This window comes from Lichenostomus cassidix, chromosome Z, assembly GCF_008360975.1.
Source record: "Lichenostomus cassidix isolate B80296 chromosome Z, HeHo_3.0, whole genome shotgun sequence".
Classification (NCBI taxonomy): Eukaryota; Metazoa; Chordata; class Aves; order Passeriformes; family Meliphagidae; genus Lichenostomus; species Lichenostomus cassidix.
In genome coordinates, this window is record NC_139511.1 from 67,122,704 (window position 1) to 67,224,869 (window position 102,166).

At 42.3% G+C, this 102,166-nt stretch overlaps 2 protein-coding genes across 6 annotated transcripts; one reads left to right on the plus strand and one right to left on the minus strand.

Moving 5' to 3' along the window:
- Positions 1–2,430: 2,430 nt before the first annotated feature.
- On the minus strand, positions 2,431–36,813 carry UBAP1 (ubiquitin associated protein 1). Of its 4 annotated transcripts, none has more exons than XM_085043063.1 (8): positions 36,661–36,813; positions 18,788–18,828; positions 14,360–14,484; positions 11,575–12,504; positions 8,090–8,125; positions 7,444–7,641; positions 6,003–6,104; positions 2,431–4,577 (listed from the first exon to the last, which is right to left on the minus strand). In XM_085043063.1, the coding sequence occupies exons 2-8, from the start codon at positions 18,819–18,821 to the stop codon at positions 4,437–4,439; spliced, it is 1,566 nt and encodes a 521-aa protein (XP_084899189.1). In that variant the 5' UTR covers positions 18,822–18,828; positions 36,661–36,813; the 3' UTR covers positions 2,431–4,436. The 4 variants fall into 4 exon arrangements, with proteins under 4 accessions (XP_084899189.1, XP_084899190.1, XP_084899187.1 ...); XM_085043064.1 differs by having other exon boundaries at positions 2,431–2,681; positions 8,090–8,128; XM_085043061.1 differs by having other exon boundaries at positions 8,090–8,128.
- Positions 36,814–39,430: 2,617 nt separating this feature from the next.
- On the plus strand, positions 39,431–62,894 carry DCAF12 (DDB1 and CUL4 associated factor 12). 2 transcript variants are annotated; one of them, XM_085043365.1, is made up of 9 exons: positions 39,431–39,724; positions 40,529–40,783; positions 50,931–51,137; positions 52,366–52,426; positions 54,969–55,162; positions 56,254–56,319; positions 56,949–57,111; positions 60,772–60,956; positions 61,692–62,894. In XM_085043365.1, the coding sequence occupies exons 1-9, from the start codon at positions 39,644–39,646 to the stop codon at positions 61,848–61,850; spliced, it is 1,371 nt and encodes a 456-aa protein (XP_084899491.1). In that variant the 5' UTR covers positions 39,431–39,643; the 3' UTR covers positions 61,851–62,894. The 2 variants fall into 2 exon arrangements, with proteins under 2 accessions (XP_084899491.1, XP_084899490.1); XM_085043364.1 differs by lacking the exon at positions 39,431–39,724 and adding an exon at positions 40,100–40,264.
- The last annotated feature ends 39,272 nt before the right edge of the window (positions 62,895–102,166 follow it).

The following is a 102,166-nucleotide window of genomic DNA, read 5'->3' on the forward strand; positions in this document are numbered from 1 at the left end:
AGCAAGGGTTTAAAACCAGCAACTCCCTCCACTTCCCGGGGCTTCGGGGAGCTTTCCCATGACTTAAGGTGAGGGGAATATGAAGCAACTGGGTAGTCCCTGTCCCTTCTTGGTAGCATAAATTGGATGCGGGAAACTTAGTTTCCCCAGCACGTTCCCAGCAAGCATGTTGCAAATACTGCTGTCAGGGAGCAGCTGAGGAGTTTTACAACTGTTTGGAACCAAGGAAGAGGTTGGACTGTAGGATGTGTGCACAGGTCACAGGAAGATGTGATGCCCAGTCAGAAACAGTGCGATGGAGGAAAATTTCTCCTCAATGTACTCTTGACATATGGGAGATGAGTACTGGTTGATTGCACTTTCAGATTTTTAAAAAGCAGCTCAGCCATGTACATTCACAGGCATTTTGAGTGTCTTAAGCAACACACAAGAATCATTTGCACAATCCACAGTGCCATGTCCTAACCTCGGTATCTGCAGGGGCAGTTGTGACAAGACAGATGAGCGACCAAAAATTTCCCTGAGCACAGGAGATGGGAGTTAAGTCAGCTGCCAGATTTAAGCCACATGTGAATCCCATCCGATCTCTTGTGAAAAAAGCAAGTCTGTCCAGCGGATCTGAGCCCCAGCACCAATTCCCAAAGCAGGAACTATTTGCTCCCTTGAGGAATGGCCAGGGACATTGAGAAACAACAAATAATCAAAACAACAACATGCAGTTTTCTGACATCTGACACAATCTTTTTTTAAATGGATTATTCAGCCAATCCATATAATTCTACCTTCTTAAATGTGACATTTTATTATCAGTCTGTTGTCCAAATTTTATTTTCTCTACTGAAGGTGTGACTTGACTAAAATAAAAAAGATAAAGCACCTGGCTGTGAAAAATCAGCCCATCCTTGGCAATAACATGACATGCTTGAAGCGCTGCACACTCCGAAGAAACCAACAATGGGCTCCTCATATGCAACAGAAACTACCAAAGCTGTTGTCAGAAATGGTAACGTTTTTTCTCTCCCCTTTGAGGGTTATTACCTAGTTGCTGCTTTAATTCTTGTGTGAAAATGTGCTAAATGAACATTTTAAGTGTCATCTCCTTCCTACTGTTTGATATTTTACTGACAACTGCTAGAGAAGGTTTTAATTTCAACTTGAGGAACATGTGTGAAAAAGCAGTCTAAAAGATTCAGAGAGCTTGGCCATGTACAATCAAATAAACATAGAACTAAAATGGATTGACTGTTACATTCAGATGCAACAATGACTATTAATGCTTATTACCAAAGGCTTGGTATTTTATTTCAATACTTGATATGATTTAAAATAAAATACAGTTTGCTACAGAACTCTGGTAAAAACCATTTTAGGTAAACATGATCAAAATGCCCACTTGATTGACTGCAAAAGATGAAGTGGGGCTGGAAATCTGTATGAGATCCCCTTCTCACTGGGCCTGTTGGTGTGGAGTGTTTCAGAAGCCCTGAGCCAGGGGCAGAACAACCCTTCCTGGCCTGGCAAGCAGCCACAGAAAGCTGTTGACAAGGGCGCTGTGCTCCAGCAGATCCAGGACAGGAGCCACAAGGTCAGGAGACAAAAGCCCCAGCGCACGGGGGCAGCTGCCACTCCCACTGCCCGACGGCAGGACCGGGAGCTCTCAGCTCCCGTGGCAGGGATGTGGCAGGGATGGATGGCTCTGCAGCACCAGAGCCATTTCCAGGCTGCTGCTGCCCAGAACCAGCAATAGGCAGCTCAGGGGAGCTCCAGCTCAAAGCACAAGTACCAGTTTTGGCTCTGCCTCTACCCTTGTCACCCACCTTCCCACCTAGGCGCACAGACCTCAGTACCCAGCAGAACCTCTGACAAAGGTACAGCAGGGACACATATAAATGTGATCTGAGAGCCCAAGAAAAGCTCCAAGATCTCAAGTGTGACCAAGGGTGCAGCCAATCCTCTCACCAGCCAGCAGCAGGGCAGAGCCCAGCCTTGCTCTACACCCACACTGAACTGTGCCAGGACACAGCAGTACGGGATTACTAAGACATGCACAACACCCGGGCATCTGAGCTCTTGTCACATTGTGTCTCTTATTACCCATTTATTCAGCAATGCCTCTCCTCTAAGACACCCCTTTAAGCCCCTCACTCTCTGGTCTTTTCCTCTCTGAGATGCCACCCCAGGAATGTACTTCATGCCTTCAGCCACCCAGGGACTTAAGTCCAGAAACGTCACTGCCAAAGCAGGAGCAGTGGCACCAGAGGTGACCCAGGTGGGCACATCCCTCCAGAATACCCACCACCTTTACAGGTGTCACTTCCCATCTTCACCTCCCTGCTCTCACCTCTACAACAGCCTCCAAAAGCAGAATGGTTATTCTGTGGTGTTAAGAGCCAGACTTCACAGGGGAACTGTGAAAAAACAACACACACATACAATCAGAGATTATTTTATTCAGAGGTTTGGTCTAAATGGTTGTTTCTTTGCTGGCAAAGACTTCTTGCCCCTTCAGGACTGTCTGGTACCAGACAGGGAGTTGTTGGGGTAGCAATTCTGAGGAAACCAGAAGCAAGACAATCGAATGCTTCTCAGTGGCAATGGTAAAGCAGTTTGAATTTTGTTTTCAACATTTTCCAATTAATCAGGATCCCCGTTTTCTCACTTCATACTGTCACATTCCTCACCTGGGAAGGATGAAAAGCTATGATTACATGCATCCACAGACAACAGCTGCTGAATGTTCTTAGACAACCTTTATTGAAGCTCCAACACTAGAAACTAGTAATGTTCAACACTAGGGGGTATGTGCAAGGCAACCTACCCTGATGCTCCTCCTCCTATCTCTCCACAGCTCCGAAACACTTGCCAGCAGATCACTCCCTTGCATCATTTGCAATAAAGGTATGTAATTAACACAGTAGGGCACCACACAGAGAATTCCAGGAGTGCACACTGGGTCCAAATTACATGTTTTGGTCATAGAAAGTTAACATAATGGAGATAAATGCCATCTTCTTCACAGTCCCAATGAGCTGAAACCTCCTACTGAAAAGCCTACACTGATGCAAGGAGCTGAGCCATTATCCCCTCCAGAAGTACAGCGGCTCAGCTCTGGGCTCTAACCTGAGTTTGGATCCCTAGGCTGGGGTTTTCCAACAAAACAAAAATAAGCCACAGAGAAGCACAGCAGCTTCCACCACTGCAGCTGCAGCCCAGAGACCTCTGGTTGTTCTGCCCAGCAGTGTTCACACATGCCCACGGGAGGTGGCAGCACCTGGGTGGGCAGGATCCAGCAACTTCCTTAGTGTGCTGAAGCCAAAGAGCATGAGAGATGGGAACCATGACACTGGGAGTTATATTTGAGGGTTTTATTAGTTTTTCTTCTGCAGAATCAAAATATTTAGCAAATTAGAGATTCCTCATGACTGCTGATATTTCACGTATTTAAAACTTGATCAATGTACAACATAATACTTTGAACTATCAAAAACAACCCCAAACCTGATTTGTAGTACTAGATGTTATTATTATGTAATTCTATAGCAGTGTGAAAAATGGAACTAATGCAGTGAGTATATTTGTTTTAAAGAAAGTGCTTGAAAGAAAACCTCCTGCATCACACTGTGTATTATTTAAAACAAAAAGATAACTGACTTTCTAGCAGGGCATTGTCTTAAATATTCTACAAGCCTGGGGGATTAAGAATACTGAGCCCCAGCTCTCTGCCTTCAGGTTCAAGAACCAACACAAGTTGCAGGTCCAGGTCTCCAGAGCTCACAGCTTACCTGCTTCAAGGGAACTTACACACCACTCAGCATTGGACACTCATGTCTGGCAGAAGTGTTGGATGCATGGGTGAAAAACAAAAACCAAGAGGACAAAACAAGGTTCTCTCTTTATGCATAGTGACAGTTTCTGAACCAGTGTTTTACTAAGTTACAGACTAACTTTCAACCAAAAATAAAACTCCATTGCACTAAAAGTCAAATTTAACCAGGTAATCTGGACTGTGACACAGTCAAGTAATTCAGTACAAGCAGACAAGACACCATGAAAGCAGCTTCAAAGAACCAAAGCATCCTAGTTTCAGAACCAACTTAATATTCTTCTGTCCAACTCCAGTGCAACAATGAAGGGGGAACCACTCCATCTCTACCTATGTACAATTCCAGTAGAGGCTGGGCAGTCTCAACTCTCCATGGCCAAGCTGGAAAAAGGAAACTTAGGAAAGGACACTTTGAAAATTTAATTTAAGAATGACAGTTGGCCCTCAGTGGAAAGAGAAATGCTGGAGTGATGCACACAGGCAGGCTTCTTCAATCACTCTCCCTTGTTTGCAAAAAGCTGGACTCCTTCCCGCTGAGAGCAAGTCACACTGGATGTGAAAGTGGCGGGGCTGGTCCTGCTCTGTTGCACGCCAAGAATCCAGGAATGTGTCTTCAGCTGGCTCCTGCACGGGCCATTAGATCTTCCAAAGCGTTGTGTTGGTCGTTGTTATGTAATAATAAGACCTCCTTAATGTCTTTTAGTTCAAAACCCATTTCTTTAAATTGACTCATTAGTTGGAGAAGTTCTGTGATCTGAAAAACAGACAGCCTGTTATTTGCAAGAGAAAAGTGGATGGATCAGTGCTTGGTGGAGGTTTAGCCCACAGCCTGTCTTCAGCAACTGGGCATGCCGTGGTTGTGGATTCCTCCTCCCCTAGCACAGGCTGTTCCAGCTCTGCTGGCAGGAAGTCTGCTCACACCAGAGCCACCAGAGCTCTGGGCACAGCAGCCCACAGGGTCTCACCTTCAGTCCCCTCTGCCATCCTTCATTTCCAAAACCTTTTTCAACCAGCAAAGCTCAGTCTGTGGCAGTGTCTCTCTCACAGAAGAGTACTTACCAGTCCTGCTCAATGTGGGCTTCCAAAAATGCTGATTAATGGTACCCAGGTGTCCCATCCAGCAGCCTCTAATGCACTTGATTTTTTTTAAAGTTACTTCAACTTTGGGAACAGCACAATAGCCCTTTGCTATCAACTGCCTTCTCAGATCTAGAGCAAACTTGCGGGATTAGCACAAACCCCACTGTGTACATGTAATACTTCCAACATCAACTATGAATCCTCCCCAAGCTTTGAAAAAAATCAAGTGGCAAGAAATGAGTCAGCTGATCACTTTTATGAGTCCTCTGCCATTTACAGTGCCTCTGCTCCACTCCAGGAAAAAAAAAAAAACAAACAAGCAATAAGGTTGAAATGTGCAGTCAGGAGACTAGCCATTTCCAATTTCGGGGCTGAGCCAGTAGCAAATGTGTTTCCCAAACTCAGTTACTTCCCATCTTCACACTGCTGTTGCTCTGTTTACAAGATTATCAGTAGTCCTAGACAGGCAGGAAGGTATATCTATGTTAGAGAGTGTTGAGTTACACCTCTAAAGACTTCATGTAATAACCTGGCACACAACAGGCTGGCAGACTTTAAAAGATCCTCCTGTCCTCTGCCCTGGCTACCTGCTCCTGCTGTACTTTTGGTGTTGGTAGAACAGCCAATGAAGCAGACCCCAAGCCATGCATTTTTTAGCTTCTTCCAGTGCAAGCCCTAACTCAATTTGCTGACCAGACAGGCAGATGCACTTGTACAACGGAGAAAATTCATGGCCAGGGCAGGCTGGCAAGGTTTGAAAGGCAATTTGCTGCTGCTGAAGTTAACTATATCTGTACGAAGCACCTCATCCACAAGAGAACTCTGGGCATTTAAAACATGAGAACCACAATAAGCAGAGTCTTAAAAACATCATGTCCCTTATAAAAATGGAGGCAAGTGATACTAACAGAACAACATAGACAAATTCTAATGCTTTAACAATTTTTAGCTTTATCAACACAAAGATGTCCTTTGGCAGTCAGTTTTGGAAACAAGGCAGCATTACCATGAAAGCCAGAATTACATCAGCCAGAGGAACTGCTGCTGGAATTCCCTGTCATGGCACATTCTTCTACTCCTGCACACACTGTGCCCTCACCTTCTCCTCTGAACACTGGTGCATTTCCAAAGCTGCTTCAACAAGAAGTGGATCAAAGCCCTTCTCACAAAGCTGTCCATGTGCAAACAGGTAATCCAAAACCTGTGGGGAATAAAGAAAACAAACTCTGTTTGCAGAGAGCCACTCACAGCACGCAGCTGAATGGCACCTTTATACATGCAGAGGGGCTGAGCACAACTCTACCCAGGGCTTCACCAGGGCTGGAGATACAGCAGAGTTAAGACACTCCTTATACATGAGCTTTTGCAGAGAAAGCACACAAGCCCTTCTGTCCTACTGTGCTCTCTGACCATCCCCTTCGTTCTAGTCGAAGCAGCCTCAGAAGTGTATCTTTAGCCCCGACGGCAGAGCAGAAGTTAACTGTGCTTTTTATACTACAAGTTTTAAAAACGAAACTGTAGGTCCAGCAGTCAAGACATGTCTGCTTTTAGCTTCCTCTCAGACAGCCACAAGAGCTGATGCAATCTGAGAGCAGTCAGCCTTTGCAGATCAACTCAGCATACTGGTGAGTATGCTGCAAATGTCAGCTCATGCACACACAAACTGCTGCCAAATTTCTTATCCATCCTCAGCTTTGAGGGGAATAGTCAGGTATATAGTACTAGGTATATGAAAGAACAGAGCCTGAAAGTAGAGCAGGATTTAAAACTGTCTTCCTAAGGGACCTTTTCTTCCATTTGATACCACAGTTCACTCCAGTGCACGGCTTAAGCCGCTCTCCATGTGTAGGGAGAGTGCCAGCAGATCAGTCCTGCAAGCAGGAGGCCCTGAGATATGCTCTGTAAAGCACCACAGCCTGCTGAGGGCCAGCACAGGAGGCTGGGCCATGCTCTCCCACTCTGAAGTGTTTGTTTGAAGTGGATCCAAGAGCCAGAGCCATGCTTTGCCCTGCAGCACTTGGTGCCCAGTGACCTGGTTTCAGCAGGCATTGGAGGCAGCACTCAAGCAGGAAGCAGCAGCACCTGGGTGAACACAAGTCGGTCACTGGGGCCTTGCAGGAGCCTTTCAGAGCTGTCTTAGGCCTGCAGGGGCCAAACTCTCTACAAGGAGATGTCAGCATTGCAAATCCTTGTGCTCAAAACAATGGAAGTTGGCTGAATTCTGTCACATGGCTCTAAGCATGGTGCAGAGCCATGCTAAACTTCCTCTGGATGGGTTTGTGGCTCCTGGGAACACCTAGTACCTTTCCCAGTTTCTCACAGAGCAAAGGGCCCATCCCAAACTCAACATGGCTCAAACCCAGCACCCACAGGTGTGGCTGACCCCAGCAGTCTCTCATCCGAATTAAGCAGAACCATTAGGCTGCAACCCCCTGTTATAGTAACAGTATTCCCCCCATATCCATTTCATAAACCCAAGACTGCTTCCCAGCAGAATCAGCATCCAATCGAGCATGTCTTTGCACTGGACAAGATCTTACCTGGTCTATGTTCTGTCCCTTCTTCTTCATGGCTTTCAGGACGTTCTCAGGTGAGTAGCCCATGTTGACCACAGTCTCCACACACTGCCTCTCGCTGGGGGAGAGGCCCTGCTGCAGCTCAGCCGTGAGGCTGCCTGGCCGCTTCGTGCAGCTGCTGTTATTGGGCACTTTAGACATTGCAAAGTTTTGGTGTGTTACCTAAGGGGAAAAACCCAAAGGCTGAGGTGATGGTCATCTCCTGTATGCCCACATCCTGTTTCTGCCTAGTGCAGAACCAGGATACCCCATATAATTAATGCAAAAGGCTTTCTAGAGTGCCCTTGGGAAGTTACACACTGTGAGGATGAAACCAAGTCTGATTCCCACCATACTCTTAACCTTCAAAACAATAATCAAAAACCCAGATTCTCCACAATGAACCCTCTCCTACTGATGTGACCAAAGCCTCTGAATACCCAACCCCTGCAACAGTGGAGGCTGTGATGCAGCCAAACCCTCCAACTCAGAGGAAGCACAGAGATTGCTTCCTTCACCTCAGGTTTACTCATCACCAACAATTTCCTGTACTCAAAGGAGAACCACTTCTCAAGATTACCATAAATATGGTCCCATGCAAGCAAGCACACAGGTGTATCTGGAAACTTACCATAGGGATTTCTGCGTCCTGGTAGTCTGGGTGTACCTGCTGGACAGCACACAAATAAAACAAGTATAAACATCATACAGCAGTGAGCAGAATTTGCCACTGCTGAAGGAGGAAGGTTTTATAGAAGATTCTACTGTAAGATGGGAGACTTTAGGTCTGATTAGGCTTTCACATGTGAGATACTGACATTACACATTGCATGCAACTGTAGAATCATCATTGTAAAGATCATTTCTCCTCTCAGCACTCTACAAATGGATATACTCCAAGAAGGATGTGTGTACCCCCATAATAACTGTAAGATTGTTTATTCTGTCACTGTAACACCTGCATGTTCACACAGCCCCAGTTCAGCTACTGACCAAGTCTACACTGCCTGAATAACAGTGAAATTCTCAAGTTGTTGCCTAAAGACTTCTCTTGACTTTTTCACTATGTGAAGGGGTAAGAGAAAAATACACCTCTTTTCTATTCCCAAAGCACTTAAATCCATATATCACATAGGAACAATGTGCCACACTGGCTCAAAAGAGCACGTGAGTTTTCTACCCAGCACTTTCCCCACTCCCAGTACAGCAGCAAGGCTGGATCATGTCCCCTGCTACACACCTGCTCTGCTTCTGCAGAACCATCTCACCACTTTGTACAACCTTGCCCAAGTTAACACCAGTGCAAAGTCAGGCCTTGGCCCCACTAAAGCTGCACATTTCAGTTCAATACATTTATAACTCCTGCACTTTAAATAGAATTAGAATATACTGCAAGAAATCACCGTGGAGCAAGGACTGCAGTTTTAAGCATTTCCTAACACTTATTGTGCCAGTATAGATTGCTTGGAAGCTGGTCCACATCCCTCAGAAAGGCCTTCTTTGTGCCTAAACTGAACAAGAAAAAACCCTCTACAGAAAACCAATTCTGAAAAGATCTATTAGGATTTTGACAAATTCCATTTATTTGCAAAAAGATCCCAAACCACCCCCAAGAAGGTTCTGTTCTGCATTCCTGACCATCTCCAGGGAAAGAATTTTTCTTCGAGAAAACAAAGCCTTAGACACATTCACTCTGATGCACTGATAGTACAGTATACTGAAGTACCCAACAACTTTTCCTCATGGTGGTAGAGCTCTTCACACACATCCTCCTTCCAGACACTTTCTCAGGGCAAAAAGCACTACAATATGGAATACACTGAAATGGGGACTAGAGTAGCCCTGAAATCAGCCAGTTAATAGACTGAAGGATGATGCTTTGTTATTGGATACTGCAGCCAGGAAAACCAAAACTGTTTCTGACACGAGATATTCAAGAGTCTGGGAAAACCAATTCATCGTAGTCAATCTACCCAAGTGTAATTTCAACTTGCTGTCTTCATTAGCCATCTCTCCCTCTGCCAAGGCTGTGAAAATCAAACTACTGAGCTTCAAGAAAAAATAGAAGTGAGGAGAGATGACCACCACAGAACCCATGCAACCTCAGAGAAACCACAGATTTATATCCATCCAAAGGTTCCTAGATCCAATTCACTGGTAAAGCAAAAACTCACATGGTAACTGCAAATTCCAAGTTACAATTTTTAATTTCATGAGAGAAAAAAAAAAATTTAAAAAAAAAAAAAAAAATCAAGTCACTGTGGAATACACTGGGATGTGAGCCTTCTGTTCCCAGCCACCTAGATGACTGTGAGTTCTTTCCACTGTTTTCATACTCTGAGGATTTTTGTTACATTTACTTAAATTCTTTTGTTGCATTTACTTAAATTTCTTCCATCTCAGCCATCATTTTCCAGAGGGACTATATTGTGGAAACATAAAACAAGCAGAATCTGAATCTTGGAATTTAAATAGAAAGAACTAAGTTCTGTCAGCATAATTATTTCTTAGTTCATTAGTTCCAAAGCAGAAATAGTTTAAAATTAATTAATTAATTAATTTTATTACTTCTCTTAGTAAGTCTACTTTTTTTGTCCCCCGCTTTGCATCTTCCCTTACAGCATTCTCAAGAACACACTTTTCCTCTTGGTCTTTAAAAAATTTTAACTCAGCAGAGCTATTTGAATAGTTCACGTGGAAATTTAGGCATCTTAATGCCTAATTTTGAGCTGTATTTGAGTTTTGTATTTGAGAAAGTGATCTATTGAGTTGTAAGTGATGTCTCATCTTATTCCCCAGAGATGCTATGTGTTCCACACCTGAGGTCATACAGCCCCCTCTCACACATGTGACCTGCAGCAGTGAGCAGGTGCTCCTGCCAGAGTTAACACTATTGAATTTGTTCCAGCCATCAATAAACAGGTGTTCTGCTGTGCTCTGACAGATATACTATTTCCCAGGATACCAAGAATACTTCACAAGTATTAGTGCATTCACCTAACCCTGAAAAGAGGTGGTAGAACAGGGGACAAGCAGTGTCATTTGTTTCAGAGAACATGGTGTCACACAAAAACCTACAGTATGCCACTAAAACCACAAAAATCACTGAAACACTGCTTATATTGGACAGAAAAAAAACCCCACCAGATTATTTTAGAAAAAGCTTGAGGATTTGACTGCACAGCTTTCACTAGGCTTCATGAGTGCTGGTGTCCAGATTTGAGGTTCTTCATAAAAAAAGCCCACAAGCTTACTCTAATCTCCGCTCTTATTCTCAAAAACAACAGCTGGTGTGAAGGTACAGTCCTCAAAGTAATTTCAGAACTTGGAACAAGATTGAAGAAATGAAGAGTCAATCTCCCATCTCAGAGCTCTATGGTGACCAACTGTAATGTTAAAAATACAAGATGATCTTCAAGGCTGGTTTTGGTCTTCACCAAGCAATTACTCCATCCTCCGTCACAAGAAAGAGGGTGAATTACCATATTTCAAATAACTATATATTTTTTTCCTTTTAAAGATTAGATTTTTAAAAGATCTCAGGAAGAAAAATTATACTAAAAAAAAAGAAAATAGGCTTATTTCACTGCAGGTCAACCACAAGTGCTTCTTCCTTCCCTGAATGACACAGCACATCTGTGTGTTTTAATCTATTATTACTTCTATTCCTTGAGAAGCCTACATTTCCCATTATTTCCAGCAAATAAACAAGCAAACCAAGGAAGAAAACCAGATGAGATTTGACTTAAAGCCTAAGAGCACTTCAGAATCTGATATATCTCATCTGGGTAGGACAAAATGCAGGACTGTACACAGAAGATGCCTTATATGCTCAGCTAAAAGGTGTGCAACTATCAACAACAAACAAGAGCTGAAAAGCTGAAAGAAAAGTCACAAATATCAAATTTGGGGGAAAATGCAGAGTAATAGGTTGAGAAATACCAGCAAAAAGACTTGCTGGATTGCTCCATTTACCACATAAATTAAGAGGATTTACATTTCACTCCTAGTAAATGGAACTATAACCAAGGCAATGGGGTAATTTAGAGGCAAGAGTTGCCTCTGCATCTCCACCTCTCCCTGGCAACCCCCAGTTCTACTCCCCTCTGTGTTTACCGTAGTCGATGTGCTTTGAGATGATTCTTCTTCTGTACAAACAGTTGAAACAGCCAGGGAAGACAGCCTGGGTGAAGAGGATAACGTCGATGTCTCCCTGCCACTGTCCTCATTTAGAGCGGAAAGACCAACCATATGGTGTCCATTCAGTTCACTGGCTTTGCTCTGAGCACAGGTCTGCAAAGAGCTGAGCAAAGTGCCGTTGCGGAGACAGGTAGTGCTGTGGAAAGTGCTCGTGAGCTTTGATGGTTTCTGATCACCCTCATCGGAGTCAAGCTTAGGGAACGACAGGGATCTGATATTGCTCACTGAAGTGATGGGGGAAAGGGACACTTTGGAAGACAAGGACATCTTTTCACAGTTTCCCAGCTGTGGTAAAGTGATAAAGCCATTGGGTTTGTGAAGAGGTTTGAAGTCCAACGTGGCCCTTTCAATGGATGCCAGAACTTCCTCATCTTGCAACACAGACTCAGACCCTCCTTTGGGCAAAGTATTATCTAACAGCTGGGCAACAATTGGCCCAGTAGTACCAACATGAATTTCAAGGATATTTTTTAATTCCTCCTTATCATCGATAGTTTTTAATTCCAGTTTGTCAAATGGGTCTTCTTCACATTCAAAATCAGCTGGGTTGAAATCTGCCTTTGGACGAGGTGGACTGAGGACCTTTTGCTTCACAGAGCTGCTGTTGGCTGGGGTGGGAGTCAGAATATTATTGTGCTGCAGGCTAGCGAGGATGGGGTTAATAGGCGGAGGCATGGCTTCAGGGCAAGGTCCCTCTGAGAACCCCATCTTACTGCTGTCCTCTGGAGCTGCTTTTGAGTTTGCTAGAGCTTCCTCGGCCTTGCGTTCAGCTTCTCTCTGGGCAGCCTGAATTTTTTTGATGCCTTCAGCCCATTCGATTGTTTTCTTTTCCAGTGAGAAGTCATACTGGATAGGGGTGGAGGGGAAAGAAGAGAAGGGGAAGAAAAAAAGCAGGAAAGTTGTAAGGATAATAGCTGCTATTTCTAACAGCAATATAAATTAACACAGAATAAGAGCTACATAAATTACCAGGGACAGGCAACATTTTTTCACAACCTGCAGATTGACAAATCTGGCAGACACCAGAATTACTTAATTTTGCCACTAGCAGCAAAATCTGTCTGCAACCTGGATTAGAATATTGTATTTTGCCTCCTTCCTACATTTAGTTTTGCTTTAGAACTACTCATCATCCCAAGATCAGTTTCACAGCCCTCCCACCTTCTTCCCCCAGGATAAGGGAGATAGAAAGGGGAAGTCTAATGAGTTATTAGATGAACAATCACATCCTGATGTGGCACCACTGAACCATCCCTTGTCCGTAAGTTCTACAAGTCAGTCAGCAGAGTATTTCTGCATCCAAAGGCCAATACAGTATTACTCAGTTTCCCCTTAAAGATTCCTATGGGATTCAGTATTAGTGTTACACCCACTGGTTTAAGAGGTATTTGCATTCTCACTCCAGTGCAGTGCCTCGCCAGCCAAAGGGGATACAGTGGCTAACATCAGTGACAACACCTACAGGAAGCAGCAGATTTTACTGTAGTTACTAATGTGACAGATCGCAAAAGCTTTTCCCATTTAACATTAGTTCCTTTAAGGCCAGGTCAGCACAGGGAGGCATCTACGCACTACCTACTGACCACAGAGTGGTCTAGTTGTAAAAGGCAAAATTCTGAGGAATCTAGATCTATCTTTAAATATCCGCATATTTTTTAACACTAAAAAAAGGGTCGGAAGCTGTATTTCCTGCACTTCTTTTTTTTAACAGTGCTCCCTGCAGCTGTAAAAACAGTCAAATTGCACTGTGAGATGCACAGTCCACACTGTCCAGGGTGTTGCAGCCTGAACAGCCACACTACACAGGCTGAGCCCCAGTTTGACAGTAAAATGGAGACACAGCACAATCAAGCCAGCAACAGGACATCAGAGTCTCCTTTGGCTCTTCCACACGACCTTAACTGAGTGGGAATATGGGTACTAGGACAATCAGGTCATTGTTTAATGGTTAGGAGGGTAAAGCCATGATGTAGGATGACAGGGCAATATGCAGGGCAAGGAGAAAACAAAAACAATAAGAAGAAAGCGGAACCATATACAGCAATCTGTCACAGGCAAAGTAAAAACAACTATCAATTGGGACTGGACAAGGAAGATCATGGATCCAAATGAGAAAACTTAGTTCAATTAGACTTCCTGTATCACAACCTGCATTTGGAGATTAGATTTTCAAGTTATGCTAAAGCAATTGATTTTATGCTAACAGTTTATCAGAAATATGCTCCTCAAGACAGGGAATTCACTCATGCACCAAACTGTAACGTGTTTGCCCCACAGCTTGAAAAAAATTCTCACTCAGAACTACACAGAAAAACACACAAGAACTACAGAGAAAACAAGAACTGAAAATTATGCCGTTGCCCAGGTGTATCAGTTCTTAGCATTTTTACTCTTAAAAATTATATTCAGATTTTGTCAAGGTAACATTTAAAACTTACTACACAAAACCACTATGCTTCTTTGAAGCAGGAAGACTAAAACAAATCCATAAAAATAAAAGCATAATGGCTTTTTAAGACAATAAGAATTAGAAGCTTTTTTCCATGACCTATCATATTTTTACCTTTCTGTATAGTCTAACAGATCTTCTAGAAATACAAGACTGTCATGTGTGCAAACCGTGACAACTTGCAATTTACAACACCACATGCTGGGGCCAGGGGTGAGGGGAGAAAGAGCAGGAAGGCAAAATATCACTTACCTGGGCTTCTCTGACAAGCTGAGAAGAATCAGGCAGGCAGAAACCAATGGGTAATCCAACCTTTGCTGGGGTTTTGAACTTGTCGCCTATCTTAAATGGGACATCATCAAGGTAACTGAAAGGCCCTAAAATCAGAAGCACAAATTGTATTAAGAAAAAAAACCCACAACTTGCAAGTTTCACACTTTCAATTCAGGCTCACATTGCTGTATTTGGGAGATATTTTATCTCTGCTGACACAGCAACACCTGATGACAACACAAATGGAGTTTTGAGCTGTTTGAACCTCAATGCCTCAGTTTAGTTTATGGAGTTTGTTTTACACCTAAATGGTCTAGCCCGTAACTGTTAGAAAAGGGCAAAACCCCTCATAACATAAATATCCATCAGATTTTGATGTCAATGCAACCAGTATCTTAGTTTCCCTTGTGACAACACTATTCCTACACAACTGAATGCTGAAGCTCTCTGGAACACTGTATTCTATCTCCATAAAAAGACCCATCATTTTTTGTCATATTCAAAGCAGGTTTTCAGATTACCCAACTTTAGAGCAACTAAGACAAACTTCAATCCAGGTTTGACATAAAAGTAGTAAGTAACATTTGGAAAGAAGTGGTCACAAGGGCAAAGTGATGATCCAAAGCCATTCCACTTTAAAGAAAGCACAGTGAAATACCAAGATATTTAGCACAGCAACTCTAATTTTTGAAACAAGGCAATCTAACTTTATCAGGCCCTGCATCGGTCCTTTTTATCTAGGATGACACTTTTTCTGCAAACTCACGAGGAAAAACTATTTAGAGCTCAACCACCTCCAAAGCAGCCAGACTATTGTTGTGTTTTCCTTGACCTGCTGTGAAGCAGTATAAGAAAACTCATAATACAAACTTGCACTGAGCTTTTCCATTAACTGAAAGTGGTCTCTTGGATCACTGGCCTAAGGTTTTGGAATTACAGGCAAGGTTTCTGGCATGTGTAACAATCTCAGGAGAGCCTCTAGCCCTCACTTGTAGCTTCTCCCTGAGTGACACAGCTGAACAAAGACATTACTGGGAACATCTAAGATGGTGTTCAGTGACCAAGCCCTCGCTCAGTGAACTGTGACTCGCTATTTTTATCTGACCCATTTTCATACTCAGATGGCAGTTTAAGTACTGTTTGTGTTCCCTCACTGTTGATTCATCTACAAGGCAGCCACAGACTCCCAGAGGCTGAGCAGCTCTCATTTTAAACAGGAACAACCTGTCAATCTGCAGTTAAAGGTTTAAAGGTTTATGTGCTGTCATTACTTGAGCTCTCATACTATGTACCACACTGGCTGGTCACGGAGTCCTGTCAGGACACTCTGAAACCATCAGGAGGAACAACCTGCATTCATTTTCAGTGATTCTTACTGGGAATCACACATTCAAGCATTGCACAGCACAGTATGCAGACAGCACCTCACACGGCCAACGCCATCACTATTTGCAACACAGCATCCAAACTGAACATGAGCTGACAATTTCAGAGCCTGATATGCCAAAGCACTTGCTTTTACAGAAATAACAACTGTGGCAGCCTCTGCACCCACAGTGGTAAATCATGGCCAGGTCAGAGGCAACCAGATCTGCCAACCATTGCTACCACGTCCTGCTTTGTCCCACTGGCACAAGTCCTGCCCTAAGTCAGATGATCCAAGTGCAGCAACATTACCTCTCCACATGGATCTCCCAGCCCAAATTGCTCAGCGTGCAAATACCTGTCTTACTAGACCTACTGACATTTCCCCTTGCACATTTCCAGCCATCAGTGGACATTTCCCCTTGCACAGCCACACCTGAAGAAGAGAACAGCCACAGACATGTCTATGTACCAACACTCTTCTTTTGCACAGCAGATAAAAAAAAAAACTGAACACACCTACACTAGCTACATTGACAGCTGCCAGCTTAACCCCAGACTAAGGAATGGAAGCTTTCTAGTTTCTCCTCAGTATACTGATTTTTTAATAACACCCCCTGCTATAACATCATGAATATAACTATGAGAAAAAGACCACAAGTGCATATTAAAAACATATCAAATGGTTCAGGACATTTGAGGGCAAAAAGTCTGAGGCAAAACACATATGCACACAGTATTCTGTTTGCTCCAGCCCAATCAGAACAGTACTAGCTCAGTGAAGCTAAAATCTCATCCAGAAAGCCAAGAACCCTTTTCTTTTTTTAAGTGGATCACACTGAACACACTGAGGAGTTAAGGGTGCAAATTGTTTTAAACAGTACATTCAAAAGCAGTATGAAAAACCTACACAAAGAAGGTATTATGAAAGACATTGTTACAACAGTCCCATGTTCAAGTTAAACAATTTAAGTATTTACCAAACTCTTATTTAATACGGCTGTTAGCCACTTCATCCTTGTATCAGTTAAGAGCATACTGAGTACTTTCTGAGAATAGGATTGGCAAAAGTGTACTTGTCAGCCTAGTCTCTGACCCTCTGCTCTGTATTACATTCCTGGCACAAACAAACTACAAGAGTAAGATTTCTCTCAACTTCAGTGTAACTCAAAGTGTCCTTCTGTTGACAGCAAAATGGAAACATTTCAGGGAAAAAAAAAACCCAAACCAGTTTCCAGTTATGAATGGGGAACAGTTTTGAAACCATGTGGAACTTAGTTGTTGTGGTCACATGAACCACACGTAATTTTTGGAAATTGTATAGTGACAGCAATAATACAACTGAAATATTGAAGCATCACACTTGGCATAACCCACATAGGAAAAGGAGCCCCTTTCTCTCCACTCATACCTTGTGTTCCCATTTTTACCTCCATTTGACCACGATCCTGAGCAACCTGCTCTAGGTGACCCTGTCTGAGCAGGGGGTTTGGACACGACAATCTGCAGATGGTCCCTGCTAGCCTCAAACATTCTGTGATTCAATGACAGCCCTCTGACCTCTAATAAGTAGCTCAATAATAATCACAAGAGATACATCAACTATATTGACCAATTTCATCAGCCTGCCAGAGACACAGAGATTAAGGCAGCCATTGGGCTGGATGCTCTAAACCAAAACTCAACTTAGTGATATTACTCTGAGCAACCCTGAAGGAGACTGAAACAAGTGCCCTGCTGATCTCTTAAGACATAATTAAGACAAAGAAGTTGCTCCACTACTCCTCAGAAACAGTACTGTGACCATGTGATTAGGAACAGAAGGTGCACAAAGGAGCAGACAAGTTAACCAGGCAGCTCACAGCATCATTTGTTTGGATCTCGTTATTTTGAAGCCAGGTGCATGTTCCACCACACCACACTGTCCTGGGAGATATTTAAGACATGCTGAATTCTAGCTTTGAGCAGTGCCTTTGCTAGTTTGGTTAGGTGAGGAGAGAAATAAAAACATACATAAAAGACAAGCAAATGAGAGTATTCATAGGGACCATTTACAGACATAGGAGCAACTGCTGAATAGCTGGCAGCTACCAAATGAAAAATTAATTGTCTTGCAGCAGGGTCACTGGGCCACAGCAAAGGAGGAGACCATCTACAAATGAGGTTTTGATAGGCTATTTTTATTAATCCTTAATCATGTATTTAAGTGATACATTTCTTATTTGTACTTCAGCTTTACATTTGTAAGACTGAATAAAAAGCTCAAGGAAAAATTAAATTCCCCAAGACTCTGGAGAATTTTTCCAATCTCTTATTAGAAAAATTATCCAGAAATATCAAGGTTGAATTTCTAAAATCAGAAGTTTTGATAGGCTGAGAAGTCATGATTACTGATTTGGGGAAGCCACATTACATACAACGAACTGAACTTAATGTTCCACAGAAATATATAATTACACTCAAATTGTACTTCATTTTCTAAAAAATAAAGACATTACTGGCAAATAACTTCTATGATACCAATCACCTGCATGATTTCATGCATCTCCTATGTAGAAGACAGAAAAATATAGTCTCTTCTTCACTTGCCTTTTAAACCAGATTAGTCCAATTTAGGAAAGAAATTCATGTATGAGCAAAATTTAGGCACAATTCAATGTTCTATTAAGAGCTTCACTTTCAATTCAACTTCTCATGTGACTCCCATAGGAAGATGGTACAGATCTATTGTCCAGTACAGCAAACATCAGAGCAGTTCAGTTTTGATTTTGAAGGGCTAAGTTGGGGAAGCAGGTGGTGTTATTCTGCCATGAAGGAACAGGGAACAGCCAGAGACTGATTTTCAGTTTAATCAGAGAACAGGCAAACACAGCATCAGCAAGCAAGTATGCAAGAAGGAAGCCAAGGCACTTCATTCCTAACAAAAAACTACTCAGAGGCTAAACAGATTAGTCTCTATGGACTGTCTAGGCTAAGACATTAGTCAGCACCAATAGTAGGATTCATCCTGTTGAAAAGACATGAATGCCAAATTTTACTTACCATGAGAGTCGGATCCCAACTTCTTAGAAGCCATTTAGAACCTGAAAAACATTTTAAAACAGCTTAAACAACTTTGTATATGTAGCACAGAGTAAGTCTGTGCGGTTATGGAGTCTTATCTCTAGGTCATGGAACACGTTGCAGACTACTGATGTGGTGCCTGTTCCCACAACAGATAAGCAAACATATTTTTTAGTCTTGAAACCAATTGAGCAGACAATTTAGCCCAGGGTCTGCCAACTGAAATAGCAAAACAAAGCTGAAAGGAGAAAAAAAAAAAAAAAAAAAAATCACCCAACCAAAAAAACAAAACAGCAAACAGCCAAGACACAACCAGGGTGATAAGGAAAATAGAGTTATAGATCACAGCACTCAGAGGCTACTCTGTCCCAGCCCCATGAAGCACACCCTGCCTCCCTTGGCATTAAGAATAGCTCTTCCTACTGGAAATACCACACTGATCCTCTTCAGTTTAATCCCTGCTGCTCTAGAAAGGGATACTACCACACTGGGTTTGCAGCCAGTTAGCCAGCGTGGCACTTGTCTAGACACACTGGGCAACACACAATACAGGTATACAATAAATGGTACCATGAAGAAGGTATTTTGGATATACACAAGAAACCGTGACAGTAACACGCCCCATCCACTGCCCACAACATATAGCAACAATTTTTAAAATTGGGATGCAAATCCTACATGGCCAAGATGTTAAACACAGAAGTGCCTAGCAAGCTTTTAACACAGAGTAGGCCTGCCTCACAGAAAGAGAGCTGTTCAAGATAGAATTAGCCATCAGCTCCAACCCTTCTCCAGGATGCTTATGGTTTTACTCAGTAACATTAGATTTTTGCTAGACTGGAAGTATATCACAAGGTGTCTCAAGACACCACAGCATAATTCCTTGAAATTCCTTGAGTAACTGAATTTATTTGTAAGTGCTCCTGTGACATTATGCATGACAAAGACTCAGAGTTGCCCTTTGTCTCTGAAGTCCTACTCCTCACAGACTGAAATGACCAACAGCTGTTCTTCATAACCATGGAGCTCTCTGGCACCTCCCCACAGGCAGCAGAGCACAACAACATGGGGCAGATCTAACATTCACACCCATCATTCCACAGTCAAGGATTCTCAGTCTCACTGTTTCTATTGCAGATTCCAACTCCAAACGTTACACCAAAGGGAGGCAAAAATAAGGTGAGGATTACACAGACAGCTTAGCTATTCCTTCTTGCTGTTGCTAACAGGACTGGGGACAAGAAGAGCCAGTTTCAACCACTCTAGCATAAAATCCCTTTTGCAGTGCAAAGATCCCTTTCAACATTATGCTGGAATCAACAGGTGAACTAGCCCTGGCTAACAGGAATCAAACGCAAAGCTAAAGCTGTATGAAGATCACCTGGGTGCAACCAGACTTCATGAAACACAGTGAGCAGATGTTGGGCCATGAGGAAGTGAGTCCTGCTGGGCAAGTCCAGGTGCATGCTGCACATAAAAGCTGTGTGTCATCCTGCTCAGTGTTTGTCAGGTTCTTTTAAGAACTCACCAACCTCTCTCAGGAGCACTATTATGTCCAAAACTATTCCAACAAACCAAAAAACTGGCTCTGGCACCTGGTTCTCAGAAGCAAACAAAACATTAAGGCTTCAAAGACAGAAAGAAAAGGAGGTGAAACAGTGTGAAGCCTGCCATCCGAGGAAGGATGTCAAGAGCACCCGACGGCCCAGTAGAGCTGCATGTCAACCACTGGAGCTGAACGAACCTTACCAGTCCCAGTGCCCAGACTGCAAACAACAGCACATGAAATAGCTACACTTCCAGACACAGGTCTTGCTGCCAGACAAGCTGCAGTGTCACTAGTTCCTCCATGTGAGAGTAGCAATTAGGACGTCAACTGGATTTGCTGTTAGTGAAAAAGCCAGGTGATAAGTAAAATCATACAGCCTTCACGTCCTCACCAGTCCTCTGTCACTGGAGACTGCATGGCACTGCATGCAAAAACTGCATGCAAACACTGCCCACCATCCACTGAACTTGGGACAAAGCCTCTACATGCTTCTTTTAATTTCTCCAAGTTTTTTCTAGTTACTACCTCCGAGTGAAAAGCAAGTAGTCCTTTTTCTTAGGATTTTAAAACTTCTAATAAGAGGAAGTAACCTCCTCACTTTGCCAACTTAACATGACAAGGGAATTTTCTCAGTGCAACACCAGTTCCTACATGTTGCGTGGCAACGTGTAGAAATCCCAGTGAGCCAAAACTGCTCATCCAGCTTCCAAGGAGTTTTGCAGTAGCCTATCATTCTGGAGCTGCATGAAGTCTCAGTGTCAAAATATCCCACATACACAATATGTCTCTTGCTTTTGCTGCCAATCCTGTAGTAAAATCCTAATGCTGACCTGGTGTCTGCATTAACTTCATGGTGCACTGGAAAAGTAATTCCTCTGTCATATGCAACACCTTATAAACGACAGAACTAGCTAAGGCCCATCAACAGCAAGTTAGTAATGAAACAGATCATTTCCTGAGACAGTCAGACTTTAGATTCAGGTAGCATTTGAGTTTGCATCACACAGGCTCTTGCTGATGCACTGTGAGTGTGCACTTATTAAGACACCATTACTGCAGAAGGCACTTGTCAGCAAACAAAAGTGTTAAGCACCACACACAGTAACAGGAGCACAGGCTGCCAGCCACATTTCATCACCCCCTTCCCAAAGAGCATTTAATTAAAATAGTGTCCTGTGACTAATCAGATTTGACAGGCTATTCAGGGACCACTGTTACAAGCATGCTGCTGTTGCTCTGTGGTCCTGGCTGGGAAAACAGTATTTGCACCCAGTTAGGTGGCTAACAACTCATGTTGTCACTATGATTCTGGGCATTACCTGAACATTAATTACACCATGCAGTAAAAGTTTGCTTACTTTTGTTACCACTCATTTTGAAAATTAATTTGAAATTTTGACTGCTTCCAAAGCTTTATTCCAAACCAGATGATGGACAAGTGCAGCTCTACCACTGCTCCCTTTGATCTTCAGACTCCAGAACAAGATGCTGAAGGGCATTAGTAGCAACAGCACACGGTGGCACAGATTTTTGCCTGATGCTTTGATACCTTAATAATTTCAGGTCTTTTTTTTTCCCTCTTCATGTATCTGTGACTTGGTGTAGCTCTGTGCTCTTATAAAATAATGAAAACTTCTGTTCCAAACACATTTAACCAAAACAAAGCTCTCTGGATAGAGACTCAACGACATATTCGTTACTCTAGGGCCTGGAAATATGTAAATGGTGGAAAGGGGAAGCAGGTCCTGGAGTGGTAAGTATCATCACCCGAAGGTATGACTGGGGAATTAGGGACCAATATGCTAATAAGACAAAACTTATAAGAGGGGAAGAGCTCGTGACCCGGGGTCCATTTTGGGTGCAGTCCCCAAGGGGGGGTTTTGCTTGCCTGAATGTTCCTTGAAGGCCTTGAATAAATTTGTCCATTTTTTATACACTTACTTGTCTTGGCCTCTGTTTTCAGGTAGCCTGTTTCAGGCATCACTTTACTGCTCATTGTAAATTGACAAAGGACATATAATCTTTTTCAACACCTTTCCTGCTTTAGAGGAAGCAGTTAGTACTACAGGGTATTCTTACAGCCACCTACAAGCTCACTTCTATAAATGTAGACCTCCTTAGCCTCATTCCCTCATTCTTGGTTCTGGCCAACTCTCCACAGAGAAGGTAAGGGCTACAAGTGCCTAAAAGTTGTAAGGAACTGAAGCAACTTGATGTTTCTTCCCATCTGCATCATCTCCAGCAGGTCAGCATTCTTAAAACCAGCCAGTTCAGAGGAACACAACATAGCAGAGCCCAGGATGAGGGCAGAGAACCTCAGAGAAATCATGATAAAAGGGGAGGGGGGACAGGGAAACAACCACAACAACAAACAACACAAAGATGCAGAAACAGAGAAGTGGCAGGGCAAAACTGATGACAGGAACAACTGGCACAGAGGGGTGACAAGCTGGAAAGGCTTGAAGAGATAGAGGTGACCAAGGCAATCCACTGGGCATATCACCACTTAAACCTGAATGACATTTAGTTATGCTGCCAGACAAGGAGAACACGGAAAAGCATGACTTGGTGCAGGAAAGCAATGCCAAAGGGAGAGTCTCATCAACAGAAAAGAACAAAAAAATTATTATGAAGAGTGACTCACGAAGAGCTTCTGGAAAGTCAGGGTGTTTTTTCACTATTATTTCAATGTTTCTTCTACTTTCCCTTAAGTTTGTATTGTCATTCCTTTTCTTCTGAAGGAGCTCTGACTAGACAAGTTGGAAGTACTGGTGCCTGGTGATTTTTGTCTTTTCTTTTTATACCCTTTTTATACATTTTTATACTCTTTCCCCTACCTTGTACCCTTTACAACACTCCTTGTACCTTAGCCCCACATGTTTATAATTCTTGTAGTCTGACATTTAGCTTAGTTTGGGGGTTTTGCAAAGTAGGAAGACCAAATATTCATTCTGTCTCAGAACTAGAGGCTCCAACCTTGGACAGAGTGTTCTCTGTGGAACATGTTTTTGTAAACTAGGCTGTAGTCTCATTTGGCGGGGGGGTAATTAGAACAGAGGTACAATTACTTCATTTATTAAGTTATTTATTGGGGGATTTTAGGTAGATATGCTAATTTGCGAGGTCCGTAAAAGTTGTATACGCATTGTATGTTGTGTGCTTCTCAGTGTGTTTCCACCTTTGATGAGTGTGCACCTAGGATCCTATTAAAAACTGAGGTAATACTCCCTTTTCCCTTTACTGCTGTGGCTGACACATATTTTTACCAGCTGAAAAGGCATCAGTATCCTACCACTAATGATCTTGCAATTTCCATTTTACCTGCTAATACACATTGTGTAGTCCACACACTACTAAGGATGCACCATTCACTCTGAAAACTACAAAAAAAAAAAAAACTGAGAAAGTGAAAGACTTTTTCCTGCCTTTATTACATTCATGAGCTACTACTGATTTTACAGTAATGAAAAAAGTGAAGAGCTGTTTGATTCAAGTGATTGATTTCTAATGGTCACAGATGTTCAAAATTTAGACAGTGTTTTCAGTTTTCACTCTAGCTACTTTTTTCAGAGCAAGTGAAGGGCTATAACCAACACTAGGATTCTGTATATAGCCTCAAACAGCAAAAATAGAAGTCAGCAGTGCCTGTTGCTAAGACAAAACAAAAGTTAAGTTTCTCATATCAAAGCTTCCTGCCTATATAAGTGTTCAACCACTGCTACACAGTTCAGATCTCTTATGATCTCTCCTGGCAAAAAGCTGATCAGTTCACTACAGTACAAAGCACATTCCATGTTCATTTACTGCAGCACCCAAATAGATGACATTACCCTAAAACCTGCAGCAACTGCTTCTGTCTTGTACCTCTAAGGGTTCTGCAAACAAGAGCACACAGAGGTACTCCCCTCCCAAGAAAGGACAATGTTGAGCCACTGGAAACAGCTCTTTGGATACAGCTGTAAAACTACATGGGATGTGTTGCAACTACATGCCCACAACAACCCCCATCCCCCACAAAAAAAAGCAAACAACCAAAACCAAACTAAACAACAATAAAAAAAAAAACCAAAAACCAAAGCCAAAAGAAAAAACCAAGACCCCCAAACCAAAAACCCACAAAGGAAAGAAAAAAAAATACCATCTCTTTTCACTAGTCCTAACAGAAAAGTAAGTTTTAACTTTATCTACAGTAACTCCTCTTAAGTGCTACCACAATCCAGGAGATAGGGTAAATTAAGGATCTTGGTCAATTTTAAGATTGACAAGAACAAACCAAACCCTCCTTGATGCAAACACTCTTATCCAATTTTCAAGAGACACCAGTTAAAAAAAAAATCTAATGATGTCTTCATGTTATGAGATACAAATGGTCACCCTACATTTAACCAAATGCAGAGTAGGGCTTACACTGACAACAGGGGGCTGAGGGAGGAAAGTGTAAGGTATCCCAGCTGCATACATATCCCATGGAATAACAATCCAAGCAGCTGTGATGTGAAATCTAAATCTGCAAAACAGCTTATAACATCAAACTAATGCAGTTTGTTATTGCTAGTGCAATGACTGAGGGGCAGAGCAAGAGAAACCAATGAAATGGCACTTTTTAATGCATTTTTCAAATGCATGAGTAAAAAGGACAGCAAGAAAAGGCCCTGAAGAGTAGGACTGTGTGCAGATCACATTATTGGATTACAAGACAACACTAGTGATGATCACAACATCCATTATGGGGCTTCACACCCGGATGTTCGATTGCATCTTCCTAGCAGCGCTAAACGCTAGGAGACATTGATTCTTCAAATTGCCACTGCTTAACATGACACAGTGGGCAATTAGTCTTCTGCTTCAGGACCCCTCTGTTGGTGGCTTACACACACTCCCAGTGGCATGGCATCTCTCTGTCATTCCATATGGATTCACAGCACTAACATCAGACATCTGCAGTTCCAGTTATCCTCATGTCATGTCCCACTTTGTTCATTAGAGACACTTGCACTTGTTACAAGCACATACTGTTTGGGCTGGTTAAGGATTTAAGGTTCTTAGCTAATAAGAGCTCTATTCCTCCTTTAAGATCCTGACTACGTATTTGAAATGTAAGATAATTGGCCTTACGTGTCACCCAGAAATCAGGGACAACCCTACTACAGTGGCTGCAGAAATGAAGTACACTAATAGACCAGACTTTTAGTCACTCAGTGACTTACCAGCCATCCAGGTTTCCAGCGCAGTTGAAGTTTATACACCACATAAACCTCTAGAGATACAAGTTTCACAGGCAACAGCACAAAGAAACAGAAAAGTACTTATAGGCAGCCCTGTGGTCAAAGCAGATCAGTGAAAGCTTTTCCTTTGGCTGGACACTGACATGCCAAACAACTGCATGGAAGATGCACCTACTCTAAATCACATTTAACTGGGGCAGCAAATGGGTGACCTTTTTAAAAGGACTCTTTCCAGAAAACTCAGTCCTGTCACAAAAGAAAACCATCTGCAACAAATATCTAAGGCTGGACTGACTTCCAAACTCTGGAAACTTGGGCATAGTGCAGGTTCTGTCAGCTCCAAGAACAGATGTGGATTTTAGAGTGCAGTTCAGTGATTTTTACCCAAGTTATTTAAAGATCATGTAAACAGAACAGCTGAGGGAAAAACAGATGTGTTTACTTTTTACTTCAAGATTAGCTTCACTAATCTACAAACTACAATAGCACTGAAAAAAAAAAATGGTAAACTAGAAATAGAGAACTAACTTCCCCTCCCCGAGGCACTAAAGAAGCAAGACAGAAATGTGAGAGATAAATCACAGCAAAAAATATAAACGTACCATGCAATTCCTACATTCTAGAAAAAAAGTGAGAAAGATGACCCAGGACTCATACCAGCAATGAAGGCTACAGTAATCTCAATGCAGTAATGACACAAGCCCCACATTAATGAGCAGAGCAACTGTTTTTAACTGCAATTTTCCTGTATCTAAAGGTTGGATAGCAAATACCTACCAGTTTTGAGAGTTTAGAACAGCCAGGTGGTAAGCATCTAGTAACTATCAACAAATACAGCTACTTCAGCTTAATTACCATATGATTTCATACTACTACAAAAGAGTCAAATTTTCCCAGCAATCTCAGCATGTGCATTAACTTTCCTCGTTAATCCCAGCACTCTAGAAGAAAGCTATTTCACTATTTCAACACAATCCTTCTTGAGTGAGAGAGACTGCTAATTGCTAGTTTCAACAACAAAATAGCCCACTTACTCTGCTCTTTTGGTAATGACGTGTGAAGAAGCAGTGGAATATCCTGCACTGTTAAAATGTATGCCTGGAACCCAGAGTACCATAAACTAATTAAAATGCTGCTCTGTTTGTTGCAGTGATACTTCAATATGTGACAAGCGGGTTCTAAAGTACTTGAGTATTATTAATACTTCAGACTTGTCCCACTTATGGATGAGAGCCAGACAGACTCTCAAAATGCTGCCAGCATAACAGAGTAAAACAGCTTTTAATCCATTAATCACAGCATACCCTTTTTAATCCAAAAAAATAACAGAATCTGTTGAGTTTCAATCTTTTTGGTTTTATGCTGTTTAACCAAGAGATGTAACAGGTAGTTGATCTGGTATTACTTAGCTCTAAGTTCAACTCTGTTGACCATACCAGGACCTACTCTCAATACTGACACAAGAACTCAAAGTATTTTGGTGCAGAAAGCACTTAGTATTCATTCATTTTCTATATTTACTCATTAAACAGAACTTAGTGCATTTAAAGACACTGCAGCAATTAAATAACTATGTAAAAAATCCATTCCAAACAAAGCTATCTCTTCCCTGTTACGAGAAAGATAACATTTGTTGATATGCTCAGAAGAGATATGGTAACATTTTTTGGTAATTATGATTTTGATTAGAAATTTGGTGAAATATTAACACTTACGGAATTACATTAAAAAAGCAGACAAAAAATGTTATCAAGAAATCAAGTTGGACAAAAAAAAAAATTCCATTTTAAAATGGAAAAATAAAATCTGCCAGCAGGTCAAACATCACTTGCAATTACATGTATTGCATTCTCAGCCAAAATATGTGCCTCTTGCATTGTACAAGAATAATGAGAACAGTGTTCTACTACTATAGATGCATCAATTTTTCTGTTTATACTTGGATCACATGCACTGCCCACTCTCACTACACATTTAATATTTTCCCAGCAAAACTCAGCTGTACTGACAGAAAAAATAACCTATTACATTTTCTATTCCACCTCCAAACAACCCTGCCTGCCCTGCAGCAAGCAGGCTGAAACCTTGACATTCAGCATGTGAGCCACTGTTTCATACCCTGATAGCACACTCAGTCCAAGCAGTTTCAATACACATCAGGCCAACAACAGCCTTCTCTCACTCCCTACAGGATCTCTCCCATCATGTGGTTAAAACTGCTGAACTACTCCTGCCATCTTGATGTCCCTGTTTCCCACTAATACATCTTATTTCTCTCAACTAAAAAAGCCATATTCTAAGAATACAAATTCCCTGTGAACTCACTTGATTCAGTCATGGAACATTCTGGGTTGGAAGGGACCTTCAAAGATCATCTAGCCCACACACTCTGTCACAGGCAAAGGTATCTTTTTTTGTTATCAAGTTGCTCAACACCCATCCAACCTGGCATGGAACACCTCCAGGGATGAGTTACCCACAGCTTCCCAGGGCAACCTGTTCAGTGCCTCACCAGCCTCACTCCTTCCCTTTGTTAAATCTCAATCCTCCCTTTTTTTCAGTTTCATCTTTCAGTGTTGCCATGTTCCAGGAAACACCCTGATTCACCATTAATTAATCTTTCTCCAAATACAAACTTTGAGATACATGGAAGGAGAAGTCTTAGTTGCTTCAGGAGTATGAAGTGTTAAGAGTTGATAATAGGATACCTGGAAAAGTGTTGTCTCCAAAACACTGTCTTGTAAAGTGACAACATAAGCTCATACCATCTTAAACATCACTGATTTTCAAAACATACCTTGTGAGGCTAGGTTTGCCTTTGCCTTGACGGTGCTTATGTGAAAAACCTGAATTGCATCTTAGGTGCCAGAGACATGACTCCTTCACAAGCTTACTTGAGTTTTTCTGGGGTTTATGCATTTTCTTCAACACATCAACATGTCACTGGTATAGTCTCAGCTTTTAATGCCATCTCATTTTGACGTTAAGTCATGTGTCACTTCTATTTAGCCAGTGGGCATCTGTCTTCATCCAACCCATCTTATCAAGACAGAGACAAGAAAACAAGCACAGACAGAAGTACACATCTGAAAAAAATGTCAGGCTTTGCTGCACTGAAGGACAAAACTAAAAGACCAGGGTAAAAATAAACCCCTAATCACTGTTCAAGGTGAACACTCACTTCAGCTGCTGTCATATGTTCACTGAGCTGAGGCTTCATCAGGGACATACTCCTTACCTGACCAACTCAACAGAACAAAGGAGTCAAACTGAAATTAAAAAAAAAAACAAAAAAAAAACAAACACATCAAGCAAATGAAAAGATAGTCCCATTGCAGCAATGCCTAAGAACCAAGCTTGTTTCATGTCCACGCATAGTACCACTCAATCCTCCTTTCAAGTTTTCCCACTCAGTCCAAACAGAACTGAATGACTACATTAAAAAGATGGCCTAGATGGGAAATACCACTGCGCAGACAACTGCAAATTAAATGTCACTACCAGAAACCACGTTTTTAGATTAAAAAATTTAATTTGTTTTAATTAACATGGAACCTGTGCATAACAGAACATTAAGAGCAGGAAACTGATTCAAAGTGAATAGTAACTTCTTAATTACTTCTTGCAATGGCTTGTTAGCTCTAAAAGAGACCAGAGCTGGTATAAAGATTATGTTCTGCCCTTTAAAAACACATAGTAACAGAAGCATCATTACCAGCTATCAAAAAAATAAATGCTTTGTATATGAAAACAGCAGCAGACAATTGAACAGCTCAGCAAACTGGCAGTATCCACATTGAGTATGCTTCTAAAACTGAATTAATTTGGAACACAGGAAGCTAAATTGCCTTGAGCAACCCTGTCTAGTGTACAAAAGTAAAAATTTACCTTTGAGCAGCGAAGTGAAACTGAGATTGCCCTCAGCTACAGTAGATCTATTACCAAACAAGAATATAAGTAAATTAATTGCTTGCTGTGTTGTATATGAGAAAATTTCATCAACCCACACTACCTGAGGGCAGCATACTCAGCAGTCCTGAGCAGAAACATCTTCCTTGCAATCTCTTCATTTTGTATTTCTCAAATAGCAAATGCTCCGCTATTAGGGGCTGCTTAAATGGAAATATGGTTCATCTTGTAATCCAATAACAGATTAAAAAGCTCAGGAATGGAAGCCATAAGCAAAAGGTAAAAAACAGAGAGAAACAGACTGTATACCTATTAAATAAGTTTTATTTTATGTGTGCCACTGCTACAGCTGAGGTTACTAGCAGTGAAGAGACACAAACATGCAGACAATCCTCACCCTCTGAGAAGGAAAGCAGAGCAACTACCCAATCCTTGAGATGTAACTTTCAAGGATGGTCCAGATGCTACACTCACCTTTACATACTTCTTCAGAAACCCTTTCCATACCACAGGTGTCATTCTCCCCTCCCTGCCACATTCACACAAGATACTCAGTAGATCCCTAAGCATCATGAAAATCTCCTCCCTCACCTACCTTAATTCCTACTGTTTACATTTAAAATGTTTTAAGATTTAAACTTCCTCACTTCAGGCAAACTGGAGGGGTGTGCTTTCTCTCACTGTAAGACAACTCAGTTTGCCCTCCCAGCACTGCAATCCTACACTTGCAGTTAATGTTTGAGCAGGTAAGTTTAAGGAGTAGTGTAAAAGAATGCACTTAGAGAGGGAACTTTCTATCTCAAATGCACAGAGCAAAATCCAGACTTGCCAGGTAGTAGGAGTGACACACACACACAGGGTTACAGGCCTCCCAACAATAATGGCATATGGATACTGAACTTTCAGAGCTGAAGGGGAATGGAAAATAGAAAAGAAACCAAAGACAAGGAAAGACACTACTTTTAGATGAAATCTAGAAAGCTGTATGATATTTATAATGCCAGGGATTACATGCTTCTCATTCATTTTCTTTCCCAAGTGGAAAGTAGGTTTGCTGAAATTCCCTTATATCCTCAGCACTGCCTAGATCTTATATGAGATTCCAGAATACCTGTCAAGGCACTTAACCAGCAGTGAAACTGTCCCTCTTTTGTATGTGGAATAAGGCACAAAGCTGAAGCAGTTTGCTCACAGTCATCCAGCTCAGCCAGCAACAAAACCAACCAAACCCACAGCTACCCAAGGAATCTCACTGCAGTCTCTCAAGTTTGGAACACAATCTATTCCCTACCAAATTACTCATATTCAGTCTTTTTCATCTTACTATAAAAGCCCCAAGGATGAACTTCTGGGTTTTAATATGAAATTTAGTGTAGTTCAAACTTTATTTCTAAGTTACAAGTTCAAATTAATTTAAGTCTGTAATTTTATTATACACTATACATCCTGTCTCAGTGGTATAAACTCTTTCCCTGTACATCAGGAAGCTCTTCAGCAAATACAGTAATGAGTGCAGCCCCCAGAACACTTAAAGCAATGAATAACTAAACAGAAATGGCTCATTTTATGTGCAAAAGAAACCGTGGAGATGCATTAGCTTAATTTTCTCAGGACATTTTGACACATCTGACTCAGCTTCAGCTATCTAGCCTTGCTTTTATTTTATAACTAGATGGGAGTGGGTTGCTGGATGAGGTTGTCCATGACCATCCAAGGGTCATCCCACAGCTTCTCCTCTCCAAACATTTAAGACTGGCAGTGACAAAGGACTGCTGACGGCACAGAGATCTCTCTCAGGGGACCATCACAACCATGACAAGGCAGCAAGATGATTTTTTTAAGAATGAAAGTGGCAAGACTGTGGGGTGACCATTCCTCCTCTGAGCTATCAGATTTTCTCCTGCAACCTGAGAATTAGTCCCAGCCTGCCCCTCTCATAACCCATACATCTGATTCAATTCAAGCTTACTATAGGCAATTAATCCAGTGCTGACTAATGGCAGAACACGAGTGTCACATTTAAATTCTTGCAGGAACATCAAATTACAGGAGAAGTTTGTCTTGAACGAAGATTGTCTTAAGTGGATACGCAACTTCTCTCCCAGCTTGAAGAAGAAGAGAGAAGACCTTTACATTACTCAGTAGGACCGATTTATCCAGAGTACAGCCAGATCCCTGCACTAAACACGGTTCATCTCCAATATTGTAACACATACAGAACATCCCCAGAGACAGGCAGACCTTCAGAACTGTACAATAACTGTGTATGCATTATGGGAGCTCAGTATGAACAGGGTGACATTACCACATCACAAAACCAGCCACCACAGTCATTCTGCCAACCAAATGTGTGTTTCCAGAGTCCACCCCTGGCTCCAAAAGCATCTTAGACCACCTAGCCATTCATCCAATTCAACTTCTCCACCTTCATCCTTCCTTCATTTATCTTTAATCTTATAATGATTGTGGATTCTGTAAGCTGCATTTATTAAGGCTTTTCGAGTTGAAGACCTTCAAACAGATGAGATTGCAGACCATAACAGCATTACTTTTACATTCACACTTGAATTTGATAGCTTTCCCTTTGCATACAAATTCAAAAATATTCAATAGTGTTAGTTAAAAGCAACAAGCTTTTTACTGTCTTTTCTTGCATTTTCTTTGCAAGAAACACTAAATTACTAAGCACTGGAATTCAGTGATCTAGGAACGCTTAAGAATTCCAAGAAGGTAAACAGAAAACATGTATTAGGCTCCCTCCTACAAACAAGAATGAAGTCTCTAATTACAGATACATTGTTTTTTCCCCTCTTCAAAATAAAGAATATAAAGGTACTTCCTGAAAACATTTCTTCTGTATATTGTTACAAACACAGCAAGCAAAATGAAACTCAATAATCCTTCAGTTATTTTCTACCAAGAAGTCAAATAGACTGGCAACAAACTGCTTGCGGTGACATAACATTTAATTAAAAGATTAAGAACGCATTCTTTTCTCAGAAGCTATGCAGCATAAAGCTTTTCTGCCGTTTTTCACCAAGCACAGTTTTATTCCAGATGATTAATGGTAATTTTATTCAAGTGGAGTCCTTTCCCTGCTATATGTGCCTCCTATATTTCTACGTCAAATTATTACACATGACTATGAAAAAACAGCACATGATGGTATTAGTCACTAGGGTGGAACTCAATGTGGCTTTGCTGCATCACAAAAGGAAACACTTAATGTTCTAACAAGTACTTCAGAGAGTGTTAATAAACTAGGAATCTAGTTTTATTTTAGAGCCCAGAAGTGATGAGGCATATCAAATTTAACACATAAGCACTTCCCTGTGTTTAACTTAGGCACAGGGCTAAAACATGACACAGCACAACTGGTAACCAGCACCCCTTGAAACACACCCTCCCAAAACGAGGGAATAAATCTCACCAGTCGTTTTAGTCATGGCTTCCTCGCCTACTAGCCTAGAGATGTCAAATGGTGCAAGCACAAACATAAGGAAGGGGCTTCAAAATAAAACTTTTCACATAATCTAGTACATAGTTACCAAAAATGCTGAGCTCCAGCAACACAGACCAGACAGGAGCTCATAACTCTTCCATACTACTTTTCACTATACCAACAACCAACAGCCAGGTTCATTAAGAGTACTCATATTCAGACCATCTTCATAGATGAAGAACTAACTACATTTTGGATAGGACTCATGATCTTCTGATTTAAAATGTTACCCTTGTGTAAGAGTTTCTGACACAAAATACAGCTGAAAAACTACAACTCAGTCAGTAACACACTGTAATACTACTAATGCAATGTGGTATTTTGAATCAATTTACCTTCCTTCTAGAAAGGAAGATTTAAGCCTAAATCACAGCAATGATACTATGCTCCCCTTTTGATATAATTCTGTATTTCAAGTACACTGTAAGATTAAGGGATTCTGGAAAGATCTTGTAGCTTTCAAAAATTAAAAAAACAAACTAAATCGAGTCTAGACACACGATCTGCCCTTTATAAGTTTCCCATCCCCAGGAAAGACAGTATTTCCTAACATTTACGAAAAAAACACTTTTGCACACAAAGATTTTGAATAAATCTAGTAACTTAAGAGAGGGAAAGCCTCTGGTGCTCAGGTTCTGATGGAGAACTCGGCACAAGACTATCCTCACCGCAAAAGGTTATTAGGGACACAGAACATGAGCTTATTCAAACCAAGTCAGAGGGTCAAAGCACTAAGCAATGCACTTGCATACCAGAGAGGATTACCTGCCTAAGTAGTTAACTCACAACAACTGTGAGCTCAGGCTTGTATCGATCAACTGCACTAATCCCAAGGGTCGATTGCACAGTGGTGTGTGCTGCAAGATCAACAACGTTGCCTTCCCAGTTATCAGAGTAAGAACATACAAAGCCGGGAAGAGAAACCGACCTTCGATGCATCCTAGAAGACCTACTTTTTCAACAAGAAAACTATTTATAAATTGTAAACAACCTTACTTTGCCTTTCCTTCAAAGAACTCTTTTCAGAAACAGCTCCAGAGCTTTCCTATTATGGCTCCACTAGACCTTCCTTATGCTGACATTCATCTGTATTGCACTGACCAATTTTAAACAGATAATCATGCCTTTTCGTGGAGATCCTTGTAAAATGACAGCTGAAACTCCAGAATTCATGGTTGAAGAGACTGGGAGTGATTATGCTAGAAACAAAACAGAGAAGGTTGGACACAAATACTATGTAATAAGTAAAATTAAATTTCTCACAGACCAATTCATCAAAATATTCAACTCGGCATCAACTGTAAATATGGGAATAGACTACTGTTAAAAATTCATTATACAGAGACTGGGCATGGAAAACAATTACCCATTAACTAAGCTGGACCACTAAATAATCAACTCCTAGAGTTCATGAAAGCAACAGGAAACCATAAGCTTACGCAAATTAAACAGAAGGCTGAGTAAGATGATACCTTCTGTGTCATCATAGCACTTTTGCCACCAGCACAAGCCAAAACAGCTCTGGCTGTCACACTCTGACAGATGAGGCTGGATTGGTCCAGAAACCTGACTCCATTCTGTCAGTTACAGGTTTTTGTCTCGAGAGTAACAAAACATCATCTGAATAATGGAGATGGAGCTCTTCCTCGTGTTTTTGATGATTTTTCACCATTACGGTTTTTCTATCCATCAACATAAGCCTGTACAGCAAGTCTCCCAGCTGACCAGTATACTCCTTGAACATTCTGAAAATTTAAGTTCTGTTCATTAAAGAGAAACCAACACTTACTGATTCACATATCTCAGGTGAATCTAAGGTTTAAGCCACCCAGTGGCAACAGCAAACTCAAGAACCACTGGCACTTTTGAATTGCAGCTCTGTGTGTACAGGAAACTGAAGTCATTAAGCAGCAGTTCTGCGTGGTGCTGTAACCTAACACCACCCTGCACACGTCTCAAAACACTCCGTGTGCTGCTGCCACAGGGAGCACCTCAGCCCACCCCACTGCCCGTGGCTGCTGCACAGCTACACAGATTTTCACTGTGGAGAAAAGGGAAAGAGGAGGCCACAACAGGTTTTTTTTTCCCCACTGCTGCCTGAAAAATGCCAGGAAACCAGCAGTTGTAGGAGTGCCTGCACAGGGGCAGAAAGTCCCATTCTCCAAGGCTGACAAGGGAAGGTGAGGAAGAGGTCTGGCTAACTGCAGCATTTCTTTTTCCTTAACACGCTGGATCACAGTTGGAGTAGGAGTAAGATTCCCCTCACCAAGCTCCCAGAAAAGCCTCTTAGTCCTGTAACAGGCTGTGGGATGCAGCAAGCCTTCCATCAGCAGCACAGACACTGAAGTTATGTCATCAGGCACAAGCCAGTTGCCCCTCAGTTTGGCAACACTCACTTGCCAAAGTGAGTCATTTGGGAATATCGCCTTCAAAGTGCTTAAATCCAACACAAATACATTTTACTGGGGCCAGATGACAGCTACGTTAGCTCCACAGCCAAGTGCCAGAGTCCACCTGCTTATCTCCAATCTAATGAGACAGCATCAGTGTTGTAACATTTCTGGATGACTGGGGTTTTCTTCACTTGTTTGGAATTTTTAATGACGTGAGGAATAAAAACAGTTGATAAGGCAGTTACTCATTTCCTTCTATTGTCGTTTCTTTTACTAATTTAAAAAAAGCCAAAACAAAAAAGCAAACTCAATTTTCTCTTTAGTAGAATAAATTTTGAGCTATCAAAACTCAGGAAGAAAGCTTTTGAATTATATTAAATAACTTCATAAATGCACTGAATGTCTTACTTCTAGCAAGCACTGAGCTGAAGAGAACACAAAGCATTATCAGGAAGTTAGAAACTACTAAACTGAAGCATTCTTACGCCAGTGAATACATTCATGGGATGTTTACACCCCAGACTCTGAGAAAGATGTAGTCAAAAGCAGAGTAGCTAACTGGAAAAGATCCAGAAATAAGCGACAAGCATAAAACCAGAAGTTAGGGGCTACAAGCCATAAAGTAAAGATGACTGGATCTTTAGGAGATGCAGCCAAAGAGTGAATGCTCCGTGATTTAGCAGAACTCTAAAATCACAAGCGGGATAGGGAAGATGAGCACAGCGATTTTCACGGCGCAAGAGGCAGAAATTAACAAGTTACCTGAAGGCAGACTCGACACACACCACACCCCCACAGAAATTCGGATGTTTTGGCTCTTCACGGATTTAGCTACCGCGGGGAGCACTTCCGAACATCACGGACACCAACAGCTTACTCGCATTTCAACAGCCAACGGGCAAACTCATCAAGAGCAAACTCATCAGGGCTTGCTCGGCAGAAAGACATTCCCCGGACTCCGGCAGCCCCGGAAACTGCTGGAAAGCTGGAGCCTGTGGGACAGGAGCGTCACCCCTCCGCCTGAGCTCCCCCTGCTCGGCGGGCCGACTGCGCGCACCTCACAGCGGCCGCACCGAGCGAGGAGGAGGAGGAGGAGGAGGAGGAGGAGGAGGAGGAGGAGGAGGGTCCCTGTCCCCGCAGAGGAGGAAGGGGCGCGGTCCGTCCCCGGCTGCCCCCGCCCGGTACCTGCGGCCCCCGCGCTCCCTGCCGTACCTGCGGCGCCTCAGCCCCGCTGCCCCACCCAGTACCTGCGGCACCACGGTCCCGCCCGGTACCTGCGGCCCCCGGCCCCGCTGTCCCGCCGTCCCGCGGTCACCGCCCGCCGTCCCTACGGGCCCCGCTCGGCGCCGCCGGACCCGGGCGACGCCATCTTGTCTGGGCCCCGCCGCCGGGATGGCGTCACGCAGCGACGTCACCTGCGCCCGCCGGGCCAATCGGGAGGGACGGGCGGTGACGTCACCGCGGCGGGAGGGGCGGGGCCGCGGGGGCGGGGCGGCGGCAGGGCGTGGCCGAGGCGCTACGTGTCCCTGAGCCTGTCGCTGTCCCTGAGCCTATGGCTGTCCCTGAGCCTGTCGCTGTCCCTGCTTCTGCCGGCCGCTGGCCCTCCCTCTGTCCCCTCCCTGTCCCTGTCCCTGTTCCATCCCTTCACCAGCCGCTGACCCTGTTGCATCCCTGTCCCAGCCCCTGTCTCTGTCTCTGCCCTTGTGTCTGTCCATGCCCGTGCCTGTTCCATCCCCACCGCTGTCCTGTCCCCTCCCTGTCCCTGTCCCTGTCCCTGTCCCTGTCCCTATCCTTTCACCTGCCCCTGCCGCTGTCCCGTTCCCCGCGCCATGTCTGCCCCTGTCCCTACCCTGTCCCTGTCACTGTCCCTTTACCTGCCCCACTCCCTGCTGCTGTCCCTGTTCTGCCCGCAGGTCTGTCCCCAGCTCTGCCCTGCCCAGGGGCTCCTCCAGCACCTCCTGCCCCTCTCCAGCTAGGCACCGTGCCAGGCTCCGCAAGGGAGTGGGAAAAGGTGGCGAGTGGACACAGAGAGGTCATTTCACTGCACACCCTTCAGCCCCTTCCCTCAGCAGCCACAGCCACCTCACCCTGCCGAGGGGCTCACAGAACATTCCCACCGGAATTTCAGCCTTCTGGGTCGTCCTTGTTCTGAAATTGAGAGGTTTCATCCAAAATGCAAGTGGTAGTTGTGCATCTGAGGGAGGATACGGAGAAGGGAGTTAATCATGGTAAACCATGACCAAAAAAACCCAAACTGCCATTACCCTTTTTATCACAGAGGAAATTGGAAAGCCTGAGAGGTTCTTTCATAGGTTTGGGGTTTTTTTCAGTGTGGATAATCACAGCACCCCTGTCTTTGGGGTTGGCCAGATGAAAACACAGGAAAAAGGTCTTAAATCAATGTTGTATCTGGAAAATGTGTACTGATTCCATGTGACTCGAGGCACCACGAGATTTCAGGTGTTCAGGAGCTGGCTTTTTTATTTAAAGCCTGTCTTCACAGCACATGTTTTTGTTATTTCTCTTCTCTGCACTGCCAGTGGCCAGTAGCATTTGCTGTGTTTAAATCTCATACAGTTTTTCCTCTGAAATAATAGAAAAAGAGTGTATCATCCATCTAGACATCAGAAAAATCACTCATCCTTCCACATGGGTCTCAAAGGGATGCAATGAAATGCTAATACACTGCATCTCTTTAATTCCCCAACAATAAGTGATTTCCCATGTAGAATGTGTGGGGAAAAGAATGAGGGTAAAATTAGAGAAAACTGGGAAGTTATAACAATACAGAGATTATAAGGTGAAATGCAGTTGTGACTCCCTGGATGGGATGTTACCAGCATGCCCAACTCCACACAGAATCCATGCTAAAGGGGACTAAAGGGAGGGTGGAGCAGAGCAGACTGGGGCCAGACTCTGTTGAAATCCTGGCCAGAGGGGGAACTCAGTGGTGCAGATAAACTGCATAGCAGCTGAAAACCAAAAGAAAAAAAGAGACATCTTGCTGTTGAGCCAGCAGCTGCAGCGAGATCACAAATGCCCAGCTCCATCCCCAAGGTTACCTTAGATGTGACATTACCCACCCCCAAGGTACAGCCACTCCACACTGAACATGATGTATGACTAGAGTTACTCAAGCTAGTGCAAAAATAGTATAAAAGTAAGTTAAAAGTGGGGAGAAGTTAGGGAAGATTCCATTGTAATGTCTGGGATCAGGATGGACTTCGAATGTATTCTATATGTGATGATTATTTACCTCGATCGCTCTGAATATGTTTTTGCAGCCAGATAGTATAACCAGCAATCTTTGAACCTTAACCTGTCACAGTTTTTTATCATATTAATAAAAGATTATTGTTCTGTAAACTGTCCTTCAAAGTGTGAGTTCTTCAAGGGTGTTAACAGTGCGTAAAACACTCGACCATGGAGGCTTCTTATGCTCTTCGTTAGCATTCCTGGATCTTTTCTGGGGTGCCAACAGACCAGTTAAAGGCGTGGAGACCCTCTAAGGGGTTTTTGTGTTTGCACATACCCTGAACAAGTCAGTTTAACCACCTTCTGATCCAGTGTACTGTTCAGTGAAGAGCTAGACATGAGGAAGAATTTCTCCACGGAAATGATGATTAGACATTGGGAATGAACTGCTCAGGGAGATGGTGGAGTCGTCATCCTGGGGATGTTTAGGGAAAGACTGGACATGGCACTCAGTGCCGTTGACAGGGTGGTGTTTGGTCCTAGGTTGGACTGGGTGAGCTTAGAGCTCTTTTCCAGTCTAATGGATTCTGTGATTCTGTCCCCATAGTGTTATCCTGACAGACTGGTCGGACACAAGTGTGTCGGCTTTCCTGGGGTGCTGACAGGCTGATCAAACAGGAAAGGTTTGGGAAAGTCTCCCCTTCCTGCGAGATTCCCAAACCTCCGGCTTGTACTGAGTCCTCCGCGCCGCCAGGGGGCGCCACACCCGCCCCGCGCTCGCTCCGCTGCCATGGCAACGGCAAAGGGAGGCGGCCAGCCCGTCTGGTTGCTAGGCAACGAATCCCCGGGAGGGGCCGGGCCGCCGCCGCAAAGCTGCCGCGCGACTGTCGTAAAAGCGAGAAAAAACCGAAACCCCGTGTTGCTGTAAAATGCCGTGAGGCGCGGCCGGCGGGGCTGAGGGACAGAGCTCGGGCCCGGTCCCGCTCCATATGCCCCGAACCGCCCCGAACCGCTCCATGAGGGGCCGCTCCTCAGCCGCATCCTCCGCCTCGTCCTTCTACTATGGCCCGGAAAACAGTTAGCAGGAAGCGGAAAGCGGCGGCGGCTGCCGCCGCGGGGACCGGGGGACTTCAGGGGGAGCAGGTAAGAGGTGAGGGGAGGGGTGGGGAAGAAGCGCTTTTTCCCGGTGGTGGGAAGCGGGAGAAGCGCTGTTTCCCGGGCCAAGGCAGACGTGCCGGTGTCCGGGAGGAAGGGGCTGACCCTGTCCGGGTGTTGCGGAGGGTGTCCGGGGGGGTCCCGGGGAGGGGCACTCGGTCTGGGTGCCACCCGGGGAGGAGGAGCGCTCGGGCCTGGTGTCACCCGAGGAGGGGCAGCCCCTGTCTCAGGGTCAGCGGGGAGGAGCAGCCCCTGTCTCAGGGTCAGCGGGGAGGAGCAGCCCCTGGTCTCAGGGTCAGTCCCCCCTTTTTCCCCGCGCCGCGGGCTCGCGGAGCCCCGTCCGTTCGGCCGTTCGCCCGTCGCTGCCGCTTGCCCATGATGGCCGGATGGCTCTGGCACGGCTGGAGGAGGCTGAGCGCTGCGGTCGGTGTTGGGGAGCCACCTGGGTGTCACCCCCACACCTGTCAGGCTGAGGGCGAGGGCTGTCGGCGGTGTCCCTCTGCCTTTCTGTTCAGTTCGCTTTTTCCCGTGAGTGTTCGGCGCTCCAGCGATGTCGAACCGCCGTGGACTGTCGTTATATCATCGCCATGTTAATCCTTTAGAAGATATTTATAATTAATTTCATGCTGCTAAAGGCTCTATCAGCATTCCCGAATTATTTTCCTGCACGGTGTTCCATGGGTGGTTTGGAAGGCTTCAGGGTTTTGCCGGGAGTATCATTGAATTTGGAAGGGTGGTGCCTTAAAGTTTGTTCTACTTGCTTTATCCACTTTCCAACTTTATTTTCCACAGTACGGGTGGGATCACTCGGTTCACAAAAGGAAAAGGCTTCCGCCGGTGAAAAGGTCTCTGGTGTACTACGTGAAAGGGAGAGAAGTCCGGATGCAAAATGAGTCCAGCTACCACCGTTTGTTGCACGGATACGCAGCACAGCAGCTCCCCAGCCTCCTGACGGAAAGGGAATTTCACCTCGGAACGCTCAATAAAGTGTTTGCCTCCCAGTGGCTGAACCACCGACAAGTGGTGTGCGGGACAAAATGCAACACAGTAAGTGCAACCTGTCGTTGTTTCCCTTCCCTCTGTTAATTGTTCCACCTCTACCCTCAAATGATGCTTACTGCAATCAAAGTGTGTGGGCGGCCAGGGAAAACATTGAGCTAGTTAGGAGCGGAGTGAAAATCGCACACAGTTAACTTGGAATGAAAGCAATGCTTAGGGACGATCTGCTCTCGTGTGAAATTGTAGCAATGTGAGCCCAAACAAGGAAGCATCTGTGTGATCAGTACAGAGCGATTCGCACCTGTGTGCGGGATGGAGAGCAACAATGGGGTTGGATCTTTCCTTTTGTCCTGCAGATGAGAAGCTAACAGACAGGTATTAGTGTCTCTAGTGGTGGATGTCAATGCCTGGCAGAACTTGCTGCTACAGTTCCTTTTTTTCTGTTATGCTCAATCTTACACAGTTTGGTTTTACATGTAGTTCTGTGCTGATGACTTCTAAAAGTTGTTATAAAACTGTGGTTAAACTCCAGATATGTGTCAGGGCAGCCAGAAATGTTCTAAGCTTAAAAACAAATGAATTTCAAATCTTTAGGGTTATCCTTTGCCTTGTTGACTTTGTAATTCTTCACTCTGAAACAGTTTCCACTGTTGCAATAGCTTCTATTGTTTATAAATCTTTATATGCTTCCATGAAAACTAAAAACTCCTCAGGCTCCTGAAGTGATGCTTTGAAACATTTCAAGGGAATGTTAAAATGGTGTCCTGCGGGATTAGTAAATGGAGATCCTATTTCTTAGGTAATAATACTCTCTAGGCCAGTGTTAGTAGCCCAACTTTGTTGGCCGAGATTGCAATTTCATGGAGGAAGCTTCTGACTGAATTAGTGTAAAAGCCTAGATTGGCCCTTTGCAGGTTGGTTGGTGCCACAGAAAGGAATTGAGGGTTACAGGGAATGCATGCATAGATGAAGCTGCTCTTAAATCTCAGAGTGTATCAGTTGCTGCAATTGCTTCTTTGCCCCAAGATCTTTCTGCTCCAAAGCCATGCTCGGTCGTCTGACCAGCAAGGGACAGTGGGCTGGTTTTTTTCCATTTCAGATGTTCTGTAATTATTCACAGTTGCACAGGGGGAAGCTTTCATGCGGTAGCTCTCAAGAAGCAAGGCCTAACTGTATAAACAAAGCAATCTTTTAACAGCAATATGCCCAAAATAGAATCTCTCTGCCTACTTTCTCCTCATGTGTTCGTCTCCTCAGCCAGTCAGCAGTGAGCACTGGTTGTGGAGCTGCTTACAGGAGACAAACTCCTGCTGAAACACAAGCTCCCAAAAATCTTGCTTACTCTAGCAAGGGGACTGTGTGTTTTATAGAGCTGCAACGATTCTGCTGTGTTCTGTAACTTTGGTAGCTCCAGCGCATCTGCAGTGAAGATAAATGGACAAGTGGGTTGTTAACGCAACCTTGCAGAAAATTGTTTGGGACCAAACAATCATGGAGCTGAAGAGGGATTCAGCAGTATTGTTGTTCCCTCTGCACACGCTGCAGCCAAGTGTGTTCCTCCATAGCCAGACTTAATGTTAGAGATCGACCCCATCTGTCATTGAGCAAAATAAAGTGATTGCAAAAGAAGTCCCTGCAGCATTGGGAAAGACCATATATGAATTATGAATACTGTAATAGCTGTAGCTTGCTTGCTTTGTGTTCACATTTGAACAAGTAGAGCGTTAAACTCTACACTCTAATTACAAGATTTTTCTCTCTCATCTTCTGAGGGAGTGACCTATTAAAGAAAAATTCCTTTGCTGATTCTCATATGCTGAAGTTGTGGCATTCAAGTTGGGAGTAAATCTAAAACACCTTGGTTGACTTCAGCAGGATTTGCTGCATTGGAGTTGCACATTATTAAATTTAATGCAAGAGAAAAATATAAACTACAGCAGTTGTTTTAATCAGAGCTTGACTGTGGCACTGAGTGCTTTTAGCATTTAATTTATAAATTGGCCTTCACTGTGCAGTGCCAGGAAGATTCACTACTCTTAATGACAAAATGAAAATACACCCCTGTCATAGAGGAGGAGGTTTAGTCACTTGGCAGTACTAGTTACTATAAAAACACTGAGGAGGATATGGAGCTCTCTGTCAATTACTCTTTTTTGATGAAAATTATGATTATTTTAATTGTATGGACTAACTTTTTATCCTTAAAACTGTGTCAGGGTGTGAAATAACTTCATTCTTCTCCAGTGGATCATGGTGCTCACAGCTGAGCAGCTTTAAATGAAATATTTCAAATATATGCATTTTGTAAAGGTGCCTGCTTTTTTCTGTTAGATTTAAAATGATGGGAACTATACCAGCATTCAAGCACCTAAAATTTCAAATGAAATCACCCAGACCTTTCACCTGGACTTTGCAGAACCAGGATTCCTGCTTGCAAGAATCTCCTAGACCTTGCATGCAGTGGGCTTTTTAATGTTTTTTTCAATTCAAATGTTTTTCCAATTCAAATAAAGGAACAGGGAATGTTCTGAGAGGTGCAGACTTTTCAGGGTGTGTTCTGACAGGTATCTAAATTGGCAAAGACTGATGCCATGAAGATACTGTCTGTCTCAGAAGAAGATACTGTCTGTAATCTGCTGTCTTCCATTCAGGCATCATAGAAAAACTCATGAGACTTGGGTAGGAGACAGACTTATGGCAAACAAAAACACAGAACACAAGGTTCCTGTGTTTTGTTTTGTTTTTTTACTCTTTACTATTTCAGGAAGAATAAACTAGCATCTAAAAAGAAGGGTCAATAGTAAATTTTCAGCTTCTTTTGCTCTGTTAGTTAGGTGTACATATCTAAGATAAAATCTTTTTGCTAAATGTGAAGTTAAGGATAAAAAACTGTAAGAGCTCTAAATCATTCCCTAAATACAAGAAACGGATTAGTTTCCATTGCTTGAGAATATAATTGCCTGGAATCTAGTTTGGGTTTTTTTCTTTTTCTAGACAGGCCTGATAGATGTATTTGTTTAAAAACTTCCTTTCTGAATGCCATCTCCTGATTTTGCAGACAGCTTTTCCAAGGCATGCATGGTTTGGTTTCTGAGGCTGAAACCTTTTCTCTCTTCAGCAGTTTCCTGTGTTGCCTTGGGTTCCCTGCTGTAAATCACCAGCTCTCATTTCTTGTTGGAGACTTCAGATTTGTTCTAGAGGTGCTCTGTCTATTCTGTACATCTCATACAATTACAGCCCAGGCTTGTATTCCTGGGGTTGTGGTGAGTGTACAATATGCAGTTCCTCCTCTGCCTATGGATATAAACTGTCTGTGGGGAAAATGATTTCCCCCCTTGCTTTGCAAGTTAATGTGTCTTCTGGCTTTCCACATGTGATGAAACATCAAGGCAACAGCCCATTTCTGATCACAGCTGAAGAATGAGAAGTCATGCTCCTGCAGTTTGTAGCTCTACTCAAAGTTCAGTGAACAGGGACTGAAACCCAGCATAAATAAACCTCTGATGCCTGTAGTTGATATGTCCATTCGTGTTTCTTTCAGTAGCTTGTGAACAAATAGCCAGGTGTTGTTTCTTGTCTCAAGAGTATTTGCTCTTCTGTCAACTGCATGTGATACTTATGTCTGTCTGGTAATTTCTGTGCCAGGTATGGTGTGAGTTGTAGGGATGCCCTTTGGCAGACAAAGTCTGTCACTTCTCCATCCTTTGCCATTGGTCAGCATGTGTTAACTCTCTTCCAGCCTCCTGTAATTAAATATAGAGGGCAAGATGCAAATAAAAATTATAAACGTGATTTTGGTGCTGCACAAATTCAATAACATCCAAGTCTGTGTCCATTAGCTGTTTGTGCTTCAGAGTTTCACAGAAAGGCAGAGTGCCTGATTGCATGGTCTTGTCTCTGGAAATGTAAGCTTGAAGTCAGCCAACTTGCTGGCTGATTTTGCCTCTCCTCACTTCTCAGGTGGTTTCTTTATATTGTGGATTGTTTCGTTTTGGACCCTTTCAAGAAGGATGTGTAAAACCATTGTGTGCTTAAATTGCCTCTACTTCATAACCTGTCAGTAAGTTTTGTGCTAAGATTAGTGCATGTTATTATTGCTGAAGTAGTTGCCATTCCTCATGATGTTTGAAAAGTCATGGCAGTCAGATGAAGTCCCAGGTGTCTGGAAAAGGATGCCATTATACCTGTCTTGAAAAATGGTAGAAAGAAGGACTACAGGAACTGCTGACCTGTCAGCCTCCCCTCTGCCCATGAAGATCATGGAACAGATCCTTCTAGAAGCTCTGCTAAGGTGCATGGAGGACCGGGAGGTGGTTTGAGAAAACCAGCATGGTTTCACCAAGACTGAGTCCTACCTGACAAACCAGAGGCCTTCTGTTCTGCAGTGACTGCAGGAGTGGACAAGGAAAGGGTTACAGATGTCCTTTATCTGGACTTCTGTAAAGCCTTTGGCATGGTCCCCAACAACATCCTTCTCTCTAAATTGGAGGGAGATGGATTTGATGGACAGACTGTTGGGTGGTGAGGCATTGGTTGGGTAATCACATCCAGAGGGTAGTGGTCAATGGCTCAGAGTCCCAGTGGACATCAGTGACAAGGGAAGTCCTTCACAAGTTCATACTGGGACCAGTGTTACTTAACATCTTCATTATTGGCACAGACAAAGGGATCAAGTGCACCCTCAGCAAATTGGATAACAATACCAAGCTGAGTGGTGCTTTGACACACGTGAAGATAGGATGCCATCCAGAGGGACCGAGACAAACTTGAGGAGTAGGTCTGTGGGAATGTCATAAAGTTCAAGGCCAAGCGCTCGTGCTACACCTGGGTCTGGGCAACCCTTGGTATCAGCACAGGCTGGGTATGAACAGATCAGAGCAGCCCTGCCCAGAGGGATGGACTTGGGGTGCTGTGGGTGAGAGGCTGGACATGCCCTGGCCATGGCACTCACTGCCCAGAGAGCCAGACGTGTCCTGGGCTGCATCCAGAGCCCTGTGGGCAGCAGGGGAGGGAGGGGATTCTGCCCCTCTGCTCTGCTCTGGTGAGACCCACCTGGAGCACTGCATCAGCTCTGGGGTCCCTGCATGGGAAGGACTTGGACTTCTTGGAGCAGGTCCAGAGGGGAGGCTACCAAGATGGTTGGAGGGCTGGAACGCCTCTCCTACAGGGAAAGGCTGAGAGATCTGTGGTTGTTCAGCCTGGAGAAAGCTCTGGGGAGACCTTATCATGCCCTTCCAGTAGCTAAAGGGGGCTTATAAAAAAGATGGGGGCAGACGAATTCAACAGGGCCTGTAGTGACAGGAAAAGAGGTAATGGTATTCAACTAAAAGCAGGCAGATTCACACTAGATACAAGGAAGACATTCTTTACCATGAGGGTAGTGACACACTGGCATGGGTTGCCCACAGAGCTGCTGGGTGCTCAGTCTGTGGAAACATGCAAGGACAGGGTGGACAAGACTCTGAGCAACCTGGTCTAGCTGATGTCGCTGCTCACTGCTGGGCACATGGACAAGACAACCTTTAAAGGTCTCTTGCAACTCAAGTCATTCTATGCCGCATTATTTTGATCTTCAGCAGAAAGCAGACATATGATGCCAGTTTGATAGTTCTTTCAGGCTTGGCATATGTTAATAAATCTGTATTGCTACAGAACAAAGAACATAATGCCAAGTTTTTTATTAGCAGAAAAGAGAGATGTTTATGATCTGAATAAAAGTCAAGGCTGAGAAGTGGGAAAAACTCAATCAGTACTAGTGAGGTGTGAGCAACAATAGTATTGATGTAATAGCACAAGAAGCATTGTCTTGCTTTTGTTGTTTTGTTACCAAAACACATATTTGAAGGAGAACAAGTAATAATTTTCCAGTTTGGCTAAGGGTGAGATCTTTTTGTCGCCAGCCTCAGCTGGTCTGGAGCCATGCTGTTGCAGAAGTTGATGTTCCCACCTGGTTGTTTTGGCTGACACTGATGTGCACATGGCAAGGGAGTCAGCTGGATCAGCTTGCTGCTTTGTGTGCAGACAGGTTCGCATTTTGTAGGGTTAGTTTCACCGAGGTAGAGATATGATCCAGTTGACCCTGCAGCTACCTCAGCACTAGTTGCTGTCACAACATTGATGAGACTGTTTGGGTGGGTGGGGAGGAGGCATGTGGATTCTCAAAGATAGGCTTAAGCCAATTGTGAAACTTCAATGTGATTGATTCTTCCTTAGTGACTATTTTTAGCAGGGCAGTGTGTTTATCTTGGGTTTCTTTCAAAAGTTACTATGAATGACAAAAATGTGCCCTTGACTTCTGACAGCACTGTGTGAAGAGCTGGGGCACAGAGCATGATATGGGCAGTCTTGTATGAAGAATGAGCAGTCTCTTTCATACATGTTCTTTGTGCCTTTTAAATCTCTATCCATGCTGTTTGTGTAAGAAACACAGGATGGCACCCTTTATTTTTGTTCTGATTGATTTGTACAATCAACTAAAAGGTAGGGTGGTAGGGTAGGGTAGGGAACAGGTAGCAGCCTGTTCATCTGCTGTTCTTTGTGCAGGGGCAGCAGCTGAAGACATGAGAGGCTGTGCTGCCTTGAAATGTGATTTCATGGACCACTTTTTTAATCTTGCTGTTTAAAATCAGTGCTTTCAGTTGAAGATACATGGGAAGGGAATTTATCTCTAACGGATTGTTAGTTTTCTTTGTGTTTCTTCCCCCTAAATTATTGTCCCCTGAAAAGCAGGTCAAAAAGTGAAAAAACCTGTGACACCATTCTGCTCTCTCAGTATTGCGCATAAGAGTAGAATGGTTTTTGCAGTTCATACTCTCATCCTTGGATACACTGTTTCCTGCCACCGTCTTTACTTTTGGCAAGCTGGTTAATGTACTTCCTGCATCAGTGAAGCAAGGTAGTTTCTTGATTAACTTGATCATAAGCAGGTTGGACAGCCAAGAGGACAGACATACAGTAATTGCAGGAAAGCCATTTGCCAAAATTACTTCTCACCACTTCTGCAAGCCAAAAGACAAATAAACATGCAGCCATCAATCTCTGTAAGTGTGCAAAGATCATGAAGTTTCATGGCTGTGTCAACTGTAGGACCTATCCAGGCTTGTGTGCCTTGATCCTTAAGTGACAGCACTGTTGCAAGCTGTACATCTAAACTGTTTTTAGAAAAAAGCAGGAAGATGGATATTTCTCTTCCATGTAATCCAGCCTGTTTCTTTGTTAGAACAGGGTTGTCTGGCAGAGAGCACGATAGCTGAATCTCCTGTGTTTCTCAAGATAATGTTTCATCCTTACACTTCTGGCAGATGGCTGAAGCAATCCAGACTTGGTGAATCCTGGATGTTATTTGGCATACTAATGACAGACATGCATATGTTTTACTAGAAGGAAGAACTGAATTTTGTGCAAAGCTTAAAATCAAGAGGCAAATACACACAGTTCAGTGTTTGGAGGGTGGTGGAGGTATTTTATATCCAGCAAAAACATTGTGGGCTGATTTTTAGTTTCTATATGAGTAACTGGGAAAAAAGTTCTTATTCCTGCTTGAGATAACAGAGAAAATTACTGCATGGTTCAGTTACAAGACTTTGTCAAGTCTCCTAATGTCCACACTGCTTTGAAGTTGTTTGTACTTATTTCAGCAGTAATTTTTTTTTTTACTTTAATTTTGTATTTTATTTACTCTAGAGTCTTTAAAACTCTTGAAATGGTATTGAAATTTTCTGCGGGTGCTGGGTGCTTTTCTTGTTTCTTAAAATTTCTCCCTTTTTGGCTTTAAAAGTGTCTAGCAACTGTTTGGCTTGTCTTGGCTTCTGTGTGCTGGATTTACAGGGATGATTTCTGGCCAGTCAGAGGTGGAGCTTTTGACTTCCTGTGATGCCCCAGGTGATGCAAGAGTGTCAGTATGCGCAGGCAGTGGTTGCTTATTTTACTCTAGGGAGGTGGTGGTTGTTTTTAAACTACCCAGTGGCCAAGTTCCTTGCCAAGCAAGTGGAGAAGTTACTCCTCAAACCTTTGCAGCCAAAATGACGTAGCCAGCCCCTTGTATGGGCAAAGTTTAAGATCTTTATCTTTTTAGTCCAATTGGTTTAGAGTTTAGCTAAAGGTATTGTGTGTTATAGTAAGTCTTTATTAACCAACATAGGTGTATGACAGGGGTGTCAGACTAGAGAATGCACAGAGGCTTTAATTTCAATCCTCATACCAGTTGACCTGCTTTTCCAAGTGTGAATCTGTTACAGCTGAAGCATAATTCTTCTGAGTCCATGAACATCCTTAGGTGTGGATGTGTTTTCCTAATTAGTACTTCTGGTGTCAACATTAGGACCTGCAGCTGACACCTATAAGCCTTAATCCTAAGTACTTAACTGTTAGTTTTGTGGGTTTAGGGTTTTTTCAGTAGTTAAAGGAGGATAGGGGAGGGGATTGGGCATTTGTGCTGGAAAGAAATACTAAGGGGAAAAGGGGATATGCACTCACATGGGTGGGATAAGGGAGGATGAGAGAAGAGAGAATTACTAATCCTGATCCTTCAGTGCAGGTGGTAATTTTCAGGTGGTTAGAGCAGAGGGACTGCTGTTTGCATGGTGTTTTTACCAGCTGTATCCGACAGTGAGCTGCATTGTAAGGCGTGGGGAAAGTGAGGAGTGCCTCCCTCCTACTCAGCTGCACCTCAGCTGTTGCCATAAACCACATTTGTGTGCAAAATAAAAAAGTAAACATGAAAATGCAGTCCCTGTAGGGGCAGTCATCTGTTTGTTCAAGACTTCTGGCTACAGTCAGTTGCAGGTTGAAGGTTGCATAATTCTAGACACAACACAAAGCTGTGTCTCCAGCAGTGGGTGGATTTCAGCTTTCTCTGTGGAATGCATATAACATGCCGTGCTTTATCAGGTTTTGATATGACAATATTCTGCTAGTTCAGTACATCAAGTTATAGGTATGCTGCTAAATTATCTTGATGTTATTTTTCTTATGCTTTTATTAAAAAACAGATCTGCAGTCTGTAAGAGTTCACCAAAAGCAGCTTGTATGTATAACTTCTCTCTGAGAATTCCTAGGTTTCTCTTGTTCTTCTAAAAATGTCTGATGAAGGATTTCAGAACAATTTCCTTGGGGTGTGTATTTTTCAAATTGTATTGAGAGGTTTTGTTATTATTGTTACCATCTTTGGTTCGCATCCAGAGGTTCTGAGACAACATTCTTGGTTATAGAAAGACCAAACTAAAGATGATGTAGAATTAATTATAATCCTGGGCTATGCTTCTACATAATTTTCCTTAGTGCCAAGTCAGCTTCAGGCCCTCCATTTCCTTGCTTCACTCATGTTCCCTCACAGGGCTTTGTCTCCTCTATTCGACCTATTTGATGGTCAGTGCAGCTGCCCTCTGAGCACCATCTGTGAAATGACCCAGCCCATGAGCCTCCCAAATGAAAGTGCACTTTGGCAGCCAATGTAAACCTTTGTTCTGGTTTAAACTGTAACCTTGTGGTTGTGTATCTGAACTGACATAACTCTGGGTGTAATGTCTGGTCGAAGAGTTGTAAAGCTTTATAACAGGGTTTTCTGACAAGGTGTCAGTGACATATTGCTCTAATTTCATTTTGCAGGATGAGGTATATAAGCTAAATATTTTTTTTTAGATGTTCACACTGGCAGTACTGTATTCACATACTGTACTATTCTCTGTGTATCACCAGAAAATAAACTCCAGTTGCATAGATTTATAAAGTGTCAGTCTTTCAAAGCCAAATCTTCATGGTAAATGTGTTATCTGGGAGGCAGGAGAATTATGCTAAGCCCCATGGGGCTTAATGGGTCTTTTGAGGTGGGTGTTTTTTCTCACTGGGATACATAGAAATTGAAAAACAATATTGTTTTGTCTTACTGAACAAGGAAAAGAGTTTTATATTTATATTCAAAGGCTTTTTTTTTCTAACGGGAAACCTCCCATGACAGATTTCTCTCCTTTCCCTTCCATTACTGTGAAAACAAAATGGGATGATTGAAATGAAACACACTGTAATTGTTACTTAACTTGTTTTAAGAAGGAATTTGTGCATTTTTCAGCTATCCTTGAAGTATTTGTGGATTTCAACTCAAAAAGAGTATCAGTTCAAAACAGGGAAGATATTTGACCGTCTTTTTTTTTTTTCATCAGTTTGATGATGACTTACCTGTCTGTTTTTTTCCTCACAGTTATTTGTAGTAGATGTCCAGACTGGTCAAATTACCAAGATTCCTATTCTGAAGGATCGTGAACCTGGCATGGTGAACCAGCAGGGATGTGGCATTCATGCCATTGAGATCAACCCTTCAAGGACCCTCCTGGCCACAGGTGGAGACAACCCCAACAGTCTTGCAATTTATCGTCTGCCTACACTTGATCCTGTCTGTGTGGGAGATGTAAGTGGGAGTATCTGGGGGAAAAAAAAGTTTATTCCTACACTGAAAGAGTTACTACTTTGAAGTATGTATGGTCAGAGCAAGGTTATTATTTAGGATTCTTGTAATGGAGAGTGGATTTCTGAAAGCCTGAAGACATTTCTGATAGAGGTGTCATTTTTGTTAGGGTATCTTAAATATAAGTAAGTACTTAAACATGTGAGTGGGTTCTCAGGACTTTGAGTCAGATTTGTTCCTTGCCTTCATTCAGGTTTACTTCAGCTTACTTTTTAGCAAAAACGTAACAAAATCCTAAACTTTAAAGTCTAATTGTGATGATGATCTCTGAACCTAGTTATAGTGAAAAAGCTCTTTTGGGAAATTAAAACAATATTGCAAGTTGTTGAAATTTTCCCTTATCCAGTGCAGCTTATGGGTCTATTATTCCAGAGATAATCTTCTTGGCTTTGAAGATTATTTCTAAACCAGTGTGTTGTAGCAGTTTGATAGACCCTGGTACTGGTTTTATTTCTGAAACATCCTGAGGCCTTTTTAAAACAGCCAATCTTTAAAAAAAAAAAATCAACCTGGAGAATATAGTGGTGTCCTGTGAGCACTTCTCTCTCATTTCTCCGTTTTATTCAGGTCTTCACTCAGAGGTTAATTGCAACAGCAGAGGTCAGGTCAGAGTTTGTGCAGCAGCAAGACTTAACTTAAGATTTGCATTACTTGCTCTTAGTGTGTGTGACCTTTTAGCTTTTTGAACAGAGCTAGTCTTACGGTCTTTTCTTCCCCCACAGGTTTCTCTATGCTAAAGAAAAGAGTCTTGAAACATTAATCTGTAGGCCATGTATTGTAAACATAAGATTTTGGTTACTTGTTATAGTAGGATATGCATTTAAGAAAAAAAACCCAACATGCAGATACTTTATACAAGAATACTGTTTTAAAATGGAAAATCTAATAATTCTGGAAAACCTTAGGTTTGAGATTTATTTGTCCTTGGTCAGAGACTTGTTTTTCCAACACCTGATTCATCTTTATTAATTACACACTTCAGAACCAGAAATGTTAAAATCACTGCTAAGTACTTAAACTGCTCCAGCTTGATACTGGAATTTTACATGTACCTTTTAATGTAGGTCTGTCCTTCTGAGTTTGTACTAAAAATCAAAGTGAAGAATACTTGTCTGCTTTGAGACTACTGTTGAGTATAATATCACAGAAAAATGTGTCTTTCTTCTTTCAGGACGGACACAAGGACTGGATATTTTCAATTGCATGGATCAGTGATACTATGGCTGTTTCTGGTAAAGTCAGATTTTCTCCCTTAAGTTTATTTTGTTTGTGTTTTTTAACTTTCCTGCTCTCCAAATTTTATATTGATGTACAACATTTGATAAGTGTTAGGAAAGCACCTCTGTTAGGGCATTTGAAACCACTTGGAACTACCTAGGCTATTTAAGCACTTCTTGGACTTACTACAGTGCTTCATTTTATTTTGTTATAGGGCCTTGGTCTAGATCTGATTTTTCTAGTATTAGAATATTACTGTGTTTCTAGTGAGGGGATGTTGGAACAATGAGTTACAGGAGAAGAGAAGTGGAATCAAGTGGGCTGTTGGTTATCGGTTAAGAACTTCGGAATACTTCAGATCAATATCAGTTTCCTGAAGTCATGTGAAAGACTAATTAATGAAAATTGAGTTTGTCTTGCCAAGCTCTCAGTACAGTTGTGTATGTGTGTTGTATATATGCACTTGTACTATCGCAGTTAATACAGAAGGCTGTAATAAAGAAACACAGTTACTGACTTTTTAGTAGCTACTTGTGTAACTTCATAAAGAGTTACTTACCTAAAGGCAAAAATGGTGATGCTGTTGCATTTGTTTAGTAGTTTACTGCCCTTCTCTGCTGACATGGTATTCTGTACATGGAGTTGTCAAACTGTAGGTGGCAGAAAATTATGACAGTCTTATTTACAAGTCACATATTTGAATTGTTGGTTTAGTTTAGTAGGATTTTTTTTCGCCAAACCTGAAAAGCTAACCTTGCAATTTTATTTTTGCATTCAATATAAAAGTTGATCCTTGCAAGTCTCTACCTCAGATATCTACAAAAACTCCCCCACATTCAAGCTAGTAAGCTTGAAGAGAACAGCACAGAAGATTACAGATGACCAGGGGAAAGATAAGGACCGGACAGAATGCACAGCTTGTGAGATTGAACTGTATTGACTCAATATTTTCTAAAGGTCAAGGCTGGATGTATGAGTGGAAGGCTGCCATGTTCTCTGCTGTGGTGCTTATAGCAAGCAGGATGTAGGTTCCAGTCTCCACACCTCAGATACCAGGGAAAATTTGTTGAAAGCAGCTAGCAAGACTAAACTGAACTCTTCAGAACTCATTGATGACCGTAATTAAGAGGACAAAAAGACAACTAATTTCTGACATGGTTTTAATTTTACAGATTTCAATTGCATCTGTATCTGAAAATGTGGAGCAGAAATACTTGAATTCCAGACATTGAGGATATAGCAAGTATTTTTATGGCAAAAGCTCCAGATGAGATGAATAATTCTCAGGATGGCATGAGCTTAGGGTAGCAAATGATATCTGCTTGGCTTCAGGGCTAACCAGCTGAGCAAGGTACACGGACTTCTTCCCATGCCACGGCCATTTAAAGGGACAGCTTCCTCCGAAAGTATGTTAAGATGTTCAGAAATTTTGCTGCTGAGTATTCAGCCTCTGTAACAAACAAGATTAGGTGCCAGTAAAACCAATGGCATGTGGCTGGATGGTGCTGCCTGTTGTTATGCAAGTGCCATTAGGATGGCCCTTTTTGTATTTGTCTCTAGTAGGTGATAGTGGCAAATGCCTGAATCTGTCTGTGCGGAACAAAGGCATTTCTGCTGTGCTAGACCATCCCTGTTGCCACAAGATGTTTTACTTTACTGTCTTTGCAGTTTCTCCCTTAAGAGGTAGCAAACTGGATAAATTTAATAGCCTCATAGACAGGTAGTATTTTCTGGCATCTTCATTATGAATTTCTTTTGACAGAGTTTTTCACGTTGTGTAGGGAAGAAATTGAGGCACCTATCAAATCTGTCAGAGTTGACTTAGATGGAAGTGAGTTGCCTGAACACTAGAAGGGATGTGTGTAAAGCCTTGGATTAAACACGTGCTGATGTGTGAACCAAAGGGATTCAGCTTTCTTCATACAGTGTTCTTAACATTAGTGACTCATATTTTGGATTAATATCTTCAAATTCAGTAGAAAAATGAGTTCTTGCTTGTTTAAGCTAAGTTACATTCTTTAAGGAAGAAATGGAACAGGTTTTAGCAAAATAATTTTTCTAATAGATTTCATCCAAAGTGGTACAAATTGTGATTTGAAATAGATGTTACCGTTCAGTTCATGAAGGAGTGTGTACTGAGCCGTAAGAATACTGATAGAAATCAAGTAAACCCAAATTGGCATAAACCTAGCTAGGGTTTTTTTGGGGATTTTTTTGCATCAGTTTAACAGAGTTTTTCACCAAGGCTGAGAATAACAGGCTTAGGCTGAACCTATAGTGTTTTGAGTTCACTCTATGTATGAGATGATGATAATTGTGGCACAGGGTTGTAGGTTTTGATGCATCCTAATCAATTTGAAAACATGAGATGGTCTAGCTGCTTGAAAACCATGTAGACAGTTGACAGTGAGTTCATAATATCATGAACTTTACAGCTCAGTAAAACCATGCTTTTTAAAATAATAATTAATATATGATTGCTCCTTTTTTTGAGGAGAGGAGTTCTGTGTATGTGGAATGGACTCTTTATTTTTGGACTATTTATTATTTGATCAGGTTCCCGGGATGGTTCAATGGGTCTCTGGGAAGTCACAGAGGATGTGCTGTCCAAAAGTGATGCCAGGCATAATCTCTCTCAAGTTCCTGTCTATGCTCACATAACACACAGTGCTCTGAAGGATATCCCCAAGGAGAACACCAATCCTGACAACTGTAAGGTCCGAGCATTGGCTTTCAACAATAAGAACAAGGTTAGTAAGATAAACAAGACAGTTGAGAAGTCCTAAAACTGTCCCTATGTATCAGAAAAAATAAAAAGTTACCTAAGTAGAAGATAGTGGAAAAGCAAGCTAATATGTTTTTCTATTATTCTTTTGCATCCCTGTCCTGTGAGGTGGTAGTCTTAATCTGCTATGTCTGCTTCTGCCCCAGGGGAATGGAGGAGCCCAGAAGGAAAAAAACCAACCCCAGACATTTTAGAAAGCACACTTTTTCTGTGGGTTTCCTTTTAGGTTTGCATCCTAAGCAGGGCAATAAAGGAATATTTACAAGAAGCCGATAAAGAGCCAAAACACCTCTTGTAGCTTGAATCCTATTCCTGAGAGCTGTTTCTGCTTTCCTTTGCTTTCTGTGAAGACCAGCTAACATTTAGCAGTTCCTGTTTTGATGGCTGAATTCTTTCTGGATTGCTCAGCAAGTGAAGTGACTGACTCACAGGGCAGGCACTAGTGCTTGCTTTGGGGTTATTTTGTTGGTATTTGACAAACAATAAATGTCAACCTCCCCCATCCTGATCTCCTGTTATTACTAGTGGGAGTAGCAATTCATCCTCCATCACTTTTTTCCCCCCTGCCCTCAAGGAACAGAAAAGATCTGAATCAAAGGTGGGTGTGCTGTCGGAAGCACAGTGCTCCTGTAGCCTTTATTTTTCACAATAGCTGTTACCTATTCCTCTGTGATGGAGATTTTGTGTAGCTTTTTCAGTAGAGTAGTGCCTGACATTTGCTTCAGGGTTAGAATCAGTGTGGGACCTACTGAAGAAAGTTGTCAACTCTAGATTGTACCGTCTAATAATTCATTATTTGATTGGCTAGCAAGATTCTGAGTTTTAAAAGTTACTGTTATTTTCTCTTTTGTTAATTTTTATTCTACTTGATGCTTTTGCAATGTATTGCATTCTGTAAAGATAAGTAAAAAATGAAAATTTATCTTGATAGAACCTTTACAGGATTATGGATGAGTTCAACCCAGAGTGTGCAGCCTGCCAAGTAGAGAGTGTGAGTTTGTAAGGATATCTATAATACAGAAACTAACTCTCTTCCTTTTTTTCCCCTTTTTATAGGAACTGGGAGCTGTGTCCCTGGATGGGTATTTTCATCTTTGGAAAGCAGAGCACACACTATCAAAGGTGCTTTTCTGTTTGTTGGAGTTAAACTTCCAAAACTGCAAGCAATTAAGGCTGTTCACTATTTTTCATCTCCTTCAAATATTTGAAGAGCAGCAATGTTTGTAAAACACTTAAAAATTCTATGTAAAATGAAATGTCCTAAAATTTGGAGCTTGAAGAGGAGAGAAACTCTTCACTCCCCCTATTTTTGAGGGCAGGAAGTATTCGTAACTTTCTGCCAGTTCTGGGTTAGCTGAAGTGAACTGTTCTGTAGAATATGGTGGATACTTGATTAGTAGAGAATTCATAAAGGAAGTTGCACTTATTTAAGTGTAATGGCAGATCACACCCAGACTTAACCTCTGAGACCTAATGTCTCTTTGCTCCTTGCTAAAGAAATAGCAGCAGCTTAGAAGGATCTAAAACAGTTTATCAAAATGTCCATTTTTCTTGGATTCAGCCTTTACTGTCTCAGTTTGCTTCAGATAAGGCACCCATCACTTTCAAGTTTTTCCCTCTGGGTCTTATTTTTCATCTGCATTTTGTGTTTTTTCTCCGTGCAACTTCCTAGAACATAGCTTACAGAATTGTTCTGTTAACACCTTACTCTTTTCTCCTAACGGGTTGATTTTTATTTTTTCTGTTTGCAGTTACTTTCCACAAAGTTGCCATACTGCAGGGAGAACGTGTGTTTGGCTTATGGTCAGGAGTGGTCAGTGTATGCAGTAGGATCACAGGCACATGTCTCCTTTCTGGATCCGAGGCAGCCTTCTCACAACGTTAAATCCGTCTGTTCCAAAGAACGAGGCAGTGGTAAGAAATCTGTCCAAGGCTCTTCAAATGGTTTGCTTGCAGAAGTAGCTGTTAAAACTGTAGTATGTCAAGCTTCTAATAAACAGGAAGGGCTTTTCCAGTGATCAGCTAAATAATTAGCAGTGTGTGTATAGGCTTGGCTTTTATGACAGTATACCTTGAGCAACCAACAAACAAATGTGACCAGTTCTGAAATCTAATGAAGGGCAACATTAGGGGCTTCATGATCAACTAAATTGTAAACCATCCAAATACTACTGAGCTTTCAAAAGTGTGCATTTTACTGCTGTGTGGTTTTTTGGGTTTTCTTACTGGGTTTTACTCTATTTTTTTTACTGTCTCAAAGCAAATCTATGGTTTTTACCACTGCTTATGCTGTTCTTGCATTTTTCTCTGTGAATAAGAAAAAAGGCATGTTGTCTGCTCTGTGCTACCGTATTGGGAGTCTGTGCTGTGAGGGAATGCTTGCTTTTTAATTTTAAGGCCATGAGTGGGATTCCTGATTTTCAGTGTTACTTGATTGCTATTTCCTTTTCTGATATGGATGCAGTATGTCCAATTGAACCTTACACCAGAGCCAGACCTAAAGGCTTGCAGAGTGCATGGTTCCATGAACTTCTCTCCATATCCTTTACTGTCAGGCATGAGAAGGCACTGTGCCATGCTAATCCCAGACTAGCAAGTTGCAGTCCTTTAGCTTGTCTCTGGCTTCCATCTCTTCATCAGGCAAGTTATCAGAGGCAAAGATTAGGAGACTTATATTTATGCAGTTACTGAGTGGTGGTGTTTAGATCAGTGTCAGGGTCTGCTGCTTTCAGATATGGGAGAAATATGTGTAATGTCAGCAGAAGTCACCTGAACATCTTACCAGCAAGACCTCTTGTCCTGACTTGCTGTCAGTGAGGATTCTGTCCAGGTCTAGACCCAGACACTGGAGTGCAGTGCCCAGTGATGGCTGGTGGCTGAAAGCTTCTGCCTCAAGTATGTGATCATCCATGTTGGAGGATAATGTGTGTGGGGAGTATCTCTAGGGCATTTCTAGTTCATGTCTGGACAAAGCCTTTGTTCGAGGCTGTTTTCTGTTCTGCAGAGTAGGTGCATCTTTTTATTTGGCATGGTGGTGCTGACACGTAAATAACAGTAATTCTCAAGATACTGAGTGTTGCACTTTCTATTGATCTCCCTGGGACTTGGAGTGGTGTAGCAACTCTAGAAAGCAGGCTCTTTATTGATCTGTGGACTAAAATCTGATTTCAAGTGTTTTGAAGTGGTACCTGAATGTGTTTTAAGTTTCCAAGTGCATCTGCTGAATGTGTAAGTCCACATTTACTCCATTTCACTTCTGTTGTACACAAAAGCAGGTCGGAGAAAGGTGGTAGCTTAGTAAGGCTTGAGGTGTGGCTAGCTTTCCCCTAGTGTAACCGTGTCTGCTCTACGCAAGAAGGCAGTGAATGCTTTTTAGTGCATCTTGTAAGTGTTGCTTTTCTTAACAGTACAGAGAAGTGCAGGCCTTGGACTGTAGTTCTTGATTAATGAAAGCAACTGCTTGCTGCATGACTGGCCTGCAGAGCCATGCTGTGTGTTGTTTACTTCAAATCCCAAAGGCAGCAGACAGAGCTTGTGTGGCACAGACTCTGGGATTTCTCCTTGTGTAGGATGTGCCACTGCATCTTTATTTCCTTCTGGGATCTGTAGACCAGTTCCACAGGTGATAGAGGGCTAGGAGTGTAGGAGAGCTTACTGTGGTTGGTTCTAGGCACATGTTGTGCCTTTAGATTGATGGGAATGATTAATGTGAGATACTTCAGCCCCTTAGGAGACAATTTGTTTTTGAAAGCATTTTCTAAATATCCTATTTAGTAGAGGGTACATCATGGATTCCTTCAGTTAATTTCTTTGGTTAGGGAAAGTTCCACAGTTGTTCTGCATTTTATAGCTTTTTATTAATAAATGAATTTAAAAGCATATGCCATCTACCTTCATACTCCATCACGTGTTTGTGTGAAGTAAGTGTTCTCCTGGGTGGCTTGTCAAAAGCACTTCTGGAGCAAAAATAAGGTGAGGTCCACTCTTGGGCCTTTCTCCTCTTATTCCAGTGACTGCTCTTGCTGACTGCAGAGGGCTTAAAGCTTTCTGTGTCTTTGCCAGAGCCAGGCCCGTGTGATAGAGGTGGGGGGAAGGTCTTCAGCTGTCTCAAGTGCATTTGTAGTTCTCTGAATTAAAGTGGAGATTCTCATATGAATCTCATAATCTACTTCAGCACAGAGACTTGCACAGTGGTTTGCCACCTACTAAGCCTTCGGCCAAGACTTCACCCCACACCAGGAGCAGGACAATGTGGCCTTACTTGTTCTAAGTGTGAGTCATGAATGCTGGTGGCTGTGGATGTCACATCCAGTGTCAGAAGCGGAAGGATGAGGACATGTTTCTTGTTAGGACTCAATACAGAGGGAAGGGGAAACTCCCTGGCTGTATCTACAACTCCTGGTTGTCTACTGTCCTGTGCACTGCCGGGAGTACTCCAGGATGATACAGCTTTTGTGACGTTCAGCCCCACTTGGTATAGTGACAGCACTTGGCACATGGATGTAGCTGGCATAACTCACTCTTTTCCTCTACTGTTTGAATGGCTGTTTAGGCTGTAATTTGGTACTTTAAAGAGGGCCTAAAAAGTCCTAGGGTTTATAACCTGGCATCCTGTCATGAAGGAGGGAGAAGCATAGATGTGGTGGAGTTTAATCTGCATGGAAGAGTTATTTGGAGTAGAGTGCTTGCACAGAACAGTATTTGCATCATAAATAGAGATGACAGGACATTTTGCAAATTGTGAATTCCTGCATACAGAGTCTCCCCAAGACTAGCTCCAAGGGATCCTTCATTAGCTAAGACTTCAAATTTAGATTTTGTGAGAACAAAATATACTCTTTTGTTCAATGTAATGGCATAACTGAATTGTGTTAAAATGTTTAGTTTGAGCTGTACCTTCCCATGTAGTGGTGGAACATGGTGTTTAGATTGCAGGATTCCTATTCTGTTTTCATTCCTGGGTGAAGTGCTGAAAATTCCAGCTACTAAAAATAAGGTGTACTTATTTGAGTGGAGATCAGGCTCATTAATAGTTCTGAAGCTATCTTAGCAGCAAAGTGACAGTTACACTTGCTTACAGCTAGCCTGTTGACCAGCACAATGCACTGGGTGGCAGCTGGGACTCATTTTTCTCAGGTGGTCACTTACTGCAGCTTAGCAGGTAGTTAGAGACTATGTGAGCTCATGGAGGAAAACAGTGTGATGTTCTTCCTCTGTCTGCTGTCGTGTCTCACTCTTGGTGTGTTCACTTGAAGGCTTGTGGCAGACAGAACAAAGGTACTCTTGACCCCAAATGGCTTACCTGGGAGACCTGAGGCCCAGTGAGGATGAAGCTTCTTACTGTGCACCATCAGTCTAGCTGATGGCCTTGAGGAGTGGGTAGGGCAGTATATGCAATCAAAGTTGCTGTTTCAAGAGCATCAGTGGGATTTGTCTGCATTGCTCTGTAGTGGTGGGAAGACTTGGGTGTTGTGGAGAATACTAGTAGGTAATACTACCCATGAAGCAACAGCACTGCAGAGCCAAAGCATCCTTCCTCTTTACTTCACTGTCTGTCCCTTTTCTGTTTGACAGGTATCCGCTCTGTGAGCTTCTACGAGCACATCATCACTGTGGGGACAGGGCAAGGGTCCTTGTTATTTTATGATATCAGAGCCCAGAGATTCCTGGAAGAAAAGCCCCCTCGTGCTTGCTATGGGCAGAAGCAGAAATTAGGAGGAAGTGAAATTTTGAAGTTGACAACCGGGAAAGGCTGGCTGGTAAGTAGTTTGCAGCTGTAGGAGACCCAGTATACAGGAACTGGTGTCGGGCTTGAGCCAATTATTTTTGGACCTGTTGTGTAAAATGTGTCCCACTCAAACTGTTTACCTAACCAATAACTAATAATGAAGAGCAAGAAGTCCTGCAGAATTGCTTGTTAGAAAAGCTTTTTGAAAGGATACTGAAGATTATTTGCTTGACTGTCGCGCATAGTGACTACAGTTCTTTGCACTGATTCATAAATTAACTAGATTTTATATCTTTACATTTTCAAATGGAATCTAACTTCTTCTATTTTTCAGAACCTCAAACAGAAAATAAATTGTCTTTCTCTAAAGCCGTGGTAATCTAATGTGGTACTTGGAGCAAGGAAGTTTCAATTTAATAATGCAATTTTAGAAACTGGAGGTAATGCCACAGCAGGCACTTGAGTTTGGTTTCCTGTATGTTATCATAAAGCAGTTAATGGCTTTGTTTAACATAGCTCCATTATCTTTTGTATCACTGCAACATCCCTACCCTCTTCACCTCCCCTCCCCTTCCAATGTTTGGCCTAAATATTCTCAGAAAAAGCTTCAGGACAGCTCTGGTATCTTTTAGTTGACCTATATGAAGCTTCAGGATTGTTCAGAGGAAATACCCATTTTTGGGCTCTGGCTGCTCCCTTCTGCTTTTGTGAAATAGAATTTTGAGTTTGTTTGGCAACAATAACAATCTAAACTTTCCTTTGACAGAACCATGATGAAACCTGGAGGAATTATTTTTCTGACATAAATTACTTCCCAAATGCTGTTTACACCCACTGCTACGACTCGTCTGGAACGAAACTCTTTGTGGCAGGAGGCCCTCTTCCATCAGGACTTCATGGGAATTATGCTGGTCTCTGGAGCTAATAATAACTCTTCATTCTGATGCTGATCTTTACACAGATTTCCACTTTGCTTTTCCTTTTTTTAACAACAAAATTGTGTGATGCCATTGATTCCTGATTTAAACACAAGTTATTTTTTGGCGGAGTTTTCTGTTGGTCTCCAACAGTTTTGTACATCTTTTTGAACCAGTTTTTTGCTTTAACCTCCTTGATCCTTTATATGGAGGGGTTTTGAAGTCCTTTTTTATTGTATTTACTCCAAATGACTCTTCCCCCCCCATTTAGGCTGTCTTGGCCATGTGCCCCCTCCTCTACTTTGCTGTGAGGTAGGATTCCTTTCTTATAGAGTGGTTGCTCCTGAGCTTTCTGTGAAAGTCTTGGGGCTGCATGTGTGCAGGTACTTTGTGTCAGCCACATTACCTGGAGTGAGGACTACTTGTAATTAAAAAATATTAAAAATATTTATAAGAGATAAGCTACTACTTTATCTGCAGAGCCTGGCCCTGGCCTGGGTTGATCTTATTTTTTAAAAGTACAAGTCTAATGACACTGTTTATATGTAGAGGGATATGGTAATTTTAAGCTGTACTCACTGGAGCCCAGGGATGGATTCCCTAGGGGTATTGCCCATCAAAGCTGAAGCGCAGGAGTTTTTTTTAAAAGTGCAGTTGTGTTCAAGTGGTAGTTTTCAGCAGTGCCAGGAGCAAAAACCAATCTGTTTCTTCACTGCTCGTCCCAGGTAGCAGCTTGCACAACTGGAGTTTGTATAGGCTGTTCTGCAGTGTGGCTGTTGCAGGGTGACATTACATTGAGGGCTGCAGAGGTGCTGAGAGGAAATGGGGGCTAATTATTCAAAATGAACTAAATCTGTCTGTTCCCCAGATGAAACATGGTTTCTAAGTATGCTGTTAGGATAGCTTTTAAGTTCTTCATAAACTGCCTAAAACCTAGGACCTTTTTTTATCCCAGGTTGTGGAAATTTTTCCCCTTTTTGCTGTTTTGGTTGGCCATCTGCTCAAATAAGCCATGGAATAAATAAACTATTTTTTTTTTCTCCAAGATTAAAGAGTGCATCTTGGACTTTACTAATGGAAGTGAGAAGCTTTCCATGAAGGAGGATAGCTTGGTGTTACCTCACTTTGCACAAGCATATGCTGTAGGAGAGGCTCAGGCTTTTCCTTCTGCATTCAGACTCCTTCCAACTTCACCTGGGACTGGGAGGGGAGAACAGGTCCAGTGCCCTTCAGGTCCAGCTGTGAAGCATGTGCATCCCAGGGTGATGGTCTTGCCCAATGCTCAGCTAAAATGCAAGACCCCAGGGTGTTCCTCCTTTTGGCAGGCACCAAACTTTCAGCTTGTTACTGGTGCCTCTGTTCTCTGCTGAAAGTAATGCCTTTCCCCTGACATTCGTGGAGCAGTGTGCCTGTACCTCACAGCTTTGGTGTAAAATGCACAGTTGGTTGAAGCTGAGAGGAAAGACAAAGCTGGCACATGCTGTGTTCTCCCATCTCTGTGAGAGATCACAGCTACCACTGCAGGTCCTACCCACAGCCCAGAGCTAGTCTGCAAATGTCTGCAGTCTCTCTCCGTACTCAGTATCTATCAGTAACACCAAGCACTGAGCATCAGGCTTGAGATCCAGTTGGTATGGAGACCTGGATGGAAATCCTATGAGGAGCGCAGTTCCCTCTTGTCAGTGTGGAAATCCTGGCATGAGAAGAGCTCTCTCCCAGGTGTGCACCTGTCCCAGAAATATAATTTGCACTAAGCAGTGACACTAAGGTGCTTCACAAACACCATCTTCTGGTGTTTCATAATTGTACTTCCCATTGTGGTGTCATTGCTTAAACTGCATCAGTTCAAGGTACTGTGTGTATGGTTAGTCAGGCTTTTCTCTGAAAAGGGCAAATTATATACCGTGGGGTAGCTGCTTTGATTTTAGGGGTTTAGAACAGTGGAAGTATGCAAAGAAAAACAAGTCTTGGAGAAGTATGGCAGGATTTGTGTTTCTACAGCTACTGTGTAAGATCATTCTGTCACAATGAACATGTTCTGCTTTGTTGGGTTTTTTTTTGGTTTTTTTCCAATTTAGTTTGAAGGTTTTTTGGTTGGTTTTTTTTAAGAAGCTAGACACGTGAGTCTACTTGAGTGGATTAGTCATGTGCATTCCAGTTCTGCTGAAGCAACAGTTAATAGCTGGGAATTTAGTGTCAGCAGTGCCAAATGAAAACTCCTGGTCTGAAAATTCTAGCCCTGATGGTGATCCTTTAACTGAAGCGTATTTTAGGCCATGATGATGGGGAAAAAGGGTATTTGGATGGACAGAGATTCAGCCTTCAAACACAGAGACTGATTTTTCTCAGTCTCCCAAGTTACTGAACATGCACCAGTGGAAATTGACTCTGACTGCTGACTCTGATCTCTGCAAGTACCTCAATATGTGCTCCTAAAGCTTGGTAATGTGAGTGCCCTTTTCCTCCTTTTTTTTTCTCCTTAGCTCTGCACAATTCTCAGATGAATCTGGACAATGATGTAAAATTCCTCAAGTCTCACATACTTCTGTGTATTCTGGTTTCAGGATGCTTTCTTGCAAAAATAACTTCTTATGAGAAGAGAGCCATCTTGGTTGCTGTATGAAAATCCCCACAAAAAACTGGAACCAAACTAGAGAGTGCTGCAAGCACACAAAGAAATTGTGCCAGAGATAATGTAATTTCTAGCTAGTTTCAGTAGTTTTAAATGCTTAAAGCAGGACAGATGTTAAGTTTCAGAATATTTTTCTGGTTGGTCATACATCACTTTTGTTACAATCACTGTTAGAAATTGAGGCAGAGAAAGGTGATGATGATTTGCCAACTTCCAAAGATGAGTGATAGCAGAAAAATTCAACTTGTCTTGACTTTCATTTTGTTGCCCTGTTGGGTTAGATATCTACTGAAATTCAGGATCATGGTTAGAAATGCAGAGTTTCCCATCCAAGTGCAGGAATGGTGGCTCCACAGCAGGGAGTCTCCAGGCTCCACAGAGAGGTGAGTTTGGTACCCTGTTCAAAAGGCAGATACGCCCCTGCAGTGGAGTGAGCTCAGTCTGATGACTGCCTTTCAGCAGCTTGAACAGCTTGCTGTGCGCTGCTGAGACCCAATGGCATACATAGATTCAGACCATCTTAGCTTTTCCACTGTGTCTTCAAGAGTTCCCTGCCTTGGCCTTTCCTGCCTGCTAGGATGGTTTGTTTGGGGTTGGCTCTAACCCAAATTATAGCAATCTTTGCTGTAACGATATTGTCCTTGCAGAGGTGCTCTCTGTTGAGCAGATATGGGCTTGCTGGCATATTGTTAACCTGTGCTCAAGACCTTCAATTTGCTTTATTTTAACTGGGTGGAAGTTGAAGGCAGGCTCAGACTGTTGAACTGGGCAGTTGCCCTTGTACATGTTTGACTGATGTGATTACACAGTAGCAGTCTGTTCTGGGTGGGGAACATAACTCTGGTTTATCTCACTTAAAGGAGAGAGAAGAACTAGCATAACATGCCTTCAGACAGGCTGCTGTTGACATCTCAGTCATGTGTGATCTTTTGTGCTACCAGTGAGTGTAGGAAGCAGTTCATTTTACTGCTCAGCTCTTTTCAGTAGACTGCCATGTTAATTTGGGTATCTTTGGGTATTACATTTTCAGTATTCATAACCGGTAATCAAACTAGTGAGTCAGTTATGGGTTTGGTAATACCTAGCTTGTAAATACTGGGTAGCAATTCCTGAGTAACAGCTGGGTGTTAAATCATGGGGCATTCCGGAAGAATCAGAAGCTACTTTGCAGTGTTGGCTTGAGCACAGCAATAAGGGTTATGCTCACCCTCTTCACTGAACACCTTACTCATGTAATTCCTCTAGCTTTCTCCCTTGTACAGTCAAGTCTTGTAGGGAAAATTGCTAGTGCTCTCCTCTGGTGCTTTCTGGGATTGCACTAAAGAAGTGAGTCCATTTGTTTGAGTCCATCCCTCATCAGTGCTGCTGCTGTTAGTTTGAGGTGAGTAAATTACCAAAGAATAGTTGTTAGTAGGTTTATGTTGCTAGACTCAGTTGTTCATTTTACTCATAGATTGATTTTTAAGATCATTGCTGGACTTAGCCTGTTCACAAAGGTTACACTCGTATTGTGGGTGACTCTTGTGACTCTTCATGAGAGGAATTCCTGAATTGCATTAAGGGGTTTATATTTGTTGCCTCCATTTTAGGGCTTTGTTGTCAGTATTTTATATCTAAAGGATTAAAATACTTGGGGATCATTCTCTTCCAGAATTTCATCCTGCTTCCTTTACCTGAGCACTTGCTTTGTATATAGCTTGCAGCTGCAAAATTAACAGATTAAATTTATGATCCAGCTATGTCAAGTGGTGCTTTGGTGTATTAATTTGTGCCACTCAGCTGAGAGGCATTTACAGGCCTTGTGAACTGCTGTGACTCACCTAGTGCAGGTGTGAAACAAAGCAGGCTTGCCTAGACCCTTCATCGAGGTCACTTGTTTGCTTTGTTTGCAAGAAACCAGGGACAGGTGGGCTGTCAGTTACGGCATGTTGGAAAGCAGCAGCACCTCTCAGCAGCCAGGTGGGAGCTCTGAGGTCTGTTTTTAGTGGTCTGATACCCTTATTTTCAAGAAACCCACTTTTCCAAGGTGTCTGGTATCTTCTTAATTAGCTTCTTTTTCAATTGCTGCTATGACTAAATTACTGGACTGGGGTACAGCTGGTTCCTAAGGAACACTTGCAGAGCTTTGTGTGATGCAGGTGGAGCTGATCCTCTGGACAGCCCATGCTGAGCCAGGGACTCCTGATCTACCAGGCACAAACTTTTCAGCTTAAAGCCAAGTGAAAATCCCTTTGTGCCCTGCTGGTCTCCCCACAGTCTGAGCCCGTGGTGTGGCCACAACTTAAAATGCATTTCTGAGTGTTGCAGTGCCCTCACTAACTTTTTTGAAAGTCTGAGCAGACACCCAGGACAAGGGAGAGTGGGAAAAGAGCACAGCCACATCTTGTGTGAGGTGCTCTCCTTTGCCCCTGTATGAGGATGGGCAAGGGACAGCAGAGAAACAGTGTTGGGCAAACAGTGTTTGGTGTGGCTCTCAAGACTCCTGAAGAATTTAAAAACTAGAGGGGATACATGAAAACTTCATCAGAAACATCTTTGAGAGATCAAGTATATATCTGTGATTTTTTTGTTTTCTCTGTATTAATTTTCAATGATAAAATTAGGAAGTATATATTTGCTTGTGGTGCTTTCTTCATGAAAACCATGTGGTACTTGGCTAATTAAAAGAATGCTCCTGCAGAAAGGAATCTTCCCATTTCCTAACAGCCTTTCCCACTAGTATCCTGCTGGGAGCAGTATGGTCTAAGAAAGTGCACAGAGATTTAAAATGGAGTGTCAGGGTTGGCAGAGTTGGGAAAATGTGGGCTGCCTGACTGTTTCTATACCCAAAAAACCACCAACACTTGATTGTATACAAATTGTGGTCGTTGTACTGAAACTGAGAGGGTGTATAAAACCTCTTGCAACATAATGCAACGTCTTTAGTCCTAGATTCTTTTGAATTCATTCTTTTGCCTTCAGGACAAAAAATTAAGCAGTCAATACACTGTTTTCTTAGGAACTGCTTTTCTAGATTCCCTTACTTAAAGGGAAAATTCAGGTGCTGAATCTTACAATCTCATTAAACTTGTACTTTTTATTTGCTCATTCACCTGGTCTCTTTTAATTTCTAAGGCCTCCCACAGTCTCAGGGTATAAATCACTATGACTCATCCAAATAGTACTGAAATGGACCAACCAGAGGTTAATGTGCCTTCCTCTTCTGGTACCTTGATCTTTGTAAAGTTATCTCAAACCTGTCATTGTTTTAGGACTGGGTACATGCATTGTCTTTTTCTAAGATGTATGTGTTGAAATCGCAACAGGTTTGTACTGTTACATGTGACTTGTTCCATTCATGTTAGGATGTGTAGACACAAATCAATGCACTGGTTGGTCTTGGTATCAGTCTTGCCAGTGACACTTCTCAGTGCTTGCTTGTGTGTCCATATGTACATAAATGCTGGATCTTCCCCACTGCCTGTGGTGCATAAGATGCACAAAATACACAGGGTGTTTTAAAATTTGCAGTGATCACAACTTGTTGCCTGAAGGCAGGATGTCCTACAGTGAACTGTTTTTAATGGTTTTTTTTCCCAAATATTTTTAATAAGATCCAATGCCTTGAGGGGAAAAAAAACAACCAGGACTTGCTGATACTTGATGGCTTGTGTTCTGAATCCAGGGTCTGATGTTTGTTAACAACTCCTCCAAATCCACCCAGCTAACAGAGGCTTTCTCAGCTTGTTTCTGTCATGAGCTATATCAGAAACAGCACTGAATCCCGAACTATCACAGAAGCTGTCAAGCAGGGTAGTAACAGCTCTCTTCAGATATTACAGTGCACATTTTTTAACTGTGAGATAAAACTGTTCAAAGTTATTGATAACAGCTTGAAAATGGAACAGTGGGAAATTGCAGATAGTATGTGAAACCAGACTGTCTGCACATGGGGCTCAGTGTTCTGTTACTTTACAAATTGTTTCTCCTCTGAAAAGTTTTAGGGTTTTTTTCAATACAAAGATATTATACATCTGGCTTAGTTTTCTAAGGATATCTTTGTTTACAGTCAAACTGACATCTGGAATTTGGGCTGAGTTTCTGTTTCTTATGTAGACTATGATTGATTTCTGCCCCATAAGAGCATGGAAACAGGAACATATCTTCACTTGCTGTGGCCTTCCATGGGCATGCCTATGCATAATTAACCGAATTACAGTACTGCACTCTGTTGATCCTTGAGGCTACCTTTGTATTTAGAATCAGCATAAGTCATCAGTGTATTGACATTAATACATGGTCATGGAGCTCTAAGGTCTGTGTGTTTTCTGTGCTAACTGTTCTCTCTGTATTGCAGTGCAGACTTACACTGGAATTCCTTTTACTTCTTGCTAACTTCAGAGTTCCTTTAAATTCAGTAAGGTGCTGTTTTTATGACAGTTACTTTTCAGAGTAGAACAAATGGATTTAACTTAGTTTTCTGTCTTTAACATCTTTCTCTTCTCCCATTTCTTCCTAGTTCACCTGTAACAATCAATTTAAAGCTGTCTGCCTACTCTGAAAATTATCAAGTCATAATAAAAAGAAAACCTGTAGCCCAACGTGGCAAGATCACTCTGTGCTTTTACCATAAACTTCTGTGGCTGGATGCCTGTTTTGCGAGTGGAGACTCCACCCCTGCACAGTCTACAGAAGCTGAAATTCTCTTGCATCCATATTGTTCAGTGGATATCAGCAGATCAGGAAGTGGAGGTGCCCTGCACCTGCGCCCAGTGTGTTTGTCAAACTGATCTGTAGTGATTTAGCCAGAGAACTGGCATCTCTGGCTGCTACTCCAAGTCTTGACTAAAGGTTCCATTCAGGGCAATGCCAGGAGGATGAGTTGCTGACTTGATCCCATGTAAAGGCTTATTCCACAGATGGGGTTTTTTTTGGGAAGTAGAATTATAAAAGAGTAGGGATATGAGCAAAACAATTACCCTGTGCTCAAAAGAGAAAAGTTACTCTAATGTACTTTGGCCAGGAAGCAGGACAAAGGCTGGCTATGCTCAGAGGTGAGCTGGCAGTGGAGTGAAGGGTAGGCCTTGAGGGTTTGCGCCATCATGCCTTAGATCACAGCAAATTAATTGCTCCCAAAGCTTTTGAAACTGGTGGTCATCCCTCTTCAGATGAGATGTGAAGATGGCATGGAGAAAAAACAGTTGCCTCAGTGGTCACTCAGTCTTCTCAACATTCAAGGTTACCAGTGCAGTTGTCTCTTTGATTTCATGAGTGACTATGTGGTGCTTCACAGCTGCCACCAGCCCCCTCCATGTGCTTTGTGCAGGGATGATGGAAAAGGCCTTGCCTGCATTTTCCTCCACTTGGCTAATTGTTGTCAGTGCAGGCGTGTAACAGGCCAGCTGTGATTTACAGCTTCAGATTCACAGAAGAAGCTGTGGGCTTCTTCCACATTGCAGGTGTGATAGTGGGGCTGTTATGAAAAGAACTGGATAAGTAACTTTTGGTGCGTTTTGTTCAGAATGCTGTCTCCAGTCTCAGCCTCTTGTCCCAGCCTTACTCACATCTTGCCACACTCTGCCACTTAGGATTTGAGCAAGTTCCCTGTTCTCTCATGGTGTACTAGTTCCGGTACCAAGTTCTGCAAAGCCTGGGGGCACCTGTTAGAGCCCTAGTACACTTTGAAATCTCCACACGTGCCTAGACAGTGGTTTGCTGAACTGGAACCTTGCTCACGGTGTCCTTATTCATTTTACTCAGCTCTAGGTATCTCCCTGGACTGTCATATTCCTTTCAGTCTGAAAGGGTTTTCTCCAAAGTCATTAATGTTTCATGGAGTTGATTCCCATACTGCTGATTATTGCAATTTGGTGGCTTTTCCTTTTTTTGTTTTCATTCTGGGGTTCACTACAAATTTACAAAACCATACTAACTTTCTCAACTCCTGAACGTAGTACAAGGGCCCATCCTGAGGCATCAGAATTATTTGTCTACTCTCAAGGTGCACAGAAACAAGTATCTCTTAGACAAGCAAGGAGGAAACCAGCTGCATATACACAAGTGGAAAGGTATCTCTGAGTAGAATAGGTGAGGGAGCAGCTTATGAATTTTAAGTATAAAAACAGTAATTGAGGTCTTCTGGTTTCTTTTTTAAAAATTGCATTAACAGGAGGTAAGGTGGTGTTTTAAGCCACAGAAAGTTGCAGCATAAACTGAGGTTTTCTGTTCATCAATGCAAAATGTGCCTCTCAACTATAATGCAAATTCAGTCTCTTGGTCTCATTTGCAATGGAAGAAGATTATCTCAAGACTGATTTAATGTGTTTCTTGCTCTTATATGTAATCACTTGCACAACAGTCCTTGCTGGTCTTTCCCAAGCACTATTCAGCACTATCCCTATTTAAAAACAGAACAGGGACTGCATTGAGCAGTGGAACCCAATGAACTTCCTTGATTTGAGAGAGACTCTGTAGATGAGTCCAGGTTCCGTGTGTTTTAAATATAGCTTTAAACCAATGCAGCTATTCTCTCAGACCAGCACAGCTTCCTACCTTTCCCTCCATTTACATGGGAATTTAAAAGTAAAACAAGCAATACATGAGCCAGTTGATGTGCTTGCAGGTGGAACTTTTTTTTTTTTTTTTAATTTGAAGATTGAGATTTCTCTTGTGGAAGAACTCATTGTGGGTGCAAGAGTGTAGAGCTCAGATTATAGCTCTTCTGCCAGCTTGTTAAATATAATTAAGTATTCTGGACTCTCTTGAAGAAGACTATGTAAAAGCTGTGAAGGTGTAGACTGGAACTGATAATTTTAGGTCATGTGTGTGTTGCTTGACTACATGGACAGTGTAACAGTGATTTTTACAAATTGGTTTCCATGTATCAGCCACAAATAATTTGCTCTTTGGAGGAAAACTTTTAATAGATAAGTTTCCAGATCAAATTATGAGCCTAGTTTTCCCTCTTGCATTAACCGGATTACTGTGTTCACATGCCAGAAAGATGTTGCTCTTTGAAGAAGCATGTTAGTGTATGTGGCAATACCCCATGCACTTTTTAAATACCTAGAACTGTACATTCTCATCTGAATATCTTTAACATGCTGTAGTCTGACAAAGGAATCTTTTACTACTGCCCTGTTACATAGATAATTGTAATTAACTGCAGTTTGTTTTTTCCACTACTTGAAGTCGTGTGATCTGAAAATTGGTGAACGAAAAGTATTTGTGCATCTTATTATGGGTATCTCTAAATAAAATGTATTTGTATAGTGTGTTGGCTTGGCTCGGCTCATCTTTTCCTTTATTTGGTGATCACTCCACAGCAAGTAAATCCAGGGCAGTTTGGGAGCAAGTAGGCTTGGGTTTCTTACTGCAACAGTGCAGCCTCTGTGTGGACATGAGGCAGAGGACATGATTCAAAGGAAACAAAGTGAACCGTTCTTTTTCTTTCACCAGTGAGTGAATTGATAACCCAAGAGTAGAAATTCAGCTTATTTTTGGTTTTTCATGGCCTAAATATCAGTCCTAATTCTCTGTACAGCAATAGTAAAACTCCTGACTTCCACAGGAAATTTATCTAGTGGCAGAGCTGGGACCTTTACACTCAAAGCATCTCCTTCCTATTCTTGTCATCTGGTACCTCATTTGCTCTGAGGCAAGAGTTTCCTTCAAACCACTTTATTTTTCTAAGAAGGACCTACCTGTTAGAAGTGTTGAATAGGACAGATAACTGTAGCAGGACAGTCAGATATAGGACTATGGGTTTCAGGGAGATCTTGCATCCCAAAACTGCATCTGTAGCACTTCCACATATTTTCACTGCACAGGAGAGTGAGGCCTTCATACAGCTTTCCTATTTCATTGCCTATAATTGGAAGCTATTTTTTCAGAGGAGAACTGTCTTAAGAGGTCTAAGTTTTATGCTGGAGGTTAAAATCATGCCTAAAATCAGCTTCTGTATCCCTGTATTCACCTTTGGCTTTGTCTTAAGGGGCTGTTTTCCATGATTATGGACAAACTGAAGCTTTGTAAGCAAAGCTTTTTAAGCTAGGTGGTAAACCATGTCTGGAGTTGTACCATCTTTGCTCCCTGTAGCAGCATTACTGATGCTTGTGAATGCTGGAAGAGGAGACTAAAAAGACATAGGAACACTATACTGTCATTCCACCAAGCCTTCTAACCAAACTGAGAGATGCAAAGAAAAACCAAAGCTCATGGCACTGGAGAGAAACAGAAGATGATGGGTTGGAGAGGGCTCTGGCAATCAGACATACTAACTCCCCACCTGCCTCAGATGCTCCACCGAGTACAGCATTGGGCAGGACCTGTCAGATGACTTAAAGGACCAAAAATGACCTCACTAATTCCAAAGCTGACAGTCTTTGCTGAGCTCCTCTTTTATGCATGTCCAGCTTAAATCTCAGCAATAAAGAGTCTAAACTGTCCCTGAGCAACTAATTTTAGCATTCATCTATTTAGTCCCATCACCTGTCTTGCATGTCCCCTTGCTTTCGCATTCACAGTGCAGATGGATCAGTCTGTTCCTTTATGTAAGGCAGCTCACCTTTTTTTTTGAATTTTTAACTATTTCATGGTCACAGTCTTCATTCCTGCCAAACAGTCCAGGCTCCCTCAGTGCTTTCTCACTGGCCATGTTTGGCATGTGCATGGGTGGCCATTGTCATTCCCATCTGTGGAACTGAGATTCACTGCACTCCTTGGCCTGGAGCCTGCAGCCAGTCTATGCTGTTAGCGACTATGCCTTTATTGTGTGTTACAAACATGTGGCAGTCGACATTACCCCTTTCAACACTCAATCTGCTGCCTGCCTCCAGCTCCAACCCAGCTGCTGCAGGTTTGCTTGGCTGTCATCACTTCCCTTCTTTAGTGTATTTTGTTTCTGATCTCTGTGACCCAGGCCCTCAACTCTTGCCAGCTGGTGGCACTGCTATTGCACAAGGCAAAAGCCAAAACAGGACAGGACTGGTAATAGTTTCACAATGTTCCATTAGCTCTTCCTAGATGTACTCATCTTGTCTGATTCTGATTGGAGGATATCAGGACAGACTTTCTAATACAAGGTGCTTTCAAGGTCCAGGAAATTAATTAATAAATAAAGAGATGCCAGGACACAGTGCTTGAACTGTTTTTCAGGCAAGAGTAGCCCATTCCTTCAGAGACTGAAAGTGAGAAAGTTCATAGTGTATTAGAATAACAAGAATCTCTGTGCTTTGTCTTCCAACTTCCTCAGTCACTCCTCTGGAAGAACAAATGTCAGGAGGGCTTCAGCCTACTACAAGGCTCAAGGGACCATGCAGCCAACATGGCTTTTGGGAGCCACTGGTCAGTACTGCCCTGCACAGAGGGTCTTACTGTTTCCTCTTCACTGAGGTGTACCATGACCTGGCAGAGGTGAGAGAGAAGCTACAGGCCTCAAGTGCAGAGCTGCGATCAAAAGGTCAGATAGACATTGCTTGAACTATTTGTACCAAAGACATAAACAGAGCAAGGGTCATGCTCCAGGGATGCTGAAATGTCAGCAGAAAGATTTTTAATGCCTGTATTTGGTGCCTGTGGTATTTTTTTCCCTGTGTTGTCAAAAGTTTTCCTGTCCCAGGGGTTTCCTCTCTCTACAAACTCACTGCAGTGCCTGGTGCATGTTGAACGTGAAGCACACAGACTTAGCTACAACAGAAATATTACAGATTCTAGACAACTGGAAAAAAATGTGGCTAAAGGTTGTCTTGGGGACACTGACACAGTTGCTGTAAAACTCCACCCCAAATAACTGCTTTGTTCTAGGCAAGTATTCACCTAGGGAGCAGTTTTGGCTCATTCCGCCATGTATCTGAGCCCTGAGAAAGGTCTTGGAAAACCAAGAAAACCAAGAAAACAAGATACACTTCCTCAAGTATGGTAGAGGCAGCCTTTGTCCTTCTGCTAAGGGCTGCTGGACACCACAGTACAGCCAGCCAGTGAGGATGCCAGCAGAGTGCTATTAAGCTATAACAACTTATGATCTTGCCATCTGATAAAACCACTTTATGTGGACTTTTTTCCTTTCTCAAAATAAATTCAAGGAGTCATGATGACTTTCCACGTGTATTTATAGGAGTATCTCTTTCCTGTTAATCGCAGAAACCCAGCTTCATCTTTTTACCAGTATAAATAGGCTTTGACTCCAAAAAAACCTCACTGTCCCTGTTACCTTGTGGGCTGCTGCTGTTGCACTTGGAGTTTATTTGGTTTTGGGGAAAGCTTTTAGTCCTGTGCTCTGGGCTGCTCAACCTGTTACTTAAAGAGAAGGGAAACATCTGGAGCTTGAATGTGTATTGGTCCTGGGACCTAGGTCTCAACACCAGCAATTGGACTCAAGATGGATTTGATTCCGGTGATCATAATGCCCTGAATCCAGCAGCTCTGCAGTTCTCAGTCCAGCTCACTGTCCAGGTACCCAGTCTGTACTCCATCAGTTTGGCTATGAGATTCTTTCAGCGAACACCACTGAAAGCTTTGCTCATACTGAGCAACATCCCCTCCTCTCCCCTCATTTATTAAGGCAGTGATTTCATCACAGAGGGTGACTAGGTCAGCCCAACATGACTTTCCCAGTGAAAATCCATACTGACCTTCTTGTAATCACCTTCTTGTCCTCAATGTTTGAGACTTTCAGTACTATTTGCTCTATCATCTTTGCAGGGCTGGGTGGAGGCTCACCAGCCTGCAGTTCCCTGGGGTCTCCCCAAGCTCACTGATTTGTTCCTGCCATTGCCAGTTGCTGCATCTACAAACAGCTCTTTTAAAATTGAAAACAGATGGCTGACATTTAACCAGAGTTGGCAAATATCCTTGGACACGCTATTCAAAACATTCTCCTAAAATGTATCACAGGATAAAAATGCTTGTAATTTATCCTAACATGAAGTTTGGGGGAAAACAGCAAATGGTGCAAATCCAGATTCCATTTTACAACACTATTAGTTTGTTACCATTCATTATCTATTACCTGGAGTAAGGGAAGGTTAGGATTCCACCAGGCCCGTTAAAATCCAGCTGATAAAGGCAGATGGTCTGTAAGTGCTGCAAGAGGCATTGTGCAACACAGTGCAAAGATGTTTAAAAGTCCTTCAGTTATCATCTAGTCCAACTCTGCCCCACCAAGTTTTTTTAAAAGCTGGCCAAGAAAACTCTGGCTTCTTGGAGATAATTTTAATCTTGGGACATTTTAAGAGGTGGGAAGCATGACATTGTTAGAGTACGGGACAAAGTGACAAGACATCTGCAGACTACTTTCTCCGATGTCACAGACAAAATAATGGAACATTGATAAGCAACTAAATAGATAATTAAAAGCTAGAAATGCAGCTAATGCTAAACAACAGGGTTGTGTGGAAAATAAGTTTGTTTAACAAAAGCCTATTTAATTCTTCAAAATTGTTTGACTGGTAGAGGTACCAGTGGGCAGGCACATAAGAGAATGAAATTAGGGATTAAGACAGAACAAACTCACCATTAGAATGGCTCTCACCATTAGAAAAGCATGCACAACACAGGTTAACCCCTGGCAACATCCTTCCTAAACAGGTGTTTAAGCAAGATTCTGCAGGATCAGTATCACGTTCAGACACGTGGAACTGTCTTGACAATCTGGAAATAATACAAATTCACTGCAGATAAAATGCTTTCTGCTAAAGGTTGGAGGAACTGAAAATAACAGTAGGGTTAAGGTGGTTGTGTAGTGTTGGAAAAGAGTTTTCCAGCAAAACTTATGTTAACTAAATAAACCTGAACAAAGCCTCAGCATACTCAGGCCTCAGTAAAAATCCTAACAAGCTGCAATAGCTTGCTTCCCTGAGATCGCTTCGTGAGAAAATATCAAGAAGATGCAGCTGTGTAAGGAATGTACGGGAGTGAACTTGTGATTAACAAAGAATGCAGGAGAGAACCCTGATTATGTGAGAACAGACTGCGAATACGTGTGTAACTATAATTAGTAACATCTGTAACAGTATATAAGTTTCTCGTTTGGTGAAATAAAATGGAGCTTACTCTATTTCTCACATTGAGACTGCCGTGAGTTCCCTCTCGCCACTTTGTCAATGTAGAACAATTTCAGACTCTGGTCACATGAAAATGCATCACCTTTTTCATACAGTCAAACTATAGCTTGAGAAAACTTGAGGACCAAGGTCTGCAGGGACCACCAGGTGAAGAGGGCTGTCTCCAGGCACACACTGACTCTATGGAATGATCAAGCAGCCCAGCACAAATTCCGAGGATGATGCTGAGACATGATGGATTAATGCAACCCATGGGTGTTAGGAATTTTAATGGTCTGGGCTTTATGAAGGCCAGACATGATGATATCATTATCCTTCCTGCCTTCAACATCGTGAATGGCATCTCTAGCAGAAGGGCTTGCTTCCATAATGGAAATGGCAACCCTTTCAAGTACAACTGTTGCTGAAGCTCTGCTTGTGCAGGCATATCAACAAAATCTAACCCATTAGATCCCATTTCTTGGCAGAATCCTCACGAGTTTCCCCCCACATATAAATGCAGCAGCAATGTCAGGTATGTCCAAGGAAAACATCTCTTATCAAATTCTTCTAACAGTTCTCTTGAGAGAAGCCCACTTTCCATCCAAGATTTTGGATTGTTACACTATTAACTAGGGAGAATTCCAGACTGTGGCATCCCACCCTTCAGGAAAAGAGAGCACCCAAGATTCACAGATGCTTGTGGTCAAAAGAAACAGAAGAAAACAGAGGGCCCACAAAATCTTACAAAGTTCTATTAGTAAATTACACACTCTGCATGGAAATTGGTATGTTAGTCCCTTACCACCTATAAGGACAAGACAACGGGTTTAAGATAAAGGATGGAGGTGAAAGGGAAGAGAGAAAGAGAGATTAATTAAAGAGGAGGAGAAAGGGAGGGAGAGAGGGAGGGAGGGAGAGAGGGAGGGAGGGAGGGAGAGAGGGAGGGAGGGAGGGAGGGAGGGAGGGAGGAAGGAAGGAAGGAAGGAAGGAAGGAAGGAAGGAAGGAAGGAAGGAAGGAAGGAAGGAAGGAAGGAAGGAAGGAAGGAAGGAAGGAAGGAAGGAAGGAAGGAAGGAAGGAAGGAAGGAAGGAATGAAGGAAGGAAGGAAGGAAGGAAGGAAGGAAGGAAGGAAGGAAGGAAGGAAGGAAGGAAGGAAGGAAGGAAGGAAGGAAGGAAGGAAGGAAAAGAGAAGGAAGGAAGGAAAAGAAAAGAAAGAAAAGAAAGAAAAGAAAAGAAAGAAAAGAAAGAAAAGAAAAAGTCACCAGTCCTAGCTCCATTGCTGATCCACTTTATGGGGTGTGCAGGGTCCTGGGATGCACACATGCCTGGGCTTGGTGGGAGTACCTTTTTATAGATCAGTTTCCCTGCACTGAATGTAAATTTCTCACTTTCTATGTAATTTAGTTACTATGTACAGTCCATTCTCAACCTTTCTGGAAATGGGTTGGAGGCTTCAGAGTATTTGGTAGTCTCCATATCCCCCTACAGCCCATGCCTGCATCTTGACCTCATTCCTATGCTTGTGGGCCTCCTATTCCTGTGCTGTGTCAGGTTGTGCTTATCTCCAGGAGCCAGGACAAGGATATTTGTCCCAGAAAAGTGCTGCTCTACCTCCCTATGACCCCTTCTCCAGCTACATTCTGTTCGTTCTCCCAGTGTGTTATTACTAACAATCCTTGTCTGTTAGTACTAACAATCCTTGGTTGGCTCCACAGCCATCAAGCTATCAGTGTTTGAGATTAGCTCCATTCTCTTCTGGGCATCTACACAGATTCCCTGCAAACCCAAATCTGAAAGCCAAGATTGGTTTCTTCATATTGAGCCTCTCCGTTGCAGAGCCTGTGCACCAGTATAATGTTGGGTCTCTGAGGCTACTGCAGTATGTTTTGGAGAAAGCCAGTGCTGTTGATGCAGGTGTCATCAAGGTCAAGGCTGTGAGACCAGTTTGCAGAGAAGAGCAATATTTTAATAGACCACGCAATGTAACTGGGGGAAAAAACAGGCACAAAGAACAAAACCACTTCAGAATAAATAGCAAAAAACTGCTCTGAACTTCAGCTCAGACCAGTTGTCCAATGAGCCTGAGGAGGGAGGGCTGGTAGTGTGGAAAGTGGGATAGAGCATTACCAAGAGGGAAGACACTATTGTCTGAGCCTGTGGAGAAGAAATGGTTTTAATTCCTGACTGCAACACAGAAGTAGAGCAGACTCCTAAACCAGGAACAGGGCAATATTCTTAACACTAGCAGTTTTCCCCACTCACAAATGTGACAGGCAAGGAGAATGCCAAAGCACCAGACCAGTGGTTTCCAGCCTGTGTATCTGAATTCCAGCCTATTTCAGAAATCTGCAGAAAGTGACTGAGAAAAACAATCCTGCAGTAAGCTGAAATGGCCTATCTGGATTTGCACCTGCACTAGGCTGTTATTTTCTGGCTGGAAAACTGAAGAGGTTGCAAATCCTTGTAACAGCAGATAAGAATCCTGACACAGGCAGTAGGCAGAATTTCCCTGCTAGACCTGGTCAAATCTTCACCGTGTCTAGTGCAGGGTCTTCCAACAAGTCCGATGTACTGAATCACAGGATCATTTTAGTCAGAAAAGACCTCTGAGATCGAGTCCATCTGTGACTAATCAGCAACTTGCAACTTAGAACAGAGCACTAAGTGCCGTGTGAGTCATTCCCTGCTCACTTCTACCACCATTCTGGGCAGTCTGTTCAAATGCCTCATTACCTTGCAGCGAAGAAATTCCTCCTGACCAATATTTGGAGTGAAGGTCTTTGTTCCTGAGTCTCCATCAGTTTATTCCTTTAGCTCTCCTCTGGAAGCTTGGTTAGTGCAGTATGCCATTTTCTCATTTCTATTTACTCCATGTACAGCAGACAGAGTCTGCAATACCTTGGTCCTGTTATCCCTGTTTAGTTTTCTCCTATTCCAAATGCTCTTGGGCTGGATTCTGTATGATTTTCAGAGACACATTCCAGCTGTCACTACACCCTCTGACAACAGTATCCCAAGAGCTCTCAGCCTTTGTTGTTTGATGCTGCACACCAAATTTCCATCTTGATTATCAAAGAACTGCCAAGCTATGATGGAAGAATACTAATAATACTGATTAAATCCACACAGATTATGGAGCTGCAGACATGTTTGTCACAAAGCTTGTGAAACTTTGTTTACAACTGCAATTAACTGTCCCCAGCAACAATAATAAAACAGAATATCAAGAGCTGCACCAAAAAAATCAACAATACCTGTGCATTGTTCAATCTGAATTTCAATTTTCAAAGGATCCTCTGTCCTACTGAGGAAAAATGGGAACAGGGAGATCTTGCACCTCCTCAGCAGTAGGAACTGTTGTAGCTCCTGCCCATCTATGCAGTAAGTGTCAAGGACGCAGACTGGTTAAATCTATCTACTCCATGCAGATAAGGCAAAAGCATGAAAAATACTGATTAATTTTCAGATACTGTTTAGGATAAAATCTGATTTCATGCCCTTTCTACTTACATGGAGAATATGGGCTCAAGGGACAGAGGATGAGCAAACAGCAGCAAAGGATAACAGACCACAGCAAAGATCAAGGACCATGGGATGTCATGACTGGTGGCAGCAGAGGCTGAGCAGTCTGAATATCACCTTCACCAGCCCTGCCTGCTCAGCACCAAGCAGGGACCAACTTCCACACAGGATAAATAAGCCTGGCTTTAACATGCCAGGCCTTGCAAAGAAGTCATGCCCAAACAGTAAAGACTGCATTTTGGACAACCAGAGGTGCTGTACACAATGGAAAAAAGCACAGCAGGAAAAAGCCTAAAGGGAAAAAAACACGCTTGTTTGTTTTTTTCTCCTGACTCACAACCCAAAACTCATCATCTCAGGGAGTCAAGTTTTATTGACTATCCTTTCTTGCCATCTGTCCTGCCTTCGCTCAGTTTGGGCTGCCAGAAGCTGCACCAGGTTCTCTGACACACTTCTGCTGTGCTCTCCCTGTTCTCCGTTAGTCCCCACCATACTCTCCTTGACTTTCTCCTCCCGTAGTGCAGCGATCCTTTGTCCTGGATTTCTCCATGTCAACAGGGTGCCTCCCTGTGTCCAGCCCTCGCAAGAGAATGAGACGTTTACACTCGTTTAAGTGCAGAATTGGTTCCAAAATGCCCCGTTCCTATCCCTCGGGGGACCCTCACGGGGCCTCGTCATAGGGTCCCTCAGGGGGGTTGCTCAGGGGTCCCGCACACGGCGTCCCTCACAGGGGTTCCTTGCAAGGTCCCTGAGGGGGTTCCTCAGAGGAACCCTTGCGTGCTTCCCTCTCTCCTGAAGCCTCTCGGGGGGCTCCTCGGGAGGTCTCTCGTGGGGTAACTCTCGCGGGCCCTCACAGGCTCCCTCCCGGAGGGCGCTCCGGGCACTCCCCCCCGCGGTCCCTCAGGGCGCCCCTCGCACGGCCCCCCGGCGGAGCGCACCCCCTCAGCGGCTCCCTCACGGAGCTCCGCCCCCGCCGCCCCTCCCGCCCGCGCCGCGCGCCGGGGGAGGAGCGGAGCCCCGGTCACGTGAAGCGGAGAGGAAGGGGCGGGCTTTCCCCCCAGCGCGCGCCGCTCACGTGGTCAGCAGGAGGGGGCGGGGGGCAGGAGCGGAAGGAGGCGCCGGTGGATGGGCGCGCGCTGGCGGTGCGTGAGGGGCGCGGGGCGCGGGGAGGGGCTGCGCGCGAGCGCGTCGCGTCGCGTCACTTCGCGTCACGTGGGGGGCAAAAACGACCCCGCGCGCGCGTGGAGGAGGAGGAGGAGGAGGAAGGGGAGGTCACGTGACGGTCGCGGGCGCCGCCGCCGCTTTGTGAGCGCACTGGGCAGGTACCGCGCGCGCGGGGGGCGCGCGCAGCCCCCCTCACCCGCCCCCGCCCGGCCAACGGCCCCGCGCGCGGCCGCTCCCCGCCCTCAGCCCCCCGAGGCCCCGCGGGCCCGGCCCGCTTTGTCCGGCCGGCGGTCCCTCGGTCCGCGGGTCGCTCGGTGTCCGCCCGGGCCGCCCAGCCCCGGCCCGCCCGCCGACGGGTTGCGGGGGGACGCGGCTTTGCCCTACTTTTGGTGGCGGCCGCCCTGGGGAAGCTTCGCCCTGGCCTAGATCGCCTTCCCCCCCGCTCCGCCCCCCTCCTCTCCCGCTCGGCAGGGCTGCGGGTGCGGGCAGCGCCCACCTGGCTGGGGAGGGGGAGCCCGCTGGCCCCAGGAGAGGTGGGTTCTGTCTGCACCTCCTGACAACCGCGGGAGGGGGTCCTGCACCCCATCCGCCTTGCAGGAGGGTTTTCATCTCTTCTTGGAGCTGCTCATCTCCTGCACCGAGGTTTCCCTCTGGCGGGTTGGTGCCTTTCCCTCGGGGGGCTGTGAGGGAAGCGGGAGCAGCCAGACCCCGCGGAGGTGGAGTGGGGCTAGCGTCAGGAGTCAGGCCAGAGGGGAGGTGGCAGCTCGGGAAGTGAACAAGTGGATGATGAAGTATCGATCTATGACTTACTCAGGGCTTTACTTCCATGTTCTCGTTGCTCATCCCCTTCTCGGCTATTCCTTCGCTGGTGGTTGGGGGGGTTACAACTACAGACAGTGACATCTCGGCTGCTACAGTAGGTTACTTGAGGACATGACAATGAATGAACGCTCCTTCTATTAACAATCTCCACCTTAGTCTTTCCTTGCCATCCGACTGTGCATGGTTGCTTGGAATTGGGTGTCAGGGCAAGGCTTCCCTCTTGGCCTGTCTTATGTTGCCTTTAAAAGAACAAAAAAAAGCTCTTCTGTGTTTTCTCTTGTTGCTGAAGAAAATTGCACCAGGGAAGTGAACTGGTAGGCATTCCTATGCAAGAAGCTGGATGTAGAAAGGACCTGGTGCATGTTTGAGTCTGATGTGGAATAGGTTTAAAAGCTTGTGCTGTAATGTCTGCAGTGCTGTTGGGTGCCACCTGGGAGCAGGGCAGACTGGTTTGAAGCTTCTCTCCTTTAGGTGTTTTAGCACCAGGAGAGTGGATGTGCAGAGCCCTCTTGGTTGTGTTCAGTGGAAAAGGATAACTTGTGGAGCAGAAACTCGGAGTTTGCTGTGGAGCTGTATGAGGGGAAGCTGTGGAAGGGGAATAGAGGGGCTGTCCTGGCCTGAGAGCAGCTGTTTTTTTCCAAGTAGAGAAATTGGAGCTGGATGTGAGGGAAGGGAAGGGAGGGGGAGCAATGCTTGCCATTGAAACAGAGCCCTTCACAAAAAATGGCAGCGACTCAGCCTTCTGGTTTTTGCTTCTTTAATATTTACCAGGCCCTTTTAGCAATTCCCTTGGTTGTATCACGTTCTCTAATGGAATCTGGGTTTGGATTCCTACCTGGCTGACTCAGTATTTATACCTGGGCCCAATCTCTCTGCGGTGGTTTGACCTAACTTGTTTAAAGAATTTATTTTTAACCTTACACTGGGTAACTTGAAAGCAAGCAAGGCTAAATCACTTTGCAGGATTAATGATGTTTTGTGACTCCTGAAAATGAGCTGGCTTCTGTGTTTATAACCTCAATAATCTTGGTAATCTTGGAGGTGGGGAGGAGTGGGAATTGGGCAAGCTCTGTTCTATTTCGTTCTAGTAGCAGTTTTGTCAGCGTGTTGATTTTGAAAAATGTCTATAGTAAAAAAAGCATGACAAGTTCTGAAATCTAGACTGTGCCATTTGTTTGGGCCAGTCCTCGATAAAGCTCCTGGTGCTATGACTTGCATTTGTTCATTCGAGGGGACTTAGAAGCTACTTACTTGCCACTAAAATCTAAGGAAGCTAGGGGGAAAACCAACAAAATAGTCTTGTCTCTTACCAGAAGCTGTTATTTTCAAAGTTTTTTTTTTTCTTTGGCTCTTCCATTTTTTTGAAGCTGCTGTTCTAGAACCTAGAAGTAGTTTGTTGATGCTATGTATTTCTTCTGTGAACTTTTATTTTAGGTGATGATTTCCTCATAAAGTGCCACTTTTTGGTATGTTTATGTTTGTTGCTCATGTTTCCTTAATGATACTGGTCGTAGCAGAGTAATATGCTGATGAACAGTGCTTGAAAGCTGTATGTGTTAATAACTGTTAATGCTCTATTAATAAACAGCATTGATAGTCTTACTATTAGTAGTAATGTTTACTTGCAGTTTCAGTCACATTCAGTATCAGTACTTGGAATAGGTAATTCATGAAAGACCAGGAGAAAAACTTTGGATCTTTTATCAATCTTTTTATTTTTCTTTGTTTCTTATTTGGTTGAAGCACATGAGCAGGACTCTGAAGACCCATGTTCAATGCGTGGCTTTGCAACAGCCTTGTATGACCTTGCTAAAAAAGAAGCCAAGTGACTTGTCCCCTTTGTAAAATGACAGAGAAACTCTGTGTTGCATTGGTAGAATTCAGAATTATTGAATGGGAGGTGCTAGAGAAAATACAAGTGATGTCCACTGCAGCGTTTTTATTCTTCTAGAGCTTTTGGTGAATTTTAGGCTTATTTCTGAAACAGTCTGTTTACTTGTAGCCCATTGGGTCCTCTGTACTTTTCAGACAAGACCTAGTTTGGACTTGCACTGTTTTTCATATAACTTCCCTAAACAGGTTACGTTTGTTAAAGTGAGAACTGGGATGAAAGGTGAAATGCTTCCTTTGCAATTACTTCAGGTTCATATTTTACGAAAACTGTACAAAGGGTTTGTCTGTTTTGCTATAAGATGAAAGTCCACATGCTTTGATTTTGGCCATCTGCACTGGGAGTCTGTTGGAACTCCCCATCTGCCTGGGGCTCCTGCAAGGCTGTTCCTTTCACAGGTGTGGTACCCTCAGCCCTTCTCTCCCCATTACTTCTTAATGCTTCAAGGAGTAAACAGGGACTAAAGACAGGTGCTTTAGGGTTGGTACAGTCTGATGCCTAAGATCTCATGCCTTGCTCAGCCTGCTTTTACTACATCATAAATATTTTGCTGAGCATATTGTTTTACTTACGTCCTCTTTAGATTGTAAAACCTGTAAAATAGGTTGCGTGAACAACTTTTTGTAGCTCCCTTGGATGGAGTTGTTTCTATTCTCAATTCTATTGAAATTCTTTTTGTCCAGCTGTCTTTGTGAAACCTGCATGATATTGTGGCTTCTTTTGAAGGTAAAACTGTCAAGACTTTTTGCCCTCTCTCCCCAGGCTTCTTAAATCAGTCTTTCAATCATGGGCTTGGAGGAGTCCTTAACCTGGCTGACTGTAGCATTTTGCATTAAAAAAAATGAAATGTTTCCCATGTTGAGAGAGCTTTGATCTTCCTTGAGACTTAAGGTTTGCCTGAAGTAATACTCCTATGGTGAACTTTATGGTTTCATTTTTCTGCTATATCGTACAGGAAATACATTTTATTCCTGTAGAAGATGCAGGTTCAATGGAATTGGCATTTCAGAATTATTCAGTAAGTGAATCTAAAGTTAAACGAAGAAAACACAAATACTTTGTTAACCTCCAGATTTGAATCATCAGGTTGCACTTTTTTTGGGGGAAGAATGCTTGTCTCAGTCTACTAGGTAGCCTTGTGGTTGAAGGTGTAGTATTTGAATTCACTAGTTATCATGTTCCTAAATATTTTTATTGGTTAGCTGTAGAGAGAGGAGGTCTTTGTGTCATTTTATTGCATCTGGCATTGATTAAACCTAGAACATTTCATTTGTATTTCTTGTGACTGAAGTAGTGTTTCTGGAAGTAGGATGATACTTTAGAGACCATATTGATATTGCTTTTCCACAAGAAAAAACACAGTATTTGTTTCTACTCCATTTTTTTTTAGTGTTTTGAGGATGGTGAAAGTATAGTAATACATAATGAAGCGTATGGCTTCAGAAACCTTTTTGCTTCCTCATCCGGTTTGTTTCTCAATGATAACTGGATCATGGCTATTCTATCCTCAACACTTGGCTTTGTATTGTCATATTTTCCATGTTTTTCCATATTTAAAAGCTATTGCTGATTTATTTCTTTCTCTCTGCTCTTACTTCTTTGATTTTCAAAATCTCATGTTGTCTTACATGCAGTTTCAGCAACAAGAATCTGAAAGTAATCCTGGTGCCAAACTCTGCTCTGCTGTTGGGCTGTACATAGTACATTGTATTCAAGAAACTCTGGTCCATGCTTTTGATGGGTTGTGCCCCAAGGGATGGATGTCTACTGTGCTTTTTATTTCAGCTTTCAGTCACACATTCTTGAGATCACTGACTTGTGATCCATTTTTGAGACTGACATAAGAGAGACCTAAGTTAGTGATGTTAACTTTGGGTGACTAAGTGTGATGTGGGGGAACAGTACTGCACTTCCTGGTCTTGTGCTTCACTTTCTTTTATTAGCCACTGAATGAATTTCTGAATGTTTTGAACATGGGGTAAGTGCCAAGGGGTAGCTGTCTGAAATTCCTTTTAGAGAAAGATTGGAATAGACTTATGAGGTTGGTGAAGGTAAGTTAGTGAGTCAAAGTTTGGGTTTTTTTCCTCAGTGTTTGAGAAAACACTTTCTGGTATGTGTCTTCAACCTATTGGGTTTCTTTGCTGTTTCTTGATGTCCAGATTGGCAGCAGTGCCCAGGAACTCTCCTTTGCATCTTAGGAAAAAGATGCTTATTATCTTTTTTGAATAGTTCTCTGTTACAACTGCAAATATAAAACTCATTTCAGCTTCCATCCTGTACTCCAGTTTTTGTTGTTTATCATTTTATCAATTGATGTAATAGTGTATGTTTCTGGATTTTTGACTTTTGCACTTCTTGATTTAATTGAAGATTCCCTTGATTTTCTCTGTATTACTATTGGAGCAGAAATGCTAGAACTTAAGAGTTGTCTCTAATGAAGCTCGTGGGGTGTTTTTGATAACAGCTTTTCTGTTACAGGACTTTTTTCCCTTTTTACTTCACTTAATCATGGGCTGGCTGAGGTTGAAAGGGATTCCTGGACTCTTGATTGTCTGATAGTGATAAAATTGCCCTGTGACTAGCACAGGTCCTTCTCGTGAGAACATTTTGCTGTGCTTTATAAACAAAGATAAAGTTTGAATGTTTTTGCAAACAGAGTCTCAAGACTCTTGTAGAACAGTCATCCAAAATGGAACATCACTGAGGTGAAGTTTCTGCTAGGAAACCTACCTCAAATGTTTGGATGACTTCATTCCCTTGCTGATTTTGTGGGTTGCTGGGGAGTGCTTTTGAGAACTTTGGCTGTGAGAGAGAGTGAAGTAAGCATGTGTAACTTTTATATTTGTTCTCAATAAGCAAATCCATTAAAATGACCAATCAAGAGAAGATGTTGAAGTGTTTCATTAGTTATGAAATGACTCACCCACTACAAAATATGATAAAACATAGTGCAAGAAACTGCAGAACAATCCATTTTCAATTGATTTTAATACTTAAGTAAAAATTGAACACAAAAACATACTAAGTGAGGCATCTTGCCTTTCAGGCAAGCAGACTTTCAGACAAGCAGACTGTGAACATTTGAGTCAGACTGTGGTAACTGAAGGCCTTTCCACCCAGCAAGAAAGCTAGTAGCTGTTTGGGACTGGAACTGAATGTAGGGGAAAACAAATGAGCAATTGGAGTCAGCATTGTTGTCCTTCCTAGGACTTTGGTTAGGAGTGGTGAGGGCCCAGAAACTGGTTTTATGGTTGTAGGTCCCCTTTATTGGCAGACTCTGAAAAGCTGGCATATAACTCTTCCTCCACTTCCAGTTGCTCCACACTATTGGAGAAAATTTTGCATCAGTTGTTAACATGGACTTTTGATGATACTTTCCTTGGCTCAACAGACAGGTTCTAATGCAGTGTGTAGAGGGAGAGGGACAGAGTGAGTTGCTTGTGGAAGAGCAGGAGGGGGATGTGCTTTGGGGGTAGTTACAAGACAGGTTTGGGGTGGGGGAAAAAGAGGGAAAATTTGGTATTCTTGATCTTGATATCATGGATTGCTACTCTGATTTGTTTGTTAAAATTATTTGGAGTTTGGTTCATGTAAGCAGAATCAGTAATGCTGGGGAGCGTTAGGTGTGTCTTAACAAACAAACAAAATTCCTGCTTTGATGAACTGCACTGGAAGTGAATAATGAAATAATGTTGGGAATGATCAGCCCTGGTGGAATACTTGGGGAGGAGAAGGGGGTCTCTGTTCCCAGCATCCTTTTTGCCTGGTGAATTATTTGACACTGAGACTGTGTTTCAGTTCTTTGAAATGGTGTTGCTCTGTTAGTGTGTAGTGGCTGGGTCTCTGGCAATGCCAGCTGCAAAGCTGTGAGATTGTTTTGCCTCTTACTTTTGTTATTCCTACAAATGTGTTTTTGTTCTGCATTTATGCCAATGTGTAGTGCAGCACTGATAACTTGCTGTATTCCCCAGAAGTTTATAGATGAACAGATATGCTGGAAGGACTGTGAAAGCTTTTTTAAGATAATTTTTTTTCCTTTGTTAAAAGAGAAATGTTGAAGGGCATAAGCTATCTCTTCTGGCACTCAGTAACTCTGAAGAAAGTTAGTTCTCATGGTAGATTCACTTAGTCATTCTGTTGAATAAAATAAGAACATAAAGTAAGAATATTACCACCTCTTACATTTCCTGAAAAATCTCAACTTCAGGCTTTTCAAGTTCTCTGCCAAGTGAAGTGACCTCATGTAAGCATAGCACAAACACTGTGCTAAACTTTGCTAAAACTTTGCTTTACTGACTTTGTTACAGTTAAAACCTAAAAGCATTAATCTGAAAACATGGCAAAACCTGAAAATAGAGCTTCACACTAGGCTGGTTTATCTAAATGCATGTTTGGATATTATAACTCTATTGGATTTTTTACTGGTATGGTATTTACGGCTAGGGAAGTGTGAGGCTCTGCTTTCTTGAAATCTTAAAGACCAGTTTGGGGGAAGTTGTATGTTTAGCTCTTCCAGGACTTGGTGTGCATTGACCTCCTAATCATTAGGCTTCGGGGATGTGTCAAAGCTTGTTGAAATACTGACCTACAATATGTATTCTTCTTCTCTCTTTTTCAGAAGTTATGTATATTTATATATTTAAAATTACCTAAATTTCTAATAAAAAAAAAGTGGAAATATTCCCTCAATTTAGCTTAAAAAAATAGGATCCTCTGTTAAGTGTCAGATGAATTTAAAAGAAAAAAGCTCTCCAAAAGCTCATCTTGAAGGAGATGATGGGAATGTTTTTCAGTTGTATTAAATTCAGTTGTATTAAATTCAAAACCTCACAGCTCTAAGAGTCTTAATGTTATCCAAAACACTATCATATGTTTCTGGAACTTACACTTCCAAGTCTTTTACAGCAATTGGATATCTCACTAAAGCTCTAGAATAGTTCAGCTAAAGAAATACTTGTTTGCAGTAGAATTTTAGAGAATTTTAGTTTGACATCAGTGTACTTTTAACTGTTTGACAACTTGCATTTCAGTCATGGTAAAATGTTTGCTGACAAGTGAGTTCCAGATAGATGTGTATTTAATTTTAGTTGTCTCTGAAGTAAAATTACACTCTTTAATGTGTTCGCATTAGTTTGTAAGGTTAACTTTTTTTTATTTTGGTTCACCAGATTTCATCCTAGTTTTTCTTCTCACTTAATGTCATTACATTCCTTGGGCTCTGTTTTATTCCTCATTTGAATTTGGTAGGAACTGATAAATCAGTCAAACAAAGGTTTTTGTTCTCAGTGCTTGCATTTTACAAATATACATTAAAGTCTAATATAATATCAGATAAGGAAGGCCTTACTCTTGGTGCTGCATGTTCTAGGAATTTTCTGGGGTTTATTCATTCTGTATACAACATTTGAGAGTTTAGAATGGTTTTAAGAGAACTTGTGTCTCTGGCTTCAATTAATTTAAACGTGCTTTTTCCTTCCTTTTCTTCTTTCTCTGGCAAAATGAAGTCTAAAAAGAGCACAAAATGTTCTTCTTGGGTGCATTTTCAACTCTTCAAATGGACTTTAATGAATAAGCGGAAGTAAAAATTCTGCTCCATTAAGTTGATGTTCTCAGCAGTTGTATGTGTACTCAGCAATGTTTAAATGCAGTGTATGGAGAGTTGTTTTATCCCATTCTATCAGTCCCTTGCATTTGATCCTGCAAAGAAATTTCTGTGATGTAGCTGTGAGCTCACAGTATCTTCCAACAAATCTCAAAAACTCAGGCTTTGTTCTTTTGAATATCAAAACTAAGGTCATGCAAACACCTTCTGCCTTTGAGTTTTAGAGCATAGCAACAGGGTCAGTAAGTACAGTTTTTCTAATATTAGACATGCAAAACTGTAGGAACCAAAAAGACAGTACCTACTTAGATGAGGCTTATATACTTTCAGAAAAACCACCCTAAACCCTTTCAGAAACCAAGTGTCAGTGTTCTGAAGGTGAGACAATGAGCAGCTTTTTGGCCATTTACTTTCTGCTGGTAGCAGCTTTGGGTGAATTCTGTGTCTTGTACTTTTTCCTCAGATCAGAGGAGGTATGTTGCATTATTCCTTTTAGATTTTTATTTTCACTTTATTCTAGTGAATGAGGTTCTTACTTTTTTTTCAAAAAGCCATGTTCTGGACAGTGTACTCATTGAACTTGAGAAACAGTCTTACGTTAAATTGAGAACACATTTAAGACATCTTACTGTTCTGCATTTTAAACTTGCCTACCATTGGTTTCTGAATTTATTTACAGTGTCATCTTGGCTTTTTCAGCAAGTGTGCTTTACAGCCCCCTGCTGTGCTAGAATTTTTAAACAACGCTCTGTAAATGACTGAAAATCATTGTGTTTAAAAAGCTGTTACTTAAATTTGTACTGCAATTTTTAGAACTTGTAATATTTTATCTTTGTTTTTCCTTGCTCATCCTTTGCCTAATTTCTGTGTACATACAGCTTTCTGGTTTGCTTGGAGAAAATTGATGTTTACAACACATCTTCTGCTGAAATGGTTTTCTAGATTGTCGTTGTCAAACTATTTAGTGAAGTTTTTATAGGTGCAGTACGCTCTCTGTAGCTGGTATCTGTAATATTTTAATGCTGTGTTAGAGTTGAACACTGTAGTTAGCAAAATGTGTATTCCAGGTGCAGTCTCAGAATTCATCTGTGTACTGAGGATGAGGTCTACAGTTAGTGTTAATAAGCTGTTTCAGGTGCTAAGATGTGTAGAGAACAAATCCGTTTTGTTTCAAAAGTGAGTAACTTCATCTTGCAGAAAAGTGCTTAATCCTTCAGACTTTTGGTTATAAAATGGACAGGTGGCTACTATCTTCTTGGAATGTTTCAGAAAACAGATTTTCTACTTAGACATTTCAATATTGCCTTGCACAGTATTTATACCTGGCATACCTGTGTGGAATCAGGGGCTGTGATTCATTACTATGCTGCACTCAACTAATTCGCAGTACAAAAATATGTTAAAAGGAAATGTTAACTTGATGAAGATAAGGGAATGCAGTGTGGATGACTGTATTCCTGAATTCTATGTAGCAGGCCATTTATTTGTCTGCTGCTTGCTAGCATGTTTTAAGTTTGAGGTTGTAAAGATAGTTAAACCTTCATCTCTTTTGGTAGTTTGGTATCATTTTGGTGCAGATGAGAAAGACCTGACCTCACATGAATTCTGGAATGATGGAATGAGAATAAATGAATTTACGCATGACACCAAGTTGAGAAGCTGTGATTGTGAGGAAGGTAACACTCAAAGTCAAGTGGGAAAGCTTGGGGTAAAACCAGGTTTTCTGACTGAAGCATGTTAACATGAGGAGTAGTATCAGAGGAAACGTCAAACCTGGTTCTTTAAAGCTAGACAAAATGGTAACAATGGTGACTGTAGAAAGAACAATCCCGAGGTGGCAGAGAAATGCAGGTAGTCTTTGGCTTTCAATTCTTGGTGCTGTTTCAGTTGTTTCTGTCTCTGAGAACCTTACAGTAAGTTTGTAAAAGGATTTCACTCACTTCTCACAGTGTTTAACTTTGAAATGTTAAACTTAACTTTGAAATGTTAAACTTAACCAAATGGCTGGTAGTTTTCATTAACATGTTGTGTACAGTGATTGTGAAGAAAGGAAATTATTAATACTGCCTTAGAAACTATTATTTCTTTTCCTTCTTAGGGACATTTATATTTAGGGTCATATATGCCACTGGAAAAAATAAAAAAGGCGTTTTTATTTTGGTGGATACTCCTCCTGCCCAAGATAAATCCTGAGAAATGTGATCTGGGGGAAGAATGTAGAAAGGTGTTCAGAATATTTTGCTTTATTTAAAAGAGTTCTTTTCAGTGAGACTCCAGGTTTTCTTTGGTCTTCTGAATATATGAACATATCACAAAGAGTGATCTGTGCTGGTGGTCTTCCCTTGGTGACTAGTTCAAGGGTAGGACTCTGTACAGGTGCAGGAATGATACTGAGCTCTTTGGTGACGCTGCCAAAACTGAAGCTAAAATCGAAAATCTGCTATCACATTTTATAGATTCAGCCTTACTGATTACAGAGTGTATTTGCTTTTATATCACTTGAGCTTGTAATTTCACTGTTGCTTTTTATTGTGAATGTTGTAATGTGATCTGATGAGTGGCATAAATCTGAATTAATCCTTCTCTCCAAAACTTCTCCGTGGTGGCACTTTTTACTTTGTTCCTCATTGTCAATTCTAGTGTGAATTAAATAGGTGCCCTTTTTCTTTGATGCAGTTGAGTGAGTTTCTGCAAGTGTGAGAATGTCTCTGCTCTTGCTTATCTATTTTTAGTCCTCTTGCTTGTATCTGTTTCTATTCAAAGAATTCTTTTGGAAGCTGTTCAGGAGAGAGTGGTTTGGTGACGCTGGAGGGGGCAGGGAAACCACAAGCATGGAGTGTGTTCAGGATTGGGCAGTGAGATGTTTGATGTGCATCTCACATCTCCTGTGTGTGCCACCTTGTTTCCGAGCTCCAAGAGAATTCCTCCTGCTCGGTATTGTCCTGCCGGGTGTTACCTGGTTCATGGTGTCCTTTGGAGCACCTGGGTTTCCACTTCAAGCTTTTTACTTGGTTTGTTTTTCTGTGAAAGCAGCAATTATTTTTAGAGGCTGTTCAGGTATCTGGACTGCCGTATCAGAGCAGGTAACTGAAATACACATTTCTGCAGTTTAATAGCCAAAGCCAACAGTTCCCAGTACTTGTTTTTCATTGCTCTTTTTTTTCTTCTTTTTTTTTTTTTTCCCTGATACTAGCTTATTCTGGATTAGCTTTCCTAGTAGGTTCATTTCATTTATTATTTAACAGTTTTTTGATTGGTTGGTTTTTTTTGGATGTCACGTGCATTACTCATGTTGTGAGTACAGGTAGCTGTTGATTGTAATAGTAGTAATAAATGTGGATGATACGGTGAAATTTTTTTGGTTTTAACTGTTATGTCTTACAGTTAGTGGTAGTAACAAACTGGAAGCCTGAGAATTGTGTGTGCTGACAGTACAAGCTTTAACTGTTCTGAAGGCATCTTGCTGACATTGTCACAAGAGGAGCAGGGAGCAGTGGTTTTGAGACAAGTCAGTCACAGTTAATACAGTGCAGCTTTAGCAGTCTACTTCAGTCTTATCTGAGATGCTTTGGCAACTTAAGGGGTTTTTTTTCCCCTATAGTATTGATAGCTTAACCAGAACGCGACTTGAGATCACATGTTCTTTCATGTATTCTTTGAAGAAGACATGTAGAACTCGTGTAGCTGGTACTCTGCAGCTGTTTCCTAACGTACATATATATATGTGTGCCCTGAGCCCACCTGGGCAGCTTGCTGACCCTGGAGTTCATCTCATGCTGGAAAGCTGTGCAAATTATTGCAGTCTGAAGAGGATTTGCCTTGTGATTCTTTTTGTGGAGGGAGCCATTCAAAAAAATTCCAAGTCACCCAGCCCTGTTTTTCAATGAGTTTGTCTGGATTTCTTCATTGGCCCCTCAGAGGGGATGCTGTGAGTTTTAATGAGCTGGCAGAGTGAGCAAACCTTGTCAAGGTGGGGCTTTTGCTAGGGAATGGGTAGATGTTTAATTGTGATTGTGTTACTCCTTTAAAAGTGAAATTCATAGATGACTGGCAAAAGCACTGAATATTTAGTTGTGTGTGTACAAAATCAGAAAGGTTGTTATGGGTGTGTAAGTTGCTTTGGATTAGTTTGAATCTCTGTTTTAATGCCTGAAGCTGAATGTAGACATATACTTCTGTAGCTGGGGAAAAGGACTGTATTCTAGGTTAACGTAAGCTGTGTTAGTGTGGCTGTCCTGACATTGATTATACCTTCCTCTTCTTTGTATAGAAGCACCTCCAAATTTTAAATATATTCTTCACTGCAGTTTACTGGATGCTAACAGGTATCAAAGAGGCTCAATATGAAGTGTTTCTCAGTAAACACGATAGAAGCCTCTTTTCCTGCAAGATAATTATATATTCAGATAGAATATTCAGGTTTTTTTTTTTCAAAATTCTACTGGGATTTTTTTTTTTTTAATGCCTACAAGGAATTATTTCTAATTTGTATTATTGTGCACAGTGGGCTTGGCCAGCATCAAGTCATGCTCTACTGGATACCAAAAAAACAAAATGTATTTCTACCCATGCTGTAATGGTGCATGTCTGCTGAAAAGCAAGTTCCCCCTTTTCTCATGACCTGTCCCTGTCCCTCCTGTCATATTCAGCAGTTGTATAGCCACATACTTTTCCACTGGATAAGCTTGTTCAACTTATTGACTGTTTTGTTTGCTCCTGGGTGAGCTGACTTAACTGCCTCCCTCTGCAGCTGCAGGATCGTTAGCCTGATTGAAGGAAAGGAGCAATATTTTGTGGTTAAGGAGTGGGGGAGCAGGAATGCCATTTCTGGTGATTGCTCACAGTTGTGTGGTATTAGATGTGAGCTGATATTTGATTTTAATGGAACAAACTGTTTGGGTTCTGCCCAAGCTATGGATTGAACTTCGAGTGAATATACAGCCAGGTCTCAAGGGGGAACTAAAACTCTAGTCATGGTTTGTTTTTTTTTTTTTTTTGTCCTAAACTGTGCTCAGCCATCCTTTACTTGTGTGAGAGACTTCAGAAGGACTGTGTTGGTTCTGGCTGCAGAGAATAATGATTTTCAACCCTGAAAAACCTGCTAGTTCAGTTTTTTTTTTCCCCGGTTGCAATAAACATTTCCTTTACTAAGTACTAGTTAATGTTTTTTCCAAGCCTCCTAGTTAATGCAGTAAATAATTCAGTCGGAGTGTCTGTTGCAGGGGAGGACCAGGCTGTAGTTTTGCCAGCTGCTGCATTGTTGGAAGTTGTGGACATTATAGTGCCCTTCCACTGGATGCTACTCAGGAAACCTTAGGAAAACACCAAGGGCCTTACTTTTTCTGTTTTTCTTTGTTGATTGTTCCAAAGCCAGAGAAACATGTATGAAGAGACTTGCAGTACTGATGATTCTTCACTACTTAATATAGCAGTCATGGAATAAACAGCAGGTATACCGTGTGGTGCTAAACTTGGCTAGTATTAACTTTTATCTTTTGAGGTCCTTTCCTCCTGTCACAAGAGGAAGTATTATGTTTGTGGGTGTACAAGCACCACCTCTGAGCCACTGTGGTCTCTTTATACTCCCAAACCTGTGATGGAGTTGACAATTCAGGACAGCATGCTGTGTGGCCAGTGATGAGAATGTTACCTCTTCTACCTTGGTGGCTTTTAGAGAGGTTTCACATAAGAAAAGTATTTTCTCTGATGGGGAGCAAGAAATGAGGGTCTTCTGTTAAAGATGGCAGGAACCTGTATTGTTCCCTCCAGGTCTTAAAATATCTGGACAGGCCAAAGCTTTTCTTGAAATATTTCTCAGGAGACAAATATACTTGAAAAGTGAACTTGCTGTTGCCTCTTCCTCGCAGGATCCCCATGATGGCTGATTGTCAAAGAGAGTTCCTGTTTACTGTATATTTCATTTTTATTTTGACCAGTGCAGCCATTTTTTTGTTCTGTTTTGGTCTTGGTAGGTTTGGTTTTTTTCTCTGGTTTGTGGCAACAACTGTGGTCTGATCTCTGTTATCTAGTTCTGATAGTCCTGAACATGGTGCTTAGAAAACAATGTACAGTTTATCTATGTCTTTCTGTTCCTTGAAGTTTCAGTACATTTAATCACAGTTGTTGGTAACTAGTACATCTTGGAGGTCATGGTTCTTATCATTAGTACAGGGAGCAGGACTTGATTCCTTGTAGACACTGACATCTGAAAGATGAGGGCAAGTCGTCTGAATCTTTTAGGACATTCACTGCCTTTGATTGTCCAGACTCACTTGGGAGTGTTTGGACAGCAGTGGAGCTGGGTAAGTTTTGCTAACCAGCTTTTTACAAGTCTGAAGAATTACTTGGTTGTGGGAGTGTAGGTGGAAGTCAGTTAGATTTCTCTGATTTTGGTGTGATTGTCTTACTTTTTTTTTTAAATACTAGTTAAAGTTTAATTTCTTTCTTCAGAAATTTCTGTGTGAGTAAGGGTACTTGTTGCCTCAGAATCTTGAATATTTTTTAAGGAATGATGAGGACAAGTCAGCAGGGTGTTTGGGTGTAGCTGACAGATTTTGGTTAAAGCTAGAGAATCACCAGTGTATACTGAAATGTGAAACACATGCCTTAGGCAGAGACACTGGGATAATTAAAAAATACTGTGAGATTAGAGGATTTTTAAAATGATAATGCTAATTATAATACTTAATTTTCGTTGTTGAAACATGCTCTACTAGTGGAAAATGTGCACTGTTCCTTCTCTTGTCCACGTCATGCTTTTGGGCTCTGAATACGTGACCAGCCTTTGCCTAACTCTGGTCTTTTAAGGATGAGCACTTTCTCTTCCAAAACTTCTTCCAAGTGCTGTCTTTTATTTTATTTGTAAGACATATTTGTGTATTTCTTTGTCTTCCTTTGTGTAAGGTATGTTTAGGAGTACTAATCCTTAAAATAAACTTCTTTTTCTGATATTAGAGAAATTGTTGATTGCTGCAGGCGGTGATATGTACTTAGCTATTTATAGATCAGCTTGGCAAGATAATTGTTTCAAGAATACTCACTTGGTTATTTGTTACAGTTTGCTAACAGGACTTGAAGTTTATATGTTAGTTTTTATATGTTTGTGTTGGTATTCAGGCTACTCCCAGCAATACTCTTTCCTTGGAAAAACACGAGAGCATACAGATAGTAAAGTTTCTCTCTCCTGGTGTTCTGCTAGTGATGCAGGTCAATATTTTTGCTATTTACCATAGAAAACTGTAGGATGAGACATGAATTCTCCTAGGATCCATAAGCTCACGTTCTGTGTAGTTGCTTGGGGCAGTACAGACACTGAGTCATCACGGCTGGCTGCTGAGGAACATCTGACTCTTGCAAACTCTTCCTGTTTCAGGCAGCAGTAAAGACGGTGAGGTGCTTTGGACAACAGCACTCGAGGGAAATGCGTTACATCGATGTTTTGCAGACGTAATTTTTTCCTCTGTTCTTCTTCCTCATGCTCATGTAATGCTACAGCTGTAGCAGTACTTGTACAGTAGTTGTGCCCTCCTGAGGCAGTGTCCTGCAGCCTTTTCCCAACCCTGTCATTGTGGGAAATCCGTGACTCGTAGCTTTGTATTTTGAATGTAAAAAAACAATCACACTTGTAAGGTGTTCACAGAGATTTTTTGCATGGTTTCTTTATCACAGTTCCTTGTCCAGGGAGTCATGAAAGTAATTTTCTTGAGACTGCCTCAGGAAAGGAGTTCAAACTGCAAATGTTTTGTTCATATGATGGAAGTGAATGTTTAACTTCTAGAGGAATCCTGAAAGTCAGTTGCTATCACCATGCCTGCTCTGTTCGTGGAAGTTTGGTAATAGATTTCCTGTGTCTTGGGGGCTTGCAACCATGTCAAGTCAATCTGTATTCTCTGTATCTCTAGCTTTTCTGACTTGATTGAGTCTAAAAGGCCTAGAGTTCTTGCTGAAGGAAGGAAACTTACAGATCACAGAAAACATTATGATAGCTTTTAAAACTTGCTTTTTATGTTGATATACATTCAATTAATCTTTGATTCTTTGTCTTCCTCTTTCCCTTCTAAACTCTGAAGCAAAACCGCAGCTAAATGTGTTGGATAAGACAAGGGATGAAGGCTGTAGAGGGAAGAGATTCGGTAGTTTTAGGAAGGGTGGATGTTGAAATATTAGTACTTTGTTACTGCTTTTGTCAGCTAGAATAATCGTTGCCATTCCGTGTTACACACTGCTGGATCTGCAGCTGTAGTGCGGGTCCTTGGACTAAAACTTGCTGTTCAGACAGAAAACTAAAAAAAAGATTAAGATTTTGGATGGTTTTCATCTTATATACTTCTGCTGCTTTCCATTTTTAATGGAATTTTTTTTAATCAAGTATCAACTACTGATAAAGGCTTTTTTTTTTTGCTTGTTTGTTTGCCTTTAAATTAGTAAAGACACCCTTGGTCTGCGGGTACTAGATCACATCAGTAAAAAAAGAAAAAACTGTTTACAGGGGTCTTGTCCATCTTTATTAATTGTCATGAGAGAAAATACAGCCACCTTCTTTACACAAGAGTTTGGGAAGCCCCCTCTCTTTCTTTAATACTTTCTCCTTTATTTACTAGTGCTCTGTACTAGTGTATAGAAAGGGATAAAACTAGTACTAGTTTCATTTAATATATTAAGTGTGTCTTCAAATACAGGTGTTTTGGTTGCTTACTAGAGTTGCAGTGTCTGCAGCGTCAGGTAATTAATTGCTGATGAGGGACTGTTGCACTGTACCAGACCCTGATGTGGAAACTGAAGCATCTGCTTGTCTGAATATTTTTTTTTTAATCTCTGTTAAACAGATTTTAATTAAGAGTTTTCTTCTTCCTAGTTTCAAATCTTATTTCCTCATTCGATCTGCAGTTAAAATTAAGTTCATCAGTTTGTGATATCCTGCTCATTACTATAGCAGCAGCCTGCCAAACCGACCTGATGAATACGAAGAGTTGGAGAGAAAAATTTCCTTGCTTTGTGAGCAAGGAAATTTTCAGCCCCATCTAATTAATTAATAATATCCCACTTAAAGCTCAAAACTGTTGTCACTATGATAATTTGGGGGTAGTGGCTTGTGTGTCTCCCTGCTGCCTATTGCTTCCTTACTCTGCAGTAGGTATGGTTGGGAGTGAGGCCTCAGCCATGTGTCCCTGCTCAGTGCAGGGTCTGGGGTGGAGCACAACCCTCCAGCTTGCTGTGTCTGGATCTTGCCAGTAGACAGTGGGAGCCAACTTAAGGGGAAGTAAAATTACAGTTATCAGGCTGCCAGTTGTGCTTTTAAGAAGGCTGGGTTGTGTCTAATGGATTATAACATGTTCTTGTTGACTTGTTGGGGACTGTCAAACTAAGCATGGGGATCCACACTTGCCTGAAGCAAGTACAAGTCCATACTGCTGCCTGTACTTTTGCTGGTTTTTTTTTTTTTTTTTTTTTGTTCCAACCTGTTGCTAAATTGTGCTGCTCGTGGACTGCTCATTGTACTGCTGCATGGTCAGGAGGATGAAGATCTCCTTTAAAGACCCTGTTATGCTGTTCAGGTTGTTTGAGCTCTGTTCCCACAGCACCCTGATCTTTCTGTGCCACTCCATGTCTCAGGAGTGTTTCAGCAATTTGTGTGCCTGCCTTTTTTCTTAAAGTATCCTTTTATCCTGAAAAAAAAAATTGCTTGAGCAGTGGTGGCACAGAAACACACTGAAAAGATACATGCTAGGAAAGGGAGAAGAGGCACAATCTGCTTCAGGAGCCATAGGTTGCCTGGCTGTCAAAGTGTAAGCTGTAGTTCAGTATGTGCTTTCTCTTTACAGAAAACTCTTTAACATAAGTGTCCTGCTGTGCTGTCTAAAATACGAATCACCGTATTTTGAATAGCTTTGGTCAAATCTGGGAAAATAGCACTGACAGAAATATGTTCAAATTCCTAGGTACCATAATAAATATGATGTTAATTCAGAAATTATACACAAATTGAGACCTAATGGAGTTACATTTTCTCAAAAAACCTGAAGTCACAATGGGCTGATTCTAGACAATCATATTTGAAACTTTAAGTTGTCTTTCAGTTAGTGCTCTCTGGTGTGCTCTATTCAGGATTCTTTGCATTGCTCATTGTGCTAGGTTCAAATTGTGATAAGCAGTCTGATACTTTGAAAAACAAACAGAAAATCCCAACCAAACAAAAAGCTAGCACAAAGATCATTATTAGTCTATATAAATTGAAATTTTTGGATGTTGGCAGTCCAGTCAGCAAAGCTTATAAAGCAGATTTTAACACAAAGAGCTGGAGTAATTTTACTGCAGACTCAACTGAAAATGTCCATAATGTCTTTAACATATCAGTGAAAGGCCATGAGCAGATAGTCAGCAATAAATATTGAACTTGCTGCCCAGAGGATCTCCATGGTTACTTTATATTTTGCTTTCCATAGGACATGGTGTGAGGAGCCTATTTAACTTCTGTTTGCACTGTATCTGGCCTGTATGTCACAGTGCTCTGAAGGTCTGTGTGTTCTGGGCCTTGGAGGACAATGCAGTTAGACTGCTTTAATGAACTGTTTGGTTTTGAACAGATTGATTTTGGTCAGTGTATTCAGGAAGTTGTAGAAACACAATATTCCAATTCAGCTCATACTGCAGTCAGTTCCTGATAAAGGTAGGCCTTTTGATATGGAAATATACTTTCTTCTCAAATACTAAAGCATTATTGAATACTTTAGCTAGTATATAAATAAATTCAATGTCAAGGTTCAGTTTTGACCAACAAGAATGTATTTGTAAAGTGAAGAAGAGATTTAGATGATGATGTAGTTATTTGTCCTTTTGATTTTACATGAGGCTCCTGAGCATAATGAATTACTCTTTAAATTGAAGCATCTTGTTGCAGCTTTAATTGTTGAATACACATTACTTGTGACTGCCAGTGATCGGTTTGGTGTTGAGCACATCCTAGCCCATGGGATTGCAATGTGTGCTCAGCTTCCTAGAGGAGTGTGAGGGGAGACCTCATTGCAATCTACAACTTCCTTGTGAGGGGCAGAGGCGGGAGGAAAGGCAGACACTGATCTCTTCTCCGTGGTGACCAGTGACAGGACCTGAGGGAACAGCCTGAAGTTGTTTGGGGGAGGGGGGGTGGTGGCAGGTTTGCTTGGGTATTAGAAAAAGTTTCTTCACCCAGGGGGTGGTTGGGCACGGGAACAGGCTCCTCAGGGAAGTGGCCACAACACCATGCTGGACAGAGTTCAAGAGGTGTTTGGACAATAGTCTTGGACACATGGTGTGACTTTTGGGAATGGTCCCCTGCTGGGCCAGGAATTGATGATCTCAATAGGTTCCTTCCAGCTCAGCTTACTTTGTGATTCTGTGATTATTCTGCACTCAGTGCTAGCCAGCTTGCACAAAGCTGTTGCCCTGGCAAGTTGTGTGCTGAGGCTTGTTCATACATTGGGGATGCAGTAAAAGCACTTTGCTACTTGTTTGCGTATCTCCTTCTGCCGAGGTACACCTTTTGAAAGTCATCCTTAGTTCCAGAAATTTGCAGCTTTACTTTCTGGCCTTATGGGGATAGAAACCAGACAGTTGAACATGACCATTCTGACTGTTTCAGTGATCTGTTTCCACTTGCCATAGCTGCTATAAACCATGCTCATCGATTAGTTCTTGGCTAAAAGCTGTAGAAACAGGGAATAATAATGTCTTGTTTCAAAGTAATTTTAGTACTAGAGAACAAATAAGAATGAAAGCTGAGAGCCACAAGTGGGATAACAATTATGTGTGCGTGGGATTTGGGGTTTCTTTGGGATTTCTTTGCTGCCATACAGCCACAGTATGTTTAAAGCAAGGTGATAGGTATTGTAAATATGAGGGAGAATAAAACAAAAGTACTGGCTACAGAGGCTGGATTTAAAAGTAAGCATCGTAATTTTGCTTATAAATGGGAGATGAGAAGTGGAGTCGATTTGCCGTATCTCCATGTACGTGCAGGAAAAGCAGTTTTGATGGTGGGGAAAAATGGAACTGCCTAGTTCACAAATATGATTTTTGTGTAGTGTTCTGAGGGGGTGTGAGAGCAGTTATATTCTGGGCATCAAAACTAAACAGCAGGTATTAAAGAAGTTTGAGTGGTGTAGCTGGAGCTGAAATTTCAGCAGAGTAGCTGATGTAAAATCTGTATGTTAAATAACTGGAAGAAGCTGTGAGGTTTAGATGTCATTTAGAAGTACAGATCGAGACAGATCCAAATCAGCTGACAAAAATGCTTTCTATCCACTTCATTTCCCCCTTTACTATAAAAACTGCAGTAATCCAATAATAGTGTATTAAAGTGTATTTCTCATGAGTCTCTGTATAGAATCAGTGGTAAAGGCAGGATGAGTGCAAACTGCTGCATTTATGTTATTTGGTTATTGAATCAATACCAATCTAACTCATGATATTTTTTTTCTTTCAGATTTTGTATTTTGTACATACATTGTTTTGTATATACTGTATATGATGACTTCAGTGGGCAGTGAACGTACCCGGGGCACTCGGGACAAAATGCAAATTTCAGCCACACAGCCAACACAACCACAGAAGCAAGTAGTACAGGTAGGTCCTACTGTATCAACTTCTTTGACTTTAAAGTGAACATGTAATGATACAAGTTGCTTCCCCAAG

Coding starts and splice junctions, on each gene's coding strand:
- UBAP1 (XM_085043061.1), bottom strand. CDS start 18,821: ATGGCTTCTAAGAAGTTGGGATCCGACTCTCATG. Junction 14,485..18,787: donor GTTGGGATCCGACTCTCATG/GTAAGTAAAATT, acceptor TTCTGATTTTAG/GGCCTTTCAGTTACCTTGAT. Junction 7,642..8,089: donor AGGACGCAGAAATCCCTATG/GTAAGTTTCCAG, acceptor TTTTCCCCTTAG/GTAACACACCAAAACTTTGC.
- DCAF12 (XM_085043364.1), top strand. CDS start 40,112: ATGATGGCCGGATGGCTCTGGCACGGCTGGAGGAGGCTGAGCGCTGCG. Junction 51,138..52,365: donor ATCCTGTCTGTGTGGGAGAT/GTAAGTGGGAGT, acceptor TTCTTCTTTCAG/GACGGACACAAGGACTGGAT. Junction 60,957..61,691: donor CAACCGGGAAAGGCTGGCTG/GTAAGTAGTTTG, acceptor TTCCTTTGACAG/AACCATGATGAAACCTGGAG.